The 140,318-nt window shown below is 47.9% G+C and overlaps 5 protein-coding genes and 1 long non-coding RNA gene across 11 annotated transcripts in view; 5 read left to right on the top strand and 1 right to left on the bottom strand.

The window, feature by feature from the left end:
• Positions 1–8,942: 8,942 nt before the first annotated feature.
• On the bottom strand, positions 8,943–26,042 carry LOC129735157 (radial spoke head protein 9 homolog). The gene is made up of 2 exons (XM_055700516.1): positions 25,895–26,042; positions 8,943–9,196 (listed from the first exon to the last, which is right to left on the bottom strand). The coding sequence occupies exons 1-2, from the start codon at positions 26,028–26,030 to the stop codon at positions 9,036–9,038; spliced, it is 297 nt and encodes a 98-aa protein (XP_055556491.1). The 5' UTR covers positions 26,031–26,042; the 3' UTR covers positions 8,943–9,035.
• A 19,031-nt stretch (positions 26,043–45,073) lies between these two features.
• LOC129735162 (epoxide hydrolase 1-like) lies at positions 45,074–50,219 on the top strand. The gene is made up of 6 exons (XM_055700522.1): positions 45,074–45,188; positions 46,495–46,518; positions 47,418–47,631; positions 48,403–48,583; positions 49,365–49,595; positions 49,972–50,219. The coding sequence occupies exons 1-6, from the start codon at positions 45,160–45,162 to the stop codon at positions 50,103–50,105; spliced, it is 813 nt and encodes a 270-aa protein (XP_055556497.1). The 5' UTR covers positions 45,074–45,159; the 3' UTR covers positions 50,106–50,219.
• Positions 50,220–58,352: 8,133 nt separating this feature from the next.
• Positions 58,353–62,409, top strand: LOC129735139 (heat shock factor protein 5-like). The gene is made up of 4 exons (XM_055700497.1): positions 58,353–58,477; positions 58,576–58,769; positions 61,639–62,013; positions 62,405–62,409. The coding sequence occupies exons 1-4, from the start codon at positions 58,464–58,466 to the stop codon at positions 62,407–62,409; spliced, it is 588 nt and encodes a 195-aa protein (XP_055556472.1). The 5' UTR covers positions 58,353–58,463.
• Positions 62,410–77,389: 14,980 nt separating this feature from the next.
• On the top strand, positions 77,390–84,692 carry LOC129735138 (maestro heat-like repeat family member 5). Its single transcript, XM_055700496.1, has 19 exons — positions 77,390–77,646; positions 78,137–78,216; positions 78,393–78,518; positions 78,663–78,742; positions 78,855–78,975; positions 79,308–79,400; positions 79,775–79,879; positions 80,317–80,485; positions 81,053–81,150; positions 81,562–81,711; positions 81,908–82,062; positions 82,400–82,544; positions 82,660–82,797; positions 83,003–83,176; positions 83,273–83,428; positions 83,605–83,706; positions 83,985–84,087; positions 84,404–84,463; positions 84,551–84,692. The coding sequence occupies exons 1-19, from the start codon at positions 77,529–77,531 to the stop codon at positions 84,685–84,687; spliced, it is 2,310 nt and encodes a 769-aa protein (XP_055556471.1). The 5' UTR covers positions 77,390–77,528; the 3' UTR covers positions 84,688–84,692.
• Positions 84,693–110,254: 25,562 nt separating this feature from the next.
• Positions 110,255–127,625, top strand: LOC106631730 (ankyrin repeat domain-containing protein 20B-like). Of its 6 annotated transcripts, none has more exons than XM_055700505.1 (12): positions 110,255–110,619; positions 114,642–114,756; positions 114,991–115,164; positions 115,279–115,385; positions 115,907–116,044; positions 116,821–116,960; positions 122,712–122,745; positions 122,825–122,894; positions 124,129–124,189; positions 124,796–124,989; positions 125,694–125,850; positions 127,428–127,625. In XM_055700505.1, the coding sequence occupies exons 1-12, from the start codon at positions 110,270–110,272 to the stop codon at positions 127,580–127,582; spliced, it is 1,695 nt and encodes a 564-aa protein (XP_055556480.1). In that variant the 5' UTR covers positions 110,255–110,269; the 3' UTR covers positions 127,583–127,625. The 6 variants fall into 6 exon arrangements, 5 of the variants coding, with proteins under 5 accessions (XP_055556480.1, XP_055556482.1, XP_055556484.1 ...); XM_055700507.1 differs by having other exon boundaries at positions 124,799–124,989; positions 127,428–127,624; XM_055700509.1 differs by having other exon boundaries at positions 125,694–125,778; positions 127,428–127,624.
• A 10,011-nt stretch (positions 127,626–137,636) lies between these two features.
• LOC129735151 (uncharacterized) overlaps positions 137,637–140,318 on the top strand; it is a 3,052-nt gene continuing 370 nt past the window's right edge. Inside the window, exons 1-2 of the long non-coding RNA XR_008730597.1 lie at positions 137,637–137,734; positions 139,902–140,085. This is a non-coding gene — a long non-coding RNA (uncharacterized LOC129735151). The remainder of the gene's footprint in view (positions 137,735–139,901; positions 140,086–140,318) is intronic.

The raw sequence follows: 140,318 nt of genomic DNA, 5'->3' as shown, positions 1-140,318 counted from the left end.
ACTGTGTGCTCTCAAGAGTGGCTGTTGGAAAATGCACTCGGTAGCACTTCCCTTTTTCTATCGTGGATCTCCTCTTGTAGAAGCTGTAGCACAGACTTCTTTAATTTACAAAATGAAATTACTTGGGGACAAACTTAACCCTGATCCAGCAATTTACATTTGCCCTCTGGCAAAGGAGCGGGTGGATTCCTTTCCCCTGCTCTCTGGCTGCCAAGCAATCATTTTTCCAGTCTGAGCTCATTTTGCAGTTGATCCAATGGATAGGAGAGCTCTGCAGAAGGAAAACTGTTCCTCCCTCCTTCTTTTGATATTGTGGCTCTAGAAAAGTCATTTAACCTAAATGCCTACATTGTAGAAGGCCAATGTGGCGTGAGAAGGCTTCCATCTATCACCTTAGTTTGATAAAATCCAAAGCTTGTAAAAGTTTTCCTTTACCCATCTTTCAACTTTGTCTTTTTCCTCTCCTCACCCCCTTCTCCTCCAGGGAAGCTTATGCTAGAGGGAAGAAGGAAAGCCTCCCTTTTTACCAGAAGAGCCTTCCTCCTCTTCCTCAGACGATCCCATTCCAGAGGAGTTGTTATGTCCCATTTGTAAAGATGCGGTGACGGATGCAGCAGTTATTCCCTGCTGTTTCTGTAATGGTATGCAGCCCGTGGCTCAGCACCTCCACATCACCTACAAAAAGGCAACACCCTGACACCAGGAGGGCCAGTTTTCCCTGCGGAGGGCGAGGAGCGGGGCATCGTGCACCGAGAGCAGGGGCAGCTCCGGAGCACAGCACGGCAGAGCCAGGAACTGGCAGCCTGTGCTCGCCCCCAGGGCTGAGGAGCTGCCTGTCCTGTTGAGAATGTTACGCAGAGGTATCTGTAATTGTATATTTACAGAAAAAAAACCCAACCCCAAAAAAGGAAATAAAAAGCTTTTCTTTTTCTGGCTGTGTCCTTGGGTGTGATTGCAGAGTGGTCTGTGCATCCCTCTGCTCTGGCAGTGGTTAGAGAGGGGCGTTTTGGTGCCTGTTCATTAGTAGGCATTGGGTTGCAACCCAAGCTCCTGGACCCTTCTCCGCCACCTGAATAACGCTGCAAGCAGCAGCAGGGTCAGGAATGGATTTGCGTGGCAGGGACATACCCTGAAAACTGCAGCTCCTGCCTAATGAAACTCGGCTCAAATGTTTGGAGGGAGCACTTACATCTTGCTGTGGGACCGGGAGACCTGTCACAGGACCCAGTTCTGATGGTGCCGTCCAGCTGACTTGAGAGGACTTGGGGCGGTCCTGAAAGTCAGGACCAGACCTTGCCTAGCTTCAGTGCAGAACAGCACGAGATTTTGGGTGAGAACTGCGAGCCAACAGACAGAAGAGAAACTGCCCACAGTGGGATTGATCTCGGCAGCTCTTTTTTTTCTAGCATGGGAGTGATGATGCAGCCTCTGACCTTTGTGAAATGTGTCCTGGAGTCCCTCATCAGTGAGGGAGGTGGAGGTCTAGCACTGCCTTTGGCCCACGGCAGAGGTGGGAGAGAGTTCTGGACGTGTCTCTCCATCAATTGTCTCCAAAGGCTTTCTATGGTGGGTGTGTGGCTCTAGGGAAGGCCTGGGCCGTGATATTTCTTTTTCACAAACTTTCTGATGCCAACCATCTGGACAACACATCTCTCCGGTGAGAAGGGGCTGGGAGAGATGGGACTCTTCAGCCTGCAGAAGAGAAGGCCCAGGGCACCTTCTCCATATAGGTCACTATCTGAAGGCAGAGTGCAAAGAAGATGGAGCCTGGCTCTTTCCAGTGGTGCCCAGCATCCATGCGGCTCAGGGTGGCCCTCCTTCAACAGGGGCTGGCACCGGCTGGCCCCCAGAGGGCTCTGCCAGCCCCAACTGCTCCAACAGTGTGTGATGCTGGCACAACTACCAGCAGCAGCGGGGACCGCCTGAAAGGGGCCTGAGCAGACACGGAGGTGTGAAGCAACGCTGCCGGAGGGGCTTTGCATCACAGGGTCCGTCTCTGAGGCTGGGCGAGTGCCTGGGTGCGCCTGCAGGTGCACCCCTGAGACCACTGTGATGTCACCAGAGGGTCACAGTCACCCTTGACTTCACTTGGGCTGCACAGCAACACTGCCAGCATCACGTACTGCCAGCGTCAGAGTGTCCTGTGGGCAGCACCCAAACCATCGAGTCCTGCCACAGCACACCGGACGTTGAGAGCTGCCAGCAGCTGAGGAGCCAGAGCGTCCTGCCCGTGGAACCCGAGCCTTCACGTCCCACCAGCAGCACCCGAGCCTTCGAGTCCTGCTGGCGGCACCCATCCAGCCCTGCCAGTGGCAGGTGAGATAGCAAGTGCCACGAGCAGCTGACAGGGCACCAACCTCCAGCACCAGCGATGGAGGTGTCCAGGCATGAGCCAGCAGCACTGGGAGCCGCCGGGATCTCCCAGCGGGAGGACACCTGCCCCATCTGCTTGGGTCCCCTTGAGGGCCCCGCTGCTGTGGATCCGTGCTGGCATGCATTCTGCCACGCTTGCATCCAGCACTGGGCTGCCACCACCGTCGCTGCCACCTGCCCCATCTGCCGGGGGCGCATCGTGGCCATCCGCCACCTGCAGGGACAGGTGGACCACAATGGGGCAGCCCACCATCATCACGGCCGGCTCCATCCTCAAGTAGAGCTGTGGCGGTGGCAGGGGCGGTGGCAGCGGCGGCAGCAGCGGGGCCCTGGAGGTCCCAGGCACCGGAGGCTCTCTGACGACCGTGGGGAGCGCAGGCCCCCCGTGCCCCGCCAGCGCGTCTGCAGCATGTCCAGCCCGCAGGACAGAGACCGCAGCCCCCTCCGCCGCTTGCTGGACATCAGCGAAGATCTGCAATGGCTGCGCAGGTTGTTGGAGGAAGAGCCGGGCTCAGGGGACCATGCGCGCCGCCTCCCCTTGCCCCGCTACCGAGTGAGGCAGCCGGGCCCTCCAGGGCCCCCCTGAAATAAAAACACTGGGGATGCTGAGAGGGGCCACACCTGGTTTGTTCTGTGTCTGGTTGCTCTTCACTGCACAAGTCGGGGAGTGAGAGGGGTATGGCCCTGGGAACTGGGGAAGAGGCTGGCATATGGCTCAAGAACTGGTAGAGAGGGAGGAATGTGTGTGTCGGAACTGGGGGAGAGGGGCCACTGCTGGCTTCTTCTCTGCTGCTTTGCTCATCGCTGCGGGAATGGGATGCATCCCCAGAAGGGGAAGGGGGAGTGCCCTGGGACTCTTGCCAGCAGATCCCCGAAGGGGCCAGTGCCTGCTGTCCTGAAGGCCAGGGCGAGGCAAGCAGCTGAGATGGGGGTTTCAGGGAGACCCTCCTCTCCTCTCCTGCCCCCACACCCCTGTGCTGCTGAGGGCTGGGGGAGGCCCTCCGGCTGGGGGAGATTTAACCCTAAGTCTTAACCTTGAGACGTAACCCTAAGTCTTAACCAAATAACCTAATCCTAAGACTCAACCCTAAGACTCAACCTTAAGACTCAGCCTTAAGACTTAACCCTAAGACTCAACCTTTAGACTTAACCTTAAGACTTACCCTTAAGACTTATCCCTGATACTTAACCTTAAGAATTAACCTGAAGACTTAACCCTAAGACTCAACCTTAAGAATTAACCTGAAGACTGAACCCTAAGACTTAACCTTAAGACTTATCCCTGAGACTTAACCATAAGTCTTAACCTAAAGATCTAACCCTAAGACTTAACCTTAAGAATTAACCTTAAGACTGAACCCTAAGACTTAACCTTAAGAATTAACCTTCAGACTGAACCCTAAGACTTAACCTTAAGAATTAACCTTCAGACTGAACCCTAAGACTTAACCTTAAGACTTAAGACCAGCAGGCCAGGGATGGTTTGCCTGGTTTCCGTATGTTATTCTCAGGACTCTGTCTTTGCTGCTCGAAAGCCTCAAGTGCCCTCTTTAGCTCACCGGTGCAACAGCCATGGCTGCTGCTATGTATGCAATTTCAATAGACCCGCAGTGAGACACCCTGGCTAATGGGGCAACCAACTGGAAATCCTTCAGCTGCTTCTGCTGTAGGCAAAGGGAAATTAACTGAGTCATCCATGCAAAGCCCTTTCTTTTTGTTGAGTTGGCTATGAAATGTAGCATTTTCACCACTGCTGGAACACTTTCAACAAGTCACAGTAGGATTTTGGACTGTAGACATATCTGTGCTTCCCCAAAGGTACCTGGACAGTGGGCAAGTGGGACGTACAGGTGCAAGCCAAGGGATGGGCAGAGGGGAACGGGAGAGGAGGAGGGACAGCTGGAGAAGCACAATAGCAGAGCACTGCTCCAAAAATGATCAGCAGAGGAAGAATAACAGTTGCTGTTATTATTTAACATCATTACATCCCAACAGTTGAGGTCCACAGCATCCATAAAGTGTCACAAGAAGCTTCCTCCTAGTAATATTTTTCCCCAAAAGGAAATTGACCTCATCTGGAGCAAAATGCACAAACCAAACCACGGCGTTGTCCACAAACAGCCAATAAGAGTGACTGCACCTCAGCACTTCAAAGAGAGGAAAAAAAAGGCTGTAAGAATTATAACAAAAAGAATAAACATATCTTGTCCTAGTGAGCAAGAGAACTAGCTCCTCAGATACACTAACAAATCAATGTATGTGCACAAAGCAAGATGTGTCTGAAATGAGGAGAGATTCCACTGCAGTTTGGAAAATCAGATGGTTTCTTACACACACACACACACACGCAAGACTTCCACACACCGTCTTGGTCAGGATACTATAAACAGGGTTTTACTTTCTCACAAAAAATACCACTGGACTCTTCATTGATGAAGAGGAAGATGACAGGTCTGTTACCTCTGCCGGAAGATAGCACTTCCTACAGCCTACAGTTTCTCCTGGCACTAGGACGTGACATCGGGTTCAGCAAGAGAAAGTGCCAAATCTTGAATCATTAGACCTGCTCAAAAGAGAAATAACAAAAGCTTTAAAAACAGGCCAGTACTAAATCCTCCTTCCTATGCAGAATTGGGGTGTGCACTTCCAGCCCCCACACAGAAACAGAGGGGTTTCTTAAAAAGCCACTGTCTGTCTAAACCTGCACACAGCATTGATGTGTATCTATCTCACATTCACACATTCACTTCTCTCCCACTGAGATCATTTATTATCACGGGAGCACTTTCCCATAAGCATGTGGACACGTGACCAGAACTGCACTTGGCACGCTGATGCATTAAAACAACTGGGGATTTTTTTTTCCACTTTCACTGTAAGTGCCGTCTTGCGATACCAAAACTTGTGCTATAGGCCTCCCCCTTCAGCAAGGGGAATATGAAAAGAAGGGCTGAGCCCCATGTGCCCACCTAATACCCCTGCAGCTTCTCCCAAAGGGGCTGCCTTTGCCAGATTCCAAACTGGGGACCTGTGTTTGGTCTTGCTGAACTCCCCTTGCATGTGAAATTAAAGGCAAGAGAAATTAAGAGTCCTGTCCTGATGTTGTTATGTAAGGGATTCCACTAATGCACTAGCATAACACTGAAGGTCAAAAGAGACTAATATAATGCATGCATAGGAGAAGAAGTGGCTGTATCTTGCTTGATACCTTTTCCCAGATCCCTCCTGCTGTTGCTTCTAGGTGTTTAGTTAACTAACATAAACTTCTCAAAGCAAAAGCAAAGCCTTTTGGAAGTGGCTTCGTTTCAGTAGCAGGTACTTCCAAATATGATTCTTTTTTCAATTTGTGCTGTTCAGGATTGCTGAGGAAGAAAAGTGCTAGGAAAACGGGCTTGCTGTTACATAGTCTGCGGCTGCCTGGCATAGCAAGCTTGCTTTGTAGTTCTCAGGAATGTGCCAAATGCCTTCAAACAAATGCACTACATGGTCTCTGTCCAAAGTTCCTAATATCTCAAATTTGCATGATGCAAAATAGAAGGTAACAAAGCTGTTTGGGGAGAGGATGACTGACTGAGGTTACATTAAGACCATGGGATTACTCAACCAGAGGCATGCAAACATCGCTGGACAAAGTTTATCAGTCGGTTCCAAATTCTAATTTGTTAGAGCATTGTTTGTGCAGATTATGCTAGGGTTTTACTTTGGATCTTTATTGTCTGAAAAGACTCCTCTTTCTCTAAGGACCTCTCTTCCCCTCTCTACTGATACAAAAGATTTAAAGCCTAACAAAACTCTGGGCCACCCAGCCACAGGGTAAGATTTCCAGTAACTGATTCTGGATCTGAAATCCCCTGCCTGTTTGCAAAGCCAAGCCTAAAACTTCAAATGGTAAAAAACAGAGGATATTTGCCAGACATTGCTCTTCACAGAGATTTGTAGTTTTGTGATGATAATTCCATTCTAGTACCTCTTACACTGTAGGTTCTGACTTCCCGCACCAGCAAGCTGCAGTAGTATTGTACAGAGAACACTAAAGCAAAGCTGAATGCATGAAAATACAAGACTAGGCCAGAAACCCATCACATGCAGAAGAAATAACCGATTATCCACCAGAAGTAAACTAACCCTTTTTTAGAGACTTTATTTCTCACAGAGTTTATCCTTTGTAATTCGTTTACCTTATTGAGGCCAGCTGTTGAAATAGCACCTCCCATAGAGGCTGGATGCATTCAGTCTTGGGCTTAGTTGCAATGAAGGGGTTTGGCACTCCAGTTTCACTACAGGTGGACAACTTGCCAGCAGCCTGGAGACTACACCTGATTTGTAAGACTGGAAGTCAAGCAGGTGCCAGGGGGTTCAGTGCAGAGGTGCAGCTCAGAAGTTCCAAAACAAAGAAAGATTCCTTTCCAGTGGCCCCTTCTGAATTGAGGGGGCTCTGCTCATGGTTATTCCTTTTATAAAGAGGCATGTGCGGAGGCAAAGGCTACAGTGCCTGCTCCTGCTTCAGTTGGAACCTCTTCTCTGTGATCACTCTCAAGCTGAAATGCATTTGTGTTTTTTTGACAGGTATCTGACCCGCTGGTCCGTCAGATCTGCAAAGCTTATCTGGAAGAGGGGCCCTAAGTGGTGCAAAAAACCTCTGCCAGCCCTTTGCTGAAGGATAATGTCAAACATACACACAAGCCTCTCTGTTTAAACCAGTAATGGACAGAACTGGCATAGTCAGTAAGCACAGCTGTTCCCCACTGCTCTGCTTTTTTTGCAAGGTTGTCAGTATCCCCAATTTTCTTATGCCAAAACTGTCATTAGTACTCTATACTGTCTCCAGTGAATGAGCTGCAACCTGCTCCTCTAGCAGAATACAAGATTTAGCAAAGCAAAGTCCAGTGTGCAGAACGATTTGGAGAAAGGAGGGGCAAAGACTTTTACCTCAAAGCTGGAAAGGATCTGAAGGCTTTTGTTTCATCGTGGTTCACGACTGGGTTTGGAAAAGCATGTTTCCCACTTTTTCCAACAATGAATGGTGATTCCCCATTAACCTGTGTTTCAACTCAGATCTGCCTCATTTGGGCTTTTATACCTGTGACACTAATGGAAGAAAAAGTCTCCTGCAGAACTGTATTTCCTTGGCAGTAACAGAAATTGTTATGGCTACCGAAATTAATTTTTTTAATTATCTGTCCTATCCATAATTTGCAGCAGAACACCTATGGCAGTGGTAAACAGACGTGTGTATCTTACACGTCCCCTTGAGGATTTCTGGCTCGTGCTTCACTCCTGGATCTAGGAAATACAGAATGTTGACATCCTTGATGACTTGGCCTGTGATTTTTTCCCCATGGAAATACATTTGCCTTAAGTCGTCCATATCGGTGGTACGGCTGCTTCCTGGGATAGTTTGGGCCTGATGGATGCACGTAATTTTCCACGCTCTAACTAAAAGGTGGCACCATTTCTCTCCTTGTATAGTAGTACATGCATGTACCTTGCACCTACTGACCACTGCTACTTGAGACGTGCTACTTATGGGCCTGGTATGAAAAGGTCATTACATTTATCAGGGTCATTATGGCTTTGGCTCCGTTTCTTTGATATTTGTCTGGGGGCTACAGATCAACACAGCTTATTTATATATGACTATGCCACTTAACCTTGTACTGCTTTCATCAGAATCATCTGCATGGACCTATCAGCATGGACAGGAACAGAGAGTACGGATAAACACGTTTTACCCAGGAAACCAAGTTATAATGCCTCTTCTTAGCCTTACTTTGTGAAATGGAAGCCCTACATTCAGCCCCTTGAGCTGGCCAAGATCTTTTTGCTTTGGGAGGCAGAGCTAAGACTTCATTAACTATACTGAGATAAAATCTCTGGCTGACCGTCTATTTTATGAAGCTTTGAAACCTACAGCCCTTCAGAAGGGAAAAGATTTTTCTTTCTTCTCCTGCATACGGAAGTTACTATGTCTTCTAGCCTAGGTAGCTCTGCTCAATGAGCTTTACTAATGGAAAAGTCACTGGATTAAACCACTGCCTTGAGATGAACCTGAATGAGCACATCTTGCAAAAGACCAGGTGATGCCCACAGTTAATGTTTTCTACAGTTTAGTGCCATGAGCTGGAAAGACCTCTCTAATTTTCATGAAACCTAACATTTGAAAAACAAAATACTTTCTTCAATATGCCTTTCTTGAGCTCAGGGTTTAGTACAGATCCCTTACAGTATGCATGAGCTTTCTACTCTGAGTGCAGCCCTGTTCTGTTTGTCGTTCATGGGTGATAGTAGGCATTCATTCATGCTGTCTCCAAATTAGTTTTTGTGTAAGCATGGTGTCAAGGAAGTGTCATGGTTGTGTAAGCACGTGTAACCAGATGGCCTAGGTTTGATTTCTAACCTGGGGCTTCACCCATCGTGGAAGAAAATGCCATCTGTCAGTATCTAAAGGATCTTCAGTGACACATAACAGGGAATTCAACCTGGAGCTGAAAGAGGATCGCACACAGCAAAGTCCTAAGAAAAGAACTGGGGCCAGAATCCAGGCACAAAAGAATCTTGCTCAAAGTGCAGAGGTTTCACATATTTATTAGAACAAGCAGTAAACAAAAGTCTCCTAAGTATAAAATCTAAATGTTCTCGAGCCCTCATCCCAGACAGGCGAGTCACAGCATGAAGGGCAGATCCAAGTTCTTCTCGCCAGTGCCGAAGCAGACATAGCCGTACTGCTCGGTCATTGGGACATGGTAGAACATCAGTCCCAGCCGCAGCAGGCTCCGCAGCACCACCACAGTGCCTCCCTTCTCTAGCTGGACAGTCCAGGAGCCTGTGCAAGAAAATGCCATTTGTCAGTATGTCACAAGTGCAGTCCCTGGAAGGGAGAAAGAGGCAGCATTCCTGGAGCAAGCTGTCCCTAAGCTGAGAGGGGGGCTGCAGTGCGTTCTGCCTGACCAGTTAACAGTGCACAAGGCTGCACTGGAGTTTGTGACACCTGAGAAAAGGGAAGTGAGGGAGACCAGAAACCTTGATACCTTTTTATCTTTTGTCAGTTCAGCGTTACAGGCTGCCCTCAATTCCAGATGTCTGTGTCTAGCTTCACAGAGTAGCATATTCCATGGCTATGATAGTAACGCCATATGCGTCACAGGAAGGGACCCCTGGAGCTCCAGACTTGTATACTTGATCCCTAGGAGAGGCTAGAGCTATTCTTGGATGCTTCTGAGCGGGCGGCAGTTACTCTACCAAGCTGCCACCTACTTGGTCTAGCTACTAGCTATAGAGAGCCAAGACTAGCTATAGCAATCCTGCATAGTATGGAATTTATTTTTAAAATAAACTTGTAGCATTAGTAGTGAGAAGAGGAAGAAGACACTTCAGCTCCAGAGAAGACTGGTTTCCCTGATGCAGCAACTGGGAAAGAGGAAGAGAGCACGAAAAGCAGGGTATTTCTTAGCTCAGAGAATTTTGCAGAAAAGGTTAATTCTCTTCAGTCTTTCCTGGCTCCATCATTGAAGAGGATGTGCGTGGTAGGGGCAAAGGGATTAGTTTCCGCATTGATTTTGCTTTGGCTCTGCGGAGGAGGTTCAGAGCCAGTGTGAAAATGCAATTTCTCCTGGATGCAAGGAGCTCTGAGCCACTGAGTGTTTGTTTTGCATCTGACACAACAGCCTGGGAACAACACAGGAGGGGAGGGGGCTGGAGCATCAGCCTGGATTCAATGCCAGAGGGCAAGGAGCTGCCAAAAGAAGAAAATACCAGCTTCAGCACCAAATCAGTAACGCCTAGAGGCTACAATGTAAGGAAGAAGGTTCCTGCTGAATCTTCATCTAAAAGCAAAAGCAGCAGGCCCAAATAAAAAAGTGCAGTTGGAGCTGTCATACTACTACAGGCCTGGAGTCAAGCGGTCAGGCTGTCTGCACCCAAAGTCAAAATCTGCCAATTCCAGAGTAAGCAGAAAGCCCATAATGTGTTGGGACAGTTAGACGGTATTCATCCTTGTAGATAATTTTAGGCTCATCAATTTATGCTGTGACTCATGCTTACTTATGTCATGGTTAGCCTGGGGAAGGGCTTCTGTGATTGCTGTCAGCTGCCAGTCCTCCCCTTCCCACTCACTTCTGACTCTTGGCCAATTTTAGTGGCATCCGACAAAGGGTTGAAGTGTTTTAACACCACAGGTTCCTACAACAGGTCTCCACAGGACACGGCCCAAGGGTCGCCTGCAGCTCCTGAAGCTATTTGTTTATCTGCCAGCAGCTGTGGGGAAGCACAGGCTGTTTGGCTCGCCGGCAGCAGCTATCTGGGCAATCAGTGCTTGTAGCTTTGGGCTCTTGCACACTCACTTGCGGTACATGTAGTCTCTGAAGCAGTTCATGGCAAACTGCAGTAGTTGAGGGCTCGATGGGGGGGGGGGGGGGAGGCTGAGAGGAAACAATATATATGGTGGCTGCAGAATCAGAAAGGAACACCGCAATTCAAAGCCCTGTAAAACCAGGTGTCGTGAGTTCTGCTGCTCACCTGTTACCTCCCTCTTCTCTTTGTATTTCTGTACTTTTCAAAAGTTTCTTGGGCACCACTGTTTCCCCTGTCTCCTTCAGTAGCAAGTTCCACAGGTTGGTTATATCATAATATGCACCGTGTCGTCTTTGATCTGTTACCTTTCAAAGTACCCTCTTCAGTTACGTGCAAACATGGAACTAAATGGACAGCAACACCTGCCTTCCATGGCAGTCACTGAACTTTCTAACAAAGTGACTCTGGCTGCAGGATAGAAGTACAAAAGAGACATTCACATTCTTTTAAGGACTCGGGAGATTTCCATACCGGAGAGCTTACTTCTGACTCACTCAGCTCCATGTTGCCACTAAAGAGAAACAGCTGGAATCTCGGTAAAGCAAAGCGCTACTTCATACAGAGCAGGATCAGTACAGGTGTGTGCCATCTTCCTTGCACTGTGACATTCCTTGCACACGTCCTAGTTAAAGCATGAGCTAGTGTCTTCACACACAGTGGTTTCACAGACAAGGCAACCCCAGTCTCCCATGCAGTCTCTCCAGTGCTACTCATGTGGACACAAACTGAACTGGACCTTGGTCATAGCTGGAGTAAAACCACATATTAATGGTTCAGCCACTGGGATTACAAATTCTAACTGACTGGGTCTCTGACAAAATCTGCATGTTCTTAAGAAACTTCACTACTTGGATAGCATGGAAACCCAGGTGAAGAACGTTTCATGACAAGCCAGATCATCCAGTGGCTGAAGCACTACAGCCATCTGCTGTCAAAGGACAAGCTTTCAAACAGTTTATTGAACTTTGCCTCTAAAAATTTTCACCATTTGCTCGTGGCGGTAGCTAGACTATGCATAGGGGAGTTGAGCAACAAGTGGCAAGCAAATAGGTCTGAATATGTGACAAATAACTTCTTCCATTTCTCCTTTGAACACTGACTCTGCTTTCAGTGCAGGGTTCTTGCAGCTTGCGCTTGCAGAAATGATCTGCAAGCCCTTTATCACGTACTGGTGGTTCTTGCTGCGGCTTTACACATTGGTTTGCAGGGGGGTGACTGTAAACTTTTGAAAGAGTTTCTCTGACAAAAAGCTAATGGAACGAGGAACTCTCATTGTCTTTGATTTAGGACCAGTCCTCTGAGAAGCAAGTCTGTCAAGAATAGGACTGTGCCTTGCCTTGCTGGGTGGTGAGAGCCTCTAGGGATTATCTGGTTTGCTAAATGTCTCCCAACATACTGGAAGCATCCAGCAGCCTGGGTACATGTGATAGCTTGTGTGTGTGTGTGTGTGTGTTCATGTACACAGATGAATCCTCTGCCCAAAACTATTTACAAAGAACAAAAAGAAATGCCTGGAGCATGACAAGTGGGAAAGGTGAGAAGGAAAACAGGTATATTAATGCTCTCATGAACTATATCTGGATTCAGACTCCTTTTTGCTGGACAAATTCAGAGAAAAGCTAGAGTAAATACAGTTCAACTTGATTTAATCCCCTTATCTATGCTCTGGGGCAATACAGTACGTGGATCCATAGTGTCACACAGGCTTATCTATCTCTGCAGAGTATTCATCAGCAGTTAACTCTGCTGATCAAAGGAACGTCCCATGTACCTTCACACCTGGCAGAAATGGACAGAAGTAATTGAAGACAGCTCCATTCACTTTTATGCTTGATCTCCAAAGGCTGTGATGTGCAGCTGTTTCATTTCCCTACTGTCTGTCCAAGCTGCAAACTCCCAAAGGGCTCAGATTTGTCATTTCATAAATGTGAGACCTTTGGGGAATATTAAATTGTTACAGCTTTCTAGCTCTTCTCTGATACTTGATTCTGCATCTAATTCTATGCAAATAGGGACAATAAAGTTTTGCTGATGCTTCATAAGTCTTCCTGTGAAATAAGGACCTAAACAAAACAAGCAGGTTACTTCAGGGCAATCCCACCTGGACTGACACAACACTCATTGAAGACAGGAAAAAAATTACATGAAACTGTCTGAAACTGTAATGTCATTTTCACTCAGATCCTGTTTTCAGCAAGAATTAGTCATAGAGCTGCTCTTTATTCTGCAGAGCCAAAAAAGCAGCAGCCATGCCACCTTCTACCTTTTACTAACCACATCACTGGGGACATATTTCTAACACAGCAATCAAAGGTGATCTATTCAGTATACTTTTCCAGGCTGGACCTTTGCAACAGACAAAATCAATTCAGAAACTGCACTGATACACAGTGCTGGTGTTTGCCTTCTAAGGAGGCAGCACATTAAAGTTGTGAAACCTAACCACTTATTTTGGTCCTTTTAGAGCCCATTATCTCAGTCTGTTTTTTCCCATACCTCACCACGTTAGCAGCATTTGAGGAGATGGTCCAGAAGACAAAATTATTTGAACTCATGAGACACGGAGCAAGTTATTCTCCTTGAAAGCTTCAAGACAATTGTGTTCTCTTCCATAACAGCTCAAATCTCACTATATTAATAAAAAATGCTTTTTCAGGCCCACCTTTCTTGTAGGAGTTTGAAATAATGATGTCATAAACCACTCTAAAAGTACTTTAATCAGAAGCTAATGAACAGCACGAAATAATAGCTTAAAATGAATATGCCTTCTTTCCTCCTTCAAGAAAATGCCTTAGAAATGCATTTCATAATAAAATATAAAAAGAGCTGAGAACTGCAAAAATGAAATGCTGTTTTTATCCTTTTTTTTTTCTTTTATCCTTTTTCTTTTCTTTTAAACCTCCCTGCTATTACAAATGGTTCTTGGAGTAAAATCATTGCATAGGTAGCTGTAGGTCTCTATTACTATAAAAATGCAGGAGTGGGATGCTGGGTTCAAATCCTTTCTAATACTGGCTCAGAATACCCCATGGCAGTCCCCGTACTGTTCATTGCCCCTGTGTCAGACAACATGTCTCTTGCTGGGAGGCTGAGAAACTCAGAGCATCAGTCTGTAAGGTACACCAAGACTCCTAGATAAAAGTTGTCAGGAAAAAAAATTTACGAACTATTATTTGCATTGGAGGGAATACAAATAGAACTAAGAGACAGCAAGTAAAAGCTGGCTTTCCTAGAGTTAAATACTGATTTTTACTTGCATCTACGTGTGAGCTGTAGCCTATGTTATCCCTAAATCGGACAGCAGAGTTAACTTCACTCATCATGCTTGCTAAGGTACAGGGAACCAGAGGTCATTGCTCTCACACCAGAGATTTCTAACAGTAACACCGCTCTGGTAAGATTTCCATTCTTCAAAATACATTTTTTTAAAAGAGCAAATTAATTCTGAAGCTGCACCCAGCAAACCTAAGGAAGCCAAGCACTGTCTGTGTTGAAACTATTGCCTGTTGCTGCTCCAGAAGGGAAGGGAGGGAGCTGCTGTGTGGGAGGAAAGAGCATGGGAAAAATATCCGCTGGATGAAGATCTGGAGCTTCCTATTCCCTCTTTAGAGCAGGCTGCAGCCTCCACCCCTCCAAACGCAGACAGGAATTCTGAGGAGTTCCTTACATCTTTCCCAAACAAGAAAGTGCTTTGAAGATTCTGATGCTCACCCAGTGTTAAACCACTGCCTTTTTTATGGCACTTCAACAGCTGCCAGGACACCAGAGCTGAATTTCAAAAGTCAGCCTACTTCTCAGCTTCTTCTTCCTTTCCAGTTGCCAATAGAAATCCCTGTCTCATCCCCCATGTCTGTCTCAGCTATGGGCTGAATCTTCTAACTCACAGAGGCAACAGTGTGCGTGAGACATTAGCTTTTAAACAAAAGCCTTTTAAGAAGGTTGTTTGCAGAACTTTCCTGTGGGAACTGGTCCACTTTCAGTATGACCTCTCATAACATTGCTGCTTCGGAGGTGATTCAGCAATGCCTCGTTTCAGTACAAGCTTGAGAAGAAACAGCTTTAAGAGCTAGACAGGCTGATAGAGAGGCTCCATGTCGCAAAAGCTCACAGAGGGTCATAAAAGTGACATTATCAATTCCTCTTCAAAGGAGAAAATGTCTCAAGGGAAAAGCAGCGTCAGCATGGTTGCTCTTACCATTAACGCAATATGCTGCCACATGAGCAGGTTATAACCTACCTTGCTGCAGTTCAGTTCTGAGTGAGGGTGAAGTATGGAGTTATAGCACAAATATTAACACCCACAGAGGGGTAACATAACCGCTTCCCTTTGCAAAAGCAGCCACTGCTTGGCTGCGTGACCCCAGGCACTTAGCTCTGACAAAGCTACACTACACCCATGGGATTTAGCTTCCATTTCCCTCCAACAGAAAATCTAGCACTGCAAAGAGCTTCCTACTTCTAATTTGCTGTCGATAGGAAACAAAGACAAATTGCAAAGCAGAGCAGCTGTAAGGAAATTTTGCTGCACAGACATTTGACACACAGCCTACCAGCCATAAGGACACACATCCAAACGCTCTTATATGTGGGGCTCAGACTCCTTCATGCCACTTACTGGCTACAAACTAAATCTCTTTCATTTGCTTGACACACCACTTGCACCCCATACGTTAACACTGCTGTCAATATTTCCAATTCCCCATATAACTATTTCATAATAATTAAACAAAAACACAGACTGGTTGCAGGTTCGGTACTATTTTTAAAAGCCTCCAGAGCCAGGAAAGCACAGTTTACAAACAGTCAGATGCTTCCAAGTGGCTCTTGCGTGGTCCTAATGCCTGCCACATCTTTGACACACAAATACAACCATGCCCAAACCTCAAAGTAAAATGGTCTCGCTTCAGAGGGTTTTTCTCTCCATTATCCTCTCCCACTGGGGATGCCTCTGCAGCACAAATGATTAAGACAGCCCTGGGCCTTCCATTTACGCACAAAGTACCTGTTTCCTGCTGACAAGGAAGACCCAGGCATTGCAATGTTGTCCCAGGAGCACAGTATTCAGAAGCCTCCAAGTACTGGCTGAAATGAGGCCGTACTTAGACATCTGACAACAGTGCTGCTTAATCCGGTTAAGCAGGCTCTGCCCCCAAACCCTTATTCCCCTCCTCATCACTCTTCCATCACAGAGACCACAAAAGTGTTTATTTACTGCTCAGTGAACCAGGTCAGGGAACGATCTGGCTGAAAAATAGTTTAGCCAAAAATAAAGTTATTTTTCCAGCTGAAATCTGGCTGCACAGCCAGCAATGCCAACACAAAAGAAGGGACAATACACAGACATAAATGAGCAGCAAAGGATGGGAAAGATTGAAAAAGCTAGCACAGAAGTAACACACATCAAATTACAGCCTCCCTTATAGCCCAGTTAGTTTGCCCTTAAGTCCTAAATCCACCTGATAATTAGAATAGAGCTAGAATCCTTTTAACTTTTGTTGTTGTCCTTGAGAAAAAGATGCAGACTTTGCACAGAAAGCATCCAGAACAAAGATTTGGAACAGGGCTGTGCACTAGAGGAAACAGCAAGACAATATACAATCAAAACTTAGGAGTAGAAAAACTGGTTAAAATCTGTGCTATTTGGATTCTGACAACTGTAATACTGATCATTGTATCTTGGGTCTTCTGTAGTAAATTTACAAATCTCTCAGAGAGGCAAAGCACCCTCCTTCCAAAGCACAAGTTTATGCTGGATCTTGTCACACTCCGTATTTCTTGTTCAGCTGGTCGCTGTGGAATCGTTTTTGGAGCGTGGCATGAGTCACGTAGCATCTACCTGGGGAGCCCCTGCATTAATCCGTCACCTTCGTGGGCTTCTGTGAGCCCATTGGTTGGTAGGAAGAAAACGAAGGACTCTCGCCCCTCCCTGCTCTGAATGAAAGACGCTTCCTCTAAATCTTGCTACAGGATTTCAGGCTCAATTCAGCTTCTTTGGGGCTTTTGTCACCAAACAAATGTGATGTCTTTGAAAGAAAGATTAACAGTTTGATGAAAGGATGCAATGGACAGCTTTGTTCTAGCCTGCTTCCCCCTAGAGCTTTCAGTCACTGTCACTTTCTTACCCACGGAGAGTATCTGTCTGACTCTCAGAGGAGATTATGGCCACCTTGTAAGATTTTGCCTCTCCTGATAACAAAGCACTGGCCACTTTGAGGAGGTGATAATGATGAACGGGGGCTGGATTAGGGGCAAAGAACCTCACATCGATCTCTGAATTCTGAGAGAACACAAAGCAGTCGATGCTGGGATTCAAAACCCATCGAATGCTTAGAGGACATCCAATTCTCTCTCCTGCAGGAGGGGCAAGGCTACAAGCCCTGTCAGTCCCCCAGTTGTACTTACCTCATCATCAAATTAGCAGGACTAGTTAAAAGGGCTTAGGGTGAGGAACAGATGGCATGGATTATTAACTGTTGATATTCTCATACTGAACTAGATACTAAATTCTGGCCCGAATTACCTGAAGAGCTTACCAGTTTCTGAGAAGACTGTCACACTGAGCGTATCCACACAGCACAGTGCAGTTGTGTTGATATTCAAGCTAATTCTGAACACTAAAGATGGCTAAGTGTCTTCTAATGCCTGGGATATCTTAGCTGTCTCTGCACAGCACAACCTGCACAGCACAACTGCCATACAAATATACCCATAGATGAACTGTCTCATCCTTTTCCCTCTACACACAGCCACGCACCCATTCAGCATGCAGAATTTCAATCTATATGACATTTGCATACAGTAAAGCAAGACAACGCCCATTACTTCCTCCCTGCAAATGTTCTATGGCCAAAGGGGCAGCAAACAGCAAAGCAAAGCTATAAACAGGGCTGGCACCAATGCCAGCTGCTGCACAGGCAGGAGCTGCCACTCAGAAATAGATCACTCCTAGCAAAAGCTGACCTTGTTGTGACTTCAGTGACATACAGACTGCCCTGGGCTTTCCCCTGCAAGTTATTTTTCATCATTCCCTAGAGAAAGGGCTAGGCCAAGGCTGACCGATGTGGTGATAAAACTACAACTTCTGGTTCTAAGAGGCTTCACCCGCATTTCCCATCAGTTCAGCAAGAAGTTCATCTCCTTTTCATGTCCAATGAACCAGGAGCTGAAATGGAGACAGGGTGGGCCATGATTTCTTTTACTGAGAAGGAAAAAACTCAAATACAATCCCTGGAAAGTTGCTACGGAAGACTCTGCTTCTGTCCTCCTCCTTTCACTGCAGCAGTCAGGAGAGTGAAGGATTCCACCACAGCTCTCGGTTGATGGGCAGCCCTGCTCCAGTATAAACTCATCCAAGGTCTCTGACTAAGCAAGACCCCTGCGGTGATACAGACCTAGGACCCAAAAGCAGTGAATGCACGGCTTTATTACCCATGGACACAGAGCCCAAGGAAAACAGACTCCTTTCCAGAAATCAAAGCAGACCACAGACAGCCAGTCAAAAGCTATAATACCAGCTGGCTCTGGAGTCCTCACGTGGCAACATAGCAGGAGAGGTTCCAGTCTGATCTTGAACTCCTGAGCTGGCAGCACCCCAGCTTGTAAGAGGGACAGCATCTTGTATTGCTCCCAGGCAATGCTCTTGGGTCGCTGCAGGCGTAGCCTTAACAGCCTTTAAAGGCTCCTCAGTCCAAAAACATGAAGAGTGTCTCTACTTTTGAAGGATGTAGGAGACATGCTTACGTATTTGTGTACATCCATTGCATGCCTGTAATCACTAAGGGTGCGAAGAAAGCTATTGAAAAGCCCCAGGACCATTCCAGAAATTGCCTAAGCTTGGAAGGGACAGAGTAGCTTCTCCATACCTACAGTTCAGAAGGTCAATATACCACACACAGCCTGGAAACTCAGGCCATACCTTCTCCTCAATTTGATGCTGCTCTCGGTGCTTTCTCGTTTTGCTTTTCTATAGTCTCCTTTTCTGTGCTCAGCACTGACAACGCCTGGACCACAGTGCGCCCTGCTGGAAAGCAGCAGCTACGGCCAGCCTGGAACTATTTCTAGGGATGGATGACTTCAGTTTTAACAGAGAACTTCAGGTACCAATGCTTTAAGTAATAGCCCACTGAGCTAACTGGTTCGATTTTTACATCCAAAAGCCGACTGTTCTGATGCACGCTAATCTGTTTTACTCCTTCTGTACTACTGTGTTATGAAGTTTGTCAAAAACGCTTCTATAAATGTCAGGTAACTCCATGGGATGCTGTAGCTCAGTTTCACACATTTACCAGACCTACAGATCACCTCTCCTAACCAGGAATGAGGATAGCTGTGAGCCACACTAGGAGTTTTGTTCTATGTTTTGGCTACCTCTTTTTATCCTTGCTAATATGAAGCACTACCCTCTCATTCATTATGGGTCTTTTAGTTTGAATTTCAGCAAGACAGCTTGAAAAGCCGTGTCCCCGTGTGGCTCTTGGCAGGCTAAGAAGTAAAGTGCTTTTGCTTTTGCTCTCAGTTTTCACAGAGCTGGGGAGGTGCTGCTTATTGTTAAGCAATGAAAGGGGAGGGCTCAGGTCACATCTGTGAAATGTTAGCGGAGAAGGGAGGCTGGGTGAAAGTAGGTGGCCAGCACAGCATAGCACTGCTGGATTTTGCAAGGCCACTGGGGAGATAGCCATTTGCCTTAGAGCCCTGATAACGGGCAGGCTTGCTCTCTGCTAGCTAGCTGGGGGTTGTAAATACCTCTGCAGACACAGACTCTTCAAGTGGCTGGAGACTAGGCTGATAGAGGATTAATCGCCTGGAGGGTGGGTCGAAAGGGAGTTAATTAGCTGTGTTAATGCATGGAGATAAAGCAGGTTCATACCTCCTGGCCACCTTACTTCCAGCACCTGGACTTTTGGGGCAACCAAGATGGAGCTACCAAAATGGGCCTTGAGAGTGGCCAAAGGAAATTACCTCCTCTTAGAAACGCAGCCTCTCTATCTTCAAGGGCCCATTAAGCACCAGCTGTTGCTAAACCAGTAAAAAGCGTGCCAATGAAGCTCAGAGAACAGGAGGTTATGAGTGTTCTAACCCAGGCTACTGTTCAGCAAGTTTGCAGAAAGGCTAGTGCCCAAAGTATTCAGCCAAGGAAACAGCCACAAATCCCATTGTCTGCAATGCTGTGTAAGGAATGCCTCAAAATCACTGCACTTTCAGGTGAAGAAACGGAGCTACAGACTGAGTGGCTGTCACTTCTTCCGCAGTCAAAATGGTAAACGATCTTCTCTCTAGGCACTTCTCTGGCTGAATCATGAAACAGCAACTAGACAAGACCCACTATGATCCACCCTGCCACTGTATACCCGTTTAGAATGACGCTACGAAATCCCAGCATAACAGAGCCAGAGCAATTACATCTGAGAGGTCTCAGCTCCCCAGTCTACCCTACACAATGCATGGCAATGTCAGGAATCTCCTCAGTCCTCTTTTGAGCCTTCGTGTGTCATAGCTCAGAGTGTAAAGCCAGCTGTACTGAGAGTCCTGTGCTTAGAGTCGCTGTCTCAGGAGCACATTGCCACCTTTGCGTTAATGTCACTGACAATGAAGAAGCCCAAACTAAAAATCACCCTCTATGGCTGTCATCAAGTTTACAGCCAGGCATATCAGGAAATCACCTGTTCTGTACTCCTACATTAAACTTAACTCAGTTACTCATGTCTGGGACTAGCAACTTAGATTTGCCTTTGGCTAAAACACAATTCCCAGGAAGACATCCGGAATGATGCTAAGATACCAAGAGACACGAATTCCTCCATTATCCTTGTTAGCCGGTAGTAATTTTACTGTTAAAATTTGTACCTAGTTTCTCATTTTCATTTTTCTGGCTATAATATTCAGCTGCTGATTCCTGTTACGCCTGTCTCTGCTATACTAAATAGATCTTCAATAATCAATACTTAAACTCCATGGAGTATTTACACAGTGTAATACAGTCATTCTCATGTTCTTTCCTGCAAGATAAACAGATTGAACTGTTTATGTCTCTCACCAGCCCTTGAATCCTTTTGTGGCTCTTTTCTGTAACTCTCCAGTTTTGCCATGTGCAGTAATCCAGTCCTGATTCCACTAACAGCCTGCGCAGAAAAAAAATCACCTCCCTGTTCCTATTTGCTACACCCTTGTTTATAAATCTACAGATCAAATTAGCCTTTTAAGTTTCAGGATCAGACTGGGAGCTGATGTTCAGTGGGTTGTGCCTGGATTTCCTTTCAGAGCCACAGCTTCCAGAATACAACTCACCGTCTGGCTTCCAGTCCCTGCTCTTAGGTCTGTGACTTTGCAAGTAGCTACATCAAAATGTACTTTCTTTAAGCAAGCCCAGTTTACCAGATCTCTGTAGCTGTCCTGCCCTTGTCATTATTTGCCTCTCCACCAATTCTTTACTCCTAGATCATTTATAAATAAGTTGAAGAATACCAGTACTGGCACTAGTCCCAGCTGAATCCCCTTCTGACCCTCTCCAGAAATATGCCCATTCAGTGATTTCTAAATCACAACTACTAATTAAGATAAGTTTAGGGGAATATTTCTGCAATGCTGGGATTTATTAAAGGTTAACATCGTAAGTATGCCACAAGTCTCCTGAGATAATGATTTCAGCAGTAACTTACCTGGCTCAGCCATTTTCATTTTTTGACACACAGTAAAGGTTGTCTAACTACCCTCCCATAGCAAACAGTCTGAAAACTGTCTGAAAGAGTATTTTATTGTCTTCATTTCATGTGAGTCCTTATTCTTCCCCAAAACAAACCAGAAAAAAAAATTGAGCATTTCTGCTCTTCCACATTTCTTATCAGCCTTTTTACCTTCACCATTTAGTGACAGTTTCCAGTACCATTACTATGCTTTCTTCTCCTATCAATATAGTTGAAAAAGTCCTCCTTATAGTTGTCAGGGACTACTGCAGGTTATCCTGGCTTCCTTGTCATTTTCTACTCAATATAAATTCCAAATTATATCAATCATTAATTGTTCCCAACTTTCTGTATTTCTTTTATATTGCTTTTTAAATTCTAATTCCTACCCTTATTCCACCAGTGAACTGTGGTAGGCTTTCAGCCAGAAGCAGCTCTTTATTGACTGGGAGTCATGACTTGTGAATAAAGTCTTCTTTTATAAATCCTGTTTCCACTCATATCTTTTCCTATCCACATTTTTCTTTTCTTTTGCCTCCAACATGCCTCCCCTCCCGCATCAGTTTTTAACTGCATCAGTTTTTTAACCTGTTGGTGTCCCTTATCTCCATATCAAAGTGATCTGAGTCAGCAATCTGTAACAAAACTCAGAGTCAATTTATTGCTTTTCTGAACTGTACTTTGAAAGCACCAAAGACCTGAATTCTGCATCCCCTGTTTTACTTCCTCCCAAGCTTTCCAGTCTATGCTAGTACCTTAGGCTTTCTCCCATCCCCTTTCATTTGTCCTTGCAGAATGTAGCATAGCCTGATCTGATACTATGGTGACAGTAAAATCATCCTTCCCCCTCCATTTTCACTTTTCCCATCATGTCAATGCTTGACAGGTGACCATTATTTCATACCTATGCAACATTAGGTCATCAAGTGAAAATGCTGTAGGCATGCTAGGAATTTCTGCTATTTTTTCACCATTCCATTACCTACAAGCACATGTAAAACTGCCACAACTCTAGATCCTGACATGCTACCACCCAGGGTGCCAAACTCCACGCAACAGAAAGGACCACACTGGCAATCTGCCAGCAGCTGAAAGGCTATATCTAATTGTGCATAAAGTTGAGCAGATTGTCTGCTTAGACTAGAGCAAACAAGCTTATCTTTAATGCAGACATATGGCCAGCAAAACCTACAGATCCCAGCATGCAACATTATGGCCAGCTGGCCACTTGGATCAGAAAGAAGCATTACATGATCTGATACTGTGGTGACAGAAGATCAGTATCACAACCCCTCCATGTTCAAAAATCATGAGTCAGGCCACTCAAATTCATGAGTTTGGCTCAGAGAGCTGGCGACTTTAGAGGGGATAAGCCAATTGAATTTGCTTTTGAGACAGGGTTTGCATTCTCCCACTTTTCTCTACAATCATTTACAAAAATGTATTTTTAAAGTAAAATCTAATTTACACAGTCACTTGTCTCTGGGAGCTGAGACACCAAGAAAAACCAGACAGACTCACAGTATGATTAGGGGAGGAGCAGCAACATAGTCTGAACACTTGAAGTGCACAAATAACCCAATAGACAGACACACGGACAGAATCTGGAACCTGCAATCACCACAGATATCACTGATAAAGATGAGGGTGGCAGACAGTTTTGTTACAAAACTCCAGGTTCCTCAATCTTGCACTAAACTCTCTGCTTTTACCGTTGTTTCCTTTATTCAGTCTGGTTTAACTTCCTTTCTTCCCACCCCTCAGCTGTCATATAAAATGTTCTCTCTGCCTCCAATTTTCCATTCTGTAAGACACCTCTGCTCTCCTATTATGACACCCCATACATTTGATGACAGTTACACCCTTGACAGCCACCACAGATGTTCAGTTTCCAATTAATAAAGAAAACTATTCCAAAAGAGTTGTTACTTTTAGACAGGTTAAAATCAGCCCTTAATCTCTCAGTCCTGTTCTTTAGGTCTTTTAAGGGAGAATCCTAATGCACGCTGGGAGCATCACTCACATGTTACTCAACCCGGTCAATTTTTTGTGTATTTATTGAGGGCAGAGATGATTTTGGCTTCGGTCACAATTCTAGAGTCAATAGATTTGGGAATTCCTACTTCTGCTCTGACAATAACTGTTCAAGAGTGGATCTAGCCAAGAAAGACAAGAAAAGCTTCGGGTCAAAATGAGGGGATTGGCCAGAGCTATGAACAACATGTCAGGAAATAGAAAGAGCACTGTCTGCGCTGGGTCAGGACCAACATGAACTGGCAGAATTGAAAGAGGGTAATTCAAGACCCAGAGTTTGAGTACCTTGCAACCTGGAGTGAGGGACATTGGCAGAGCCGTGCAGATAAAGTCAGCAGAAAGCCTGTGTCTACCTCCTGTTCTTTTTTTTCCCCCTACATTTTCACAAGCAACCAGTACTTCAGGCAACCTGAATGCTTGATAAAGGGGGGTGGATTGATCTTTCTTTAATGTCAGAGCTCCTATCTGCATGTGATAGAGTGCAATTAGAAAGGCTACATGCCTTGCTGATCCTGTAACCAGTTCCTGCCTTACTTCCTTCACCTGACAAGCTCATTCCATCAGTCCTCAGGTTCAGTCCAAAAAGGAGCAGAACAGAGCAGCCAGAGCTGCACAGGCACCATGATGAATCTTCTTTTCTTCCATTAAGAAGCACTCAGTTGCACTTGAGCTCAGGTAGTCTTTGAGAATTAACTTTTTTGAGGAGACAGAGATCTGCACTAACAGCAACAACCTCCCAGGAACGGGGCAAAGGTTCACACTTACTCAGACCGCAGGTTGCGACAGGAAGACAAACACAACAGTGGCACAGCTGAGCCTCACTTTCTATCTGCCACTGTGTAAAATTTGACTACAAGTCAAATTTGATTTAAAGACTTCAATAAAACCGCCATCTTCATGTCTAACACACAGCATGACCTGCCAGTTGCCTGGTCCCTTGAACTAGATGTGAAACACTGCAGAATTGTACCTGTAATCTTTCAAAGGTGCCATTCTTCATCACAGCTGAAGGGGGCTAAAACCAGCTCTGTGATGCAAATTAGTCTCCAGGATCTTAGCCCTTGGTGCCTGTTTTCTAGTGGAAACATAGAAAGCACCCCAGATTTATCGCCTGTTGCAGTGGCTCTATGGTTTCAGGCCTCACAAAATTAAAAAGTCTCCCTACCACAAACCCTAGGAAAAAAAGGGTGGGCAGGGAATGCAAACAGTAGCAATGCCTGAACTACCATCAAAACTGCAGCTAAAATTTTCTTAGGAGGTATCTAGGACCTAATCTCCCTTGCAATACTCCTTTTTGAGTCAAAAGGGCCAGCTCAATGGGCCAGCATACATAAAAATGTGCAGTCCCTCCAGACTACACCTTTGTAAAACGACTGCAGCAAGGACACTCCCAGTAAGTTGAACAATGGTTTACATTTTAGCACTGTTTATGCTCTGAACAGTCAGAAATGTTCAGAATTCAGGCAGGAGCTCACTAGGTTCCTTCTCAGTCATAGGAAAGATTGGACAAGATATATATGTATCTTGTCTAATCACACACACATAAAGTCTGAAAGTCAGAGCACTGGTAATTCACTGTCCTTCCAGCCAAATCCATCAGGCACAGGTCACCTACTATCCTATCCTGCTACTCCAGGATAGGAATAAAATAGCAAACTTAAGTTCTGACTATGACCCAAGAACCTTTCTTTCTGTTCTTTCTAGACAGCAGGCCATGAAAACACTTGGCCCAATCCAAAAAAACGCAACAAATCAGCAAAAGGTAGTTAGAAGCAAATAAAAATCATGCCCATCTCTTTAGAGAAATATCCTGTCAGAGGAAGAAGCTTTAAATATACTTAACAGTTGTCCAGCAGAACAATAGAGATGTGAACTGAAAATATTCCAGTAGGCACATCTTCCTTTCTGCTTCCAGTGTAATCCCACTAGAATACAGATTATTCCACACTGCAGCATCTAACACAGTTTATCAAAGGAACATTTGAATTCAGCCTCTCAGAGATACCAGCTTAGTGTTAATGAGAGCCCATTTAGATAAAGAGCAGCAATACTGGGTGAGACAAGAGGTCTCTTCAATACTTCAAACCACATAAATTCCCTCTATCACTGGTGGAGTTATCTCTCCCCATAGGGACACCAGCTGTCACAGGCTTTACAGAAGTCAAGAGACAATATGCCACTCAGGCAGAGGGGTTATTAACTGCTGATGTGGTCAGATCTGTTGTGAGGATGTAACAGCTCTGGTACACTTACATCTACCACTGTAAGCATTTAGATTTGCTTAAGAAGGGAATTAAGTACAATATTTAGTAAAGGATACAATTCCTTTACAGATTTGCAGAAGCTCCTCACAAGCATACCAAAGTCCATAGTAACCTGCATCCTGTCACCTCAGCATTTCCCAGACTACTCAAGACTGCCTTCCCTTTCATTGCATCTGTTGATTCTTCTACCTTTACCTTGTGGGATATCATGCTCCAGAGAGTCTAGAAAGTCAGTGGATGGGTCGAGGTCAGCCTTTTCCAGCAGGGTTTTATTCTTCAGGTTAACAGGCTCAGTGAAATGGAAATAGGAACTTAACTTTTTTGCCTCCATCAAAGAAAGACCTGCAAACAGCCATTGACGACCATTAATAGAGTGAGCTAGGCTAACGTTCCTCACACCATAGAGTATCATATCATTTCTCTAATGCCCACAACATAGGAAAAAATCACAATCTTTCTTCAGTGGACTCCACAGAAGACCAAAGACTTGCCGGAAATGGGTGGCATCAGTCATCAATGATGTGCATTGCACGCCATGCTAAGTGCAGTCCTAGCTGAGCAATGGGCACTGAGTTGAGACCAACCCTCTGTGCCCATTTGGTTACACCCTATATCTAGAGAACTCACTGCAGCTATAAGTGCTAACCGCTGACATAAACTATGCGCAGCAATGGCGGGTCCCACCTTCCCGGTGGCGCCGGCGGGCGCAGGCGGCCGGTGTGCCGGGGCTGAGGGCCCGGGCGGGCCGGGAACCACGCGGGGCCGGTGTACCTCAGTGCCTGGCATGAGGCGGCAGCCGTTCCCACGCGGTGCGGGGCTGAGGGGAGCGGGGTGGCCGCGGCCCGGAGGCCGTGCGCAGGCCTGGGGCACTGCGGGCTTCCTGGGCAGGCAGGGCAGGCTGTGCCGGGCCTGTGGGGAGCCAGCCCCGGCCCTGAGGGGCAGCAGCCCGCTCGGGATGCGGTTAGGGGTGGCTGCCCTGCCTAGGTCAATGGCCTCCATTTCAAGAGGCCCAAATCCAAATGTACGTCCAAAAGCAGGAGGGCATACAATTACACCAGAAAGGATACCACAAAGGGCTCCACCTTCCTCATTTGTTACATGAACGGCAGCAAAAAAAAAAAAAAATTAAAAATCCAAACCTCTGAATCTCACTACTTGCGGTGTCTTTTTTTACAGTTCTTACCTAGCTCGTGTACTTCTATAATCAAGTGGCTTGTTTATAAACAGCAGCACTCTGTGCTTTCACTCTTTGTGATTGTCACTCTTTGGGAGCTCATTTTGCTGAATCCCATACAGACAGCCATGAAACAGTCCCTGCCCCTGCAATCTGACTTAATACAAAATGCAATAAATAATGAGATTGTGTGGCTGTTTAAACAAACAGAATTTGTTTGACATCTTCAGGAAGTTGAAGCTTTTATATGTGTGCATTATATAAATAAATATATGTGTATGCACTTACATTTAAATCCATTGTCACATCATAAATTCTTGGGTTTCTTTTTCATATGTTTCCTGTTCATTTCTAAGGAAAACAGTGATCCTGGAACTGCTGCCTGTAACAATCGTCACCTGCTGATCTGTCACGTGAAATCTTTAATGAGCTGTGCAGCACACAATCTGACCCATTAGTTTTATGTACGCCACACAAAAAGTGACTCAGATTCCTGAAGATTAACCACCTCTCCTAGACACGAATCAGGCAGAACATGTAGGAGTGACTGCAAACTTTTTGTCCATGCTGTCACCTACCACTGTGCCATAGTCTGATTTTCTCTATGGGAATTGGCATTTTCAGGCTTTGTGAGCTCATTTAATCACTGATGTCTCTAGAATCACATGTTAATATGCTATGGCTATCTGGCTAGTAAACAGAACTGCAAACCAGTCAGAGTCAACCTGAGATCTTAAGTGATTTTCTGCCACTGTCAACCACAGCTGGATTCAAACCAGCTGCTAACAGCTGAGAGGCTCTTTAGCCTGTTATGGATCTTCTAAGCCACCCAGTGTCTAGTTTTTGCCAGTCCTGATTGAAGATTATCAAAAAGGAAATCTATAGCTTAAGGAAATTCTTCCTGGTTCAGTGAAGTCTGGTGGGTAACTGTACTCTGCTTTGCTTTGTCTTGACCCCAATTACTAAACACTGATAAGGATCAGGAAGTAAGTGGTTGCATTATTTAACAAATGAAAGGTCAAAAGTGCTGCTATTCACTAAGGTCAAAGGTTACCATCACTGTTATTAAACAGTTTGAAAGCAGTTTCTCCCATCCGTTGCCATCCCAGGCTGGAGCAGCACTCGGGCAGCCAGGAGGGGAGAGAGGCACCAGGCATCATTCAGCCGGCTGCTGGCTAGGCAGCTTTGCGTGGACACCTGCTTCAGGGAGGGAAGGTGCCATGCTCCAGCAATGCCCAGCAGCTCCAGTCAGAGGACTGAGCTCTCCTGCCTTTGCACAGAACATGTGTGTACCTGTGTGCCAAACAGCTTTAGCTCCTCCCAGCTCCACTCATTTAGAGCTGGCATCATTTTGGGTGAGAAATCAAACTCAGGTTCCCTTCCGCTCATCTTGAGCAAGGTACTGAAGCTCACAGAACTGTTTACAGCATCAGAGTTAAAAATCCTGAAGTACCTGTAAGTTAATGCTGAGTGCACAGTGACTCCTGTATGCTTGCACAGCTTTATAAAACATTTGAAAAAACTTTCAGTGATTTAGGAGGAAGCTAGCTCACCTTCCTTTGCATTCTGTAGTATACCTGATCTCAAGAGAAAGAAAAATAGTTATTAATCCATGTCAGCATTTCTGCTGGTACAGATTAAGAAGGCTACCCTCAAAATACTCTTGCAGGACAAACTGTTTCACTGTCCTGGGCACCCATTAGACTGACACTGCTCACGAGTTATACTGCTATCCATCATCCAGGTCACTTCAGTGTGGTGGGGACAGGCTGCAGTTGGTTCTGATGCACCAAGAAATAGATTGGGGTTATTCCTCCCAGGTGTGTTGAATATAAGGTCTGGTTTTCCTTCCAGTTAACTCAAAAGTTTGGACTGTCTGGCTTCAGAAACAGTGTGGTTTTGAATCATTTTCCTGCATGTAAGTCATTACTGTGTAAGGATAGTAAAAGATAGGAAACCAGAAGGAAAAGTACAGTTTTTCTCAATAAGAAAGGCATGATAGGTGGCTGCTTGACAGAAGGGGAGGAGATTGTGGGTGACGAACAGTTGGACAAACTTCAAGAGCTGCAAAATGAAGCCTTGAGCTGTGCTGAGCATGAAGTAAGGAACTGCAGCCAAGTAACAGTTTAACAGGAACGGAAGGGACCAGGGGTGTCCCTACCTGGTATAATATAGACGCTTTCCTCTTGTTTGGAGATCATACTGAATACAGCAAAACTCTGGGAATACTTTGACTACAAGCTGCCCAAAGAATGTGGGTCTTTTGGCCTGTCTGGGACCAGTGCCATTGTCTCCATTACTGAGACCGGAGCTAGCTGTGTGCAGTCACTGGGAGACTCGGAAAGGAAGGGGTGAAGGTACAACGTGTGCTGTGGGCTGGGTTCCTCCACATCTGGAATCGAATCCCTGCAGTAGCAATCTCAGTAAGAAGGCAGCAAGGAATCAGGCTAGTAGGTCAGGATGGGAACAGCTGTGCTGAGATAAAAGAGGAATCTGTGGGATGATTGTGACAAGTCTTCCCTGGAGATTCTCTTTGGCGTAATCCGGGGCAGACATTATGTGTTATACTGCCCTACTCAGGAAGAAGGCACAAGAGCCAAAGCGCTTTGTCATTTTGTGACATGAAGTTTTCTATGTCTTTAAGGTTCATTTCGTATCTTTCATCACTCCCCTAATAGCCTCTGTCTTCCTGACTGCTCTTGGCACAGGGGACAGGTAAAGAGTTTACTGGGGTAAGAAGTACTAATGTGCTGATTATATCATCTTGCCCAGGCATCACATGAGCAGCTGTGATTCTTCTAGCTGGCAGCTGAACACACACGTCTGTCTTTGTGTTTTTCAGGTACCCAGAGGGGTGAGATGCAGCCCTCTGACCTTGCAGCCACCATACTGCCAGTCAAACTGCCAGCAGTCTGAGTAGGAGGATGCTGTTGAGGAACCCTGGGAAAGACAAAACAGGACGGTGAGAAACTGCTACGTAAGTGTAGTCCTGGCTGTGATTAGGCTTCAGCAGGATTTAATGCATTGGTATAGGTATTAGCCGCATTTCAGGCTGCCCATCATCCTAGTGTCTCGGCACTAGCAGTTAATATATACACAAATATATACTCCAATATAATAAAGGGGTTTTTAGACATCCTAAGCAAGGACAGGCACTGCATGAAATACTGCCAAATTGTTTTAGTGATTCCCTGGAAGCAGCTTGCTGACAATGATCCCTTGTCATTGCAAGTTCAGTTTTTATGACTGACGCTCATCTTGTCTCTACAAGCTGCAGTTGCTACAGCAAAGTGGTGGAAGAGCATGTCTTATAGTGGCAGGGACCTGAACGATTTAGGTTTTTCAGAGCCATGACCAAGATTACATATGACAGAGAGGAATGAATCGGCAGCCATCAGTAAGCACAGTCTTGGTATAACAAGGTTTAGTCAACTTGTCCTTGAAGAAAGCCCAACAAGTTTGCAGTGTGCAGATGGCTCCAGGCAGAACCTCTGTAAACCATTTAAGCACAGGGGCAACAAAGACCTGGGTGATGCGTGAGAAAAGCATGCGGCAAGCTGATGATGGGATAAGTGTTTCTGGCCTACTGCCTGAGAGCCCAGAGCAGAAGTAAGGAAGCGAATCCAGGGGAGCTCTGGGATCAGAGTAATCAACAAGGCAGATCTCATTAATTAAAGATGACGTTTTCAGAAAACATGCTCCTTCTAGTTAGCTTTGCTTTTATCTAGGCAGAGGTTATTCCCATTGGAGATATCTGCATCCCTCCCTTTGCCGGATAGTCAGAGACCACTGGCCTTTTTTCATGTCACTTTCTATAGTGATTGCCATTTTTTTTTTCCTCCTCAGGAAAATAGTTCCCAGTCTGAAATTTCTGCTCAGTCTCAGGCACCTGCTTAGAACTATTAATCTTTAAAAATGTGCAGGAGCCAGACACCAGCTGAGGTGGGGTGGGTGGCTTCAGATGACTGTCTGCACCCTCCAAGCATCAAACACGCAGAGACCTCTCTGCTGTGTTTGCATCCCTGTCTCTGAGGCACTGACTTTTGTCAGCGGAGCTCAGTCATCTCCTCAGCAAGCCTTTTGCCTTTGTGTGGATTCACTCCTCCAATCTGCTGCTGAATTGCTTTGTTTGAACAACCCAGCTGCATCATGCTGATACTTTCATGTGGTTTCTTTTCCCAGTAATGGAGTGGAACCAGGTAAAATATATCTGAAAAGGGGAGGAAAAGAGGGCTCCCTGCACAGCATCTGCTGCAGAGTCTGTCCCTCCACATGCACTGTATGGCCCTCACCCTGCCAGCCTTGGAGTTGCTTAGCGCTAATAAAGGAGGGGTTTCCTCCTTTTTACCGCAAGACTGAAAAATACGTTCTGTCTAGTTCTGGAGAAAATGTTACTCCTCTGAAATTTCCAGCCTTTCTTTGCTGCCTGTACTCAGTTCTGGGCAGAGATTGAGGAAATCTGAGATGACCCAGGAGAGAGAACAGCAGAGACCTCTGCCTAAACTGTTTGAATAGCTAATACCCTTTCCAAATACTGGCACCTGGGAATCCTTTAATGACTTGGATGGTGCTTTGGGTAGACTGAATATCTCCTTTCAGAAACAAAGACTTACTATTATTATTTATTTGTCTGACTTAAATCTTACAAGCAGTTAGAAAGTAACCCTTTCTTGTATTATATTCCTGGCCCTGTGCTAGGTACCACGAGGCCAAAGTGTCCTCTCATTTACTCTGATTTAACGACAAGGGTAAGTCTATATTAGGGCAGATACTTCAGATTTACATCAAATTTTCAAAGAGCAGAATTTGTCCCTATTCCTTTAGTAAAATCTTAAACACACACTGATCATTCAGAAGGGAATTATATGTGAAAAATTCCAAATACTAAATGGATGCGTGCCTCCAACATAGCTAATGAAAAGCTAAGGAATTATTTGTAACTGAGAGGAGAAGGGTTGTCACTGAAAGAAGTAATAGACCACCCTGTCAAATTCATTTTATCCTCTGTGTTGGGCAATTGTTTTAATCAGCTGAACCTTTATTGACATTTCTTTATTGACAGAGCTCCGGTAGGAGAAATTTTTCTTTCTTGTCTGCTTAGAGACTCCTACTTGATCTAAAGAGAGAATGCAGTCTGTGGTTTCATGGGCATGCATGAAGACTTCTCTTAATAACCCAAGTTACGATCTTTTGACATTTATTTCCTACCTCTCTCCTTCTTGCCTTGATTTGTTTATAATTGTCTGCATCACTCCCAAAACCAGATTAACTCTATAAAATCATAATTTGTAGGCTTGATCCACACAGCTCCTTGCAGACTCCAGCCTTTCTTGGTTTGATCTCTTTTCAAGTTTTTGGTCTTTAAGTAAGTGAAAGTATTCAGAGCAAAAAAAGCGAGCAAGTAAATGCTGCAACTTTACAAATTTTCCTTTACGTAAGCCTGGTTTACACCTGTAAACTGCGAGGGTGGAGGGTCACTCTGGGTTTGTTCAGCACCTAGGAGAATTAATCCTCCCCCCAGTCTCACTTGTGGCCTTTAGTCTGTATGAGAATACAAGTGGTGTCACACATAATAATGACTACCAATTCGCTTTCCTGCTGTTAGATGTGCCTTTAGTTCTGCTGGCCTCTACCTCTGAATTTCCTGCAACACAGTAACCTTGAGCTTGGCCAGCAAGGGCTGGAGGTCATTGTAGATCTGAACTAGGGAAGTTTCCTCAACAACAATAGGAGAAATCACATGCCCAAGCCCCCACCGTGAGTTTGTCAATGCAGCAGCACAGCACTATGCCAATGGAAAATGGGGTGGGTCTCACACAGTCAGTTGTTCAGGCTTTATAGCCAGCCACAGGGCAATTTCATGCTCACAGCAACCTTTGAGGCATAGAGGCACACTGGAACTGTGAGTCGTGGGACCGTTTTCCAGCTCAGAGGCCCAGATGCGCACTGCAGTCACATCCTGGTTGCTTGACAGGATGCAGCCTGGATGTGTAATGGTCTGCCTTCTCTTCCCTGCCATGCTTCCAGCTTTCCATTCAAAAGAAAACTGGGACTGAGGGCAGGGGAGTGGGTGTTGTGGTGGACTACTGGTTTAGACAGCCATAGTGTGTCTTACAGTTCACCTCAGACTAGTAACAACACATTGCAAAGCTTGGCCTGGCACAGTAGAATCGCTGTGGGATGGGCTGTTGCCAACTTCTGAGCACCTGAGACATGCAGACTTGGACTGCGGTGGTGCTTGTGAACCAAATTTCCTTTCCCAGAGAACCACCACGAGGCAACTTCAAGCACCATTTTTTTTACAGCTACTTTTACACTACCAGCAGGGATGAGTTAAGGTGTAATTATTTTGGGAGAGCGAGAGAGCTGTTTGGGCCAGTACTGACTGATCTGGATGCCTAGTTCTAGGACTTAAGTGGGTCTCTCTGTACAAATGCCTAATCAGTTTCAAAATACGAAACAACTTAATGTTTCCTTCTCATTTGGTCATAGCTTTATTTTTGCCCCTGTTAACCCAGAATCACATCTTGGCAGCTTGAGTTCATTTATCTTTGAACTGATGGGCCACAGCTGTATGAACTTGGCTGAGGGTAGGTGAAAGCTGCAGCCTATTTCAAAACATTATCTACTTGATGTAAGCAGAAATAGGAGCTCAAGTGGGCTGTTAGATGTGTGTATTGCTGAATGGTTAGAAGAATTGTGCTGTGAAAATATCTGAAATCAGAAACAGTATCTGGGTTAAGATACAGGTTTTGTGACAGCCAGAGGCTACTAGTTGAAAGCTAGGTCTGGCAGAAGTCAGTAGCAAAGCTTTCGTTGATTTTGCTGGATCAGGATTTCATCTGTGGAGTGCAAATGAGGAGCCAATGGAACGGCAGTAGCAGAAATGGCAGTAAAAGAGTTGTGGTAAAGTTGGGTATGATGCTGGATGTTTTTTTCCTAACATCTTCTCACTTTGCAGGATAGGGACCTGTCTTACGGGTTTATGTGCTCCGCCGGGTCCCAGCTGCTGTGCCATGGAGGCAGGAAAGCCTTTGAGGCACAGAGCTGCCCACACCAACTACCCAGAAGACAGAAAAAGAAATTTGTCCTCTTTCCTGGGAACCAGTGGTTCTCAAAACAAATGAACACTCGCTTGGTTTGCTTTTGCTTAAACAGAGATTCAGGCTTGAATCAGAATTAGTCAAAGCAAAAGCTGTTTGCTCTTTGATCATTAATCTTTAACAGGAACCTGAAAACAGTGGATGGTAGGGATAATGCTCTAGCAGAGATGGTGCATTAGTCTGCCTCCAGGGTCTGAGATAGGCTGATGTATTTGAGTGTTAACTCCTCGATCTCAGGGAAAAATATTGCTGCAGACTGTAGGAAAAGGATCTGGTTAGCCATATTTACAAATAAGCCTTCTAAGAGGAGACAATAGATTTGCCAATCTTTTTTTTTTTTTTAAAGGCCTGTCATCATTGGTGCAGTTCAGTCCTATAATGGGACTGTTAGAAGAATTAGGATTTTCTTTCTTAAGTAGGGGATCTGTGAAGGGAAGGAGGAGTTGCTGTCTTTTATTGCTTTCCGTTTGGAGTAGTTACTTGAGCTTGATTTGCTTCCCAAATTTTCAGGCTCCATCACACTTAGGGCATGCCTACCACAGCATCAGTGTTTAACTGCAGCGTAGCAACTTTATTTAAACTCTTAACAAGGATGAAGTAACAGCAAGACAGACTTCAGGAAGGCCAGTCAAGTCTAGTCAGGGGCTTGAGCAAGCTTGTTAGACCACACTGCAGCTGGCATCCCAATGACTTGGAGCTAGATGAGTCTGCTGGTGTAGCATTCCCTTCTCCAATTGCATTTTAAATAAGAAACATCTTGTGGATCCTTCTGCAAAGTCCTGATGTATAACAGGGCACTCCACATGCTGGACAGGTCCAGAATTGCTCCTTTTTCAGGGCTCTCCAGTGGCCCCAGATCACCCTGAAGTTTTTGGCTCTGTGCTTTTTAAGCAAATGAAACCCAAACCCACGCAGGAAGCTCTGCACAAAAAGCTCATTTTCATGCTGGCATGTTCCAGGGGCTGGTGTGGTCCCATCACTGGCTAAAGGAGGTAGATGGAGGGACAGAAAGGGAAGAAAAGGAGAGCCTGATATGGGGAGGTTTGAATTTGAGTGCCAGGTGGGTGATTGACAGCTGGCAGAGGGAAAAGTAGGGAAAGAGATGTCTCTCAGCTATACCAGTGTCCCTCAGACCTCACCAGCAAGGGATACTGAGAGGGGAACAGAGCAGGAAAGCTGGTGTGGTAAGAGTTAGTAACTGCAAAACCTGCACAAAAACACCCACTTGGTGCCACAAGGGAGAAGGATATGGCAGAAGTACAGGCTGGGCTTGGACAAGCAGACAGGAGGTGCCACCCCTGTACTGCCCTGGTTTGTCACACTTGCTTTACTGAGCACTGCTAGCCTGGGCAGGCTGGCACCTCCTACCAAACGATGGGTCATGCCTCTGTCTTAGCACCATTTCCTCGTGTTGTGCTTACAGCAACACTCAGAGCCTCCCCTCCCCCTGAACACTGCGTTAAGCTTTTCCCTTCCCGAGCAAAGAATGGATACTAACCTATGCCCAAGTGCCACAGCTTTAGCTCTGCGGCTTAGCTCTGCCTTCAGCCCCGGCACAGCATGATCCTGCCGACTATGTATGTTCTCAGGTTGCTAAATCCGCTCTTTGAAGAGGCTCAGGCAGCACCAGGGCTTGCAGTGTCACAGCTCTGCTAGCTTGCCCAGTGCATCCAGCTCACCCTGCCTTATCCCTCTCAGCCCCTTACTGTGACTCCTTGTGCCTCCCTCCCACCTGGTCAGGCAGCTGGGGAGGGCTGCTTGCCCCTGAGGAGGGACCAGGCTGGACAACTTCCATCATGGCCATCCTGTGGACCATTGGAGGTGCTCAGCTGTGTGCACCTGCACAGTGCCCAGTTCCCAGTCCCCTTGGGTCCCTCCAGCAAAGCCCTTCCAGCCCACAGCTTGCTCCTGGTTCACCTGGACACCTCATCAGCCACTGCCATGAGGCTCTGCCAGTGTTGTGCTATGGTACACAAACCCATGCAGTGAAGAAGCCAAACCTGGACTGCAGGGCAGGCAGGACTTCTCTGTCTCCTCTCTAGACCTCTCTGCACACGTAGGTGGCATTTCACATCGATACTATAAATTCAGCGCTCCCTTCCACTCCGTGTTCTAAGCACCAGCTCAGTGTTTGCACAGGGCAGGATGCCTCCACTACCCTCTCCACCAGAAAAATAATTGTCCAGAATCAGAGCATATGGTGATGTGTCCCACTGGCTGCCTCCAACCACTGTCATGCCTGATCAAGGGCCCCAACACCTGCTTCCTTGGAAAGGCATGAGAAGGTGAAGTATCCCTGTCCTGAAATCAGTATTGCTCTAGAGCACCCCCACAAATATGTCGCAGGCTGGCAAAGAAGAAAGATCCTTCTTGGGGCCATATGTATTTTGAAAGTTGTGGATGGGGGAGAACAGCTTGGATTTCTTGGGACTTTCTTGAAGGAATGACTTCTCTTTTGTAAATAATTTCTTACTTCGTGGTACCCCTATCTTCCTGCCCACACAACAGTGGTCTGCTTTACTCACTAGTCATCTCCTGACTGTCACGTAGACTGTGAGCTGATCTCCATGACCAAGGGTCTGTGCTCCTGGCCCGCACTGTCCTCACCCTGATCTTTCATTAGAGAGTCAGAATATGAATACTTCCAATTCACAACCCAGTATCTCACAGGTAGGAAAAATGTAAGAGGAAGAGCAGGCACATTTTCCTTGCCTCATTTCCACCAGTTACTGGTAGTTCTATCTCCCTTTATTATGCTAAATAATTTCTCTTCACTCTTCAAATATTTGAAGGCCAGGATCCTGCTCCTAGTCAGTCATCCCTTAGGCAAACTAGATTTTGCTTTTGTAATGTTTTTTCTGCATAGTAGCTCCAGCCTCCTAATCATCTTTGTTGCTGTTCTTTGAGCTGTTTCCCAGTCATCACAATTTTTCTGGTAATGGGGTTACTCAAAGTGAGCGCAATATTCCAGGCACAGGAACCCTGTGTGTCCCGTTGCATCTGTGATGTTGCCCTCAGGTGGTTACCCCAGAGAGAAGATGCAGCTTTAAAAAAACCATCCAGTGTCTTCAGGACAGAGATTTGCAACCGCATGTGGAATGGATAACTCTGCACTCTTTTAAGTGATGCCTTTGTGCCAGAAACCAGGATTACACTGGCTTTTTCTGGCTCTCCATCCTGAGCTCTAACTCTCCGTGTTTAAAGTGTATTTCACCATGTGGATGCTGCTGTGCTTAAAGAGCAGCAGGAATAATCTCAGCTTCAGTGAGCCACACAAACCTGAATGGAAATCCTAAAACAAGAGGCACAAGAACTGACGGATTTTCACCATCACCAACTTTATTAATACTAATTTTATGATTACAGCTACTTGCCTTGGTGACATTTTTCAGCAATTCTTTTTATCTCAGAATTCTATGCATCATAAAATTACATTTCCTTTCTTTATTACATCAGGTGTTGTGTAACTCCCAGATTATAATCCATGTCAAGTCACGAAGGGTGTTCAGCAGGTGACAAGAGACTTTATTAAAGGTCAAATTAGATATTCATTATGTTAGTCTCTCCCCTGACTCAACTCTTCATAAAGCTAAACTGTCCTGCTCACTCATTCCCTTCTCCCATTACAGCCTCCACTGTCCCAGTGATTATGGTGCCAGGTTTTTTTCTGCCTTTTCTATTCCTCTCTGCCCTTTTGTTATGGAAGTGACCATACTTAACACTGATTTCAAAGTGGGGATGCATAGCTGATTTATTTTGGAATTGTTACGGTGATATATACATTCCTGACCTATTTAATACACGACATCTTATTTTGGCTTTGCTTTGCTCTGCACTGAGTTTTCTCTCTCAGCACTGTGCTGTCCACAGAGGTGCCTGGAGTTTTTCCCTGAAATCAGCTCTAACTCAGAATATTTCATTTAAATATTAGGTCAGTGAAATATTTTTTCCAGCTTCCCTTAACTTATATTGGCATACAGAGAGCTCCATCTGCAATCCCTTTGTGCCACTTACCCAACTTTTGGTTCATTCCTGCTCCCACTGAAGGCAAATGCCAAAACATGAATTAGATTTCAGAGCAGCAGCCTTTACTAGGGCCCTTTGAAGTTTTTCCCAGTCGTTTTCTATCTTACATAGATTTGGCTGCCTCACTAAACACTTCATCCTCTGGATGTGGTGCAAAAGCAAGCGGTGGTCTCGTCAATGGCACTAAGATTTCACCATTAAAACCAAATGAGCTGGACTCGATCATTCTTGGCTACCATATGTCTCAGCACTGATCATGGGGGATGTTCCTTCTGTGAGCCTTGCAACTCCTCTCACTGCAACACTGCTAAAATATAGGTGCTTTCTCCTATGTTTTCTTTCACAACTTCATTTTTGTTCCTTGCTTCCTGCAGAACCAGTGCTGGTGCAATCACTGGGTATGTCTATAGATGTGTCCTCTCAGTAACTTTTTGATCTGTTTGCTGATTTCACCAACTTCGGCAAGCAGACATTTCAAAATTAGTTCTGAAAGGTGTTTCTACACATTTCATGAAAAGTGATTTCTTTGGAAGTGCAGGGGTGATTTTATAAACATACCTAAAGGAAACAAAATCTTAGAACAATTCAATTGTTAGAAAGTTTTTGTGTTTGTACTTGCAAAATACAAATTCTTTGTATTTGCAGATAGTAGCTGTATTTTGCAAATACATGTAGGAAACAAGGCTTCATTAGTTACACTGCTTGTGGAACTGCTGATTAATCTTAGGCAAGGATTAATCCTGCAGCTGTTGCTGCCCAGTTTTCTTAACAGCCACTTGCAAAGGGCTTTATCCTTGTACCTTTGGGAAGGGCCAGTCAGTTACGTATCTGGGATTTTGCTTAGAGAAGTCTTTCCAAGAATGCTGAAAAGCTGGAGGAGAAAAAAAAATTACACTTACAGATTTGTTGATAGAATCTTGTTTACCATATTCAGACCAATATCTTAAAATACAATACCTAATTATTTTCCCAATTGTATTTGTGGGTCCTGATATAATGCTCAAGGTCCATAGTGCTGCTTTCTTTAGGTGAGATATCTGCAGTGCTGTTATTACATTATACTCAAACGTCCCTCGTTTTCCAGACTAGATGTTTTTAATGAAAAATGAAAATCATATCCTTATGTCAGAAGTTCAGCTGATTCAGTCTTCATTCTCTTAATGCCTCTGGACCTGATGAGTCTCCTCATATTACTGTTGTTGTTGTTGTTATACAATGTAGGCATAACAACTAATAATGGACAGTAGGAAAAACCATAGAGAAATAAATAATTTGGAAAGAAGGCCACAAATATTTCCAAACAGCTAACACAGTTCCCCAAAAGGGAGGTAATAACACACAGGATCATTGCAGAAAACTCTCCAAAATTTCCAGTGAACTGAATACATCATGAGACCAACATCTCAAAAACAGATCTCTTCTTGCATGTTTCTTCAGGCCTGCAAAGGGGAGCTCACACACTCCAGCAGCCCTTCAGCTGCCTGCCATACCGACTGTGGGAGCTCCGTGAGCGCCTAATGCTCAGCTGATGGCACTGCAAGACGCATGCTTAGATTTGGGCTTCTCCTTTTCCCTCCGAAGCCCTTCGTTGTAAGAGCTAGTTTCAGGAAGGTGGCTGTGCAGAGCTACAGCAGAGCGGTGGGACAGAGACAACCCGCCCCACTCTGCAACACAGCTACCCCTCGCAGCCACTGAGCACTCATGCCCACCGAAAGCAAGAACAGGAGTTTTCCAGGGTAAGGATGGAGAAAAGCAGCTTGGGATCTGGCCTGTCGTAATAGCTACTGTTACAGGATCCTCAGCAGCAATCATTGTTATTGAGAAGGATGGAGATCGTTCTCTAGCATTTCTTTCTGCCTCAGCCAAATACTTCCTGTTAACTGCTTTTTTAGAGATTTTTTGTTAAACTAAATAAATCATTGAGTATAGACCCTCTACACATACTAATTTATATGCAGCCCTTTGTTGAAGATAAGGCCTTTGTTTCTGCCACCAATGCTTCTTCACTACATTAATGACAAATCACCCAGCATATTCTTTTCCATAAGACATTTATATCTATATTGTCCTACAAATCTTAAGACTAGTCCCTCTCTCAAGTACCTTTGGTCAGCTGCATCCTTTTTTAAAAAAAATGATTCTTGCTTTCTTTGCAAGATGATAATTTTACATGGCTTGGAGCAATGGTTGCTGGAGATATGCAATGCAATCCTAAGATGGTAAGACAACAAAAATGGGATAACTGAGCAGAGTTGAAAGTTATATCTGTACTGATTGTATGAAGTTCCCTTCTGTATAAGAAATTCCTCATGTCTGCTGGGCACCTGGGTTAGCTAAGCCAAGCCTGCAAGCCTCCACCACACTCACCTACCAAAACTCCACAGTGTGTCCAAGCCCAAAAGGGCTATCCTTCACATTACGTTCCAGGATTAACACTCCTAGCATGCAGCACAGCAGTACCCATATCCTAGAGCACAGAAAGGTCTTGTACACCCGACTTTCAGTCCATGGCCTGGCACACATGCAGGAGCTATCACATTTTGTGCATCCAGGGTCTGAGCACAAGCTTCCAGAGCCTGCTGCCTGCCCTCCCATCACCAATATCCCCAAGATTATCCCTGGGGTATCAGTGACCTAAATACACTGGTTTGGATTTGAAAGTTGTTTTTGTTTTTGATGTTGCTGAGTCTCTAAAACCAGCACACGTAACAAACTGCCTATTTCCAAGCAGCGGTTGTGTAATTTTGCTCCCCACCCCCAGAGATGTTGCCTGCCATTCATTTAATGGGCTCAGTTTCACTGGGAAGTGCCTGGAGGAACCTTTTAGCTCCCTAATTAGCAACAGAAGGGGCCAGTCCTTGCCAGAGGTAGCAGTGAAACATTTGTGAGGTCTTCCGACAATAAGGGAGACAGAGAAGGGGCCATTTCCAGCTGGGAAAACAGTAACTTTTCTTCAGCATACAGTGCAGAACAGAGGACTAAAGAGATGTTAGGGGGAAGGTATATTCAGAAATGAGAATGGGCTTTCTGCGCAAGAAAGGAGCATTTGTGGAGGGGGAGGAAGAGGTTGGAGAGATTGTCCTGGGCTCTCCCAAGCTGTTCATTGCTCCTGCAATCCGACTTTTATGTAATATACCATGGAGCAGCACAGAGGCCTCATGGACTGGCTACCGGTGAGGGCAGGAGCAAGGTGTTGCTGCCGTCTGCTCTCAGATGTTTGAGCTGGCTCTTGTTAGTAAGATTCAGGAATTAACAGCTTGGAGGTGCTTAGGAGCTCAGTGTTTCCTCCAGGGATGTGATCACTGAGGCTGAGCACAGAGCCTGCCATTCAGTGCCAGAGTAGACTTTGGTACCAAACAAATCTCCCACCAACCAGCTGAATGTCCTGAGACCTCACTGGAAAGGTGAAAACTTTGCTTGTCCATTGCAAGTAGGGCGATGTGCTGGGGGCTTTTCCTTAACCCCAAGGACACAGCCACACGTGGTAAGATCTCCAATTTTTCCCATCTAATCCCATCTCTGGGCATGGCTTTTTTCATGCAATACCAGTTGGAAAGAGTTGCATGTGCATGGACAGTCCCAGCTTGGACCTGTTGGACCATGGGGACCATTTTCCTTCAGAAGTCATGCAGGGAAATACAGCATTCAGTGTCTTTGGCCTGTAGGAGCAAAGATACAGCATAACACATGAAATCCTTGTTAGCCTTAGGACCTTCCTTAAAAGCAAAGGAAGAACATAACGTTCAAAGACAGAGTGATGCCATGGGGCAAGCAGGGTTTCGGGAACCTGGAAGAGCACAGGAGAGATCTGAAGCTTCCAGTTGTCCTGCCCTGCAACATCACTGGCCAGCAGCTCACTGGTAGTGGCCACCGACCAGAAAAAAAGAAGAGAGCTGGTCCCTGGTATAAGTCAGGAGACCATATTCACAAAGATCCCCTGTTAATGAGCACCATTTGCTTTCTAGTAATGCTTAAGACAGTGAACCTGATTTTGTGCATGCAAAAGGAAAATTACGCAGCAATGCCTTCATGCTGTAAGATGATGACTTGATGATCTTAAAAGGTCTTTTCCAACCTCAACAATTCTATGAATCTTATGATTCTGTGAAGGGCAGTGCATTACAGTTGGGGCCATATATCCCAGCAAGGGCCTTGCAACGGCTCTAAAGGTCAGAATAATCATTTCCAAGTTGCCACAGCATCTCAAGCTATAAAAGAGCTACGTTCAAAGGTTTTGTGCTCCATTCTTACCCCTGTTCAATAGCCCATTTCATAATGAGAAGTCACCAGCTTTCCTCCCCGTGTTTCAGGTTTCAGTATTAATGGCATTGATGAGGCTTGGATTATGATTACGTGAAACTGGCAACGAGAAACACATAAAGTCCAAAATAGAAAAAAGCCCAAATAGAAAAAAAAGTTGTATTACTGGTGCTGCGAGCTCCTCTTTCCCACAAGAGGGCACCCAGTATTTGCAGAACTACTGCTTGGCCTTTGGGTGCTTTCTCCAGCAGCAGGTCACACCATACCAGCAGTAGCGAACGGTCCGGGAGAGCTGGCAGGTTGTGTTGTGTTTGGCTCCTCCTGCTTGTATCCAGCTGTTAAACCAGCTGAAAAAATACATTACGGTAACATTTCCATGTCTGTATTTTCTATCATTGCTGCAGGGGTGATCCTGCAGATCAGTGACAAGAGCAAGAGAAAAGCATAGGAAACAAGCTTTCTGTTAGTATGTGATTTGTGCAATGGGAACATATGAAAGCCCTTTATAAAATGATGCCTGTCACACAGGGACTGTGGGATGGCAGCATTTGGAAGTTTAGACAGAGGTGCAATAGTGAGATTCAGTGTATCAAATTTTATTCTCTCTCCTTTTGGTTTTGTTTTGTTTTTTTTCCCATGCCAGAGTAGCAGCTGAACCAGCAAAAGCACAGCACTGGGACAGAGGTAGAATTTTTTCTAATAGTGCTCCGAAGGGGCTTTTTAAAAATGGGTTTGCTAAGACGTCTGCCATTAAGAATAAGGGATCCTGCCCCAATGCAGGGAGATGCTCTGAGACATTTTTGCAGGTCCTTTCCTGTGGGATTCCCCTTTCCATTTATGAGACATGCATCAAAATCTCGTGGGAGGCAGCCTTGCTGTCTCCAGCAAGCAGTTTCTGCCTGAATTTGTGCATTTTGGCCTCGAGAGGTTGTAAGAGAGGAGGGGAAAAACCCCTTGCTTTCCACTGCTGCTGCATCCCAGGATGGAATTTCCTCCGGGAACCCTTTGATCTCTGCTCACCAGCACTCACACAAAACTCCTGCACATACCCTGCATTTCAGTAGATGGGATCCTGGCATCCCAGCTGTTTCAGATTTATCGGGGGTGAAGGTGGTGGTGAGGTTTTGCCTTTTAGCCCCAGGTATTACAGGCCTTGGTGTGTCACCTTGTATCTTAAGTAAAAGCCATTCTGACTTTCCCAAGCTTTTTATACAGAAAGCAGCAACTTCTGTCTTTTCTTTGTAGCTGTAACTAGCTCTGCTGGCTCTTCTCCCACATTCCTGGTATGGATAAATTCACTCACAGCTGTTTAAGCCAGTCCTTCCTCCACCAGCCTTTATGCTTTTTCCCAGTGCTAAGTAAGAAACAGAATTTCCTCGAGGTCTCTTTTGTCTACTGAAGACATCACAGCCTGCAGTACCTCAACCTGGCTCTTTACAGGGTCCTCAGCTACCTTCCACATGGGTTGTAGTTCTTTCCCCTTGTTGCTAATAATTCTCTTGTCTTCTGACTATAGTCCCTCTGCAATCAGCGATATCATCTTCCAAGAGGCCTCAAAAGAGCTGGTTTTGTTTGGGAAATAGAACCTTAAAGCTAAGTAATCCCAGATGGATGTAACCAGAAATAGCTGTGGTGTAGCAATAAACTGAACTTTGACCAAATGAAGGATTTACAAGCTTTTCTTCCTGATGACTCTTTTTTGATGGCACAGTGGCTGCATATGAAGTCACGGTATGAGACCTAACCATCACAGAGCTCACTGGTGGTGGTACTTCGCTTAGAGCGTTGCATGGAGATAGGAATCATTTTCTCTCACAGTAAGATGTAGTTATTCCTGGACTGAAGCACAGCAAGGACACAATTTAGGAAAGAGAAGCCTTTACCTAGTAAGATTTTACTAACCATGAAGGAAATGAAGTCTAAAAATGAGCTAAAACAAAGCATTGATTTCTGTGGAAAATGAAAAGCAACTTTTCCTTTTTTGTTTGGGCTGCTGCAGATCACAGGTGCACATGGAATAGAGCCACACGATGCACAGGTCAGAAGGGGCACATGGAGGTCAGCTCATCGCAGCTTCTGCTCAGAGCAGGTTCAGGTAGATCAGGTTGCTCAGTGCCTTGTTCCTGTCAAATTTTGATTGCCTTTAAGGATGGAGATCCCACATCCTCTCTGGGCCCCTGTCCCAGTGTCTGAATACCTCCATGGTGAACTAATTTTTCCTCACATCTAACCAGAATTTCCCTCCTTGCAATTTGCGTCCATTGCCTTTTGTTCTTGGTCCATTTTTCCTACACTCTCCACTAGGTAGATGTAGACAGCAGTAAGACCCCACCTTTTGCCTTCTCTCCTCCAGGCTGAACAAGCCCAGGTCTCTCTGTCTCTCCTTGTACACCACATGGCTCCAGCCCCCCAGCAGCCTGGTGGCCCTGACCACCAAGGGTGGGCAGCCTCACTCCAGCCTTTCCTCTGCCAGCAAGGCCAGAACTGGACATGGCACTCCAGATGTGGTCCCACAAGTGCTGAAGAGAGCGAAGGATCACCTCGCTCAGCCTGCTGGCTAACACGCTTGCTGTCTAGCCCTGTACGCACTGGCCTTTGCTGCACCTTGTTGACTCAGGCTCAGCTGAGGACCTCAGGCCAGGCTCTGCAGAGCTGCTTTCTGTGCATCTGGCGTCCAGCCTGTGCTGATGCACGGAGCTATTCCCTCCCCGTGCAGGACTTGGCATTTGTCTCTTGCTGAACTTAATCTGCAAGTGCACGCTTAGGCAATAGGTGGCACTGATGGTTGGTGTAGCTTGCATTGTCACCAAGAGAGTGTCGCTGCGGAAGAGAAAGCCAGCAGAGGAGACACCTGGGTTGTTTCGCTGGGAGCTGTGGCTAGGCGAGGAGGAGCGGACATGTGGCAGGAGATGCTTCCAAACGCCTCGTGAGATCTCTTTGGCACAGGGAGGAGGGACTCTAAACAGGGGTCCCCAGGGTTGGGGCAGGAGAAAGGCCCTGTGGGGTCCACCAGGCCATCGGTGGGTGGGAGCATGCAGCTGAGCTTCCCTGAGCATGGGTAGGGAGGAGGCTTTATAAGACTGAGCCTTGTTCTGTGCCACTCAGAGAGCTGTTTCTGGGACATGCTTGCTTTGTTAGCAGTGCCGAGTTTGTGCTGTTGCCGTGATAACTGGTTTCATGCCTCTGACTCACTAAACTCCAGGATGTAAGTGCAGGGGATTGTTATTACTTGTTGCATAAGCTACTCAGCCTCCAGGGAGGTGGAGGCTGACACTGTTTACTCTTAGGAGCTCTTGGTCTTCTTTGTCTGGGAGTGGTTTCAGGAGATACTTCCTTAAAAATCACATAGACTGTCTCAGAGATCAATTACCCAATTGCCTTCACTACTGCTGGGGTGTCCAGTACAGGCACTGTGTTCTGCATCACAGGTAGCAGTGGGAAAGGGTACTAGGCAAAAAGAAACACCCAGTGAACTTGGTTTTTCATGGAGTTTCCTGTCCTTTTTAATTTTTTTTTGTCTCAAGGCATCATAATTATGACACCAAACAGCTCCCTCATCTAGCTGCCTTCCACAAGGCAGAGTAACAAGACTTTCTCTGTTGCTTCTAAGTTTTTGGTAGATTTTAGATTCTGCTTTTCTTGCAAGAGAATCTACCAGGCTAAAAGAGAACCAAAGAGGATGTTTTCTTTTTCTTGCGGGCAGATGAGACCTAAAAGCTTGGTATCCAGTCAGGAGTAGTTGGAAGTAGCAAAGGTACAGCAGCTCACTGAACCTGAACAGGGAAGGGTCCCACAAGCTGCTCCTCATGCCAGCCCTGGGCAGGACGAGTACCACGTGGCTGGCAGCAGAGTAACCCTTGAGCTTGGAAGTCCCCTGCCAAGGCTGGGCCCCTATCGCTACACAGCTGCCAAAATAAACTATTTACTTGGCTGAAGTAACACAGCCCTCTGTAGGATGAAACACCGCAAGGACACCTACCCAGTTGTTCAGTGCCTTTTATCTAAATTGTGCTGAAGAAGGGAATATTATGGTGACAAACTATCTAGCTAAAACACAGCCCAGAAACACTGTCTCTGTTGCCAGCCAGCTGAACAGCTTGTGATCCCATGGCTGCGCAGTAAATGGTGCTGGCAGGGGATGTTCCTTGCACCATCCCCAAGGGATGGTACCATTCAGACAACACTATCAGACTAAGAATCTTTCCCACCCCACCCCCACCCCCATTTTCTAGGGATGGCATCTTGTCCCGGATCAGGTAAGTGAAATAGCTGCTCTGTGCTGAGGAGTTCACTTTTTATTAGCACCTGGGTTGGGGCACAGCATAGTCCCTTCCATACCCTGTATGACAAAAAATCTTCATTCACAGTCTTCTTTGAGCCCCCTGCAATAGCCCCAGACAGCTCTGCTAATCCCCAAGGGAAGCCGGAGAGCTTGAGGCACAGGTCAGAGGGATGGGAAGGGACACTACATTTAGGACTGATTGCTGAAGGGTTTGAACGGTTTTAAAACATTGCTGTCTGCCTGTTAAATCCAGCTCTGGTGCCTTAGCTCCCACACCTCAAGAAAGTCTGAAACTTTGCTGTCTAGGTAAGAAAAAGAGGCACCAGACAGACAAGTTGAGACCTTTACCTATGGACAGCTATGGTGGAGGGCTAGCGTTGCCCTAAAAGATGACTGAATCTGTAGGGGAGCTATGTATATAGCACAGTCAAGGGGCATGTCTAGCACATCCAGCTGTCTCCAGCAGCTGAAAACTCTTGTCTCTGCTCCTCAGCCCACTCTGTGCAGTTTTTATTCCTGAAGCTGTCCAGGTGCTACTATCCCATTCACTTCAGTACCTGCCTTAAAACAGATAGATCCATATCCTACTGATCCTTGTCTCCCAGGGCACACCTGGTTCGTAAGGAGTGGGACAGAGAAGCCTTGTGATTAACAAGTCCTGATCAGCAAAGGCTTAAGGTCCCTAAGAAACACTGGTAGATGTAACCCTGCCACAAATCCTGCCTGCGATCTTCAAAAATAACAGAAACAGCCAGCCCCTGCTGACTGCATGGGGTTTGTTACTCACATCCAACCAATGTGACTACAAGCCTCAGCATAGTCCCTTTACCCTTGACACTTCTGTTGGGCGCAAACAATTTTATGCCTCCCCAGGTCATTTGAATGTTCTCAGAGGAATGCAGTCCTGGTCCCTGTGGCCGCTCTGAGCGTTGGAGGGATGCTGGTTTACTGGCTGAGGTCTAGACACAAGATCAAGACTATTGAAATGGGCAATGGATGGTGGGGCTCAGATGAAAGACCTCTAAAAGGGAAAGAAGATGAAAGTATCTGTCCCTTCAAGATTGAAACATCTGACAAAGAACTTGAGGTACCCGTGGCTGGGAGGTAAGGAGGGGCAGAAAGTTGCAAGGTGGAGCCAGTTCATCACCCACCTTACTGCTTTGAGGTGAGTGATGTCTTGGGGGCAATAGCCAGCGCAGGTCCGTTAGATGATGCTCTGGCTCACTGCCCTTTATGAATGGGATTTGAGCTCAGATTCACTGCAATGTCTTTATGCTTTCTGAGACCACAGACTCTCAATGCAACCTGGGGCTGCTCCTGCAGAAAGGCCGTGCTTTGAGCAGCAGAATTTGACAGCAGGTCTGCAGTGGTGGAATGGGGTGGGAGGGCACCGGGATAGCAAAGGCACCAGTAGGGCAGGACTGAGGGGCTTCCACAGAGGACAGGGTTGGAAGGGTGAAGAAGGATGGGGTCCTTCTTCCTTCTGTCCCTACAAGCCTGTCACTAATTATCTGGCCAACTAGCAGTCGGTAGCACAGGCTAAGCTGCTTGTTCTTCTCTCAGCTGGCAGTGCTGGCAAGTTCCTAGTGCCAAAAACCCTAAAGCGAGTTAGCAGTAAGGCAAGCGTAGAACCCACTACTCCTGAGTGCCCTAGGGGAACTGCTAACCTGTAGAAAAATATATTCTCCATATAAATGATTCAGGAAGTTATACAGAGTATGGCAGTGCTTCAGGAGGGCTTGTGGTGTCCCAGAGAGAGACACAGAAGCCGGTGGAGCCAGAAGAGCCTGTTCATGCCTGCCTTAGCATAGGGCACATGCAGGCATCTGGCCAGCCTTGCAAGAGCTCCTGTCCGCAGGACCTGCATCGCCGCCTGGAGCAGGCCCGCTACACACCGCAGCTGGAAGGGGCTGCCTTCCGCTACGGCTTCAACTCCATCTACCTGCAGAAGGTGGTGGCCTTCTGGAGGAACCAGTTTGACTGGCGCAAGCAAGTGGAAATCCTGAACAAATATCCCCATTTCCGAACCACCATTGAAGGTGAGGGAGTCTCTGTGGCTTGAGCAGGTCTCACTCTGAAATGCACAGAGAGAATGGGGGGCTTTAAGAGGTTACTATATTAAGACAACAGTATGCATAACAGCTTAATGAAGGATCAGTAGTGGAGGCTATGTTATTAATAACCCTCTATAGATTAAGATCATTGCACAGTGGTGATAAGATTAGATCTGCTTGAAGATGGGCTTCATCTGGCTCTGAACCTGCATGAAATAACAATGAGGTTTTCTTCTGCTATTGCCTTGAAGCCACCTTTGAAAATGTAAAATTTACCCAGGCCCTGAGGTTGGAATATCCACCACCACCACCCAGTTTAGCCAGGTGAGGTTAGCCAGACTTTAGATAAGTGATCTGCAGGTTAAACTTATATCCTGCGCTTACTTTTTCCATGTTTCTCTTTTTATCACCCACACATTTTGTAATTTAGTCATGTTTTTGCACGTGTCTTAGCTGCATTATGCTATTCATTGAAGTGCAGCTGTACTTATATACTGTAAGACCAATTTCTCAGGAGGTGGATGCTCAGTCTCCTGTGACCCCAGTAACTGGGACTGGGATCAATACCTCTGTCTGTAAGTAAAAGATGAGACACAGGTAAAATACCAGGCATGTCCTTTCAGCTAGGCATCTTCTTGCCATGGGTGGATTGTGTACCTTCTGCTGTGAATGCTAATCACAGTTTTGCCACCCTCCTTCTTCAGAGTTCGGAACAGAAACTGTGATGGAACTAAGGCTTTAATTGATCTGTCTGGATGTGTGGCAGGGATTGATATCCATTTTATCCACGTGAAGCCCTCCTATGTCCCTCACGGTCGAGCTGTTCAACCTCTGCTGATGGTCCACGGCTGGCCTGGCTCCTTCTACGAGTTCTACAAGACTATCGCTCTACTCACAGAGCCAGCTGAGCATGGCCTGAATGAGGGTGACATGGTGTTTGAGGTCATCTGCCCATCCATCCCAGGATATGGCTTCTCTGAGGCACCACACCAGAAAGGTGAGCGATGAAAAGGCGCTGTTGGAATTGCCAGGTTCTTGGAGCCTCAGTCATCCCTGGCCCTCACCAGGGAATGCAGTTTGTGAATGCAGATGCTTGGCTCTGCACTAACACCCATGTGGCTGAGGCTCTGGGGCTGCCTGTGGAGATCTGGAAGGTAATGGTAGCTGGAAACCAGGTCTGCTTTCCACTCTATCCACTTTCCACTGAATTTCCATCTTGTGTTCACTGTATTGCCAAGGAGCAAGGCAGAGCAGCATAGCACACTGTGCCTTTACACAGCAGCATACTCATGTGCCTCTGTCAGACCATGATCTTTGGCCAGGGGATGATACACCAAGACAAACAGGTTTCCTCTCTTTCTCTTTACCTACAGGCTTTGACAGCAAAGCAACTGCTCGGAAATTTCATAAGCTGATGAATAGATTGGGCTCCAAAGAATACTACCTACAGGGAGAAGACTGGGGATCTCTTATTACCACAAACATGGCCCAGATGCTGCCACAGTGAGTAGCAAAGGGAATCAGTGCAGAGAAGGTTTCTCCAGTTCTTACCCTACCTTCTGGCTCCACGGTCCGGGTCCTGCCTTCTGTTTGCCCTGCCTCTCATCGCCTTCTGCTTTGTTTTCTCCAGGGGTATCCCCACCCCTGTGCATTCAGTCATATTCATGCGCTTTGCATTGATAGTGGTATTTGCATTCTCACGCTTTCTAAATTTCATAGAATCATAGAAGCATTTAGGTTGGAAAAGACCTTTAAGATCATTGAGTCCAACCATAAACCTAACACTGCCAAGTCCACTGCTAAACCAGGTCCCTAAGTGCCACATCTACACACCTTTTAAATACCTCAACCACTTCCCTGGGCAGCCTGTTCCAATGCTTGACAACCCTTTTAGTGAAGAAATTTTTCCTAATATCCCATCTGAACCTCCCCTGGCACAACTTGAGGCCGTTTCCTCTCATCCTATCACTTGTTACCTGGGAAAAAGTGACCAACACCCACCTTGTTACAACCTCCTTTCCTGTAGTTTTAGAGAGCAAGAAGGTCTCCCCCAAGCCCCCTTTCCTCCAGACTAAACAATCCCAGTTGCCTCAGCTGTTTCTCATAGGACTTGTTCTCTAGACCCTTCACCAGCTCCGTTGCTCTTCTTTGGACACATCTTTCTTGTAGTGAGAGGCCCAAAACCGAACACAGTATTCGAGGTGCAGCCACACCAGTGCTGGGTACAGCATCACTGCCCTTGTCCTGCTGGCCACGCAATTTCTGACACAAGCCAGGATGCTGTTGGCCTCCCTTATCTAGGGAAGAGCTGTACAGAGAAAAATGGAGTGCTGTTTGGCTTCTCTTTCACTAGGCATGGAAGTAAGCTCTGCTGCATTTTGATTTGAGACCTCAAGGATCATCATTCTAAATCAGGAAGGAGATAAATTTAAAATTGGCAGGGAGAAAAGGAAGGAGCTCAGCCTTTCAGCAGCTGATCAGTACCATGAAGTATAGGACTTTCCTGGATGGAGATGGCACCAGCTGTACCATTTTTAACTCTCCCAAATTTTTTTTGAAATCACGATAAATGTGAAGGGCTTATGTATTTGGCTTAGTGAAATGCTTCTATTACAGCTCCCGTCAGACTTATTTTCTAGAAAATTTGGAAACAGAAAACTGCTTGATTTAACCTTCTATTCATTAACTTGATTTCAGATCTGTGAATCTTATCTTCGCTGGCAGAGAAGGTTTGAGAAGGATGATAACCGTGATGCTTGGGGCTTATATACCATGGCTCATAGGCTTTACTAGGGAAGATGTTCGACGTATGTATCCTTTCATCCAGAAGAATATACATGAACTATTGCGAGAGTCTGGATACTTACACATCCAAGCCACCAAACCAGACACTGCAGGTAATGAACCTTCTCTATATCACTATGAACTCTGTATACTGACTGCTTAAGGCATATAAAAACATAGTTGAACAAAAGCCAACCATGTTTGAGAAGCAATGAATTCTGGTGACTGAATGCAAGACATGGGGACAAGAGCTGTGTAAAAGGAAGTGAAAAGGAACCACTTAAAAAAAGATGGAGACTACAAATATCACTTTTCAAGGTCTTTTAAATGGCATACCACTTCTCTATGGCAAAGAACCCCTTTGCAAAAAGCCTCTTAAAGTAAAGCACAGGACCCTGAAATTGAAGCTTCTAGAAATAAATGTGGGTGAAAACAAGAAAAATACGATAAGCAAGTGCAATGTGAAACTTGCAGAAAGGTAGACACAGCCATAATACCTGAAGCCAGAAGCAGGATGTAGTGGGACCAGTAGATAAGGAGTCTGAAGAAAGGTATGGCCATCTCAGAAAAGTTAAATGATTTATTTGTATAATATTATCAAAGATGATGGGGTATTCCTTTATTGAAATAAACCCTCATCAGGAAAGACAGCAGAGCTCTCTCAGACTGGCATCAGGTATGGAGACCATAGAAGGAATAGCACCCCATCCTGGCATTTAACTGGAAAAGAGGAAACTCAAAGTGAAACGTCAGCTAATGCCTAGTCTGTTGCTTGAACTGATTGCAGTATCAGAGAAATAAAAGGAGACAAACCAGATACCAGGTTGGGGTTTTTTGGGTTTTCTTTTCAAAAGCCAAACAATGAAGACAGCCCCCAGAAAAACAAAGACCAGTATGTCTAGTGTCTGACCAGAAAACTAGCAGAAATGTTTTTAAAAGGAGAATTGATTTACAGGTGATAATATCACAGGGAAATCATGCTTCAAATATCAGAGCTCTGGCAGGATCAAGAAGCTGTGGATCTAGTAATGGAACATATTTATTTCCAAAAAAAGTTTTGTTGAGGTTTTTGGGTATAACATTCTCATACTCAAGGAGATTCAAATACAAGCAAAGCTTTTCAGCAGAGTACAAACCACAAAATGTGTCGCTGTGGTGAAGCTCTGCCAGCTGACTGTGGCAATTACTAGAGTCAGGAGGTTTTTATAGAATTTCCCCAGGACTTTTTTCAAAAAGGCACTTAATTAATGTCCTCTAGGTTTGCAGTGTATGTTCCCATAGGGACTGCAGCTTTTTCCTCAGGAGCTAGTACATACACCACGGGTCTGGGCAAAGGAGGTCTTCAAGAGCAACATCACTTACTCTTACATGCCACGTGGAGGGCATTTTGCTGCCTTTGAGGAACCAAAGCTTCTGGCACAAGACATCATGCACTTTGTCAGAAAGGTGGAACAGCTGTGAACATGCACTTTAGATACATATATAGAACAGAAGCAAGTTGTTCTGCCACCAGCAGAACCTTTACTTTGAGGGATCAAATAAATCCAATGTAATCACATAGAGAAAACAACATTTCATTTTGATAATCATTACAGTACTAAAATAGTTAATGACGCTCTAAAGCTTTTCTAAAGAATAAAAGAAAAAACCCCAAATTAAGCAGCTTGCCTTCTTTCACTCCCGGCACCATATCATTGCTGCACTCATAGTTCAAGTGTCACAGAATACATAAACAGTTTACTGCAGTAACACTGCACTCATCTGGGGAAGAGAGTAGAAAGAAACCGGCCCCTTGATCCTTTAGAACTAAGGCTTCTGTTTAAAAGCTTCTTTAAACACTTGAGTGCTAGCGTCTGAAATATGCATTACAAGCAGCTTTGGTGGAAGTGTAAAGGGTTTTGTTCTCCTGAGCACAAACACTCCCACGTTCAAGTTATATTTCATTCAAGAGACCAGGAATTACATATTCAAGTGGGCAGCTGCACACAAGGCAGCTTTCTTCATTCTAACAGTTTTTCCCCCTATGGGTAGCTTTAGCAGCTGCTACGCTATGTAAACAGATGTTTAATGGATAATAAGGCAGAGACAGCATTCCTAGTGTGCTCCAAGCTCAAAAATACCAACTTAATTTTCTCTTAGTTCTTTATCATTCCATTCCAAATGGTAAAGTTAAAATATGCACCAAGCGTAGCAGGTTACTTCAACCTTTACCCTCATTTCAAATGATTCTTATCACACCATCGTGCAATTTTTGCTAGCAAGAAGCTGCAAGCAACCTTGCTACCAGTAGGCTCGAGTTTCTCTTCAAACGGGATAGAGCTGTTTGGAGCTGTTAAGCTCACTACATTACAGACACGTCTAAGTAGCTGACTGAAGGTTAAGTCCAGCAGACACCTAGCTTTGACACACTGTGCAAAGCTCTCAAGTGTTTCTCACCCTCCCTCCTTCTCCCATTCTGCACTAGACACCAGGCCAGAAGAAAGGGCTCGAGTTCTGCTCCCAAGTAATACGTTCTGACTTTGAACAGGAATTTGACAAGTAAAGATAGCGCTGAACTTGATCACACTCGCCTCACCGCCTCTTCACATTTCATAAACATTTAAGAGTCTAAGACTTAGAAGTAAAAGCAAGCAAGAAACTAACTTTTATTGTTGTTGTCTTAAGTGAGAACAAGCTAGCATATTGGGACAGGAGTCCTATGCAGGAGCGGGCTGGAAACTAATGAGAGAAACAACTAGGTATTGTGAAGGAGAATAGGAAAGATAAACATGGTTATCTAGTGTTTAATAGGTGTCTGCACGCTTGTAGAGATATATAGCTATGTAACTGCATGAATGATTCCTGCCCTGAGCCTGGTGGCGCATACAGCTGCGGTTTGTGTCCTGGCTCAGAGATGTAAATAGGGGCTTCTCTGTTTTGGTGAAAGTGTTTCTCTTTGCATAAAAAAAGAGGGAATGAAGGGAGTGACCCCAGAGGTATGTTCAGAGAAGGCATGCTATGTTTCGAACTTTTTGACTGAACCAGTTCTTGTTTGGTGTGCCCTTCCACCTATGTATAATGTTAATCCAAAAGAAGATGATATTGTTTACACTTTGAATGTCGATCATTGTCTTTCTGTTGATGCTAATGTAGTAGGAGGCTATGATTGGGAACGTATTGCAGCGGTTCTTCTCTTATCCGGAGTAACAGCAGGGAAAGCATTAAAGAGTTAAATCACCTTGTTTGGTAGGCGGTTAAGCATGTGAGTCAAAATTGCCGCTGCTTTTTGTTGTTGGTTCAAGGACATGGCTGTGAGGATTTTGATGGTATGCGCTGCGTGGATTTTAGGCACCCCATTGCAGCAACATGTTATCAAAATCTGAGAAAATGTCAGCCTTTTTGGCATCCATTCACTCAATTGGGAGTATTGTTTGTTTGCTATTACCTTGGTTGCTGTCATGTTTGCAAGGGCCCTGCAGAACATGGCAAACCTGGTACTAGCTGTTCAAAAACAAAAAGGGGAAATTGTAAAATTGTACGGAACAGAGACAGTGGGTTATTTTGCCATTGATAATGTGTCTTAGTTGCTTTTTTATTTGTTCTATTACTTATACCTTGTTTTTACTCGTTCGGTTTCAAAGGTTCTTTTTGTGCAACAGGAAGGGGGAGATGCAGGAGCGGAGCGGGCTGGAAACTAGGACCATGCGTGGCAATCCGTTAGCTGAGGGGAATGTGCTCGAGCTTGTCTAGACAACGATTAACATGATGAGGCATGTTTACAGAGCACAGGGGAGTGGGGGACAGATGGCGCCAAGGATGGCGCCAAGGAAAGGTAACACCTTGTTGTTAATTGACGGCAGTTAACCACCAATCGGGGATTGCCTAGTATGCAAGGCTTAGCTTCAAGAACCAATCTGTTTCAAACGCGCAGCTTCTGAAAGTGTATAAAAACGCGTGCTTCTGTACAATAAATTGACATTTGCTTGCATCAAGCTGCGTCCCGTCTCTTCATTCGCCGCAGGGGCGTGTGGGCTAACAGCAATTTCATGGGTGAAAAAGAAGGAAAGCACTGAGTCCATAACACAAATTAGTAATAAGCTATTTATTCTTGCAGCTCCCATCACCTTTGGCTAATAACAATCTTTGACAGCAAAGTAACGATTAAAGTCCTCAGGACCAAATTTAACCCACTGACCATGAAGTGGCAAATGAATCCGCTCTTGTGGCTGAAGTCAAGAATGGCCAGTGGTACCAAAGGGACCGATGTTTCTGTGTGTTAGTTCTAGGGAATCATGCTCTGCATTTCAGTTATGGACTACGTATTGCTGGCTCTGCCCTGAGTTACGGATGATACACTAAAAACCTCACCTGTCCCACCATCAGGTAGTCATGGTCTTCTGGCACTCTCGCTGCACAGGGGGAGAGAAACCCAGATTCATTTCACTGAAGTAATGCAAAAGACAACCTCAGGAATGCCGAGAAGAATTTTTTGTGAAGTGGACATTTTTCTGGATTTTTCAGATTTGCATTCAGTATGCTTTACTTAAGTTTTAGCTGTTTACACTGAGCAACATAATTCTTAATAAATTATTACCGAGGGGAAAAAAAATGCAAAGCCTCTTGGGAAGACGACAGCATGAGGTTACTAGAATCGCAGGCCATTAATTCCTTGGGTAAAGCAACATCCTTCTGTGGTGCTGGATTTAGCTTTGATGACAACATTGACAAAATTTCTGCTTCTGGTTTAATTTGAAGTGTGAAACTCTGTTAGCCACCCCGCCCAAACACCATTTTCCTCACTTCAGCTATGCGGAAGAGCAGAGGGATATGACTTTCAGTTTAAAAATAGGAACGGTTTCCCATCAGTTTATTCAATTTTGCCCCCTTTCTGGAACTTACTGCGCTTTTACTTGCCTTGGTGGTTAGGGGCTGTGCTGTAAACCAAAGCAATAAGGACGACTTTAGTTAAAGAAGAGGTTTGGGTTTGTACCTTCTTGCTAAGAAATTTTACGACAACTCCAAGATAATGTACTTGAGGTCACGAAACTCACAGGTGCTCAGTCTTCTCGCTACTGTCTTGCTTTGAGGGCAGCCAAGAGAGAGGAATGTCATTTTCTTCCGCCACTGCTGGTGACCTGTGGGCAAGATGCAAGCAGAGAGAGAGATCACCGCACTCTTCCTTCCCCGGCTCCCTGCTCTTCTTTGCCTGTTGGTTCGTAGCAGATTCCTGTTCTGCAGCGGTAAGGATGGTTCTGCTGGTTCCTGCAGTCTGCCTGCAGTCACAGCTGGCAGCACAAGGCTGAGGAGAGGGCAGATCTGCACCAGTGCAGCTCAGGCACCGCCTCAGAGCTGTGCCAGCGCACAGTGCAAGCACTCGCAGTGACAAAGGTGCCGCTTAAGAGTTCTGGCCTTTGTGAATATAGCTAATCTTGTTCTTTTTCTTTTTTCCTCTCTCTTTTCTTCACACACACGCACACCCCCACACCCTCCCTTAGCCAAGTAACATTGTGGTACCCAAAACATCCTGTGGCAATTAGTTCCCCGGTTTCCCTGTGATTAAGTACCTGATTTGATTTCTCCTATTTGAAAACCTCCAGTAGTCGTGCTTGCCTCCTTTACACTAACTACAACTTTACTACCTATGTTTTTATACAATAACCGCCCCTCTGAAGATTCCTTCTTCAGTATTTCCTTCCGCTGAAGCTAGCTCTTACCCTCGCTGCTGATTTTCTCTGCCCCATTTTAACCCCACCTGATCTGTTCTGGCGTGGGGATCAGAGCTGCACAGGTCTGGGGGGGTTTAGGGCAAATGTGACACAATTCCCGATTTGTTCCGCGTTCCTCTGCGCTCCTCATAAATTTGCTTTTCCTTTTGTGAACTGCCAGTGGTTTTTAAGCCGACACTTTGCAACACCTGCTCTGACGGCAGCATTCCTCCCGGCGGAGTAAGCACCAGCCCGGTGCACCCCCGGCACATGGAGCAGCTCCCCAGCCCCCCGCTGCCCGCGTCCCCCTCTGTCCCCCCCGTCCCCTCCGTCCCCGCCGCCCGCGCCCCCGTCCGTCCCCTCCGTCCCCGCCGCCCGCACCCCGCGACAGCGCAGCGGCCCGGGCAGGTCCGGCTGCTCAGCAGAACCCGCCCCCGCCCCGCCCCTCCCTGGGATGCGAGGTGTCACGTGGCCCTGCGGCCCCGCCCCCTTTCCCGCGCGCGGTCCCGGTGCGGCGGGCAGCCATGGCGGGGCGCGGGGCTGCGGAACGCGTGCTCCCCGCTCTGCCCCGCCTGCAGCCGCTTTCCACGGCCCGGCGCCCGCCCGCGCCGTGGTTCGAGGACCTCCAGGCTGCCGCCGGGACGGCTCCGGGCTGGCGGCGGGGCCGCCCCGAGCGGCAACTTTCGGCCCCGGGCCTCAGCCGCCCGGTCGCTCACGGAAGCTAGGGGAGATGCTGGTGGCAGCGGAGCTGAGGGGCCGGCGGGGTGAGGGGACCGGCGGGGCGGAGGGGGTGGCCGAGGGGACCGGCGGGGCGGAGGGGGATGGCTGAGGGACATGGCCCGGCTGAGGGGACTTGGGGAGCTGAATGGACGGCGGGAGCTGAGGGGGATGGCGGGGCTGAGGGGGGCGGCGGGGCTGAGGGCACCGGCGAGCTGAGGGGGGGCCGGGCTGCGGCCGTGCCGTGCCGAGGGACCGGGGCGCTGCGCGGACCAGCGCCGCGGCGGGGCTGAGGGCCGGGGGCCGCGCGCGGCGGGCGGCGCCTCGCAGGCGGGGCACGTGCCGTTCGGCGCGTGGCGGGGGGAGCGGAGGAGCGGGGCGGCGGTTGAGCGCGGCGTTGGCGCCACCTACCGACACGGACGCGTCGCAGCAGCCCGGCCCCGTCAGTGCCGACACCTTCCCCGCCAGGCTGCGGCGGCTGGTCAACAGCCCGCGCTGCCGCTCCGTTCGCTGGGGCGCCTCCGGCCGGGGGCTGGTCATCAACCGGCCGCGCTGTGAGTGCGAGCTGCTGGGCGCCGGGCCGGCCGTCGCCGCGCAGCCGGGTGGCCGTGGGGCAGCGGCAGCCGCCGGTTTCTTCAAGACCACGAACTTCAGCAGCTTCATGCGACAGCTCAGTCTCTATGGCTTCCGCAAGGTGGGGGTGTTGCCGGGGAGCGGTGTGCTGGGGCCGGGCCCAGAGGGTGGACAAGGCAACGGTGGCAACGGCACCGGGCCCCTGCATCGCTTCCGCAGCCCCCACTTTTGCCGCGACCGCCACGACCTCCTCGTCCACCTGAAGCGCCTGACGAAAGGCAACAAGGCGAAGATGGCAGCGGGCCTGGATGTGACCAGCCGCCCACCCAACCGCTTCCAGCGCTTGCTTGGCACGCCACTGGCCGGGCAACCGCTGCTTCTGCCCTCGACGCTCAGCAATGCCAACAGGCCTGGTGAGTCGGAGTGGGCCGTGTGGGGCCTTGGTGGGTTTTTGAGAAGCGCTGGGTGGCATGGGATTTGGAAATCAGCACTCCCCTGAGGGAGAAGGGTTACCTGTCCTTGCCGGTGGCATCTCAGTTCAGCTGGTGTAGGGAAGCTGTCGTTGTTTATGCAGGTAGATCTGCTGCCAGTAAGCATGAGTAGCATGGTTCACATGTATTTCAGGCTGCCTGTAGACTATAGTACAGTCTCCATTGCGTACTACACTAAGAACACCCTTGCCCGATCTCTGTGGAGCTGGCACAGCTCTACCAGATGAACGTTACCGCTTCTTGCCCGTCGGTAAGGATGCCCATCAGTAGGGGTGCTTAATAAGCTGTCATTAATTGTGTGCGAAACAGTGAGTCATGTGAAGTGATAATTAGAGCATCGTGTTAGTTTTGTGCAAAGGAGGCAAGACCTGGTAGTAAGATTTTTGTCGGTTGTCTCCTGAAAAAGAATTCACAAGCTATGCAGTTTTTAAAACGGATTGCATGAGTAGGTGAGAGCTAATTAGAAAATAATACTGCTGAAAAGCCCTAGAACGTGTTTTCTTTCTTTCTAACGCTCTTTGAGAGGATCTGAGTTTTCCCAAGACAAGTCTGAGCCCTCAGGATTATTCCACACGTTTTGTATCGGCCCGAAAGCTTTGTAGCTGGCGCTGTGTAAGGCAGATGTGAATATCTTGCTTTGCAGTGCTCTTGGGCTGCTCTAACTGTGGGCTGCTGCCAGAAGAGCACTCCTGCTTCCCATTCCTTTGGTGGCGTGTTAACTGTCATCTTCCTTGCAGCTGATACAGCAACATGTTGGTTCAGCGCAACGATCGGAGAAGACTTCAACAGCCTTTTTGTGGCTGGCTCCTGGACCCGGGTGATGCACCCCGTGGGTGCAGAGCTGTAAGGCGCGGTGTAGGAGGAGCGGCAGGACTGTAAGGCGCGGTGTAGGAGAAGCGGCAGGACTGTGCGACCAGGGGAAGAGGAGAAGCAGTTGACGGTACTGCTCTCTGCAGCACCGGCTGGCATTTAGAGCAGAGTAGGGTATCACCATGCTCGTGGTTACTGTGTCAGGGTAGGGACTGTCATCTAATTCAAGTGGTGTTTTCCGTGATGTGTGTGGAACTGCACGTGCAATACCAAGAAAACAAAATGAAGCATCGGAGAAGGGATGGAACTTATTTCGGTAGGGAGGCTAGGAAGCATTTAAAGTAATGACTTGATGTTAACGTTGTTAAGGCTAAGGTGAGTCATTGCAGACTTCAGTGACATGTGGTTTGATGTAATGCAGACCATTGGTAAAGGAAATTATTAGAAAGAGATGACCTGTTCATTTTTTGTCCTCTGTTTTGATGGCTGCAGTTTCAGAGTTTTTGCTCTAGGAGTCTCATTTTCTAGAAAGACAGAACAAGGAAAACACTGGGGTTTCTATGCAGTCAAGTTCTGACAGGCTGACAATGCACTGTTGCGCTCTGTACTGACTATTCAGCGGCATGACTTTGCTGTAAATGTGAGGTAATTTGATAGATAAGAGATACTTGTGTTTGCAAAGCGTCAGTCTGTTCCCAATGTCTTGCAGCATGTAACGCTGTGTTAAACATTCAGGAACAATTCCTGGACAGCAACGGGAGGTGGGTAACTTGGCATCCTGTGGTGTCTTGTGTATGTGTTAGAACTAGATAATCTTCATGTCCCTATCCAAAGGTAAAATATAAACAAAAGGATTTTCATACCCCTGTTCCTTCTCTGTTTATAAATGGTGAAAGTACTGAACAGGAAATAAACGGTCCTATACGTTAAGTCTTAGCAAATCTTCAGGGTCAGCTAGTATTTATTTAGTGATTCTTAATGGTTAAATGTGAACTTGCAGAATAATGACTGTATGTTACTGATTTCTTGAATTAGTTTTCATCAGAGGAGTGCAAGAGGTAAATGTGAGGCTATTTTTAAAAAAAGTCCTTTTGAGTGAGAATTGGAAACTACAGGTCTGAGAAAGCCTGGCTTCTAGATCAACCCTATTGATGTGAACCATCCTGAAACTCGTAATTCTCATGGCTAAATGCAATCCTGCAGGGGAGTCACAAATGCAGTAGTTCTTAGAGAAATCAATGAGCACAGGCGTTTGCGGTGTTACTGTCAGTGTTTCCACAAAGTCACCAAAACAGAAATTGGGCTGTCATGGTATAAAAGCAAATACCATTTCATGAAACAGTAACTGTCTGAGAGAGGAAACTGTAAAATAATAGAGAAGAATAAAAGGACTATCTAGGAAATAACAAAATGGCAAAGTCTGGCATATTTTAGTCTGCACTGAACTAGTTGAGCTGACTGAGGAAAAACTGGCTTTGAATTTTTTTTCTTGACCAAATAAATGACTTGTCATAAAGTACTTGCAAAGTCCTTTGGAGGATTTTGACATTGCCCTTCCCTTAGCTGTTTGTGAGCTGTCAGTAGTGGAGTTTGGTCAAATCTTGCTTTATGATGTCCCTTTTTTAAAATGTATTGTCTGATTTAACACACAGTACTTTCAAAATTGCTTTTGTTTGGTTTAGTAAGTTACTACACTTTCCGATGTATGGCACATTTCTAAATATGGGTAACTCGTTACTGCCAGTTTAAGGAGGTTGAATGCTACGCAGACACCTGTGTTGGCGCTTCACTCGTGTGCCGCACAGCAGTTCCTGCATGCTCGGGTCTAAGAGTACAGTCTCCTTTCTGGGTTAAGTATGCTGGAGCAAAGGCAGTCTTCCCAAATCATGTTGTAGAGCCTTGGCTCCTCATATTGCCTTTCTTTGCCTGTGAAAACTCCTTTCCTTAACACTTGTTTCGCTTTATTTTGTACCCACTGCAGGACTGCTGACTGGAGGACAGTTTCATCAACTTTACGGTCAAGGTGTTTTCCCTCCTTACTCCTACACGGCAACCTCGTGCCGAGCCCCCAGCACTTCACCAGCACAAAGATTAGATCCGACTCCAGTCCCTTCCACTTGGATCCAGCAGGGACCACTTGGGTTGCTGCCAGGGCAAGGGGCTTCCCCAGCTTTTCCAGATAAAGGGGCTGCCTTTCCGGTACTCCAGACGCTTCCAACGGGAGCCACGTACACACTCCAGCCTGTGGCTTCTCTTCCGCCACTTCAGCAAGGGACTCAAAGCGTTGCCGCATCCATTGCAAATTGTAGCAGCTCTGCATCTTCAGTGCCGTACTCACAAACCTGCTGTCCAACAGGTATGGAAAAAAATTTCTGCATTTGCTTTTCGAAAATAGATTTTAAAGTGAGACTTTCAAATATTTTTTTATAATACTCTGCCATGTGTATATCTCAAGTGAGAATTAGAAAGTGTCAAGTCTAAAAGGAAGATGGACCTTTAAAGCAAAAGGAGTTTCTGTTTGCTATTCGTGTCCTTCCTCCAGATTTTGCGTGTCCCCTGGTGATTTTCTGGATAGCCTTTCTGTTGAGGTGAAAGGGCGAGGAGAAAGACATTTGTCCAAAACTAGTCGGTGTGAGGCTAACTTTCATTTTTGTTTTTTCAATTAAGCAAAACTTGGACAATGATATTAAAGCACTGAGACCTTGTTAAGAAGTAGTATCCTAGGCCTTGGTCTCATGTTTTTCCAGGTTAAGGTTTTAAACCTTAAAGATCAGTCAAACGTATTGTGTAGAACAGGGGTCCTCAAACTTTCTAAACAGGGGGCCGGCGCGCGGATTAGGTGGCCGGAAGTCATCTGCGGCTGCTTGGTTTCCCCCTCCAACCCCCGGTGGGGGTGGGGGTGGTGTGGGGGTTCTGTAAATACGGGGGGGCGGATTGAGGACCCTGGGGGGCCATATCTGGCCCACGGGTCGTAGTTTGAGGACTCCTGGTGTAGAATATTTCATTCTGCTCGTACTGTTTTTGTATCTAAATTTTTTTTTCTTGCTTAGCTTCTTTATGTTGTATTTTTTTATGCACTGAAGACTAGAAAGTACAAAAGTCTTGGCTCCTTTCTTTTTTCGAAATTATTTCTGCCACAATTGTCAGTCTCACTTAATCACTTGATTACAAAGTAAATCAGTCTCGCTTCAGTGTTTTTATTCTTCAGAAGAGGAGTTGAAGCAAATTACTGTTCTTTTCCTTGCCCTTACCTTGAATTGGAAAAATCACATGATAGGTTATTTTCTGGGGAGTGGTGGTCTGTTTGTTGTTGTTTTGTGGTGTGTTTGTTTAATTTCCCTAAAACTTCTGAAATTCAGAACAGTGACCCTTTCCTTGAACAAACTAAAGCTCAGTTATTATTCTTTCCTTCTGCCTGCTCCTCCTTTGGCAGCCGCACCTTCACAAAGACAGCTATCTGTCCCTGTTTAGAAATCCTACACAGTGAAATCATTACATCTTTTGTGCATCTCTTCTGAGACCTCTGCTGAGAACATTTCAGGCAATAATCGCTAGTTTCCATAACGTCATTTTTGTCAAGGAAGGGTTCTGAGGAGCTGGGCATTTCTTGTAGACACACTTAAATGTTTAAGAGACAGGCAACTTCTGCCACGTGCTCCTTGCCTTGTGCCCCTTATGCAGAGATTACTGTGGTGGCCAAAGTGTGGAGCCTGCCTTACCAGCTGCTAACTACTAAGTCTTCTCCCAGGAGCAGGTGTCCTGAGAATCACAGAATGGTTTGGGTTGGAAGGGACCTTAAAGATCAGCAAGTTCCCACCCCCCTGCCGTGGGCAGGGACACCTTCTATTAGTTCAGGTTGCTCCAAGCCTCATCCAGAATACTTGCTTCATTAGGGTGGGAGGTGGGAGGTGGTCCCCGCTTTGCGTTTCTATGGTTACAGAGCATAGGCTGAAACTCATCATGATGAATTGTAGTTGTCTCTGTCTCAGCTAAGGCCCCAGCCCTCTTCCGTAGTCAAGGGAAGGAAAGGGGCGTCTCGGGCGCGGTTCACGTTGCTCGGTTTAGAGTTTGTCTTGGGGTAGGATTACTGGTGTCCTGGAAGTGCCTGTTTTGAAGTACTGCCTGTAGGGGAGCTGAGGGAGACCAGCGTAGATTTAGACATGAATATGGAGATCTCTCTCGCTGGGTGACGCTCGTTGCTTTAAGTTTAAAGGATAACTTGGCTATGTTGCTCAGGTAGAATCTTCTGGGGTGGGAGGTGGGTGTGAGAATGCGGTGAAAACATACCAAATTTTGCAAGGTGTAATCAAAACTAAAATGCAGAAACTTAGGGAATCTGAGGCGTTTGAAAACTCCAGTGAATTAATTAGCGTTTCTGAGAGTGTAAGTGACATTTCACTGGAGTATGATAAATCTTTTAATTTTCACTGTTGCTCTAGGACTGTCTCAGCGGTTTTACTTCTGTGCCTGTGTATCTCTTAATCTCTCCGCTATCCTTTCTTCTGTATATTATAACATACAGCATGCTGAAAGCGTGTTTCTTCATATGTCCACATGAAAAAGTCTGGTTTCCTTCATCATGAGAGCACAGCAGCAAGATTAGTTTGTTTGGAAAGTGATAGTTAACCTTAAGATACGTATTTAATAAGTGAGAGAACTGAAGAATGTATGTTCAATCTTATTCTTGACTCTCCATTTCACTTTTGAAGTCCCATTAAATGAAATCAAAGTAGAACTTTCTGAAAAGATTTCTTTTTATGTGTATTCAAACTTGTTTGTTAACTTCCGTGACAAAAAAATTCCCTGGTTTTTCATTATGATTCTTATTGAAAAGTCAGTAAAATAAAATATGCTCGTCTAAGTCTCTTTTTCCCCACTAGCCTTAGACCATAATTATTGTAAGGATTTAGTTCTGTTTACTTTTGGCTATCTGCAAAACCTTTGACAGTAGTAGAATCGCGTCAAAGAAATGCGTTGAAGCTTCATTATCTGAGAGTGTCTAATAATGAAAAATCAGTCATGGAGACCATGTGAGACATGTTAGTTATTGGTGCCACCTGACAGTGCAAGTCCAATCGCGCCTTTGGCATACATCTGTGCCTGTAGGGTTCATTTACATATGAAAACCTTTCTGGTGAGTGGTAGTTCAGGAGTAGTCATGATATTCTTCGGAATGACACACTCTGGGTTAAGATAATTCATTTTCTTTGTAAGTCTTAAAATTCACATGGTCACAAGTGTGTATGTGTGTATGAACACCTAGGCTCAGCTATGTGAATGCACTTTGTGGTGTATTGTGACAAGAAACTCAAGCAGCCAAATCAGGGAGGTGATACTAAGACAGAAAAGACTGATGATGAAGTTTCTGCATGTATGTGTGTGTTTTATCAATTTTACAATATATATTTTTAATATATCTATACATATCTTAAAATAAGTATTTTTAAGATTAAGAAATTGGTCTTAAAATGACTTGGGAGGTAACAATAAATTTCTGGAATTTCGCTTACTGTGTGATTATTGAAATGTTTAATCGAAGTAAGCAATAGAACTGCACACCAGACACAAGTTCCGGCAGTCTGATAGCTGTGTTTGAATTCTTGCAGCCACACCAGAGCTGTTCAGCAGCAGCCCACACAGATCCTCTGGCTGGCTGTGCTGGTCCTACTGCTTCAGCGTGCACCCACGACAGCTTTCTCCAGGTGAGCGTAGCCTACTGAAAGGAGGTGAAAGCGAAGGAGACTGTATGAATGAGCTGCAGGTTTATACACTTGTGAAATTAAGGATATAAATTTGAAAATTGATCTGCTTGATAAAGTGAAAGTGATGTGGTTTACAAATACCTATTTCAAAGAACCACTGAATGTTAAACGGGTAGTTTTGTAATTCAGGTTAGGTTTCAGGGTAGCAGCATAGTGGGTGTCCTCATCAGCGGAGTGTTTTTTTGCTTGACTTCACCAGAATCACTTTTAGTTAATGAGCCTGCATTTGTATTGGAAGAATGTTCTTGCCTGGACAAAAAGAGATTCTTTAATATTATGAAAATACTGAGAAGCAGCTCCACTTCTTTGTCCCGGACAGCTTCCTGCAGTCCTGAGTTTCATTTGTTGAACGAGAAAAACTAAGGTGACTTTGTGGAATGGGCCCCGCCTCAGAGATCTCTTATTAAAGATAACTCCAGTACTTCCTGTAAATGCGTTATGTAATTCTAGTGGAAACTGCACCTTATTTGGAGGGCCTGGCTTATCAGATATCAGAAGATCTTTAGTAAGAATGCAAGGGCTTCCTTTTCTATTACAGCGTAACACATATACTTTTTTCCCCCCTCACAGAGGACAAGCGAAGCAAGTTATGCTTATGTGTGTTGAAAAAGGGTTGACCTACCCAAGCTTGATCATCCGGTTTCCTATCTTGCAAATATCAACCTTTGTCTTTTATTCATGAGTTTTTTTAAAAAATAAGCTTATCCAAGATGGGCAGGTTATGGCCTGGATAACTCCAGCTGCTTGCCAGCAAAGATCAGCCGCTGCTGGTCGGGGGGAATGCCTTCCTTGTCCTGGATCTTGGCCTTCACATTCTCAATGGTGTCACTGGGCTCGACCTCAAGGGTGATGGTCTTGCCAGTCAGGGTCTTCACAAAGATCTGCATGCCGCCCCTCAGACGGAGCACAAGATGGAGGGATGTCCCTGTTCGGGCGCCACATTGACGAGCGAGGGGAAGCAAGCAGCCGACTCAATATGAGTGATAGAGCAAGCTTCGATTTATTACGGCGCGATTATGTCATATATACAGTTCCAGTTAATTATGCCTACTAGTCATCTGCTGATTGGCTAAGCTCTAAAGGGTTACATTTTCATACGTCCTCCTACTTGCGGTTTCTGCGGATAGCTAGCTACATTTTTTTTTTTCCTCTCTTGTCTACGCAAATTCCTCAAAGTTGTTTACAACATTAGGCACAAGGTCAGTGTTTTTCTCAGCTTCCTTATCAGCATGCCTCAGCATAGCTGCAAGGCCTGCTTCAGCTAACTTACGCTAACTTTGTTTCACAAAGATCTTTAAGGGAGTCATGGCCATGATCACACAGCCATTCTGCAACAGATAACACGTTAGTGTAAGGCTATAAATAGCCAACAGCCAGTCATGCCATCGATATTGTAGTATTTATTTTTCGCGCAGTGCATCTTTGTCCTCTCACTTTGATCGTGAGCTGCTTTTTTCATCCAGGACGCGAGGATCCATCTGAGCGATGGGAAGTCACAATTAAATAGCTTATCTCGGAAGGCCGAGATCAATGGGATAGTAAATCATTCCAAAGGAGTTGTCAAAGGTGGTGTTGTGGCTAGATTGAAGGGTAATATACAGTGTCCAAAGGGTCTAGTAAAACTCAGTTGTTTGGAGAAGCAAGTCCGTGGGCAGTGTGTGGAGTCAGAAGAGCTTTAGGCCACTTGCTAGTGGTTGCTTTGTTTCCTGGAAACCCCCAGCAAAAAGCTGCCGAGCATCTGGGCAGAGACTGTGGGAAGGTGATCCTCTGCGTGAGAAGGCCAAAGGGGAGCAGTGCCCTGTATCAGTTCCACCAGGTCAGTAACCGGCTGTCTCTGAGCAGGGTAACACAGCTATCGTACCGCGTGGATCAACGGGACTTCTAGAGATTTCTGAGTCTTAGCATAGCCTAGGTCATTTCTCCTGGAACGTGGTGACAGGCTGTGCAGGTGGTACAGAAGACAGCAGTTTGCCTGCGGTTCTTGCTGAGCTGTGGGGAATAATCAGTTTGCCTTTTGTGTGTTCTGGGGCATATACTTCCCCAAACTTCTGCTGGGGGATGTGGCAAGCTGCAGTATTGAGCATCCTGCCCGGCTGGCGTATTGATCATCCATCAGTAACCACTTGCACAAATCCTCAAAAGCGGTAAAATTCATCAGCCCTGGCTGACTAAGCATTTTTATTGTTCCTCACAAAAAATAGAACTATTGCATGGTATATTTCCTATCGTTCCACTCAATACCTTCCACCAGTTGCAGGAATTCAGTGCGATGCTGTTGAAGCGTGGTTTGCGGGGCGTTTTAGGCTGTTTGGTCCCGCTGTGCGCTGCTAGATAGGAGTGGCAAAGCCTATACGAAACTGCCGGGCCAGTCCCGAAGACAGCGAACCGTATCGGCGCACTAGCAGTCAGCAAGCTGGTTACCAGCCCCGTTTCTGTTGGATCCAGACGGTGCTTTGTGGTCTCAGAAGGAAAAGCTGGCACTCTCGGACAAGGAAGCTTAAACCTTGTGCTGTTCCTTACTGGGTCTTGCAGAGAGCATCACTTTTTAAGTTTAGGAGAGATTAAGACAGGTGGAGTTTCTGGGTCTTGGAGGCCAGCTGCTGGGCTTGTACAGTACGCACCTGAGCTGCTGAAAGTGTTAGGTGACCCTGCCTGGAACACGGGCAGACCAGGCCGGTAACTAACTGGTTGGTTGGCTGCAGTTTGCTCTCCAGAAAAAGCTACAGAGAATTACTGCGTGGAATGGCAAGGGGGCAGAGGTGGTTATACCCAGACATGGTGGCTGATGATGGTGTATCTCACCAGGTTTCTGAAATCGGGGTTTCAGAGGTTTGTATTACACTCTCATCACAGTTGGTTACAAAACAGGGAGCTCGGGTACAACTTCTTACCCATTTTTCATTAGGGTTCTCTTAAGTGGGGTTTGGATTAGTGTGATGAATCGGTATCCTTGGGTAGGAATGAGTCTTTTGAGAGACCTCCTGCTATCTTCTGCAGCAGCAGTGCTGGCAGCTCACAACCATTAGCTCAATACTTCCCCGCTGCTTTATCATAGATGTGAACTGAGGCTACATGTTGGATTTCAGCGATTTTTTTTTTTTTCCTGCCCTCACCTCATTTTTTTTTCTTTTTTAATAGCAGCCCTGCTGTTTGATTATTGCTATTACCATGGTTATTAAGCTGTCAGTATTTCCTTGTGGAACTGAAGCAAGAGGTAACAGGAAATGGAAGAAATAAACGTGCAAGAAAAAAGAAGAAAAACTTTCTGACCTTAAAAGCAAACTACTTAGGACTGCTTTTATTTGTAATAAGGAATGATAATCAGCCATGTTATTTCAAAAAGAAATCAAGTCTGAACTAATTCCAATTGCCCAAGCACTCAAGCCAGATTTGTGTAGTGCTAGCAGTCCCTGAAAGTCCCATGTAACTCTGTTAAACATTCAGGAACAATTCCTGCACAGCTTCACTTCACCCGCTTCAGCACTTCCTGGACCATGGCCTCAGCCATCTCTTGAAGCTCCTGGTCTTCTGCCACCATAGTTCAGCAGCCTAGGCGGTGTGCTCTTAGATGCTTTTTGTCCGGCAGGCTTGGAACGCTAAAATGGGGAACAGCTGATGAGTCAGTGTGTTCCTTCACCTCGATTTGCTTTCCTCTTCCTCCCAAGACCCACGTCCAGACAAGTCCCTAGCAGTCAAGCTTGAAAAAATCTGGTTTCTCTGTACGCCACCTGGCACACGCAGGTTTTGAGAGCACAGAAGGAAACGATCCTTTTCCTTGCATGACCTGGCTGTAAGCCAGGAAGTGTTCTTGGGACAGGAGGCGCTCTGAAAGTCCACCGCAGGCTGCCAGCCTCACGCAAAGTGGGGAAGAAGTCACGAGTCAAGAACAGAGCCTGGCAGCAGCCCAAAGTTGTCCTCTCCCATCAAATGCTCTTTTGCAGCTTGACAGCTTGACTGCCATGGCAGAAGGAGCCGAAGCCTTCACCCTGGCACAGATACCACCCCACACTATGCAGAAACACTTCCAGAGAGGCTCTTGCAGGGCATGGAGCCAGGCAGCTTTTAACGGGCACCCTGCTAAGGAGAACCGGGCAACAGCAGGCTCTCCACTAAGCTGATCAAAGACCTCCTTGAAGAGAAAACCAACTCACAAATGTCCCATCACCGGCACTGTCAGGTTCAGGGGTGCTGCACCTTTGGATGCAGAAGTCTTTGGATGAAAACCAGAGTTTTCACCCGCATGTGAAACCAGCACCATGGACGCTAAGCCCATTGAGTGCAGCTCACAGGTTCATGCTAAATGTGAGTCTGTGCACAGACGGGACCACTCAGAGTGCCCAGGCACGCTTTTGCATCACAAAGGGCTAGTGCCTCATGTCCAAGACGCACAGGGGAAAAGAAATGATAGAAGGAGGGAGACGAGCTAGTCCCCGGCGAGGCAAGGAACGGGTTACAACCCAGTGGGCTGGCAGAGCAGACCCAGGATCTGACAGCCACCCTCAGGTGAGGACACATGGCACACCAGCCAGTTGCCACCTCCTCAGCAGCCAAGCACTTGTCGCAAGCCCCGAGCACCTGTGTGCATGGCAGCACCTTCTCCCAAGGCCCAGCTACCAACGCACTGCTGCACAGCAGAGGCAGCCCCCGGCATCCACCCGGCTCCTACTCACTGGCCTCCCTTTGCTGGCAGGCTTTTTGGAGCTGCTCTGGCTGCCTGGTTGTCTCCTCTTTCCCTGCTGCTGCTGTTCTTGGCCCTCAAGCTGCTGGAGGCGGCGTCGCTCTTTCTCAAGAGCCTCCAGTCCTTCAATCCGCTTCTCGATCACGGTGAGATGCCTGTCAAGAGAAAGGCAGGCATCTGAGAAGGAGCCGCTCTGTCCGTCTTGCACAGGCCATTTTCTGCTCAGCCACTCCTGTCATCCTGCTACGTGTTGCGCTGCTCCAGCAGTCCCTGCAGCAGCTTACAGCTGCCTGTCCAAGGCTCCAAACACAGACCCCACCGATGGGTTCGCAGCCAGCACAGGCTCCTTCCACCGCTGGGCTTCGTGTGTTTACTGGAACGTGAGGCTCCAGGACTTTGATCGGGGATCACGGGCCCCCTTCAAGAGCAAGCGTTACTTGGCCTTTTCTTACCTCTGCCTCTTCTTTGCAGCTGGCAAACTCCTCCTTTGCTCCTGCAGCAACCACTCTCGCAGGCAAGAAACATCAGTCCGTCCTGGCAGTTTGGAGGTACCCTCTAATTTGGCCAGGTCTTCCCAAAGCTTTTTCTGAAAGGTGACACCAAGTTGTGGCTTGCTGTTGCCTGGATGAGCACTCCTGCCCGCGTGTGCTAAGGCATCCCACAGGCCCAGGGCAGCGCTCTGCTCCAGCCACGCAAGGAGGGCAGAAGAGAAACGCGGCCCTCCGGGCTCTGCATGCTTGCATGTGACTTTCCTGCCTGCGCCCTGCACTAGCTCAGCCGCTGCAGAGCCCAGCCCGGCAGCACAGCCCTCACCTCTCCTGCACTGACCGCCTCCCCAAGGTGCCACAAGTAAAGCCCCAGCCCTCGGCACCATGCATCCACAAACACTCCGCTTTGCTCTACCTCCTCTCGGATGAACATCTTCTCTGCCTCCAGCTTGAGTGTGGTCAGATACTGCCTGTAATCATTGAACTCCTTCAGAGTGCAAACCACCTATGGAGAGATGAGGGGAGACATCCCTCAAGAATTTGCCAGCCAGCTATGCAGACTGCCTTCCCCAAAACAGCCCAAACCCAGCAGGAGGGGAGATGCTCCTCTGCTCACCCTCCCCTCCCCTTCCCGGCGGCAGGGCCCCTGACTCTTCCACCACGCCATGGCTGAGCGGTGCTCCTAGCTGCAGCGCCAGGCCTCGCACCGGCTGCCTCCTCAACACTCAGGCAGTGCAAGGCGGCCTGAGAAGAGCCGGAGTGGGACTTGCCAGAGGGATGCTGGCGCTGCTTCTGCTCCCAGGGAAACGAGCCCCACAGCCCTGTGCTCCCCACCAGCAACAGGCAGCTGCAGCAAGCGCTCTGGGAAGCCTGCTTGAGGAGGGCTGCTTTTATCAGCCCCATGTCCAGACCTACTTTGTTGTCACTGGTGATGTAACCCTCTCTCTTCAGCCTCTGCAGGTTGTCCTGGCGCTGGTGGTAGGCCCGCAGGTGCGGGTCATGCAGGCTCTTGTATTCTGTGCTCAGTAGGCGGCAGTACGGATCTCCCAGATTGAAATAACCAGAGGGCTGGTGAAGCTGTAGGAGAGATTTTCCAGAGTGTAAAGGAGGCAGGAGACCACAGCTAAAAGGTGCCAGGTGGTGCTTGTGAAAAGGTAAAGGTCACTTGAAGACCAGCGCTCTGCTCCATCCTTCTGAACGCACGGAGAGCACCACAGCCAGACTGTGGGGGCCAGGCTGGGCTGGGCTGGGCTGGGCTGGGGGAAAGACCTGGACACACTGCAGACAGGGCCCGGGCCACACACTTTCACAGTGCCAGAAACCGGTCCAGAAAACCCACAAGTCCTCCTCTTGATCACCACACCAGGGAGTCAGGAGCTTCCCTCTACTCTCCAGTGCTGCCACATGGAAGGGCTACAGCACTCGCTGTCGAGCAGGTGGCCACAAGGACTTCTTGGAATGGTGGGGACACCATCAAAGCGGAGAGCTTTTCTACCCCTTTCTACTTTACCTTTTCCCCCAGCCTTGTCCTGTAGAAGACAGGCCTGGAGCTAGGTGACACGGGGATCTTGACCCCAAGTGGGAGGTTCAGCAGCCTAGTAGCTCCTTCTGCCAGTGGCTGTCTCCTGTTGCCGAGCTAGAAAGAGGGAGACGCGGGCACTGAGGCACTATCTCCGTAAGCCTGCTGCACAGCGCTCGCAAGGTTCTTGGAAGACTCCAACCACGGGGAGCGCCAAGAGCAGCCCAGTCAAAAGCTGCTCTCTGCTTCCTTGCCCCCCTCCCCACAACTCCCATCCCTTCCGCAACCCATGTCTGTGTCCTTTTGCAGCAACCCCTCCCGCCTGCTTAGCCGTAAGCCACGCTGGGCAGAGAGGCAAGGCTGCCTACAGACCCTCCCTGCTTCCACCCAGCTTTCCATCCTTGTCAGCTCCCCAGGCACTTCCTGAGCCCCTGGGGCAGGCCTGCATGTTCCAGGCTCCCAGGCTGAGCCCTCCCCATCGGCTGGTTGCTCACCTCTCCCCTCTTCCTCAGTGCGCTCAGCTGTGCATCTACATTTCGCGCACCACCAGAGAGACGGTGCTCCATGGCTCCTTCCAAGAGCTCTCCTGGAGCTCTGATCCTGCGCTGGCACCCCTTGCTCCAGAGGCACCCAACTGTGGCCACCACGGCTGGTCTCCCAGCAAGATGCTATATAGAACAAGTGCACATTGTTGCATCATCACGTTGTCATGACACCACATTCTGTACACCTGCATCCTGGGAGGACCCCACGCCAGAGCAGGATGCCTGAAGGAGGCTGTGACCCCACGGGAAGTCCACGCTGGAGCCGGCTGCCGACAAGACCTGCATACCCATGGAGAGGGGAGCCCACGCTGGAGCAGGTTTGCTGGCAGGACTTGTGACCCCACAAGGGACCCCCACTGGAGCTGGGGAAGGGTGTGAGGGGTCCTCCCCCTGAGAAAGAAGCGGCAGCATAAACAACATGTGATGAACTGACCACAACTGCCCTTCTCCCTCCCCCGGCGGGAGGAGACAGGGAAATCGGGAGTAAAGTTAAGCCCGAGAGAAGTGAGGGCTGGCAGGAAGGTGTTTCAGATTTGGGTTTATTTCTCATTATCCTGCTCTGATTTGAGTGGTAATAAATTGAACTAATTTCCCCAAGCTGAGTCTGTTTTGCCCACGATAGTACCTGCTGCGTGATCGCTCCATCCTTACCTCGACTCATGAGCCATCGAGCACCTCCAGCCCAGAATGCGGCCCCAACAGCGTCCCCTTCCACAGGCTTCCTCCTGTGTCTTCTGTGGCCCTTCCTGCATCTGCCTCCCCATGGGTACCCCCTGCCGTGCACCCCCACATGTCTCCCCCCACCTCCCGCCCCAGCAGCTCCACACAGGCCAGAGCAGCGGAGCCGGGCGCTCCTCTGACTGGTCACAGCACCCATGCCACGAGCTCTCTGTTTTGCTGATTGACTGCATACCAAGCACAAATGAATTCCAAGTCAACTATAAGAATGAAGGCCACTTACTAGATTACAGTGTAATACAGGAAAATAGCATGCAGTATGATAAAAGGAAACGGTACTGGTTCCGATGCACAATATCATAGAAGAGCAACAGGAGCGAAGCATCAAAACATTACTGCAAAGCATGACAGAGTCTAAGAGAAGGATACATCACCAATTACCACCTGAACGTCATCCAGGCCCGCCCTTCGGCTGGGAGCCCCCTTGCAGCCAGTGCCACAAGTCTCTCGGGAACTGGGACAATTTCTACATGGTGCATCCGCACATCCGTGAGGCTTCTCGCCCGGGCCCGCAGCTTGCCCGCCTTTATACTCAGCAAAAACCAAAAATACCTTACATGTCTGGCGTATGTATGTCAATTTCTAAGTTTAGGCTAAGTGCAGGCGCGCACTATCTCATGCTGCATAAGGTTCACACACGCCGGGGCATCGCCCAGACGCCCGAGCGCGGTGGAGTGACCACCATGACACAGCTGCGCACAGTATCAATTGTCCGGATGGCGCTGCTCACATCTCGCTTGTTCAGGGGCTCAGGACAAACACCACCTGCTCCTTACAGTTGTCCTGGAGCTCCCCGAGTTCACTGCCCAAGTGAAGCCGTGCCTAGTTAAAGACTTTTTCATAAATATATTTTACAGTATTTCTTAGTGTAATAATATCATCTTAAACCTCAGCTTTTAAAAAGTTTTTTTTTTTGAAAGAAAATGGGGAACAGCTGATGAGCCAGTGTGTTCCTTCACCTCGGTTTGCTTTCCTCTTCCTCCCAAGACCCACATCCAGACAAGTCCCTAGCAGTCAAGCTTGAAAAAATCTGGTTTCTCTCACAGCAACAGTGTGATTAGAACTGTAGCACTCTTCTTCCTTCCAGACTTCAGCCATCAGCATCATGCATCTCCACCCCACTGGCCCTACTATATCCACCGATATTAAAATATTTCCTCTGCCAGCTGAAGTAAAGCTGATGTTCCACACTCTTCTGTGAAAGCAGAAGGACCTGAATAGAATGCACTTGGAGAAGTTAAACAACAGAGTGGGGGTGGCCCTGGACCAGCTGTGGGTGCTGAGCAGTGGGAAGGAGGCAGCGCAGGAGGAACGAGAAGAGGAGGAGGGAGGCAGTGGCAATGACAGGACCTCCATCATCCTTGCCATGCCCAGTGGCTCCTCCGTTTCCACTTTTGGGTGAGCGTGGTGCCACATCCCACGGCCGGGCAGGAGAGGTTCCCAGCCGTGCCCACACCATCCCATGAATGGCCTCTGCCCCCCATGCAGAGCATGGGCAGGGGGCAGGATGCACGCCAGCAGGGAGGGAGGGAGGGGCAGATGTTTCCATGTCTTGCACCCACTGGTCCCCTTTCGGTTTCCAGAAGGGAAGGGCTAAAGCAGCTGCTCAGGCAGGACGGAGCAAGCCAGGCCTTGGGAAATGTCTCTGTCCCACCCCATGGGGCTTTGTCCTGCCCCTGTGCCCTTCCCCATGGGGCAGGGCCGTGCAGGCACCTGCGTCTGCCCAGGGCTGGGGGTCAGTGGGGCCTGATGCTGTGTCTCCTCTGCCTGCAGCTCCTGGGTGCTGAAGGAGCTGTGGGTGGGCACACTGCTGGGGTAACTGGGGGGATGCTCCAGGCACAGCAGGGGGAACCCAGCCCCGCAGCTGGGCACAGGTGCCCCTGTGGCTGCAGGCAGCTCTCGGGCAGAGCTGCCTGACAAGAGAGAAGAGGTGACTTGGGGCTCACCCAGCTCTCTCCCTCTCCCTTCCCACTGCACAGGCCACCAGAAGGAGCCAAGGGAGCCCGGGCGACCTGTCTCCCATCAGTCAAGCTCCTGGAGAAGGAGCTGAGCTGCCACTGTGCCATGAGTGTCTCTCTGCTCTGGGCCCTGTCCCCAAGCACTGCTCCTCCAGCCGAGCAGCAGACCCGTGGCTGCTCACCTTCTTCCCCTCCTTCTCTCCCGCCCAGTGGAGGACATGAAGTGCCAGGAGCCTGGAGAGGCTGACGGAGGCACAGGCAGAGTTGAGAATGGCTGCCTCGCACCTGCCTCTGGCTGCGCTGTAGATGTGCAGTGAGTGGTATAACCCTGCTTTGTTTGGAGGGAGGGAGGGTCCCAAGGTGCCACTCAGGGAGCAGACAGGGCTGGGGAGCCGCCAGGAGTTGTGGAGGACAATGAGGAGTGAAGTTGAGCCTGGGAAGAAGGGAGGGGTCGGGGGAAGGTGTTTTAAGATTTAGGGTTTTTTTCTCATGACCCTACTGGGATTGGGCTGGCTATCAATTCAGGTAATTTCCCTGTGCCAAGTCTGTTTTACCTGTGATGGTAATGGGTGCACGATCTCTCCCTGTCCTTCTCTTGGCCCGCAAGTCTTTTGTTGCCTTTCCTCTCCCCTGTCCAGCTGGGGGGGAGAGTGATAGAGATGTGCTGGCAGGCACCTGGTGTTACACTGGGGTGAAGCCAGCACCGACTCAAAGGCTGCAGACCCAGGCAGAGAGGCTGGGTAACAAGAGGAGGCTGCTGTCCTGAGGGAGAGGTCCCCACACCCCGGGACAGGCCACCCACACCCCAGGCACAGGCACTCGGCACCCACAAAGCAGAGCAGGCGGCCCGAGGAAAGGCTGCCAGGCCAGGGGAACAGCAGTGCCAATGGGTATCTTTATCGACAATGTAGACGAGGGGATCGAGTGCACCCTCGGCAAGCTGGGCCAGGGGATGTTGATCTGCCTAAGGGTAGGAAGGCTCTTCAGAGGGACCTGGACAGGAGATCCGTGGGCCAAGGCCAATTGTATGACGTTCAACACAGAGAATGCTGAGTCCTGCCCTTGGGTCACAACAACCTCCTCCCACAATGTTACATACAGGCTTGGGAAAGCTGCCTGGACAAAAAGGACCTGGGGGTGCTGGGGGACAGCTGGCTGACCGTGAGCCAGCAGTGAGCCCAGGTGGTCAAGAAGGCCAACAGCATCCCAGTGTGTGTCGAAAAAGTGTGGCCAGCAGGACCAGGGCAGTGATTGTCTTCCTGTACTCAGCACTGCCAAGGCCGCACCTCAAGCGCTGTGTTCCGTTTTGAGCCACTCACTACAGGGAAGGCGCCGAGGTGCTGGAGCGTGCCCGAAGACGGGCAGTGAAGCTGGTGAATCAAGCACAAGTCTGATGGGGAGCGGCTGAGGGAGCTGGCGGTGTTTAGCCTGCAGAAGAGGAGGCTGAGGGTGGACCTTCAGACTCTCTACAGCTACCTGAAAGGAGGCTGCAGGCCGGTGGGGGTTGGTTTGGTCTCTTCTCCCAGGTAACAAGCAATAGGACAAGAGGAAATGGCCTCAAGGTATGCCAGGGGAGGTTTAGATTGGATGTTAGGAAAAATGTCTTCACTGACTGGTTGGTCAAGCATTGGAACAGGCTGCACAGGGAGGTGGTGGAAACACCATCCCTGGAGGTGTTTAAAAACCCACCTAGATGTAGTGCTTAGGGCCATGCTTGAGTGATGGACTTGGCAGACCATCAAGTTAATGGTTAGACTTGGTGATCTCAAAGGCCTTTTCCTGGCGGGCATGCCGGGGCGTCTGAGCAAGGGGCTCTGGGATACACTGGAGGTCAAGGAGGGGCCTGGAGGCACCCCGAGAGCACCCAGGTGCCCACGGCTGAACCAGCCCCATGCCCCCCCCGGGGGCTCCGGGCCCCTCCCTCCTGGGCCAGTGGGTCACAGTGAGGTCTTTGTGACCTCATCTGGTGACACCACACTGCAGTGCATGTACTCACCACGGCCGTGGCCCCAGCCCACGGTTTCCATCAGGACAGCAACGGGACAGGGCAGGAGCATGGAGCGGGCGAGGAGCCCCCGAGCACAGCCCACGTCTCTCCCTGCTGCACCCAGCAGCCCCACGGCGCCCAGGCGTCTCGCCAAAGCTTCCCTTTTCCCCACACCTACCCCTTTCTGTCCTGCAGGATGATGAGGAGATCCCCCAGATTCCCCAGTGTAGCCTGGGAGAAGGATGGGGCTCCCCAGGAGAGCAGGTCTCCACCGGAGCCCCACGAGGTGTGCGTGGTCCAGCCACTGGTGACTGGTGAGTGAGGGGCCCTCTCGGCCTGGGCAGGGCTGAGGCCAGCGAGCGCCCCATGCTCAATGCCATGATAATCTTTCCGTGGCACACTGGCAGCAGGGGTCCCATGGCTTGGGGACACGATGCTGCCTGGGTGACAGGGCTGCTCAGCGCTGGAAGTGGCCCCAGCACAGCCTGTCCCAAGGAGGGAGAGAGCAGAGGGGGGGGCCCAGCTCCTGGCCTGGGGCACAGGCAGCCAGAGGCAGCGGTGCTGTGGGATGGGGACCTCTCCTGCCCGTCTGCAAGCCAGTTCCTCAGCCCTGGGCACCGGGGCTTTCCCCACCGCACCGTGCCCCAGCATCACAGCCCATTTGCCAGGCACCCTCCAGCCCTGACACACACGGGATGACTGGGCCAGGGGAGTGGGCACGGGCTGGACACAGGGCACATCTTCCTCTGCTCTCCTGCCACCCGCAGCCTCTCTACAGCCCTCCCTGCTCTCCCCCTTTATTAGATGCCAGCTGGTTGCCTGTGTACACACAGGAGAAGCAAAGCGTGGACTTCATCCAAGCCTTTGCCAGCAGCCCAGAAAAGGTAACCACGGCCCTTCCGAATGTGGCTGTGCCAGCCTCGGCAGACAGGGGCTCTGCTGCCGGGCTGGGCAGAGCTGCTTCTGCCAGCTCTCCTGCACCCCCAGTGCTGTGGTGCTGCTGCCCCTGTGTGTCCCCCTCTCACACTCCCCGTTTGTCTCTCTGTCCCCCCGCTGCCAGGAGGAGGGCCAGGAGATGAAGTTTCTTGAGAGCATCTGCAGCCTGTGCAGAACCGCCAAGCACCATGGCTTGTCACAGGGCCTGGATATCTTCTGCCACGGATACGAGCTGGCAGAGAAGGTCAAGGTGAGGGGACACCCGGTGGCTCTAGGGAAGGGGGCAAGGACCCCCGGCACTGGCACCCTGTGAGGACAATGCTTGGCCACAGCAAGGGGCTGGTGGTGCTGGGTGCTGGCAGCTGCCAGGTCCCATCTCGGTTGTGCTCTGTAGGAGCTGGTGGAACAAGAGCCCAGGGACCAGCTGCGCACAGCAGTGCGGCAACTTGCCATGCTTGCCATCGCCGAATTGAGGTACCTACCCATCCCTGCTGGGGACCCCTTCCTCAGAGGCCTGTGTGCACCCGCGCGAGGCCTCGAGGCACTGCTCCCAGCATCGGTGTCCAACTGGCCCCTCTCTTTGCAGCTCAGTGCAGACGGTGCTGGAGGGCAAAGAGAAAAGCAGTCTACATGCCTGCTGCTTGAGTGTCTTGGGGCTTCCTCCAGCAGAGGAAATGGAGGGACTGGACACTTCCCTCTACTTCAGGGTACGTGCTGGGTACTTCAGGGACCTGCAGGAGCGCCCAGTCCCTCTGGGCTGCTCCCTGATAACCCTGTGCTGCCATACAACCAGAGATCTGAGGCAGGGCAGGCTCTTGCCTTTGCTTTCCCACCCTCGTCCCTTTGTGCCCTTCCCGTGGGCCTGGCCCCATCCAATGCCACAGGTTGCTCTGTCGGCAGCACACTGTCTGCCCCTGGGTCTCTCCTGGAAACTGCGAGGCCGTGTGGGACTCCTGCCGTGGCTCTGGGAGTTCAGATCAGTCTCCTGGGGGTGGAGGAACAGTAGAATCGCTGCCACAACTCTTTGTCCTCTCTGCAGACCCTGAATGCCATGGACACCATGCTGGAGACAATGGTGCTCAGCTCTCCTGCCTCCAGAGTCAGCAAGGAGAACTTGCAGAGTATCTTTCAGGTCTGGCATGGGCCAAGAGTGGGCTTCACAGGGGCCATTCCTCACCCTGGAGGGAAGGGGGTGCCCACTCCTGAGTGGGTGGTCCCCACGCCAGCGCCATGCAGAGAGACAGCATGGCAGGGAGGGTGCGCACCTGCCTTGGGTAACCGGGGGCTACCCACCAGGCTCTTCTGTAGCACAGCGGCTGCAGTGGGTGGCATCTGCCTTCCTGCCTGGCCACAAGGCAGGCTCGGGGCATTTGTCCAAAGCCTGTGAAGGACCCTAGGGGCAGGAACGCCACTACAGGCTTTGCCCCAGATCAGAGGAAGCATTGATGGACTGTGCAAGTCCAGCCCTGGAGCTGCAAGGCACACCAGCAGCTTTTCTCTTCCAAGGTGCTGTTGGCTTTCACCAGCTCTGAGAGACCAGCTGTGCTTGAGAGGACCGTGGGCAGGATTAGGATGCTGAGCCATTTGCTGGCCAGCTATTCCTCGCTGGAGGTATGGAAGGACCAGGTACTCTCCAGCCAGGCCACCTCCCATTCCCTGCGCGCCAGCACAGCTGGCAGCTTTGAGGCGCCTGCAGGGCAAGCCTGGGCACAGGTCTGGGTGCTCTGCCAGCCTCTGTGCTGAAGTGGGGGTCTTGGTGCCTCTGTTTCCCATGGGCTTCTCTCCCCAGCCCCCTCTTTGCCAGGAGCCAGCTTTGCCCCCAGTCCTGTGTTGGACGGGACTGCCCAAGGAACATGGTGGGAGCCCAGGCCTGGCAGCTCTCCCTGTGCGGGGCTGCCACCCAGCTAGCTGCTTTGGGAGCCGCGGCCAGCATGGTCCTGCAAAGCTCTGGCACACCTGGGTCCAGCCCTGGCCACGCTCTTGGGGCCGGGGCTCTGGCCCCAGGCGCCTGCCCTCAGCCCTTCTGCTCTTCTGCCTCCCTCACCCAGGCTGCTCAAAATGAGGACAGACATGCCTCCTGCAGAGAGATCCTCATCCCAGTCCTCGGGCAGCTGCTTGGACGTCTCCTCCTGCTCGTGTCATCTGGGGAAGAAAAGACCAGCCGTGTGGCTTTGGATGCCCTTTTCTCCCTTTTCCTATTCACCCGCCAGCAAAAACGTAAGAGAAGCAGTGGTGGGCTGCCTCCCCCGCCCCTGCACAACGACATCAATCGAGCCGTCTGCTTGTCTTCCTGCGCGTTGTGGCGGGCCCTTCCTGTGCTTGCTGGAGGCACCACCATGTCACCAGCACCGCCTCTCCCCTGCTCCTGACCCACGCTGTGTCCCACACAGCTGATCGTCCCGTGGAGCTGAGCTGCTCCTTCACTCAGGAGGCAGCCCCACTCCTCATCCCCTCTTCCTTGAAGAGCTTGTACCACTGCCCCACAGCACTCCATCCATGCGAGCCGTACCCCACGTCACTGTTACTCCAACCACAGTTTAACTGTGGGACTGCATGCAGAGCTCTAGGTCCTTGGAGTTGACCAGGCCAGGAGCATTGGCATAAATACACGGGAGGCAGGTCACCCTTTCATTTACATCTCTCTCCACCACCTCCTCCTTTCACTGTGGGTCATCACCTCCCTTCTCAGCCATTCCTAGATCAAAGCTCTTCTCAGGAGCTGGTAAGCTTGCTGGCAAAGCAGCTGGGTCTCACGCACTCTCCTGTGTTTGCCCTGCTCTTTAGGCACGACACTGTCAGAGGAGAATGCACAGCTGCCAGCGGCTTGGGAAGCTGAGACCACCTCCTTGTGCTGTTCACCCACCGCCAGAGACTTTGCCATGGTAAGGAGCTGCCCCCGTGCCTTGCCTGTGGCATCAGCAGGGCTCTTGTGTGAGAAGGCATCCAAAATGAGCGGGGCTGGCATGGCCTCCCTGTCCCTGCTCTCAGCAGGGTTTCTGCTGTCCCCAAGCAGGGACAACGCGAGGGCTGCACTCCAGTGCCCAAGCAGCATTTTCCGCCTGGCCAACAGCAGGCCCTGGTTCTCTGTAGGGCCAGCACACTGTGCCCCAGAGCCCAAGCCTCCTCCCTCACCCTGGGGGCCCTCTCTTCTCATCCTCCCCCATGCAGTGACTGCAGCCTCTGCTACCAGCACTGCTGTGCATCTCTCACCAGGGCTGCTCGCACTGTCCAGCTTAGCAGCACCATCAGGGCACTCAACGTGACATTCTTCACTCCCTTCCTTCCTGCCATAGGCCTTTGCAAAATACCTTCAACCATCTGAGAGGACAGACATCGTCCTCACAATCATTGATACCCTGAGAGAATTAAATGCCAAGAAAAAGCCGCTGGGCAGCAGTGTGATGGACGTGGTCACGGCAGACCCTCACGTCTGGCTGACAGATGTAAGTGGCCTGTGGCTGGATTACCCTGTCCTTCAGCCCTGGCCCGCCTTGTTCCTCCCTCCATCCCTGCCTCCCGCCCAAAGCCAGGTGTCTCAGGCACCTGAAGCCACCTTAAGGCAGGAGAGGGACGGCAAGGGCAGCTGGGGCAATGGCTGCCCTCCAGTGGCAGCACCACCATCACTTGTGTCCCCTCCAGGTGCCAAAGATCATGAGCTGCATCTATGAATCCTGGGAATACGTGACCATGGAGTCAGGCCAGCGTAGCATGGAGTCACTGCTGCTCCTGATGGCTAACCAGTGCCCTGGGGACGTTGTCACCACGCTGCTGAAGATCGCTCCACGAGGAGACAGGTAGCGGTCCTGACAGCCAGGAGGGCTTGCTCCTAGTGGTGAGAGGGACCCGGAGACTCTCTGGCCGCCAGACCCAAGGAGTACCGCAGGACACCCCGGAGGAGCGGGGCCCTTCCCCCGTCCCAGCACCCATTCCAGCCCTGGTGGGCTGGCCGCGTCCCCAGCACCAAAGCCAGCCCAGAGCCTCGCCACCACCCTCTGTCCCACCCCATGGGGAGCACAGCACCTCAGCCCTCTCCTGCCTGCCCAGGGAGGAGGGTCTGTGTTACGCAGGGCTGGCCCAGGCCACAGTACTGGGGATGGGGTCACCCTGCTGACAGAACGCTCTGGCTTGCAGCACTGCCCTGGCACTGTGGGAGGTGATGCTCTCCACAGCCCAGACCTTGGAGAAGGTTCTGAAGGAGCTGTTCATCAAACTCCAGGACCGGCAAAACAGGCTCTTCTACACATACCAGGAGGACACCTGTTTCGTTCGCTTGGCTGTGAGTTACCAGAAGAAGCCCCAGTGCTCTTGTCCTCAGCTGCTGATGGGAACAGCTGCGCGGTGTGGGGAGTCATGCTGGCTCTTCTGGTCACTCACCGCTGGCTTTCTTTCAGCTGCTGACCTGCACTGATTTGGAGGATGAGGAATTCTCTCCAATGTACAAAGTCTTGAGGTTTCTGAGGGATCCAAGCCCAGCAGTGCTCTCATTGGTGCTCAGGAGCCTCATGACGCTGTCAGAGAGAGCTGAGATGGTGAGCAGGGCATCATCAAAGGGAGCCATATTGGCAGCCAGGGGCTGGGGCAGCGGATAAGCTGGTGGATTGGCCTTGGCTGGGAGTCAGGAGGTTGGGTGACTGCTCCAAAGGCCCTCCTGGCCATGGTGGGGCCTGGTGGCTGCCTGGGGAGCTTGCTGGGCATAGTCCTTTTCAGGAAACAGAAGCTCTGTCTTTCATGCAGGCAAGAAAAATGGAGGTCTTCATGCCAGACATGATGAAGGTCCTGGAGGACGGCAACACAAATATCAAGATGAAGTCCCTGGTGGTCTCGCGAAACGTCATAGGTCACCTGAAGACAAAGGCCAGCCCCATCGCTGTCCAGCTGATGGAGAAGCTCCTGCCCCTCTTTGCTGCGGTAAGGCTGATAGGGGAGCCCAAGCCTTGTGTCCAGGCGCTGGTTGGGGACAGCTACCTACAAGGACGCAAGTCCTACTCTGCTTCTCTCTACCAGGGCTTCGGCGAGGTGAGAGAGCTCTCCATCAGCCTCTTCAGAGACCTAATGAAGACTGTGGTGAGGAAGAACAAGAGGCAGATGAAGACAAAAGTGGAAATGGGCTTGCTCCCTCTCATCTTTCACATGAGTGACCAAATCCACAGCGTGGCCAAGGTACAGATTCCAAAGCTAAGCAGTGATGTAGGGATGAAAACCTGAGATGTTTGGGCCAGGGTACCTCCCAGCTTCCTAAGGGCAGGATGACCCCAGGAAGAAAGGAAAAGGCAGGGAGATGCCAGGTCTCCTTCCCCAGGCCGTGGTGCCATCTCCCAGTTTCTGCTGTTCTGCAGGCCTCCAGGGAAGCCCTCCTCGCTGCAGCAGAGCTCCTCAAGTGGAAAAAGCTCAAACACCTGCTGCAGAGCCATCAGACATGGAGGATTGCAGAGTGCTTGGTGAGGACAACCACTGGAGGAGCGCTGCGCCACGGGTCTGCCCTGCGCGCTCTGCAGCTGTGCCTCACCTGCCCTGCTGCAGCCCGCAGCTCACAGCCTGGAGCTGCATCCTTGTTCCCTGTCCTCGAGAAGAGAGCTCCAAGGGCTCTTCTCCACACCCCTCTCCCCGCACCCAGCGGGAGGGAGGGCTCTGGGCAGCGGCGGGTGCTGGCAGGCGGGACTGCTCCGGCCAGCTGGGGAGGCTGTGTGACATGCCCATACCCTTGTGCTCTCTCCAGCTACAGCGGGACAGGCGCAGGACCGAAGAGTACTTGAATCAGAGCCTGCCGTACCTGGAGGATGCTCAGGCCACCTTGCGAGCAACGGCCGTCAGGTTCATCGGTGAGCCACAGCCCCCAGGGTCCCACTTTTGGCAGCCCAGCCCCAGTCCCGCCACTGCACCGGCAGCAAGGAGCAGCCCGGTGTCTGCCAGAGCCTCGGCTGCCCCGTGCAGGGCCTTGGCCTCTCTCTCCCACCCTTGACCATGCAGGTGGGCTCGGTGGCTGCCTTGCTCAGTCCCACCCGCCTCAGCTACTGCTCTTCCCTGGGGTCAGCCTGGTGAGGGGGAGGAGGGCGTGCAGCCCAGCCAGCTGCGCTGGGGGCTGTGCTGCTGGGAGCATGCTGGGGAGTGGCGGGTCTGATGAAGCTCTGTCCTTAGGGCTTGCTGGGCAGCTCCTGAAGGACCAAAGGGAGGAGAAGCTGGCTGAGATCTGCCACAGTGAGTAGGGAGCATGGGCTGGAGGGGATGCCCGGTGGTTTTCGCAGACACGGCAGTTCATCTCTGCTCCGTTTCTTTCCATCACAGCCCTTCAGACCTTGGAGGAAGACAATGAACCCTCCATCTGTTCCCTGGCAGCTCAGACCACCTCCATCCTGAGCACTCCAAGGGTGCGGCAAACGTCACGATGCACCCTGCGATCACTGTGCTGCTGGTGCTGCTAAGCCAGGCAGAGGTGCGGCTTTTCTCCAGAGAACGGCTGCAATTCAATAAAGCTGGAACAAGAAGCCTGAACCCAGGGTGTCTTTCCCAAGTAGAACTGACGGGCAGCGAGGAGAGGGCATGGGATGGGTGGTCCCAGCTCTGACCTCCTTGTAGTTCTCCGGGCACCCCAGCGACACCACAGTATCTGCTTCTACTGCACTGCCACGTCCCTGCACCATGATGCACTCGGGAAGGTTTCCATGCAGAGTACAGAGGTGCTAAGGGGGCCAGAGGGACCCTGCAGGGCTCCCTGAGGGACGGGGGGACAAACAGAGTGCCTGGGTCACCATGACTGCCTCGGGAGGGCTCCCAAGGTCTGGCTAGTCGAGCAACAGAAGGCTCTGGGGCATTACAGACACCTATGGAGGAGTGCCGCGGGGACTCGAGTGGAATGGTCAAGTCTAGGGACCAGGCCCCCAGTCCAGCGGGCTTCCTTTGAGTGCTTGAGGCTCTGCAGAGGGGTCTGGGGTGCAAGGAAGGTCTCAGGACCTGGGTGGACTAGCACGAGCCTAAGACAGCTCCAGGGCAAAGACAGCTCCAGCGCACTGCAGGGTAGAGGGTGCCCAGTGCCAGGTGGCCTCCACAGCCATCAGGGACCTGGCAACAGGCACTGTCATGCGGGGAGGCAGGGAGCGTGGCATGGGCTTGTGCTCATCATCTCCTTGCCCCTTTGCAGTGCCTTGATGTTGCAGCTAGCCCAGGCACTGCCCCCCACCAGCACAGGGACCCTTGCACAGCACTCCAGCTTAAGATCACTGGCACCGGCTGCCCAGAGAGGCCTCTGGAGACATTCCAGCACCACCTGCACAGGATTTTGTGCAACCTGCTCTAGCACAGCCTGCTTTTGCAGGGCGTTGGACTGGATAATCTCCAGAGGTTCCCTCCAACAACGACCATTGTGTGATTCTGGGACTCGCGGCACTTTGGCTGAGGAAGAAGAGGTCAGGACCCTCAGGCCACCCGACACCTGACTGCCTTCCCAGTGCCTGTCCAAGAAACCTGCCAGTCCTCACTAACAGAAGTTGGACCTGCACACGTGGGCTTGCACATGTGCATGAGCACTGCAGGGCAACAGCCTTCTCTCTCTTCCCCGTCCTCCACTGCAGGGCGAGCGCAGATGTTCTGCCAAGGGAGCACCAGTCCCCACGGGCCCTGCTGCCCTCCCTGTCATGCACTGGCCGTTCTACCTGGGCTCCCTCTACTGTGTCCCACACCACTGGCCTGGTGTGATGGCAGAGCCAGTGGCACTGCCCGGCACTGCACCTTCCTGGTCCATCAGGGCAACCTGGGTGCCAGTGGGAAGCTGGGAATTGCCCTTGGCCAGGGCCTCTCCCTGGAGCTGCCAGAGGAGGAATTCCTTGTGGGTGGCAGGGATGCCAAAGCATGAGGAGTTCCCCATTGGATGGCAGGGACAGTGTGTAGAGCCCCATCGATGTGGAGCCACCCCCGGCAGCCCCTCAGCCATGGCCATGGTCACACAGAACCTCACTGGGGAGCTCATCCATATCGTCCAGGACACCCGTATAGTGACCAGGCAGTACCAAAAGTTTCTGCAAGTAATGATGGCCAAGTGGCAAGAGGCGGTCTGTAGTGGGACACACACCACGCACACCGCCACCCCACAGCTGTCTCCCTCCCCCCTGCCAGGAAAGAGGAGCAGCAGGAAAGAGGAGCAGCTCTATCCAGGGCTGCTGGAGGCCAGAGGGTGGCCCCAGGTCCTTCGAGTGGAGCTGCTGGGGGCAGATGCGCACATGGAGAAGATGGCAGATGGGGACAAAGGCCAAGGGGAGGACACGGGGCCAAGCAGAAGCAGCCCTGTGCAGGTGGGCAGAAGGAGCCCAATGGGGATGAGGAAGAGGAGCCCCATGACACCAGACAGAATCAGCTCCATGGGCCTGGGCAGCACCATCCACGTGGGGCCAGGCAGCAGCACCCCAGCAGAGCCCAGGCCCCAGCACCATGTCCCCGTGGGCAGGGCACGTGGGCAGGCAGCCTCAGGACTGTGCCGGGCAGGACTGTGCCTGCAGGAGGGCTGCTCCCACCTGTGGGGCTGCCCAAAGGCTTGGTGGAGATGCCACTGCCGGCTCCATTGTGTCCGTTTCTGCAAGCCCCGTGGTGGCAGCGCTGCTCCCACAAGAGCAGTGGGTTCCCCTGCCAGTGAGCAGCTGGTGGGGTGCAGGGCTGGGACCCCCCTGGCCTGCCCCCTCATCTGAAATGTTAAATCTTTCCTCTATCCATGGATCTATCTGTGGAGCTCATCCATCCATCCCGCAGCTGGGGCTGCTTCACCCTCAGTGCCTGAACCCAGTGGGGATGGTCTGGCATTGAGCACTGCTGGCACCCACAAAATGGGGGGTGGGGGTGTCTGGTACCACAGTGGGTGTGCTGGGAGGTGGGGACCCAGCTGGGCTAGAGAAAGGGGCCAGCAGGAACCTCATCAGGTCCAACAAGTGCCAACTCTGGCCCCTGGGGATGAACAAGCCCAGGCCCTGGCACAGGCGGGGGCCACCTTGCTGGAAAGCAGCTTGGCAGAGAAGGTCCTGGTGGGCCCCTCAACGAGCTGCCTGCTGGGCAGGGGATCTGTGCCCCTTGCAAAGGGGGGATCCAGTATGTATTGAGACCCCACGGTGAATCCATACACCACAAATAGAAAGGCATGTTATCCCCAGGTTGGCATATTCAAATGGATAATAAATGGGGTATGGGCTTGGTGCCTTAAACATTTTAGTCCAAACTAGATAACAGAGTTGAAACATGGGAATAAATCCCCCACCCCATCAGAACACTCCACTCAGGAAATGTTCATGAGCGATTTGTTGTGAATCGTGGAATAGAACCATGGCATACCCCAGACTTGCGAACCCTTATTCCAGGCATGTGTCCTTGTTGGGGTATCCAGGCACCAGGGTTTAAACTGCATAACACGTTTGCATAACAGGTTTGCAGGTCTGCAGATCCCACGTGTTATGCAAAAACTACCAATCAAGGAAACACATTGCAATATGCAGTTTTGCTTACCCACAAAACAAAATGAAATTTTGCGTGAGAAGGAAAAAAACCAAGCTACGACCCATCAACACGCTCCACCGTTCAATATCCAGCCCCTCAGGGTCCTTTCTGAGCATGTTCAGATGGGAAGATGTACTTTGTACTACCTACTTCCTCAAAATTATTTACATATGCATAAGGCACTTGCATATGTCACTTTGTTCCTGGGGGCCTTTCTTGGGGTCTTTAGAGATCGTTGGTGGTCAACAACCTGGTGAACTTCAGCTGAACTTTCCTGGGGCACCTGCACTCTACTTGTTGTTATAGAACTTCATTTATTCTCTGTGCTGTATGGTCTTGAAGGCAACACACCGTTACCGCACTACCCTCGTCTATTGGTATAGCCCAGGTACCTCAGAAAGCTTGCCACCCCTTACTGAGCTTATTCAATAGGTGGAGTTAATCACTGCTTTAGCTGCAGCCTCTCCTAGTGATTCTTTATAACTTAATCCTGTCAGCGAGAAGTGTCCAGCTCTGCCACTGAAGGCAGCAGCCTCAAGTCACCAGGCTGCTCCCTACAGGAAGCAATCCCGACTGCCTGGATCTCGCCGCTGACAGGCTGTATTTAAGAATGGAGTGTTTTCCAGCAAGGGAAACAAGGCTTGAGCACTCATACTCCGTCTGGTGACTCTCCCAGGCAGCTGCATATTGCCAGTCCCTCAGCAGGGCAGGTGTAGCCAGGGCCCTGCCGGAGTCAGCAGAAAAACACGCTAGCCCTATTCCTGCAGGAACTACAAACGCCGGGGTGGCTCTGGGGCCTCTTTCCCTCCTTAGCTCTCAGCTCACCCCCAGGGCTGCCCCGGCCCGGCCTGACTCCAGCTGCCCCGGGGCCTGGCACTCCAGGGGGTTGGAGCCTCCCCACAGAACCCCCGGGCAGCCAGCAGGCAGCAGACACCCCTGTGCCAGCCCAAGAGCATCCCTCATCCCACGGCCGGCCACAGGTCCCCTCAGCCCGGCCACAGCCCCAGCACAGGCTGTGCCTGCCCAGCCCAACATGGCTGCCAGGAGGGTGAGGGTGGGAAATGGCAGCTGCCAGCATGCCCTGGGAACAACATGGCTGCCAGCAGCCCCGGGCCTACAGCTCCCAGCATGCCCTGGGAACAACCTGGCTATGGGGCAGCCCTGGGCCTACAGCTCCCAGCATGCCCTGGGAACAACCTGGCCATGGGGCAGCTCCAGGCCTACAGCTCCCAGCATGCCCCGGGAACAACCTGGCCATGGGGCAGCCCTGGGCCTACAGCGCCCAGCACACCCTGGGAACAACCCGGCCATGGGACAGCCCCGGGCCTACAGCTCCCAGCATGCCCCGGGAACAACCTGGCCATGGGGCAGCCCTGGGCCTACAGCGCCCAGCACACCCTGGGAACAACCCGGCCATGGGGCAGCCCCGGGCCTACAGCTCCCAGCATGCCCTGGGAACAACCTGGCCATGGGGCAGCCCCGGCCTACAGCTCCCAGCATGCCCCGGGGCATGGTGCCCTGCAGTGGGGCCCTGGGGGACACCAGCCCCCAGCCCCGGCCCTGCAGGCCCCATGGCCACTGCCCGGGGCTGCCCGAGCACAGATCCTGGCCCCGGAGCCCCCATGGGGCAGGGATGAGGGGGAGAGAGGCACCGAGCGACAGGGAGACGTGGGTCAAGGCGGAGGGGTGGCCGGAGAGGGACAGGAGGGGGCCAGAGGGGCAGGGGGAGCGGGAGGGGCTGGGCAGGGATGGAGAAAGGACAGGGACTGGCGAGGAGCGGGCAGAGGGATGAAGTGGGACAGAGACAGAGGGGCAGGGGGGTGCCCCAGGGAATACAGGATCAGCAGCAGGAGAGAGGGACAGGGAGAGGAGTGGAGGGGCAGGAAGGGGAACAGAGGCACAGACCAGCACAGACAGGGTGAGGGACCAGGATGAGCAGGCTGTGACTTTGGCAGTGGGCGGCAAAGCTGCTTCTGTGGTGTGCCTGCTCTCGTGAAAGGAGCTCCTGCACCAGCCTGAGGGCAAAAGAAGAGGGGCAAGGAGCAAGGTGTCGCAGTCCTTAGTTTGCAGGTTTAATGTATCGGCCCTGTTCAGAAAACACAGCGTGTATGTCTGTCAGTGGTGCCGGCAGATTTTTATTCTTTATAGCAATTTCTTTAAATACCGGACTTCATGCAGAAGGTTCACACGGTGCCGTGCTTCTAGTAAACAGAATTCTTTTATGCATGCTGCAGTCTGGAGGTGGCAAGTGCCAGGTTAGAGATGAAGATGGAAATGAAAGCAAGTGACGCACATGCAGTGGTGATCCTGCCACAAGCATGCTGTGTATTGACCTGGGAGAATGCTGCAGGGACTCTCACAAGTCAAGGTTTTCAGTGCTGTTTCTGTGTTTGATACCCAAGGGATGGTTTCCCTCTGCGTGTGTTTCTGTGCAGGCATGTGCATGGAACATGGTTGTGTCCCTGTGCCATAAGTGGGACTGATGGCAGCTTTTCATTTCATTCCAACTCAAAAGTAAAGAAAGACTGTACCTGCAAAAGAATTCAAACAGCCGTCTTTGTTTCCCAAAGCGAGCATAGAAGTGTGAGGGAGCGGTTTACAGGTTCAGAACTTCAACCAGCTCTGGATGGTAAACCCTCAGGAGAGGAAAGAGAAGCCCCACTTTTTTAACTACAGCTCTGCTTCCCTTAATGTGTCTTCTTGTTAGATTGTGTCAGCAATCAGATTAAAAGCACATGATTAAATTGTGCTTGTTTATGAAGATATTTGAGGGTTATTTACTGTCTTAAATCCTCTTAGGAAGTGAGGCACACTGTTGCCCTGTGGGCAGTACAATGTTGTGGCTGGTAATTTTCCTTTTCTTCCCTAGTGTACGGATGCATTTATGAAGGCAAGCGTTGGGTCTTATTGGTGCCGCACAAGAAACCAACGTGTGAAACCCAGACATTCACTGTTAGAAACAGGAAGAAGCTATGGGCCCTTGCTGCAGATTCTGCAAAAGATGTACCAAGGCTGAGGAAAGTGGCAAAAAGGGAAGAATTGCATAACTTTGGGATGGCAGGTGAGGTTTCCATCAGTGTTCCTCAAATGTAGCAGCCTCATTTTGTTTGCGGATGCGGTGTTAGACTCAAAATGCGAGACTAGTTTCCTTTATTGTGGGTGATACTATAGCGCACGTACCTTTCACGTCCCAGGTTGCCAAGGCTCTAGTTAAACTTCTGCAGAACCACCTCAAATTTTCCTTAGTGCGTGATTTCCTTCAACAGTCAAGTCCAGGTCTGTGGCACACAATAACCCCTACCCCATTTGGGATCTGGATGTGGCTGATTTTTAATTTAGACTTATCTGCTGTTAGAGATTTTCTTTTTTTGGTCCAAATAGGAAAATGCTGATTGTGTGCATTCTTTTGCTTTTTCATAGTATTGTTCCATGTTTAGTCATTTGTTCCTTACAAAAATAATGTATGGGTGTCTATGAAGCTGGAGGTGTTTACGTTCTTGTGGCTGAATGTAGCAGTGGAGCTATCTTGCTGTATTTAAATCAAGAGGAACATAATGTAACTTCACTTAAAATCTGGTCTTGGTAGGCAGATCCTACCCTGATAAGCATTTAAAAAAAAAAAATTCAAATCTGTGACGAGGTATAGGTGGAGCACCTGAACTGGTGCAAGGCAGCAATTCTCTCGCTGATATCCACACATTGCAGAACTGTTGCCATCATGACCTTGAAATAGTGAGCCATTAATGTTAACTACTAGCAGCTTGTGAACCTAACAATCAAGGTAGAAAATAATTTCCCACTGCCACCTTTTTTAAATTTTCTTTTATGTTTTAAAGTTTCTGATTTGATACTTTCTGATGTATTTGAAACCTGTGTCATATCCTGTGTAGTTTGTGACACGTGTGTGGCAGATGGGACTTTTCTGCTTGGAGAGGTGGTGAGATGGAGAGTGGAGAATGGTTTTATGGCACAAGTGTAAAAGTATAAAAAGGGATTAAGAGGCTTGTGTACCTTGCTGCCAGTTCAGTGGCATGAGAATTCCTGTAATGACAAATTCCTTCTGGCTGAGTTTCCAACCAGAGCAACACTAGCAACGGATGTCGTTCCCAAATGGTGAGGTGGTTGTAAGCTTCATCAGTAGTAGAAGCTGTGGAGAAAGTCACGAATCACCTGCCGTTCTGCAAGTCAAGTGCTTGGCTCTTTTGTCACTAGTGTTGATTTAAGGGTACGTTGCTTATAAATAGCACTTGACCTTTGTAATTCTTCATACTGCTAAGATCTCGGTGCCATCAGAGAACCATTGTGCTGTGAAGGCCCTGTAAACATACGGCGATGTTTGTGTTTATCCATTTTGCCCTCCCTTAGGTGGATTATTTTATAATTTGAAACCTTAGTGGCAGGATTTGGGGCTTTATCCTGATCAGCCATCTAAGGGCCAGCTTTCGGCTGCAGCTGCAGCACAAGTATTCAGGTGGTTTGAGCACCAAATGAAACTTCCACTTGGCTGTCATTTTGGCTTTTCCCTTCCTCTTAATTTTTATATTTTAATTAAGAGTTTTAAGTATTTGGCTTCCTTACAGAAAAAAAAAAAAAAACAACCCAGTGCTATCCTTGTCCTGTTATGATAAACCCCTAATCTGGAGGGCAGAAAGCTGAGACCACCAGGAAGATGTTGAGAGGAAGGGGAAGAATGTTAGAGCCATGAGTTGGGTGTTCTTCAGCTGGCCAGATCTGAGGAGATGGAAAAGGTGCCTCAAAGGTAGCTAGAGGGAAGCACGGGAGAGCAGCTGGGAGCCAGAAGTGTGGTGTGGGCATACGGAAGTGTTACACTGTGGTGTGTCAGGCAAATTATTTTCAGGAAGTTTCACATTTGTTGTCATTTCCCAAGCTCCTGAGGTGCAGGAATGCTGGAGGCAAGCAGCTGCCAGCATCAACTATGTGGAGAAAGAACACTTCTATCTCCATTTTACTTTCCTCACTTCTGTGTTGCGGTGGCAGGGCAGTAAAGACCCTGACCCTGACCCTGACCCTGTGAGTACGCAGGCAGCTTGTGTGGCCAGTGCCGGTGTGGTTCTGGCACAGAGGATCAAGCGCTTCACGCTTCAGAGCTGTCAGGCTGACACTCTTCAGCACTCAATGAAGCTCTAAATTACAGCTAAAGGAAGAGAGAAATTTTGCTTCAGAGCTTCATAATGTCGTTCTGATCCATCCTTTTGCTTGTTCAGTGGCTACAGAAGGGAGCCACTGCCTTGGTAGGAGCATCCATTGAGTTCTTCCTGTGTGATATTAGAGAATCATTGTGTCTGTTTATGCATGAGACCATTACAGTAGGTGTTTTGAAGATGTTCATGTGTGGTACATAAAACCTTTGCCAGTAAAACAGTAAATCCACGCAGTGGGGTCTAAAGCACGCAGATCCAGTGCAATCCTCCAAAGGGCTTTGAAAGTCTCTCCCTGAGGGTACAGACCTGGCTGTTGGTGATTCTGTTGACCTGCCTTTTATAGCAGGTTGCTTGGAGAAGTTGCTCTGTCAGAAGTCGTCTTCTGCGGGCTGGATGCTGCAAATGGTAGGATGTTAAGGAAGCAAATGAATAACCTTCAGACTTGGTTTTATTCTTTTAACAGATTGTACACAAATGAGTAGGCTGCTTTTAGCAGGGGAACATGACCTGACTGCACAGGAGGCAAGGAACTCTCTTCTTCTCACTGACCATGAGCCCTCAGTTTCAAGGCAGATCTGAAGAGGAATATTTGACCCATGGGAAATGCAACTTCAGATACGTAACTCAGGTGGGACCGCCGTGTGTGCCCTGTGATAGGAGCCGTGTATCCCAACCGTGAACGTAGAGACTGGGCCTGGTTTTTAGCTTGGTTCAATATGATCTCTGCTGACTGATTCTGTGATCAAGAGCAGGCAAGTCTGCCCCCTGAGAGGATGTTGTCGTGGGTGGAAGGGTTGAAGTGCAGTGACTGCGTCAACAAACAGGTGGTTTGAAAAGTCTTTTGGGCAAGGGTCTGGTACCCTGGTGTAATGCCTTTTCCCTTTACAAAGGTGTCCAGTAAACACAAGTGTTCCTGCATGTGTCCAGTAGCGCAGAGACCTCTGTACTTTCTTTGGACTGATTGTTGTGTAAGATCTGGGGGTTTTTGGACAGCTCTGAAAATTGTTCAAAAGGTGTCTTGTATGTTGGGTGAAATGGGTCATCACTTCCATAAACCTCTAGCCTGTAAAGAAGAGCCGTGAAGTAGGGAGATTTTCTTTTTTTTTTCTATTTTTATTGTTACTGGGAGGAAAAGCAGTGATTAACTATTTGACCTGTGATACTCCCAGATGCAGACTGTGCAGTGCATTTGAGGTGGATCACTCCTGTACTGCCAAGGCTGAGCCCAGACTCCTCAATGCTTTGCACACTGGCAGTGGAAGTCCTTGTGCAACTGTGGGTACTGGCTTTCTGTGCTGTAGCGTGAAAAATACAAAGCACTGGGGTTAAGGTTTGCAGAGAAGTGGGAAAAAGTTGATTATTTTGTGCTAGGAAGAGAATGTCCTGTAGTTTTCAAACTTTGAATGTCTCCACTTGGAATTTGAAAACTGCTTTTAACTCTGCTGCTATGTTTCAGTGGGCGGGAAGGTGTCTTGTAGTTACAGATGATCCATTCCCTTAAGAAGGATCTTTGCCTTCTGAGCTGAGCTTTCTTGGCTTTACATGAAAAGTGCCTCAAGCTGTATGATCTCACATGGCAGTGAGGGAATTACATCTCCGTGGGGATTTAGAGAGAAATCCAGAAGTATGTTGCCTTATCGTTTCAGTATATGAATTTTTCTAAACAGGATTTTCTGGGTTTTGAGCAAGAGACCCACTTCCCACGTGCCTACATAAACCCCGTTTTCTCAGACAGACACATGCATTATGGTTTGTGATGCAATACTGACTTGATTCGTAAGCCGTACTGTGCTGTGCATTTCTGGGCTTGTCGTAGTCCTTTGAAACACAGCCCTGCGCATCAAAGGGGCAAGCTGTGTCATCTGCTTTCCCCCACAACAGAGAGCAATGTAGCTGTCGTAAGTACAGGCAGAACAAAACTAGTTGAGGGATTTGTGGGCTGCTGTTCGAATCATGGTGGGCCAGGAATCAGCCCATGCTTACTAATACGTTTAATTGTCCTACTGCCACCTGAGGGGCAGGACAGTGTCAGGGCATTTTCCCAGGGAATAAAACTGGACATGTCTGCTTCTCTCCGAGGGTCCCCTATGTAAAAAAACATCCTTCAGCACCATCTGGGTGCTTGGTGTTCTCAAAAGGACCCAAAGGGATGAAGTTCACTCCTGCTGCCTGCGTGACAGCAGAAATTATGTCTGCAGCTGTGCTTCTGCGCACTTTGAAACTGCCTCCGTTTCTTTGCTTGGCCAACCAGAAAAAACCAAAAAAGCCTAAGCTGAGTTGGCAACAGTGTCTTGCTGTCCTCTCTGAAGGAAGTAATTTACCATCATCTCGCAGCTTGTCAAACGTGCACCAAGTGTGAAGAAGAACATGACGTGCACTGTCCTAAGCTCTCAGCAGGTCAGGTTTTGCTGTCCTCTGGAAACTGTCTAGCTCTTCAGCTTTTCTCCACGAAGGTCACATTGTTTGGAGTAGTGATGAGGTGCCCTCCCAAATGCCCCAGCTTTGTTTCTAAACGCTACTGAAGTATTTTGCCTCCTGAAGAGACTGTGTTCCTCATGAGGAACAGTTACTTCTCAATAAAGTGACCCCCTTTCCGTCTAAAGGGATGGAGCTTGAGACTGTGGAGGTGGAGGTGCTTGGTGAGGGAGGCAGTCAGGCAGGGCCAGTCTGGGGTGCCCAGCTGCGCAGGGCAGTGACGGCACCCGTGTGCCTGGCGAGCGCTTCTCTCGCGGTGTTGCAGGGAGAAGGTGTGAGGGTGCTGGGAGAGAGCCGGCGCCCCTGGGAATGACAGCAGCTAAAGGTGAGGGCTGGCTGCGTGGGCAGCAAAGGGTGAGCCAGCCACTCCCTTTGCAAGTGCAGTGGAGAGGGAGGGAGCCCCTCCATCAGCACAGCAACGTCTGCTGGGGCAGGGCCGGAGGCACCGGCGCCCAGGGCAGGGCTGGCAGGTGGTCTGAGAGAGCCACTCCGCCACCCCCTTGCTTACTGACCCTGTGGGGAAATCGCTTTGGGGGCAGCGATTAAAAAGTACATGCAAAGTTTTTAGGTCCAGTTGGAACACTGAGAAGGGGTTCAGGGCCTTTCTCAGAGCGCCGCACGTTGCATAGTCATGTGTCATACACAGGTTTGGTGACTGGTTTCTGGCTTCTAATGCAAACGCGTACGCATCCTCAGTAGCACTGCTGAAGTGTTTTACGGACTACGCATGCTCCCCAAGCGGGATTTTGGCCTCTTTGGGGCAGAACTATTTCAGTTAGAGGTCACCATCTCCCACTACCACAATTATCTTTGTCCTACTTTAAACTCATTTTCTGTTGATGTCAGTGGATCCCAAGACCTGATCAGCTTGTGTTCTCTTGCAGCCAGAACTTTCCTCATTGGAAGTCTTCCTCCTGCGCAACTTAGATAACGGTGCTCTTTTCGCTACCTGGTCTTTTTTTCTCACCCCTGCCAAGGCTGCCTCCCTTGATGAGAAGTCCCTTCATTTGTAAATACTCTAGAGAGTGGGTCAGCTCGGTGGAGGTGTCACCTCGACAGAGGGGAAGGTGGAGCGTCAGATCTCTGCATGTGGCAGGGGCTGCATTAACCCTCATCTCCCGCTGCGTGAATGACCGCAGGCAGAGGCACTGTGCAAGGAACATCAAGCCTTTAATGAATTAAGACAGACAGATCTGGTAGAGGGCTGGGGTTGCAGTGGGTGGGTGCAGGTCACACGTCAGAGGGATCTGTGCTCCACACCTTCTCTATCAATATATCAACGGCGACTGGGGCAGCGTGGAGCACCTTGTCTCCTGGTGTTCCTCAGGGTTCTGGCTCGCTTGGTGGGCACATAGTCGCTATTGGATGCCCTCTGCTTGCTGCTGCCCCCCTGCTCCCCACTACAGCCCACCGCCGTGGCATCCCTGTCCGGCTTCCCCTCCCAGAGGGTTTTGGAGCTTTTTGCCACTGGGCACACCACCATCTTCTTCCTCTTCTTGGGTGGCATGCTGCCCTGTGGGGACGTCTCTGGCATCCTGAGGGTGTCAGCCAGTGTGGGGCACTTGGCCTGTTTGCCAGCAGCCTTGCCTGATCTGGGCACCACCCGGCAGGAGGAGATGCCCGGTGGTGGTGGCAAGTGGGTCAGAATGACCCGGGGCTGCCTCCGCAGCACCTCCTCCACCAGCTGGGCCATGCGGGGCGGATGATGCTGGGGTGCAGTCGGGGGGCTGGCCAGGGGACTATTCAGCAGGATCTGCTGAGGACTCTCTGGGAGACCCTGGTGGGGACCCTCTGAGCATCCCTTCAAGGGGCTCTCCTCTGAAGTGTCCGTAGGACCCTCCTGAGAGGGCTCCATGGGACTCTCTGGCAGCCGGGTGGGGAAGACCGCTGCCAGCCCACCCTGCTTGCCTTTGGCGTCCAGCAAGGGGGATGTTGCCACCCTCTGCCAGGAGGGGTTGGTGTCCTCCTGCATTGCAGCCACCACTTGGTCCTTGGGACAGTCGCCCTCCATCATGCACTCTTAAGAGGTCAGGGATCCTGTTGAGGGTGGTGGTCAAGACAGGGACATCAGGGACACCATGGTTGGTGTCCTCGCTGTCCCCCAGCCCTGCCGCCAGTGATTGCTCCTTAGAGCAGCCACCCTTTGCCACGTACTGTGAGAGCTCCGGGAGCTTTTTGAGGATGGTGGTCAAGGAGGAGCCACTGAGAACTTCAGAGAGCTCCAGGATGCTGTAGAGCCAGGTGAGCAGGTCACTGCTGTCCATGGTGGCCGAATGCTCATCCTGAAACTGCAGATTGTCCTCTGCCAGCTCAGGAGAGGCCTCATTGAAGGCATCTGGCCCCAGCTCGGGCAGGTCCAGGAGATTCTCTGGGCTTGCCAGGGTGGTCACCACTTCTGAAAAAGCAGACGAAGCCAAGCCACCCCCAGGGTGATGCAAGCCTTCCTTGGTGCAGGTCACCCCCCTATGGGCTCTGCCACCCTGCAGACCTCACCTTGGTGCTTGGTCCTGCTTCTGCCAGAGAGCATATCCAGGGCGGGCTGGCAGGAGGTGGCAGCAGGGATGCCATCCTCACTGGCCACCACGTCGTTGTTAAAGGCCTCCAACAGCTTCTGGGCGCTGCCAGGATGGGTGTGGAGCACAGGGGAGACCTGCACGCAGTGCTGAGCCGCAGGGTGTTGGGGTGGCAGGGGCCCAGCATGGGCAGGGACGTTCAGCACAGTGCAGCCCGTAGGGTAGAGGGGCTGCCCCTGGCCCACGTCCCATGGGCCCAGCCCCACTGGCTGGTGGGGCACAAGTGTCCCCATCACCACTTGCTGTCCCCGGCCATAGGCAGGGGGACAAGGAGCAGGCAGAGGGGGCAGCTGCACACCGCTGGGGAGCTGCAGCACGTGTGGCAGCTGCACAACCTGCCCCAAGTCCCCCAGGGGCCCCTGCACACCCTGCCAGGTTGCCTGGGCGGGCTGGTGGGTGATGGTGTGGAGCTGGGAAGGCCGAATGGTGATCAGCAGCCCTGGGACAGAGGGCAGAACACCAGCAGTGACCGGTGGCGGCATGGTCAGAGTGGTGAAGCTTGTGCCAGGCACCTCTGGTCCTGTCGGCAGCTGGAGGGGGAACCTCTCTGTGGGCAGAAGCGAAGGGGGGTGATGGGGTGCGATGCTGGCCGGCACAGCTGGTTGGGGGTTACCCGGAAGGCAGGAGCACCCCGAGGAGCGTGCTGCTCTATGCCGCGGCAGTTGGCCAGCGTGGCGTTTGTTGGGGCAAACAGTGTTCTGGGGTTCCATCTCCACGGCGATCATTCCGCCAGCACCTGGGTCAGCCAGCGTTGTGACAGTTTGACTTTTAATGACAGAACAACTTCCCATTTCAATGGTTTCCCATCCTGCTGATGCTTTCCTGCCCCCAGCACTGATTTCCCACCCCCACCATAGTTTCCCATCACAACTGTTTTTTGTTTGGGGAGTTGAGTTTCATGTGAAAGGGGAGTTTTCACCTAAATTTCTGTTGATGTCAGTGGATCCCAAGACCTGGTCAGCTTGTATTCTCTTGCAGCCAGAACTTCCCTCATTTGAAGGCTTCTTTCTGCCTTCTTTCAGCCAGGGCAGGGCTGGGAGGGAGTTTGAGAGAGCCACTCCTCCACTGCCTTGCTTAGGGACCCTGTGGGGAAATTGCTTTGGGGTGGGGGCAATTCGAGAAAACTGGGACCTCAGAGAAGCATAGTATTACAGGAAGCTTTTTAGGGTAAAAGACAGCTGTCGCTTTCAGGATGGCCGGCATTCACCATCCTAAATGTGTGCTGCCACGGCTCCCTAAGCAGCGCAGCCTGCAACCTCAGCACGTGCTGACAGGAGTAACGGGGGCTGGAGCGGAGTGGAGACCCTGCGGCCAGGCTCTGTTATGCTCCTGCAGGAAGGGGGACTTGATGGTACCACAGAGCTGATGAGATGTCCACTGCCATGATTTTCCCTTTTATAACAAATTCTACCAGGGACAAGCAATGGCAGAAAAGGCAGGAATATGGTTACGCCAGTACTTCACAGTCCCTTGAACTTGTTGTAGTTCCAGCGTACTGGATGGACTGTGCCCAGATTCGTTCTTTTCCAGTGTGTCTGGTGGAAGAGAGGCAGCTCCTGCAACCCACCAGACTCCTTGGAATTTAACTTCTCGTGCTGGCCCTTGGCACTTTGACTCTGGGACTTCCAGTCCCAACTTGATTAGTGTTGCCCAAATGTTTTTCATTGCACCTGTAATGCTTTCTGGCCCTTCTGCCCCGCTGAGGATGCCATCGATGTATCGATACACTGTGAGGCCAGGTGGAATGGTGATCTGTGCTAAGGCTGTGGCCAGAGCATTGTGAGCGATAGTGGGGCAGTGTTTGTATCCTTGCAGAAAACTGTTTGAAAACATACTGAGTCCTACTCCAGGCAAAGGCAAACTGGGCTTTTTCTTGTGCGTGGAGCAGAATCACGAGGAATGCATCTCTAACATGTAAAGCATCTAAAGGTAACCTAACATCTATGCTAACCCTAATGTCCCACAAAAATCACTGGGTAGCTAGGTTACTGACAACGAAAGGAGAGGAAACAGCACTGGGAGAATGAAAATAACCCACTAAGCCAATTTTTTTGTCTACCTATACAACAGAAGTGTTCTTTCGTGTCACAGTCAGAGTATGTTCTGATTTGCACTGCCCCACTAAATGGTTTTATGCTGTAAAAGTTTACTAAGAAATAATTGTTAGTGTTCTTCCTGGTTATGCACCCACATCTTATAATGAAAAAATTAGATGCTAATGTCTTTGCTGTGCTACACTGTTGTATAAGTGAGAGTTAGGTTGTGTTTCATTTCAAGCATTCTCAAAAAATACAGATAATTACAGCTTTTACTAACAGCACTGCGGCAAATGTGAATTCACTGGTGGGCTTTTAAGCCTCACCTCAGCATGTTTGATGTAGGAACAAACATAACAAGTACTCTAGTATTTTTGCCAATGCTTTTCTGTACAAATTGTATTAAAAGCATAGATTCTTCTGGTCTTCCATGCAGAAAGTATGGTGAGAATAAATCTGATATCAAAATGACTTCTTCAGGTGTCAGAGGTTTATTTAGAAATGTCCACTACCTGTATTTTTTCTTATTTACTTGCAGTGGGTCATAACAACCTGCAGAGAAGATATGCAAAGTACGTCATCCCTATTATTTCCATTCCTGGGTTATGATAGAATTTGGCACAGAATTTTAGATCAGTTGCAAAAAGTAATGCTGGGCCATGCATATTCGGATTGATCCATGATCCCAGGTAGCTGTATGGGATTTGGTAATTTTCTTTAATAAGTAAAGGAAAACTGCATGTATTATGGAAATGAGAATTTAGTGAGACAAAGCGCAGGTCCAGTTCCTTTTTGACTACTACACAGAGATATTCTAACATATCAAACGAGAAGAATTTCTAAAGAAGTAGACCTTTCTGAGCTGGAGAAGAGATAGATGAAATAGAAAAGATAGAACTAAAATCTGCAGCAAAATACTGCCTCTAAAGGAAGATGTGGTGGGTTTTTTTTCTTTCACAGAAACAAACCAACAATTACTGTGCGATTCTCCAAACTGGAAATTTGCAAAAAGCTGTGTAGCGTGGTTTTCAGTAGTATAAAAAGCAAAAGCTCTTCAGGGTTTCAAGTACATCTTTGCAACAGCTGTTAAAAAATGTAGACATGCAGATTGTTCCATTGTGTGAAAACACCTTCATTTACTACTTATTTGTCATACAGGGAATAAACTAGCAGTGACGACTGTTGGAAAATTTTAGATGAATAAAAAAATCCTCCAAACCAGGAAAAATACTGTGTTATCAGGTAGCTGCAGCTTTGCTGTGTGAGCTTATTATTCACATAGTGACACATTTAGAAAAATGCGTCACTTAAGGCAGGGATGGCTTCTTATTCTAAAAAGCCATTTGCCTAGAGCAGTCGCTCATGTGCCACATACAGGATTTTTATGCTAACACTATTAAAAAATTTCCCTAGAAAATTTTCCACCTCCTTTGAGTAAATACAACTGATGTCCCTGACTGTCTCAGTTTCCTATTCCACCATAGGTTGCTGTATTTCAAAGACAAAGTTAACCAACGGCTGGTTACTAACCGAGGGCTCAAACCAATTTTTGCAGCAGTCAGGCAGAGAGTTGCCATTTAGTCTGGACCCACTGAAGTGCCAATATAAATATAAACAAAATAAGGTCTATCAAACTTTAGATTCTCTAGCAAAACAACGGAAAGGATATGAAGAACTACGTCTTGTCTACTGTCTGTTTCCCATATGTGTGGTGATCGGCTCCCTGGAAAACAAGAGGCTGGGCTGGTCCTGGCTGTGCCCATGAACTTGCCAGCTGAGTGCTAGGTGGTAGCAAGGAGAGCACTAGAGAAAAGCACAGACCCATTGACCCAGCACCACCGTTCTCATGTTCTTCATGCCTATGAGGCCTGTTAGCCATTGTACTTGTATTTATTCTAACACGGGACATCAGTCAACAGTCACAACACCGGTGGATTACCAGCACTTCCGTCATATGCTTCACATATAGTGTTACAGGAGAAATTTACACAGACATGGGTACCACTAGGTTTGCTTTAATCGCCCCTCAGAGCTGGGCCACCGCCCCAGCGAGTGGCAGAGAGCAAAGGGATACAGCACAGCTTATACACACTTATCAAATCATTAGTCAATGCTCGAGGTTTTTAGAAGTTTCCTTTGGTCTTGTCCGTTCTGCAAATCCATCACCTGACCCTGTCCCTGTTGATTCATCTATTTGCTTCCAGTCTCTGCCTCGGTTCCAAGCTCCTCCTCGGATCGTGATCTTTCTGCCTGCTTTAACTCACACACTCCTTCAAGCACACTTAGTCTTTGAACAAGCAATTCCTATTTACATATACTGATTTTTTTTCTCAAAACATCTGCATGTCTGCGAGCACCTGTGTGCACAATTTGATCATCTGTTGTTTCTCTGCTCTCCCACTGATTAACTGGACTGGGTGTTAAACCAGCCTTGGATTCGGGCTACGCTAGGGACAGGGCCTGGTTCTGCCACTTTAGCTGCTTTAGCACTTTAAATTTCTGAATTCAACACACATTTTCTTTAACAAGCAATACCAGGACAATGGAGAACAATTAACAATGGTTTGGTCACTGCCGTGACAAAATAATGACAATTATTATTTCTGGTGTAGGTTGCTGTATGTCATATTTATGAAACTAGGATTTGCCGGAAGAAAAATGTTCTATTTCACACCCACAGATGAGCTCCCAGAGATAGGCATCCACGTTTTAACAAGCCTTTACATCAAAGGCTGTAAACGAGTGTCAGTCTGCACAACCAGCTGGGAATCTTGTGTTGTTCCAGGCCCATCTTTTTGTCCCATTCAATACCTTGTCTGTGTGATTTGCCTTTTGTCTGTCCTGTGCTTTCCTGCTAAAGACTTTATAGGCTTCAGTCTTCTTATACTGCTCCAGCTCCCGCATCTAATGCTCCTTATCTCTATCTGCTCCATCAAGGTATTGCTGAAACAAAGAAGTCCAAGAGTACCAGGGAGTTGCCTCCCCTTCAGGAGGAAGGGAAGAGAAACAACTTGCCAGATGAAGTGCTGATCCATTTCACCTATGCAAACAGGAAAGGAGCGAAGAAACAATGAGAATGTACATGAGATGCAAAGACACAGGATTTCTGGATAATATTACTGTATTCTGGCGTGTGTCGTGTCCATGTCTCACCACCACCACCACCCCGGGTTTTTTTTAAATTCAAATCACTGTTCTGTTAACCCTTTTGTTTTTAGATCAAGCTTTAACGTTCAGACCTGTAACAGTGGGGTTCCAATACGCCCTTGGTTTTTTGCCCCACAGACAAAAATGCACTACCATTCTACAAGCACACACTTTTCCCATCTGAGAGGCGAACAAAACATCATGGCTATTGGAAAAGAGTAGCATAAAGATAAAAGAGCCTAGGTTATATCAATTTAAGCTATCTACGTTTAGGTTAAAAGAAAACTTCAGGCTAGAAAGAAAAAATATATTTCACACGTGCATAATAGCATGAGCTGAAGTGGAGAATTCTTTAGGGGGACCGATGAACTGAAAACCATTTAAGGAGTGTTCACGACACTGTCTAAAGGGATCATTTCCAGAAAAAAAAAAAAAAAAAGAGTTTAAAATTCAATGGAAATAAGTATTCAATCAGAGTGAACAGTAGTCACTGGGTATGCCTTTTATTTTCATTACATCATCACAACAATACATGCAATAGTTATACATTTCATGCATTTGCAAACCTGTTTTGATGCTGCTGAGGACACAGTTAACATTCTAGATTGGGGTGCAAATTTAGTGGTGCTGGGTTTGCATTTCTTTTGGACACTGTATTCTTCCAGAAGACATTAATTCTTCTCTTCTGCCTCCAGCAATGTGCTGCTGACAGAGTACAGTAACCGACTCAAAAACAGCAGAAGTTTTTCCTCAGCTTGTGTCTTGGATGGATTGTTTTGAATCAGTAAGAAGGAGTTCTACTGTACTACCTGTAAGTAGATGTCCTAGGTTTTCTAGCACAGATCCATACAGTTCTAGAAATATTTCTTTATATTTTTATATATATATATTTCTTACAAAACTTAAACAAGAAGAATGATTTTTAGGGGTTTTGCTCTATGACTATAGTAATGGTCTTTTTCTAGGGGAGACTCACCATTTGGTCAGCTCAACCAGTCCTTACTTCAGTCAATTCCAGTCAGTTCAGTGGTCCTTATGCTCACCACCCACAACAAGAAGTAGCAGGACTACCAGGCTGGAAGAGGGGAAGCGCCAGACTTTCCCTTCAACTGTTGTATCGGACAACTAGTTTGCTAGTTGCTGCAGCGCAGACACTTTTCCCTTGGACTGTGGGACACTAACCCACACACGGTAGTATACTATGACTCCACCACTTGCTTCAGGAGAACGACTTCATATTCGTTAGCTAACCAAAACCAAGCTTACTCAGCTTCAACAAGAACGTTGGGCTGTTGTATTAGGGATGGGGGCTGCCAAGCAGCAGTGGCCTTCAGTGCTAGTCGAAAAGGGCAGGAGAAACTGAAGGGAAGGAAGTACTCAGCAGCCTTTCCCTGACCTGCTATAGGCTAGACTCACCGTTTTACTCAAAAAGGGACAGATGCCCTGGGGATTTAAAAAGCAGCGCACAGAATAGAGATTTGAACTCAATCTCCTTCTTCCTAGATTAAAAATAAATAAATCAATCGATCTGTCTCAGGCATGATAAGAATATGTTAAGGGCAAGGGGTAGAGGGGCAGAATGTCTTACTCTCTTCCACCCCTCTCCCAGCAGACAGAAACATCATTCTCACTACAGATGTGTTACCAAATCAGCGGCTTTACCTTTGACACACACCCTCAGTTACGGTTAACATGCTATGGCTATGCACCATTTTATAATATCTCTGTATAAGTTACATTCTACAAGCTTAGTGAAAAGAGACAAAAGGAACCCTTGTTTTTTGCATCCCCCCACTTTTCATCCAGCCATCATAAAAACTCTTAAGCATTTTGTCCTTGAAGTATTTTCAAAAGCTTAAATGTCCTGATAAATTCATGTGATACCCTCAAGTTGCACTGTGACTTAACTACTGCTTTGCTGTAATCTCCCTGGCAGTGAGGCACAGATGGTCCATTAGAAATTACAAGGTGCTCTCTGGAAGGCGTTCCAGAAGGAGACCCACCACTGCCTGGGTCTTCATTCGCCTATCAGACCCTGCAGAAGGCCACAGCAGTCCCAATTAGAAGGCGTTACATGATGACTGAAAGGTGGGGAAAACCGTTTTCCCGATGTAACGTGTGTAGAAAATAGAACATGTAACTCTCCCTGTCCCACCCATCGTACGGATCTCAGCTTGCTTTCTAGGGCTGGCAATGCTTTAAAACACTAAAAGTTTATTCATGTTAACCATCTCCTCCTTCAGTAACCTGTCCTTTCAGGTCTGCTTGTCTTAAGACACCAGACATTTATATACGCGGATGAGTTTGTAAAATAAGCAGATGTGCAAAATCCTTGCAGGAGCTCTGACATCCTGCTGAGTTCTCCTCAGCCACAGTGGATAAATGTCTGCCCCATCCTTCCAGTGACTTCGGCCTTGGGAACTGGTGGGTCTCAGCTGTGTCAGAGTTAGGTACAACAGAGTTACACCCCAATGAAAAACGTCAACCCTGGGATGTCTCACCAGAGCAATCCCACCTGTTCTGCCTGGATTCTGGCACTGTCTAGAGGATACAGTTCTCCTCAGGTCACACCTGGATGAGATGCTACAGCCCTACCAGGGTGCATTATTTGAACGCTGGAGGACCTGCGCCCCTTACTTTGAGATATATTCCTAATCACAACTTTAATCAAAAGCCTCTGTTAACTTCCTCACTAAACAATATTCCCATTTAACAGTAGTCATAATCAGTCCAACAAGGAAAAGGGAGTTTAATGGTACCCGCTGCTCCACAGGAGGCAGTTTACTCCGTTCATTGCCCAGCATCCTGGTGATTTGAAACATTTGAACATTTGAAAGATGGACAACAGGCTGCGCTACACACCTGGGCTCCTCGTTCTTCTTGCCTACTTGGATTTCCTCAGTTGCCCACCCCTGAGAGCTCTCCCTCCAACTTTATCCTCTTTCTGCCTGGCTGCCCGCCCCTCCCCTCTTCACAGCCAATAATACATTTCTAATACAAAGTCCTGCCTTCAGTCACCAGAGTAATATTTGCAGTCAAACTGTGGCTCTTAGATCACAACAGATTTCTTTGGGTTTTGTTAGAAAAAAATACCCGATTGCAGTGTGTTCCTGTGTATTGTTCAAGGAAGAACAATACCTGAGCCTTTTTTATGTGTTAGGAAACAGAAATCCTCGTGAACAGCTGCTGATAGTCAAAGGTGCTCAGCTGAGAAAGATGACGAGAGGTCATCATCTGTGCAGATGCCTGCTGGTGGCAGGCAAAATTTCATACTTTTGGGTTCAATCTAGACAGGTCTAACTGTATAACAAAATAAGTTAAAGGCGTATTTCATGTTCTTAGAACTTTCTTCATGCTCATTTAACTGTTTCGTTAGGGCATGGTTGGACAACTGCAGCAGGAGCTTGCTGATGCACTTAAAAAGCAATCTATGCCAGAAGCTTCACTTGAAGTTACTACACGCTACCACAGTGACCTGGAGAGAGACAAGCTGCGCTTGCAAAAGGAGTTGGAAAAAAAGTTGAAAACTAAGGTACTTAATGTCTGTAACTATATGAATAAATCTGAGTGTAGCTGTTGAAAGTAGGAGCGAATGTTGTCCTTTTGCACCACCTTTTGCAGTGTTCTTATGAAAACTGAAGTATAGAGGGAACCAGAGGAGCTTTGCAGGAAAGCTGTAGGGTGATTCTGTGTGTGTGTGCATGTCATCTTATCCCCCAAAGTTGTAACCTCATCCTGTCGCTTCTAGAGTATTCCTTCTTCCCACCAGCTCCAGCTGCTGTTCTTGGTTATGGTTCCTAAGGTGTGTTTTACACTCCACATCAACCTTGGCCATAGGTCTTGGATGGGTGGAGGAGAGCTTAGGCCTGTTTCTGTGTAAGTTACTGCATTCTCCTGCGCTCTTGTCTTTTCCGGCCACCTTACTTTTTCTTCTGCCACTGTTGCTTTCACAGACGCAGAAGCAGAACATGCTGGCTCTGACATCCAAGGACTTGCACAGCACGTGGGAGGAGCACTTGAAGTCAAGATCCCACCCTGAAGAGCGCGTTGCTCAGCTGGACCAGGAGAAGGCTGAACTGTTGCAACAGGTGAGCCCAGAAAATTCTCCAGGCACCGAGCCAATACCCAGGAGAACCACATGCACCTTCTGGTCAGGTTCTTACATATCATTGTTTTCTGTTATCCCTGCCATTCAGGCTGCGAGTACCTTATCGTTTGGGGGTCATGGAGGAAGCAAATAAAAGCTAGATGGGTATCTTTGTGTAAGTTCTGGAGTGGCTCTGTTGGGAAGAGTTCCCAGTTACTCCCTCTCGGAAGAGAGGGGAGTAACGCCACCATCACTCGGAACAGCTCTGTGCAGTTGGCCTTGCCCAAGGTCACACCCTGAAGCCTGTCTCGGGCACGAGTTGAGCAGGAGGCAGGTGGGGGTTTTCTTTTCAGAATGGTGTCTTTGCTTCCCAGGGCACAATGCAGTGTGAGGTGATGCGGAAAAAATGAATGCAGCAACTTATTGCTGTTGCAGAATGGATGAAAGAGAACGGCCACGGTTCCATAGAAGGACTGTGTGATACAGCTTTTGACATAAGTCTGGAGTGAACCAAGCTAGGCCGCAGCGAGAAATTACCAGACTTGCTAGAAATGGAAAATTACCAGGCTTGCTAATAAGGGAAGAGAGATAAGGTCATGCTGACCTTGTGCCTAATGTTGTAAATAACTTTGAGGAATTCGCGTAGACAAGAGAGGAAAAAAAAAAATATGTAGTTAGCTATCCGCAGAAACCGCAAATAGGAGGACGTATGAAAGTGTAACCCTTTAGAGCTTAGCCAATCAGCAGATGATTTGTAGGCATAATTAACTGGAACTGTATATAAGACATAATCGCGCTGTAATAAATGGAAGCTTGCTTTATCACTCATATTGAGTCGGCTGCTTGCTTTCCCTCGCTCGTCGCATATTGCTTACTAGTAGCTGACTCTGTCCATCTTTCCCTTGTCATGGAGACCCAGAAGCAGAGTTCCCAGAAGTGCTTTTGAGGTTGCTCTGGGTGATAGATTCTAGCTTTTAGTTTTGCATCCTTTCTGGCTAATAATAAACAAATAGTGCCTGTTGTGCCCATAATACTATATCCACAGGACCCATCAGCACCCTCTTATCTTCAAAGCCTGAAACTGAATTTCAGCCCAGCCAGCTACCAAGTCCCTGCCAACTAAAACTGGGTAATCACGGGGGGGAGGGTAATACCATTCTGAAACATTTAATATTGCACAGGAACTGTAGGGTCTCCTGGTCTTGGCTGGGGAGTGACCTGTAAAAAACCCAAGTTTTTGTGGCTGAGCATGCGTGCACTTGAAAAAGGACTAGAGAAGAAATACTTCCTCCTGGAAAGAGCAGAGATGGATTGTGTTTACTCTGTACTGCCACCTTGTAAATAAAATCCTGCCTTTCTTCTAATGTCTGGAAGAAAACAAATACACTCAATTAAAAAATGCATTTTGCTCTCCATTCCCCCATTAAATGGTCCGACTGATTACAGAGTTGCTCTTGAAATGGCTGCTGCTCATAGCCATTTCCCAAAACTCATAGAATTCGGGTTTTGCAACCTGAATTTACTTGGCTGTGTTTTCAGCAAAAGTCTTTTTTCTGTCTTTTTAAAATTATTATTATTATTATAGCTCTTCCTTCTAGAGATCACATCTACAATAACAGAATGCTGCTAATACACTGAGCATCAACTAAGGAAAGTGACTGCACATCAGCCACTTTGGTCGGCGAGAACACTGCCAGAGCGAACAGGCTTGATAAAGCTGTGAAGGCTCATTCCAGAAAGGAAAATGAAGGTTTTAGGAGCTGTGCCATCATTAGCGATGAAGGAAGAGAAGGTATTTCAAAGGGCTGAATCTCCTCCCTAAAAAGTGATACTAGATTCCTGTCCTGTTGTCATCAATATTTTCAGCGCTAATCACAGTGAAGTGTGTCCCTCTCTCTGATTTAGGTTTTCTTTGCCATCTCTCCCATTTTTCACAACCTCATTGGCAAGAGACACTTCCTAATAGGAAGTAGTGTGCTGGCAAGGTGTTCCATGAGTCAAACCATCTAGGGTATACTGGACTGTGACATCACCCCAAAACCATATGGTACTTATAGTAAGGTTTCACCACGCTGAACTACTTAGTGCCATCACCGCAGCAGTACAACACGGAGGATGGTTCCCAACTTATCTATACCAAAGGCACGACCTGTCTTTTGATTTCTGGACCACGTTTCCATACCCTCAGTGCGCGTTTGTGTTCTTTTGTGGCAGTGCCAGCTCGGCCACATTTACTGGAAAGTAACTTTCTGACCCTGTCATGGCAAGGCAGGTAACTAGATGATGCCTACAGCCCCCCCCAGCCCCCCTCCCGCTATATTAACCCTTGCTGTTTGCTCCTTTGGCATCCATTTGCCCAGGGCTAACGATGGCACACAAGCAGGACTGCTCAACAAACTAGGAGGCAAACTGCTCGCAGAGCTGTTTTGGCCATAACTCCCTGACGAGATGCCCTTGCCCTGAACGACAAGCGCTTTCCCAGTTTGAGCCATTTTCTTTTAAAACCGACTCGCCCGAGCCGCCCCGCGAGCTCACAGCGCGGGCCCCGCCGGGGCCAGCGGGGAGCTGCTGCTGCCCGGTACGCCGGCACCCCCCGGGCTTCCCGGCAGCGGCCCGAGTGCTCTGCGGGGGGCGCAGCGCCGCCGCCACCCGCCGCGCCTCTCGCTGCCCCCGGCCCCGCTCGGCAGCGCCGCGGCCGGGCACCGCGCAGGAGCCGCCGGGCACCGCGGGGCAGGAAGTGACGTCACTCGCGCTGGACACGCGCCGGAGCAGACCCCGCCCCCGCCAGCAGAGCCCGCGCTGAGGGAGGCGCTGCCCGCCGCTGCCGCGCTGAGGAGCAGCCTGTGCGCTCGGCTTCCCGCCCCTCTGGTGGTTCGCTCCGTAGACAGCCGTACCGGGCCGCTGCCCGGGGCCCCGATCCCCCGTCCCTGCCCCGGGGGCCCCCCCGATCCCCCGATCCCCCTGCCCCGGGGGCCCCCCGATCCCCCGATCCCCCGATCCCCCTGCCCCGGGGGCCCCCCGATCCCCCGATGCCCTGCCCCGGGGGCCCCCCGATGCCCAGCCCCGGGCCCCCCGACCCCCCGGCCCTGCCCGGGACCCCCGATCCCCCGGCCCTGCCCGGGGCCTGCCGCAGCCCGCCGCGTGCCTCCCGCCATCTCTTCCCTGAGGCGGGACCGTGCCCGCGGCCCTGCCGCGGGATGAAGAGGTTTTTCGGGTTCGGGAGGAAGAAGAAGGGGCGGCCGGCAGCGGCCGGCAGCTCCGCCAAGCCCTTCCCCACCGGTGCCTACGAGCTCCGGCTGCAGGAGCTGGGCAAGCTGCACCGTGCGGCCGCCCGTGGCGACCTGGGTCAGGTGCGGCAGAGGCTGAAGAAATGCGGCATCGACGAGCGGGACGCGGCGGAGCGGTAAGCGGCGGGGGGGGCAGCAGCGCCGGGCGGTGCTGGGGCGGGGTGCGGGGGGGTTGCGGGCAGCGCCGGGACCCGCAGGTGCAGCTGCAGCCGCCGGCAGCTCAAGGGCGCTGGGAGCGAACGGCAGCATCGCTGCGGGGAGCCTCAGCCTGGGCGGGGAGCCAGGCCTGTGCTGCCAGGAGCCCTTGGAGTCGGCCGAGCATCCCCCGTCTTGCCCCGGCCCCCTCCGTGCCCTCGTTCCCGGGGGTGCTGCCTTGCCTGGGGGCGCAGGAGCGGCAGGGGGCCGGCAGCAGCCTGGCCGGGGGGGTTGCAGAAGGAGCCTCAGGGCCATTCTCCAGGCAGGCTTGGAAGGCAGAGTGCATGCACCTCCGAGGCCTCAGCGTGCGGGGTTAGTAGCTGAGCTGAGCAAGCTGCACTGCCTCAGCTGGAGTAAAAGAGGGTAAGCACTGCGTTTAGGAAAGGGTAAGTGTGCTGTGTATTGGTGCTGTGTGGACGGTTGCCTGATGTGCCTTTTGTGACTGTGATGTTGCAGCCAAAGCAACATCAGTCTGATTTTAGGTGGCAGTTACTTTGCCGTTTGCTCTGTGGCCTTGGTACAGCTAATTAGTGCCTTGGTTTGGAAGATCTGGGCAGTGCCATGCAGAGGAAGCTGCTGCTTCTGGCAGGTGGTAGGATGTGTGCTTTTGAGTCAAGCACAGCAAGTACTTGGCAGTTATATCTTAGGGAGAAGCCCTGGGCTGCAGCATAGCTCCTCATGATCCACCGTAAGCATAAGGGAATCAGCTGAAGGTTTTGGGTCTTGGATGTGTCGAGCTCTTAATGCCTTTTCTGGAAGACTCTGAGTCAAAACATCCATGACATTCAGAGGAGACGCTGGTTTAATCAGAGTACTTCAGCATCCTGGGCTGTCTTTTCTGAAGTCTGGACTTTTGCCAGCCAGCTAGCTTATTGCCCTGAAAACACCTGAAACTGTCTAGATTTGTAGGAAGGCAATGAAGAGTGCAGTCAGTCAGCCTGTGGGCTGTGTGCCTGTGTTGCCAGCCAGTATTTGTTTATGCAGCTGCAGGTGGGGGATGCCATTTAAGGTGGCTTGAGTGCACTTTTGTGCATAATTCAGCTGCCAGAGTCAAGGTGCCCGATGGCATTTATGGAAATAGTTCTGAAAGTTTCTCTCTTTTTCTTCTTACTGCTTACTGATTCAGTCAGCAGTCAGTCACCAGCTCTTAGCAGACCCTGGTATGAATTTTCGCTAGTTTTTGCGTTTCAAGTTCATCTTGTCTAGAAAGCTTCTTTTCCTCTGAAGGGTTTCCTTCTGTGTGCCAGGCAATTATCAGTGTTATAACAGGACAAATAAAGTCACAAACTGTAAAAAACCAAGCCGGGGGCGGGGGGGGAGAGGGAGGGAAGAAAGAAAAGGCAGCATACTATGATGAGCACTGTGGTGGTTTTGCCATGATAATGCCCAGTGCTGAAAAGCGAGGCTGGGAGCAATTCGGTGGACAGAGCCTGCCTACTTGCTGCAGCCACTGCACTCTGTACCAGCCATGGGGGTTGCAAGGCCACCTGTGCCCTCTTAGTGCTTGTGGGTGTGATGTGTGTTGTGAGTGACCACCAGATGCAGTTGCATTTCAGGGCTTCGTGTTGGAAGACTTGGTATCATTGGAAATAGAGGTGAAGAATAGGAAATAATGCAAAGTAACCGCAAAAATGTGCGCATTGGTTGTATGAATATCTCAGTTTTGCTGCTCAGGATTTCCAAAAGCAAAATCCTGCACCAGGAACATGGCAAGGATCACACCAACAGGTTCCTTCCATAAAGTGGGTCCTGTAGCCCATAAGACCTCCCGAAAGTGTGCTTGATACAGCATCAGTTAGGAGCAGGCAGCTTTCAGAGGTGGTCTAGCAAAACCTTCAGCCTCACTGACAGAGACGGGCACAACTCTGTAGTTGGAAGCACTGTGGGCACAATGCCAGCTAGTCATGGATCCTGGGTCAGAGCTCATCGCTAAGGGAGATTGACCCTGTCAGCTGCCTGTCAGACTGAACTCCAGCGCTTTCATTGCTTGGCTTGTAGCTGCTGGGTTGTCGGCTCAAGGGCCATTCAAAGTGCGTACTGCCAGCCTGCTGTTTCCCAGTGGGGTTGTTTCGTGGCTGCTCAGGCATCAGCAGTTCTCTTCTACTCTGTAGGTGATCAGCGTAGCAGCAGCAGGAGCAGGAACAGAATCTGGGCAGTGTCCCCAGGGCTGGGTGGCAAAAGAACTTAGGTGTTATGGAGGCCTCTTGCAGGGACGGGCAACCCTGAGCCCTGGTGTTCTCTGCCAGCCTGTTCCCTGAAGTGGATCTTCTGTGGAGCACAGCAGGCCTTGCTCCAAGCAGAGCCGTCTCCTGTTGACAGACTGAGAGGTTTGGTTGAGGAGGACAGCAACAAGTCCAAGTTTTCTGAAGGCTTTTCTGTTTGCAGAGCTGATAGTGACTACTTCACGTCTGTCATGCTTCCTAGTGGTTGGTAGTAGCAGCTTTCAGATGATTGTGGACTCCTTCATAACCAGTCCTGGTTAGCTTTCAGATAATCTCAGTCAGTCATTTCTTCAGAGATGAAGAATCCTGCATGTTTACATGGGAATTTCTCAAAAAGTGGTGGTAGTTGCTCTTGAGCTACTCCTCTGTCAGTGCTCCAGTCTGTTCCCTGTCTGTAGCAAGACATTACAAATTCTTTGAAGTTTTCTGTATTTCTCTCCTCCTCATCTTTGTTGCAGTGGAGGAGGATGTCAGCTGCCCTGTAGCAAGTATCTGAGTTACAGATTACTGTGTTTCTGCATCACCTGCCACTGCATTTGTGTACCTCTCCCTTTCCATTCCCACTTAGCCAGGGAGCTGTTGTGCTCCTGTCTCAGCAAGGTACCAAAACAATTGCAAGGCTAGTTGAGCTTTCCTAAATACAGAGAAGGACCTACCTGCAGCGATGTGGTTCAGAACCAGTGCTGGTGTTCCCCTCAGTTCTTGAGGAACTGTGGGATTGTTACTGCATCACCTTCAAGGGAGGAAGGTCCCAGCTGTTTTCTAGCTTGTCTTCTGCTCTGTTGGGACAGGTGTCCTGCAGAGCAGCAGGTGCTTTGCTTTTGCACAGAGTGAAGCTTGTGCTGATTTGTGCCTCTGATTTAGGGGGAAACACATGCAAGGACTTTCTGGGCAATTTCTTTCAGTATAAGTAGGCTGGTTAATTGACATCAGACCTAAGATGTTCTGTGGTTTGAAGGAGTGTTTTGGTTTTTGTTGTTGTTGGTGGTGGTGGTTGTTTTTTTTTCCCTCTGGCAAGGCTTTAACTTGAAGAAAAGAGTTTCATTTTCTTATGCTGGTCATGTATTATGGAAACACAGTATTCCCTCCCTGGAGAGGACTTCCTCTGTAGTAGGCTTATTATGACTATTGTAGTTATACGTATCTGAAGGATCAGGTATTACTTTCCTGTACTCAGGATTACAGTGTTCTGTCTGGTTTGCTGCATGTTATGGGGGGCACTTTGGTGCAAGTGAGTACTTGTTTTTGTTGCAGTAGTAAGCAAGCTAGAGAAAAAGCAGAAATTCTTGAAGTGCAGGGAAACGCTAATACTCTTTATATCAAGCCCATCTACATCTCTGATACACTTCTGGCACATGAATAATTATAGAACTTAGAGGGTTGCTTGCCATAGTTCTCAGATTCCCAAGCTTTGGTCTTTTTTGCTGTGCCACAGGTGTAGTCCTGCTGGAGGCAGTGACCAACACCTGGGCACAGGAATCTGTGCAGATTAAGTTCTAGAGTGAAGGAAACGGCACCTTACTAAGCAGATGCTGCGGAGGGGTTTTGCTGGCCAGTCTCGGGTGTTTGGTGCGCAACTGCTGTTACTGGTAACAGAATGAGAAATCATTTCTTAAGCTTGCTTTGTGCAAAGTGAAACTTGTGGTCATATCAATTTATCACAGCCTGAAATTATTTCTCTAGTTGTCTGTTTGTGCTAATTTAATATGTTTAATTTTTAGGACACCTCTGCATCTCGCTTCTGTGAATGGCCATGTGAATGTTGTTACGTATCTCGTAGAAAACAAGTGTAAACTAAATCTTACTGACAGTGATAACAGATCGCCACTGATGAAGGTATGTGGAATATGTTATGCTCTTTCAAGTGGGGCTTGTCAACTGTGCATTAAATGAGAGGTGGCTGGTAGGATTCTTTACACAGCTCTGCGTAGAAGCATGCATGTTGTAATCAGCGTGGAATAGGCATATGTTAGCTCAGCTTTGAAGGTGCTCTTATTTTCCAGCATTGGGAAGCTGGGGCAATTGTAACAGAGTGCTGGAAGTTCTTCCTTTTTTGCGTGTTGTTCCCAGGCAGTACAGTGCCAGCAAGAAGAATGTGTAGCTGTTCTGCTAGAGCACGGTGCCAACCCACATCTGGCGGATGCTGACGGCAACACTGCCCTTCACCTTGCTGTCCGATCTCCTAATACAACCGTAGCGGGGCTGTTACTTGAGCATAATGCCAATATTGATGCTCGGAATAAGGTAAATTTTTGTATTTGTTGAAGAAGTTCTTTCAAAAAGTTGTATTAGTATTTCTCTTGTAGGGTTTTTTATTTTTTTACTTTTATTTTTAAATTTATTTATCTGCCCTTTCAGGAGGGAAACACTCCGCTTATTCTTGCTATCTCTGAACATCATGAAGATATAGCAGAGTTTCTTCTGCAGAAAGGAGCTGATGTGCATGCTCGAGATCACTGTGAAAGGTGAGTGGTTTGTCAAAACTCTGCATGGGTCTCTTTAGTATTCTTTAGGTTGGATTAATCAGAGGCATGAGAGTGAGCTCTGAAAAAAAAAACCGGGGAGCCACATAGCAGCTATTTCTGTGTGGCTTGTGAAAGCACATCTGCGCTTGGCTGTTGTCATACCTCAGTGGGTGCTTTCCTCGTTGAGGATTACAAGAAGGCATTGTCTGTGGTGGCCCTTCTGGCAGGAAACATGCTGTTAGCTCAGCAGCACTGCCTCGATTTGAAAAAAACATCTCTTGCATAGTGGCATAGTTTGTATGTGAGCGTTGTCTATGTGGAAGCTTTGTCTGAAGATTGAAGGTTTGGTTGTTTTGACTCCCTCTTGCATTTTATGGTTGCTCTTAATATTTAATGAAAACTGCTTTTTCTTTTGCTCATTCAGTAATGAGGACAGTAGTTTTTGAGAGCAAACAGGAATAAAAATAATTACAGTGTCTGTGTGAAATGATCTACTTCGTAACATATTTTTGGTGTTTCAGAACCCCACTTATGACTGCAGCATCTGGTGGACAGCTTAATTTAATAAAAGTTCTTCTTGGATATGGTGCTGATCTTTTCCATAAAGACACTAACGGATGGACAGCTGAGGATTATGCTGTTACTCATGGATATTCTAGGTAAATTTTTGACTTTATTGTTAGAATAGGTTGTCAGTTGTCAGTGTGGCTTTTGAATGGTTTTGGTAATAGCAGCAAGGTTTAATGGTGTGTTGAAAGCTGTCCTGAAGCTGTGCTCAGTGACGTCTTCTGATACGTATCGTTCCCTGTGTCTAGTATTAATCTGGATGTTGAAGAAAATTTCCGCCCCGAATGGTCTGTTAGATGTCAAGTTTTGATGCTAAACTTGCACCTGCCCAATACAAACTCTAAAACACGTCTGTATCCTACAGTTACCCAGAGGTAGAACGTGGCAAACTGAAATGCATGTCAGTCCTCTCCTCAGACCAGCACCATTGTCCTTACTGACTTCCACTACAATGAGCAGGAACTACCAGCCTTTTCTTTCAGAGATCTAACATATCCCTTTTGTTAAAGTCTTAAGCAGTTTCACCCCTCTTATGGATAGCTTTGTACCTGTGCGTATCCCTTCTCTAAGGTGGTTATGGTTGCTTAACAGCTAGGCTGAAAATACTGTGCCGAGCTGGAGCTAATGGCTTCGTAGGTGTGGATATGCACCTCTAGAGTGAACATGACTGTAGTGAATATTGAAGTAGGTAGTAGCCGTGCAGTAAGTTCTGTGTGTATTACTCTCGGTGAATGCATACAAGCATATGAATTCCTACGGCTATGAATACGTGTAGGGTGGATAAGTGGCTGTTAACTGTTCTATTAAACTGTATAAGCAAGTATGTGGTTGTTTTTACCAAATACATTTCTTCTCTTTCCCTATATAGTCTTTGTAAACAACTGGTGGCATACGCATTCCGGGGAGACAGAGACGAAGGTGGTGCACAAGGCGACACAGTACCTGGCATTCCTCACCGGGCCGGAGCTGCTGGCTTGACGTTGGGTGCACCTGCTGTGGACAGAGGAGGTAGGATCTTTAATCACGCAGGAGCTCACGAGGAAAATCGCTGTGGCCTTTTCTTTAGGGGGTTTGTGTTGTCAGCGCTCGCTGTGTTCACCGTTGACTTTAGTGGAGGCATCAGGTGGGGTAGCGCAAGAAGCTTTGTGAATATGCTGACTTGTTGCTGGTTGGAGGTGCTTCTTGTCAGGGGTGAAGGCAGCTGCGGTTTGTGTGCTACGGGCCCACGTACCGGGTTGTTGCCTTCTGCCTGCCAGATTGCCCATCTGTATAGGTTTTCATACCGAGAGAGAAGGGGGACAGGGAAGGAACTAGGTGAGAGTGGTTTTGGTTTTGGGGTGTGTACTTGTACCTTAGATGGCCAGTCAGATTGTGAAAATGAATTGCAAAAGCAGTAGGTTCATCCTGAGTAGTTGTGCATCTTCCTGTAGCTGGGAAGCAACAGATGAGTTAGCAGGACTGTACATGTCTTGTTGATAGCCACTGAGTTTGTGCAGTGGTGTTTTAATATTAATAGTTTCACCTGCACTAAGCTGCTTTTAGTGAGTTGTCTTATTTCTCAGCATCAGTTACGATTGTTTCTGTGTAGGTGCTGTAGAGACATACTTAGGAAAAATCATCTTGGAAAAGTCACTTGGTTAGGAACAATAATGCAGCTTCTGTGTGTACTGTATCTTCATGGACATAGTTTGATTCCAGTAAAAATAAATAACACTTCTACTTCCAGTAATTGTATGAAATAAACGTTAAAAAGTCCATATTAACTTGGGATCCAGAAAAACAATTGAATTGCCTTGTTATCAAAAAATTAGCTCCTTCAGTGAGTTCATTTTAAATTAAAAAAAACCAAAACACCTCCTTAATTTTTAAGATCCAGTCTACGCTTATGAGCTCATATAGCCCTAGAGGAATCTTAGAAAACTAATCTTTTAATATAGATCGAACTTCTTGTACTTTACATCTCAGGCCCTACAGTGGGAAGTTCTATCCTTTCTGTTTTTTTTAAGGGTGTTACATCAGAACTTTGTGGCAAATGGGCAGCAGACAGTGTTCAAACACAGTTTATTACTCCTTTTTTAAATATGTCGTGAAATATGAGCAAAACATGGGATATTTTTCCGAGTTCACTTTTCCCAGATTGACTCTAAATTAAATTCACCTAACTTTGTTCCTTTGACTTAGGAATAGTTATTTTGATCTAGTCAGCGATGTGTAAAGTTTCTTGATAGACTGAAGGAAGATGCGGAGGTTTTTATATTTTATTTTATTTTTGGAAAGGGCTTGGTACAGGTAGTTTAATCAACAAAATGTTGCTTTTACCCAAACAGCACTCTGTGGCTGCCTCCTGTGCACGTAGATAATTGCTGTGGTACCACATTGTGATGACTGACAGGCCTGGGTTATTTTAAAATATGTGGCTTGAAGAATAATACTGTTGTGTGATTCCAAAATTGATATGCCCTCAGGGAAATATGGGTTCTTGAACCAAGTGATTTGCTCGGTTCCTTGAAGACAGTAATACTACTAGCATAAGTCCACAATGTTATGGGAAATCCTCACTTGAAGAGGCATAGTAAGTGTGAAGAGCATATTTATGTGGACTTGGGAGGAGAGTGAGTGTGCTGTGTTCTCAAACTGTTCATAGTAGGGCTTGTTTTTCTTGAGTAGTACGAATCTTTTTCTCCTTGTGCTCAGTCTCCTGGAAAATGACCCCGGCCTGTTGAGTGAGAGGGATTAGTAGCATGCAGGGAACACTTGGTGGCATTGATTCTACGGTCTCTTGCTTGCACCCACAAAGCGCAGGTCCTGCATCCTGAGTCCCTTTGACAGGCTGCAGTAAAAGCTTTGAAGCCCCTGTTAGAGGAGAAGCTAGACTGATCTTGAGACAACGGAGGAATACCCACTTTGAATTCTTTGTTTTAATCTTGCTCTTCATTCCTATTTTTCTGGGATCTTCAATGTAGTCCTTCCTCCTTTTGCTACTTTTGCACTTGTTGAACATTGTTCAAAATACTCGCCTCTAGTGAGCAAGTCGGTATATTTAAGAAGTTGGCTCATGCTTATTTGAGTGTATACTTTTTGTCAGAACATGAACCTTTTTGTTGATTAAAGACAGACTTGCAAAAACCTCCAAATGAATGGCTTCCACCTCTAGCATATCGAATGACAGACTTTTCAGATTTGAAGTTGAAATTTCTTTGGCAAAAAGTAATTATGCATTTTTTCTAAAAGCGAGGGTTCAGATTTCTAGTATGTCTTCAGTGGCAGCTTTTTTTAGCTGCTGCACTGCATATTGGTGTATTGTTCCTACAGAAACCATTGGTTTTTCATCATAGAGCTCTTGGAAAAGAAACGAGTGCTTCAGTGTGCTTTATATCTGCTGTATCACCTTTTAAGAAAATTGAGAAATGGAGAAGGAATGAGAAACAGTCTTGAGGTCCTTTTTTTAACTCTTACATGTGTGTTTTTGATAGGAGTCCTCTTGCCACATCCATTCCACGTATTTGTGGTAACATCAATATAAGCAGGACTCCCTGTTGCTCTGAGGCAAATGTTATGGCCTTGTCACACAGACATTTGGTGTTGGGTAGCTGCAATAACAGAACCACACCATTCTTACTAAGTAGGATGGGTAGAGCAGGCGGATGGTGATTTATATTCTAAAGCTTCTGTTCCACAACACATAGACACGCGTACACACACAAGCACACATGCATGACACTCACACCAGTCAGTGCACCCGTTCTGGTCCAGTTGTGGCCTGCCCTATAGCCCTGGGGGAACAGGGTATTCACTCTGACTGCTTGTCAAGCCTGCGTTCTGGCTGGTGGCATAGCTTCTCTATGTGAACAGTTCAGCATGGTCAAATCAATATATGCAGGGCTTTTACCTCAAACTGAGGTAGGAGGGGGCTGTGTTTGCTTCAGGCACCATCTGACACAACTGGCTAGTGTATCTCCAAAGTTTGTTGGCACCTACAGATTTTTGGGATGCTTAGACGGAGGGATTTTAAGTGTGCTGTATGTATAAAACACTCTACAAATACGAAGGAATTGCATTGGCAGTCAGTGCTGGGCAAGGACTAGTCAAGCTGAGAGAAATGCAAAGTTGGCAGTACAGTAAACTGCCACGAATCTGTTCCAGTGTTTCAAAATATTGGAATATAGGTATTCTACAATGGAGCAAGTAAATTAAGTTACACTGTTTGACACTGTCCCTTAAGAGTAGAGTTCTGTAGGTTGTGATAGGTTTGGCTTCTACTTCTTGTAACTGTAGAGTAGGCTGATGGTCACAGTACATTCTCCCATTGCTACAGCTTTGTTAATGTACTGGTTAGGTTTTCCAAATTTCTGGGAATTCACATTTATTCTGGTGTCCTTGTTTGGTCTGTCCTTGACACGCCTTTCCCTAAATGGATATAGGAATGCCACAATCTCCTAGCCAGACATCAAGAACAGGAAAACCAAAGAAAGGTATTCCATACAGTAGCATTTCAACTATGGAACATGTTGTGTGATGTACAAATACTAACACACCTGTGATGTTTGTTATCTTGGAGGTCTCTATTCTGATGGTTTTGGTTTTATAAATTAGGTTTGAGAGCAGGCTTTGGGCGCTTTTTGTTTGCGTGTTTTGCACGGGTCCTTTATTACTGAATTGAGTGATTGCTTTGTGTCATTAGTGATAGTAAATAATATTCCTTAAAAAAAAAAAAGCTCTTCTGTTACTCCAAAATGAAAATGGACTTCAATTAAAGTAGAAACAAGTGATCCCTAGATACTACTTTTCTAGATCCCATTTCTACGGTAGGGCATCAAGATCTGTCTGAAAACTAGCTCATAAACTTTCTCTCTTGCTTTTTAAAGGAGAATGGGAACTGGTTTTGATCATTGCTTAAAGTTACTATCCATGGAAAGCTAAAGTTCAGATAACTTACTCAACATGATATGCCCTTTGTTTTCTTTTCCTTTTAATGATTTTGTCTAAGACCTCAGTTTGGCTGTCATCATACAACTTTATGGAAGGCCACCAATCTCCTATTTATAAGCAACTTCATTTTGTGATGATAGTTAACGAGAACTAATTATTGAGGACTTGAGGAATGCTGAAATAGATACGATGTGGAGGCTCTATTTGTTTTTTTCCTTTCTGTCCTGGGAATTGAAGAGGCCTTTTATTTCATCTTAGTTGTTGGTAATTGAGAGGTTTTCGCACTCTTCAGGCTGGATTCCTAGAGTTCAGGTTTCTTTAGTACATCAGTGGTGTGCTAGAGTGCGCTATGGTTGAGTTTGCAACATGTGCATCTGGGCCACACTGCCATTCAGAGGGATCTTGACAAGCTGGGTAAATGGCCTGTCAGGCCTGTCTTAACAGAATTCAGCAAGGGCAGGTGCCAAGTCCTGCACATGGAAAGGAACAACCATTTGCTACAGCACGTGCTGGAGCTGCCTGGCTGGAGAGCTGCTTTGCTGGGAATAGCCAGAGGGTCTTGACAGAAAGTGAGCTGAGAATGAGCCAGCAGGGTGCCCTGCCGGCTGAGAGGGTTAACAGTGTCCTGGGCTGTATGAAGAGCAGCATAGCCAGGGGACTGAGGGAGGGGATTGTACGCTGCTACCTGGCAGTCCCTGGCTTGTGTCCAGCTCCCTGGGTATAATTTTGAGCCCCCAGTGCAAGAGAGAGTGGTCTTTCATCCGTGAGCGAGTTCAGTGGAGGGCCATCAAACTTTGCCAGGAGCAGGACTACTTGCCTTTTGGGGAGAGACTGGGGGAACTGGGCTTGTTCAGTGTAGAGAGGAGATGACTTTGAAGGGGACCCAGCAGCAGCTTGCAGCACGTGTAAGGAGAAGACAGAGACAGGTGCCTCCCAGTGGTGCGTGACAGGAAGCAAAGGTACAAGAGGCATAAATGGAAACAAGAGAATTTCTAATGGAATGTGGGCAGCTTCACCATGGTGAGAACAGTAAAACAGAGAGGTTGTGCAGTCTCCCTCCTTGAATGGTTCAAGATCAGACTGGATAAAGCCCTGTGAGCCTTATCTGACCTCAGAGCCGAGTCTGCTTTGCGGAGGCGGTTGGCTGAGAGACTTGCCGAGGTCCCTTGTGACCTGATTTATCCTGTGATCCTGTGTGCCAGTTGCTGTCTTAACATGGATGAAAGCTTGGAGCGTAGTATAGAGTGCCCTGGTTACGCCTGTTTTGCCTGTTGAATACCCTTTGTGGTGCAGCGTAGAGAAGTGCTGGGGATTCTTCTACCTGAGGATAAGCTTTAGATCTTGGTTATGCTTTTTGATGTTTTTTACCTTCTCAGGATAACCTGTAACTGGGTAGAGCACCAGCTAGTAGAGTATATAAACCAGTAAAATCTGTCAACAGTGTGTGCTTGTGTGTGCAGTATGAGTACTTCAGCAGTTCATTTATTTACTGTCTTGCTAAAGCACCAGTATTTTGTTAACTGTTTATTAACACAGCATATTCATGCTATGCTGGGTTTTTTTAGTTTAGAGGTAGTTCTTAAACTTTTAGGTATAAAAGCTCAAAGGAGATAAAACTCCAGTCTTTTTTGTTTTGTCAATTCAGTGTGACTTGAAAAAGCAGTTGTTTGGAAATGCATTCATTCATTCATGCTGTCTTATGTTAAGTTGACTCCCCAAAGTTTCATTCTGCTATGACATGTAGAGTTGTCCAGGTTAAATGTTTGTATGTGCTGGTTAATTTTTAGCATGCCAAATCTAATTTCAACATGTCAATTCGTGTTTGAACAGCAATAGACGGCTTGTCGCAAGGAGACTCAATCAGGTAAGACTTTAAACACACCCAGCACATACCTGAGGAATGATTGGAGAGACACAGTACGCATTTTGCTTTACTTTTTAAGAAGCTTGGAGAAAGAGGGGAGCGATGTCAGTTGGCATACTTCTGAGGAAGAACTCGATTTTACTCCCAAGGTATGGTGTATTTACAGTAAATGTCCTGCAGAAATAAGTGATCTGAAGGCAAGTTTTCTGGGGGATTGAAAGAAACTACAGTTCTAGCCAATATTGTTTTCTCCTTAGAAGCAGTCTCTGACCTGCCAGCCTTTCTTCTGCTGTGAGTTTTTCCTAAAAGACCTGTAGCTGTGGCAGAGCATGCAGCAGATTTGTGGTTTGAGGCAAAAGAGCCACAGGCGACGAGATAAACCACCACAGTTTTATTTGTTCTTGGTCATTTGAGTCAGATTTTAAGTTTATAAGTTACTAATATAACCTGTTCTGTTCTTCCCCAAACACTGTTAATGTTTCCTGTAGATTTCGTGATAGAATCCTAACTGATAACGGGCACTTTTTAATGAAGATGTACTGAAATCCTTCATCACCTAGTTCTCCTTTCCTCCTCATCAGGTTACTCAAGAGTGCTCAGCGGATGAGTTACTCAAACGGGTCATCTTTTTTTCTTCTATTGAGATGGCATTCTGTGCTTGCATGCAATCTCACACTGCATGTTTTCCCTCTTTTTTGAATGCTTAGGCAGTATTCTTTTTGTCAGCTACAAGCTCTCGGGCCTATTTTTTTGGCTAGTGTTCTGAAGAATTACTAACTTCTGCAGTGATGTGTGGAGCATCTGTTCTGTTGCTCTGGGATTCTGCAGCGATGAGGAACCGGTGTTCTAGTTCAACCTACTCTGCAATACTGGAGATGCAAGCACGTTTAGTTTTAACATGATTTCATTTTCTTGCACTGATTTAAATATAAATTATGCATTTTTTGGCATGTTTTTGAAATTTCAGGATATTCTGGTAAGTGTACTTGCAGGGACTAATTAATGCGTTAAACCTAGGGTTCTTAACAGTTACTTCCCTTGTGCACACTTGCAAGTAAGCATCCAGAAGCTGCGATCTTAAATATAACTGAATTTTACTGAAGTACTACAAATATTAAACCCAGATTTTTAAAACTGCTATGCATGTAACCATAGTTTTGGAAATGATTTTCAGAAGGGTGCGTGCATGGTATTTTGGGGGTGAAATACTCACTGAACTGCATATGTGAGGAGTGTTTTTGTAGTTAGAAGTATAGGATGGAGCCAGCACCTGACCACTATCAAAAGGACAGGCTGATTACATTTAGTGTTCAAGATTTGATGTGACCAAAGGATTTGTTGTTGTCGTTAGTGTTCTAAAAAAAATTAATAATTTATTTACAGAAGCTGCAGAAGCCAAATTTGACATTGTTAATGAATGTTTCCCAGCAGTTCAGGAAAAACAGTAAGCTATTTGGAAAAGATTGCATAGTATACTAATATATAAAAGTAGATTTGCTAAGTAGCTTTTTAAACAGTTCTTTTCCTTTAGTAAATGAGAAAAGTAGCATTTTGAAAACACAGCACTTAGGCATTTCAGAAAAAAAAAGTCATGTTGTTAAAATGAAGGTATTATCCCCTCCTAAGCCTTTGTCCCTGGCCAAGTCCTTCCTCCGTCGTGCCCATCCTTGACTTGGTTCCTTTTCCAGACATTCCCAGATTACTCCATTAATCTGGTAACATGCCTGTTGCCATTTCCATAACTCCTTTTGTTGTTTTGACATAACTGCCATGTCTCCAAAGACGGTGAATAATGAAGTATCTTGCAAGTCAGTACCAAAGCAAACTGTCTTTCAAAATCTAAATAATTTGCAAGATAAACAAGAAAGTTGGAACAAGAAAAGCATGATTCAGGCGAAGTTTCACAGAAATGATGACTCCCTTTTTGCAGAATCTAAGACGACAAACTGGAAAAAAGAGACACCTCAGCTTCTCTCAGATAGTTGTGGTCTTAAGGAGAAAAAGTCAAGCTTCAGTAATGGCTTTGAAAGTGATAATAGTTCTTTGTCAGCAGGAAAAAACCCAAGGCTTGAAAGTCAAAGACCAAACTCTGTCTTTCTTGAACATGTGGATGATGAAGATACAGAAGAAGAGCAATGTGAAGTAGATAATAAAGTCTGTGAAGCACTGAAACAAGGAAGTGAACACTTGTGCTTGAATAGGCATGAAGAAAATGTAAGAGCAGCATTTCACTCGGGCACCAAAGTAAGTTATATAAGGATGATTCAATCACAAAGGTATTTTCTAAGGGTAATAAAGGTAAGAACCAAAAGGTAAACTGAATTTCTGTTAATATTTCACGTATATCCATCTTTTGATCATCCTTTTTTATATTAGGAAATGCCTTTACTCCTAACCAAAGCAGTTTCTTAGGTATAAGAATAATATTGGGCAGTATTTTCAGTATTTTTTTATTGGTTGCAGTGGTTTTGCAGGAAAACAAATAGGCAGTATAATTTTTCTGAAATAAATTCAGTTTTTCTCAGCTGTATGTACAGTTTTTTATCTGTCAAGATTTATTGCCATTTAGTAAAATACCTGGTGTGATGGCTGAAAGTGAGGAACCAAAAAGTTTGAATAAGATTGAGAGCAGGAAGTTAGTGATTTTCCTGGAGCAAAGTAGAGGAAAAGGAGCGTGTTCCAAAACAATGTAACTGAAATGAAAGCTAGAGTTAGGCTGACATGAAGAATTGCTTCTCAGGAGCTTTGCAGAGCCAGGGCTAATGACTTAGGGCTAATGTCATTGCTGTCTCAGAGATTCCCATGTTAAAACTGAAGGTGTTGTAAAACAAAGCTCGACAAAGTTTCCCTGTTGTCTTACACAGGAAAAGCATTTTTAAAGTTGTCGATGGGTGGCTAAGAAGGTGCTTGTTTCTGCTATTTCCAGCTGTTTGGTCAATCTCTTCTAGGAAAAATCACCTGAACGGGAAGAAGAGGAGAAGGAGCAGGAAAAGGAAAACACTGGTGAGGAGCTACGAACTGCAGTTGTTGAGGGTGTGAAAAATTCTATTTGTAATGATAGCCATCAAGTCCACAGTGCTTCCAAAGACGACACTGGTGAGAGAAGTGAGTTAGTGAATACTGATCCCAGTTCTTCCTCTATAAATATTAATGCACAGTAAATGAACTGAAATGGTGCTTGACTTCTGAAACAGTAAGTTTTTCCCTTGCCTGTGAACCCTAGTGGGCATTGGCAAGGAGGAAAGTAGCTTTTGTTCCTTTTCATTCATTCCTGAAGAACAAATTGTGGCCTTGGATTCCAAACGATGCTAAATGGAGCACGTGTCATTCTTGGTTTTGTTGCTGTGTTCTCCCTGAAGTGATAAGAACAAAACGCACGGTTGAAAAAGAGGAGGATTAGAGAGTCCTGGTGTGACAGTAGTATTCCCCTTTCTGGCCCGTACTGTCAGACTGAAAAGTTGTGATTGCTCTTGGCTGAAGCCTGGGAAAGATTTGAGTCAATCTGAGAGAAAGCTGTTCTGTTCCAGTGCCTCACCTTGTCCAGTTTTAAAACGTAGAAAGTCTCTCCAGTGCCACGCTTGAGTGTGCTCGAAAGCATTGCCCCGTCAGTCAGGGCTGAGCACTCCGGTACTCACCTCAGGTCTTGGAGCAGGAGGAGAAGGCACACTTTCCACTGTCTGTCTCCAGAGAGTAGAGTGGTGTGGTAGATGTTACCAGAGCGTGTGTAGCTGCTGATCAAATGCTACAGAGCGGGCCTGGCAGAACCTGCTGTATTCCAGGTGTTGTGCCTATACGTGCTCTTCTGTCGGTGCATTTTACCATAAGCCTGCATTTGGCACAGTGTAAGTAGTCCTAGCTGAGGCTGGAACCAGCAGTTCCCCTCTGCTAGGACGGGTGCCCTCACTGGTCTCTAGCTCCTTTCCCGTTTTTGTGTGCGTGTCTCCACAAGAGCGAATCCTGAATCAGTTTTACCTAACGGACTAGCTTAAAACAGAGAAATGAAGATAGTTTAATCTGGCCAGGAACCTACTGAGACTGAGCCTTGCGTGTGTCTAGTAGAGAAGAGATTCGGATGTTGGCCCCTGAGATAGAGACAAGTTGTGTGTTTGGGGTGAGATTTTGGGCTGTGAGCCTCTCCTCTTTTTAAATGGCAATGCTTAGGTGTCTGCCTTCTGGGAAGGTGCAGGGTAAAAACTGCTAGTCAAGGAAGATCTTTTCTGGTAGTGCTACAAAAGGAGCATTGTTTCTTGGTGATCTTAGCGTGAAGATGTGTCGGGTGGTGTTTCTGTGGTACTTCTTGTACAGTGGATAGTGGTAGTCAGTGGAAAATTCTGGAGCTGTAGACTGGAGAGCAGGTGACCTAGAACACTATGCCACAGGGCTGCAGCGTGCTGGAGCCTCTTCCTGAGTGTGACCCAAACACGTCTTCAGTGCTGCTTGTAGCTGTGTCAGCTGTTGTGCATAGCCATCTCCTGCTGGAGAGGAGGCAAGAGAGGTGGCGATCCAAAGGAAATACCGTGGTATGTTGTGTGCTGGGTGTGAAGAAACCCTTGAATTCAACACTCGCTCCTTAGTTTGTCCTCAGCAACAGAACCGCTGTGCACCTTTTGGGCGCAGGGGTGATGGGGAAAAGCAGAGTGAAATAGAAGGGCTCAGTGTCTCACCTCTTCCTGCATTTGTAGGTGCCCTGACTGCAGTGGGAGCAGAGGAAGAGGAAGATGCTGAATCTCCCTGGGATTCTGAGGTATTTCCTGTGAAGGACACCGGGGTTCCCAGTGGGGCGGGGGTGGGGAGCGAGATCCAGAAGCACTCGGAGCTTGGGCCCTGCCGCGGCTGAGGCTTATTTCCCCTTCTCCTGGTTCTGCTGTATGTTTGTAACTGGGGGCCCTTGAAATACTTGTGCTGTGTGCTAGCTGCTCAGCGAGGCTTGGGGTGAAGGTAGGTCGAGCTAATGATTTGGGTCTCGTGGCAACTGGCCCTTGGAGTTGGGTTTCTAGTACAGTATTGCGGCAGTGAAGTTTCTTGCTGCTTAAAATAGTCTGAGCTTCTCAGCGGGGCTGGCGGGATTGTTGCTTTTTCACCACACAACTCTATTCCGCTGACGTGTTCAGTGGTTGCCCTTAGGGTCTGCAGCCTAGATGATGAGCTGCTTTGGGAAAGAGCCTTTCTACCTTTTTGGCCCTTTTTGAGAGTAATGTTCAACAGAGATACCACACGTGCTGGCTGTGTTTGCCCTTTTAGTTCTTCCTGTCTGTGGTAATGGGTTAGAAGAAAGCGAGCAGAGTCTGTAGCTTACGCCCTCTTGACTTTTCTTGTGAGGAAGAAGGAACTCTTCCCCACCCGCTTCTTAAAAATACAGGGCTAAAATGCTGCTGGGTTGTTTTTGGGTTTTTTTTGTAGCCTTGGTTTCTGTTAGCTTTGTCTTGCTTGTCTTTGTTCAGCCCTTGCAACCGGGAGTAGCAATGTGTTCGCTCCCCACTGCAGGACGTGTGCCTGGGGAACATCAGCACAAATTTGAGTATCGGGTACGAGTTCAGTCGAAAGTTGGGCCCCCCCCAGACCTGCGGTTATGGGTTCGCAACCCACAGCTCGAGTTACCGTGTTAATTCTCTCTTGTGACTGTGCAGTTTGCCAACGTGACAGACTAGTTTAGATGAGTTGTGAGGTTTTTGCCCAAGATCTGAAAACACACAAGTCTGCTGTGATTTTCCAATATACTGTGTCTTGACGTGCCCTTTCCAAGGGGCTGATCAAAGGCTTTTGTGATTCCATGCTGTGCAAGTTGGCTTAGCAGGAACATTTTGCGTAGAAATGAGTTGAGAATTTGTACCGATGCTCATGCCCGTGTTTTATGCTCTACAGACGGATTCTGAAAGTCCGGAAGAAGGATCACCTGGTGTGTTGCTTCCAGCTGCAGACAGACACGAGCACGCTCGCGGATTGTTTCAGGGGAACGCCAGACTGGTAACTTTGTGGTGGACTAAATGTTTGTCTGTAAACACGTATAGGCTGAAGTGAGCTTTTATCGATGTCTGCCTTAGGAATGCACTTACGGTGTGGGTGCGCGCTATAGCAATGAAGTGCTTAGTATTTGTTAATTAACACCAGCTATCACGGCGCTTGCTGGCAAGTTGTAAAGGAAGTTACCTTGTTTGCGTTGCGTGTGTCCTTTGGATGTGTTTGTGTCTCCTTGGGTTCGGGTTCTTGTGGCATAGTGCTGAAAGTGTATGTGGTTTAGGGCTGACCTGTCTGAACACCTGAACGTTCTTGGATGATAACGTAGCAGGAGAAAGCGATGATCTGGCCAAGCACTTTCCCCCCATCTTAATTTTTGATACCTTACTGTTATGCTTTGCCTAGGAGCTAAAATGTGACTGAAAGTTCAGGGTTTGTTGTGAAGGGCTTCTGCCTGTAGTTTGTGACGCTGTCTCTTGAGCATCTGGAGTGTAGAATGGCAGGGAAGTTTTGCTGTTGGCATAGAACTCTCATCTGAAGGATTTCTCCTTTACTAAATGGTCAGTCCTGCATGTAGTATTTTTTTTATTTTGTGTTAAGATTTTTGTCACAAGTAGGGTGATTCAAGATGCACTTTAGGTGTAAGTAAGTAATATGAAGTCATGCTGTTTATAAAAATGTGTGGTTTTTCACTGCAGGTGAGAACTCGGGATCTACCTTTTATATGTCATCATCAGGTGAAAAAGAAGACGTGAAGGATGGCATTGAATATTGTGGGGTGCAGGTATGTAAGCCCAAATATTTTGGATTGCAGTCTGATTCAGTAGGCCGTATTATACACTAAGGTAAAGAAAACTTACCAGTCTGTGAATAATGCTGAAGGGAGAGTCCTGTAGGTGAAGGCTGTGTTACAGTCTGAAGGAAAGTTGGATACAGTCTTCTTATGGTGGGGTAAAATCCTTGTCACTATGTCGGATGCTTGCTGTTACACTGATTTTTTTTTTTTTTCAGTTGGTTTGCTTTAAATTTTGAGCGGTGTTTTTCCTCTTGTGCACTGCTGAGAAACAGTGCAGCCAAATGCGGGTTTTATTGCCTGTGCCAAATGCACGTTCAAGTGAAGAGGGAGATTTGTCTGTAATAGGCTGATCTGTTTGATGAAACATGCCGGTCTTCCTCTTTGTAAGACAAAGGTCAAAGAGAACAACTTGAAATATCACGACCTTTCTGATGCTTCCCCAGCCTCTGCAAAATACGCTCTTGTTTGGCCACGTGAAGTGTTTGAAAAGGGTTTTCTCAGAGGGTATCCTAGAGGGGAATAAGGCAGGCGTCCTGCTTGTGTTGGGCGTGCGGGGCAGGGCTGCACAGAGGGGTCTGGCGTCCTCTGGAACACCCGAAGGGACAGCGTAGCAAATGATTTCCACCCCACAGCCGGGCATCGCGAGAGAGGGACGTGCCTAATTCTAGCAGGCAAAGCGCAGGACTTAAGCCTGTTGCAAGGTGCTAGTAGTTGGCCAGTGAGCTTGGGAAGGGGGAGGGTGAGACAGGTTGTGGCTGGCTGAGGTGCTCCTTCCCTCTTGTGAGCGGAGGGGTCTTTGCCGTGGGGGAACAGGGCCTGGCTGACGAGAGGAGCGCGAGGAGCGTGACGGTCTCAGCCCGCTGGGACACCAAGGCTGCAGGCCCTGTTCAGAAGGCACCACGAGCCGAGGAGGCGTGTGGGCAGGACTGTGACACGGGGCAGAAGCAGTCGGAGCTGTTGAGAAACAGAGCGTGGGGACAGGGACTTGAGGGGGCTGGGTAGGGTTAAGGCGTGGTGCGGTTTTCCTGCAAGCTTGGGTTCCTGATTCCTGGGATGAGGGCAGGAGCAGGCAGGTTTCCCTAATAAATCCTTTCCTTTGCACCTTGGAGTGGAATTTATTATTTCGGAAGCTTGGGTGAAGAAATAATCCTCCCTTAGCCAGTTCTCTGTGTGGTGAACGGTAAAAAGCTTGTCATGTTCATTCCCGTTGGGTTAGCTTAGGTGGCCGGGGACTGTGCAATGCCAGACGGTAGAGCGCGATGGAGGGAGGAGGGTGGGTGAGGAAAATGTTGGCAGTTTAATGAAAAATGGTATTAAAGCAATAAACCGTGAAAAATAAACGTGCTCTGTGACAAATGCTGGCAGTTACAGAAAGCCAGCAGGCTAAAAGGTAAAAGCAACCCTAATGCCTAGGCAAACCTAACCCAAGAAACTGCTGTCTCTGAGTCCTTCTCTTGTTAAGAAGATGGTGTGCAGTGAACCTTTCATTTAGTATCCCTTGATTTTTGTTATGAAAATGGCTTTCAAAATGCCTTATTTCTATTATAGGATGAGTTTGCAACAGTAATTGCATAGATTAACTGTAATATTTTTTTTCTTGATAATCTTTCTGTCTGTACCTGTTTACTTAAGGATAAATATATTTTAGAAACTACCAACTTGACAGAAAAAAACAGCACATGAAAATCACACTGGTAAGGCAGAAATTTTATATCAGAAATTAAACAGCAGAAAATGAGGAATTGCACAGTGCTGATAAGCAGTTAAGTCCAAAACCTTGGGAAGAAAGATATGCAAGAATGTGGGTTGAAAATGAGAAAAGGGAATTGAAAACAAATTGTAAAAATGTTACAGCAGAGCTAAAGCAGCTGCTTGGTGAAATTAATGAAACTGGGAAAACTCCTTCCCTTGTGGAAGAAATGTCAGAAGATGGCTTCAGTGCTGAGCTGAAGAGTTCTCATGTTGTTTTGTCTCATGCAACGGAATCAAGTAACAACTTAGAAAGTAAAGGTGAATTTGGAGATATTAAACTCATGCTAGGTGGAAAAGTACCCAAAATGGAAACTGTAATCCGAGTCTTGGTGTCCTTTCTGATCAAGATAACTGAAATGCAAACATGGAAGATACCTGGAGTACAGATGAAGCAGATTGCACAAATATCGATGATTCAAAGATGCCTCTAGCAAAAGGAGAGAGAGAAAAAAAGCGCCTCCTATGGAAATGGAAGAGAATGAAACTGGAAGTAGTAGAAATGCAGTGGGAGGTCCTGAATACTCCCCGAGATACAGCTTTAAAACAAGTCTTTTGGATGACATTTCTAATATTATTCCTTAAATAAGACCAGTTTCTACACGTGATGAAAATGCACTTTTTGTAACAGAGAGGGAACTTGGAAAAGACTCTGGATTTAGTGATGATTTTCCCAGGGACTGCTTTATCGACAAGAAAATAGGAGAAACAGAAATGGAAAGTCTTTTTGCAAATGCTCAGCATTCATGTGTCATGCTGAAAAGGAATCTTGATGAAGAACTAAAACAAGATAGGGGAAGATTTAAGGGTAAGGTAGGAATGCTGCAAATAGTATTCCTGGCTTTGGAGAAAGAGAAGGTACGGCCGCCAAAAGAGGTGGTTCACCTGCTACGCTTTAATCTCGCTCCGGATCAACGGTCCTGTTCACTTTAGCTATTTGTCATGAAGGGGAAGATGCTTCCTACAAATTGGGTTTTGTTCTAATGGAAATAGGTGACTTGTGAATAAAGAGGGCAGTGGAGAGTTGTCTTTTTCCCCATTTTTGGAAAACGGAATGCATTATTGTTCCAGTTTAACAGCAGGTGGCACTCGGTTCCAGTGCAAGTAGTTATCACTTCATTGCCATAAAAAGAAATCCATATAAATATGTCGGTTCTGATTCTGAATCAAAGAATAAAATAGCTTCTGAACAGGGTCCTGACTACTAATTCATGTGCTGTGCTATCTGCGTGGTGTGTCTTCATTGCCTTTCACTAAAATTCCTCTTTCCTGTGAAACCAGTTGTGTTTGTGGGTTTGAGATCTTTTTTTCTTTCCTCTCCTTGTTCACAGTTCCACTTGATTTTTTTTCTGGTGGTGTTACAACAGACATTGTGCAGTCCTCCTAACGCTTTGTCCATCAGTAATGCTTTCACTTTTTTCTTGTTCCTGTTTTAAGAGACACTACTGTTTTCTTTCTAAGGGCTGTATTTTTTTTATGTCTTGCATCATGAGTGAATTCAAAGTACTTTCAATGGCATAATACACTTTGTAGTGTAATTTTGTGAAAATGCTTCTCTATGAATTACAAAAAAGATCATTTTATATTATTTCAGGGGTAAACCCTGAATTAATCAATCCTGGATGTGGTGTTTCTGTCTTCTAGAAATACGTGAAGCTTAACTTTGTTTTTATAGGTTGAGAAGGAAAAAAGCAAAGAAAGATGTTCAAAAGTGCAGGCGGTGGCAAAACAGGAATGTGTGGATAAATTAATTAACATCACTAATCGTCAAATGAAACAAAAGATTACTGTAAGGAAGAATGACTGTTTGAAAATGGAGAATGAAAACACGATAGAAGAAAAAGACAAAAAGTTTTTCATCTGGGGAGAGCTCAAAATTGATTAAAGTGCCAATGAAAGGGTAAGCTAAGGAAATAATCTCTAATTCTTATTTGTAGTACTATGTAAGTGTCTTAGGTTTTCTGATACTGTGGTAGTTGAAGTAGTTTCCTCAGTGGTGAAAGCCATAGTGAGCAGTCCACTGCTTCTCAAAAAATGAAGAAAAATTCTTTTTTGACAAAATGAAGCGCACGATGGACGTTCAAATTTATTGCCTGCTCTAAAAAAAGAAAAGGGGAAACCAAAAGAAAACCCCCACCTAAATTCCTGTGATTTCCATGTCAACACTGAGGTAAAATGCATCTTCAAAACCAGAACTGAAGACTGGAAAAAGCAGTTATTTTTGTAGGAAATGGCCACCTAGAAAAGAAAAGTAGGAATTTGGGGTTTGCTACTACTCCCTTTTCTAGGTGATTTTAGTGATCTCCGTGCAGTTGGTGTTTTCCTTTTCATTAAGTTAATATGCCCTTTGTCAGGAGAGGGGAAAAGATGATATTACCAAACCAATCTCAAAAGTCTAAAGAAGGCACACGTATTTTTATGCAGACCTAAGCAGGAGCTTTTTCTGTCTGTCCTTCAAAGGAATCTCTGCTCTAGGTGCTTTCTGTAACGTGGCTATTGGATATAGTCCAGCTTAACCTGGATCTAGCTCAGATTCCACGTGTCCCCCGCACTCCTAGGGGAAGGGTTTTAAATACTTGGGCATATTCCATGATCTTTACAGTCAAGTCTGTGATTTTATCATAGATATTTTTTGTCTCAGTTGTTTCTGGACATCATCTTAATGTCTGTTTCACAGAAATATTTTTTATAAAACCTAGTAACTTGGTGATTTCTTTCTTTCTTTCTGTGTAATGCAGTAAAATTGCCCTGAATGCCAAAGTTGCAAAGAAAGGTAAAAGACAGGCTTCAAAGCAGAGGGCTCATCAGCAGATGAGCTCTTCCAGTGGCAATCATGGTCAAGTACCGGATGAGAGCACTTCCAGTGAAACATCTGAGGATGAAGGAAGGTATGCATATAAGGAATGTTGAAAATAAAACTTACTTAATGATAAAAATTGGCCTGAGAGCTAGAGGCAAGTTTGGGTTTTTGTTGTGTGTTTAGGTTTTTTGTAAACCTGATGCATATGAAGATTCCTGTTCGTTCATGTGACCACCTGATGTTCGTTCTTGTTCGTTCATGTGACCGCCTGATGTTCGTTCTTGTTCGTTCGTTCATGTGACTGCCTGATGCGCTTTGTGTTGACAAACACTTCACTTTTGTTTAGAGTGCTTTTGAACATGCTGGCCAAGTTAACAATAAGGTCACGTGCACAAATTCTGATTCATTACATGAGTGTGTGTGCACAGGCATAGAAGTATTTCATGTGTTTAAAAAGGGTGAGGTATCTCAGTTTTTTTCACGGCAGGTATCTCAGGATTTTTTGCCCTGCTCCCCACTCCACCTTTTCTCTTGCAGCTGCGTACCCTCCCGACTTCTTGCCCACCCTGAACTTACTTGTGTGGGTTGTGGCAAAGTGAGAAAGAGCAAGTTGTTGACACTGTTCAGCCCTAGCTAAAAATCTGGTGTGTTATCAACACTGTTTTGGTCAGAAGTCTAACACACAGCCCTGTGTGGGCTGCTGTGAAGAAAATAAACTGCATCCCAGCCAGACCCAGGACACCAGAGAATCCAAAATTACAGTTCTTTGACCTGTAGGAGAAGGATTCTCGGTACTGAAGAGAGCTAAACCCCTGGTATTAAACAGGGAATGCACGTAACCGTACAGCTACATGTCTGTAGCTGTAAGATTTCTGTCACTTTGCGTGAAGTTTAGGGAACAGTTATTTCAACTATTTGCTTAATATCTTGCGGAAAAATTAGCCTTCCAGTAGACATTAATAGTACACAATAATTGTTTCAGTCTTGAACTATATCTAGCAAAGTTACTATACCAGATTTTAGTTTAATTCAGTTCTGCAATTAAGTTTTCAAAGCTACTGTAGGTATTATTCATAATGCAAAGTAAGCATTTCAGTACTGAAATATATTTCTGTTTTCTAGACCTGCAGCAACACCCAGGAGTGAAAGGAACGAGGTACTGTAAAACTAGTTTCTTGGTAAACAGTCTCTATCAGCTTTTAATCACGTAGATGGGAGCAGTGTTTATGTAGTGATCAACCAGATGTACAAATTGCTGCTGGTATGCAGCTTTATTGTATTTGAGACAAATCTGTGGGCTGTGAAGGAGAGAATGAATCATTCATGCATTTGTAATGGTCTGTAATACTAGACAGTGGAATTACAGAAAGTACTGTATTTTTTGTAGGTCAGCATACCAATGGAAGTAACTGATGGCCCTGGTTTAACTCACTCATCTGACCCAACTTCAGAGGATGTCCGGTTGGAAGCTTCAACCTACAAGGAGACTATGCTGCTGTTGGAAGAGCTTGGTGTGGTTCATATGGGTATGTTTTCAAGTCTCTGTCTTCAGCTGTTACAAGTTCCCCTTAAAACATGATTTCTTTGTATGCGCTCCTAAGTATTTTAATTTCATATTTTGATATAGTATCTCTTTGTGACTAGAGATCCCCCTCAAAAGCTGTGAAACTGTCACCTGACCTGAGATGTTGCCTGCATTACCAGCCGATGTGCCTTACGTTATCATTGGTTCTCTGTCTAGTCAGAGCTGGAGAAGCAGTTTCTTGCAAAGTACAGTTCAGCTCCTTCTAATGCGGTCATCAAAAGTCAGCAAGAGCTTTTTCTTCTTTATATCCCCTTGATGTGGTTTACGCCCAGCCACACCTAAACACCTAAGCACCACACAGCCACTCACTTGTTCCACCCCAGTGGGGTGGGGGAGAGCATCGGAAAGGGAAAAGTGAGAAAACTCATGGGTCGGCATGAAAACAGGTTAATAGCAAAAGCCACGCACGCAAGCAAAGCAAAGCAAGGAATTCATCCAGCACGTCCCAGTCCCATGGGCAGGCGGGTGTTCAGCCATCTCCAGGACAGCAGGGCTCCGTCACGCATAACAAATACTTGGGAAGACAAAGTGCCATCGCTCTGGATGTCCCTCCCTTCCTTCGTCCTCCCCCAGCTTTATATGCTGAGCATGATGCCGCGTGGCATGGCACATCCCTTGGGTCAGCTGGGGTCAGCTGTCCCAGCCGTGTCCCGGCCCGGCTCCTTGCGTACCCCCAGCCTGCTCGCTGGTGGGGTGGGGTGAGGAGCAGGAAAGGCCTTGGCTCTGTGTGAGCACTGCTGGGCCATAACGAACACATCCCCGTGCTACCAACCCTGTTTGCGGCACAACTGCAAAACATGGCCCCGTACCAGCGACTGCGAAGAAAATTAACACTATCCCAGCCACAACCAGCACACCCCTCAACAGCTAATGACAAAGAGTACAGCAAAATAATGGCTTTGCTTAAAAATAGTAAGTACATATATATAACAAATTTCAACTGTCATAAGATGCTTGCATATATGCACAAGGCATTATATAAACATAAGCATCACTTACTAGGGCTCTTAAACTATGCTAAAATTTCATTAGGCAAGTGTTAACCTTGGCCGAAGGCCAAACTCCCCCCCCAGTGCTGCCACTGCCCGTCCTTGACAAAATGGGGTGAAAAAGCTTGTGGGTCAGTGTGAAGGCAGGGCTGTCACTTCCCAGGGACTGTCACTGGCAAAACAGACTCCACCGATTAAAATACATTTGGATAGTGAGAAACAAAGACCCCAAACCTGAGAAGGACACGTCGGCACCCCCCCTGCTCAAGCTCTGCCGCGCTCCTTCCCTGCCACCTCCCCAGGCAGCGCGGGGAGGCTGCGGTCGGCAGTCGGGACGTAGCAGTTTCTCTGCTGCTCCTTCCTCGTCCCTTTTCCCTGCTCCAGTGTGAGTCCTCCCCCAGGCTGCAGTCCTTTGGGGAAAATCTCCTCCAGCCTGGGCCCTCCATGGGTCGCAGGTCCTTCGGGAAGGATCCGCCTGCTCTGGCACGGGGTCCTCCGCAGCACTGCGCTGTGGGTATCTGCTCCAGCATGGTTCTCTCCGGGGCTGCAGGGGAATCTCTGCTCTGGCACCTGGAGCAGCACCTCTCCCTCCTCCTTCGCTGACCTGGGTGTTCGTTTGCAGGGCTGGTTTTCACATGCTTTTCCCCTTCTCTGCCCGTGTGGTGGTTTCGCCCTTTCCTACATTTGTTTTTCCTGAGGAGCTGCCAGCACGGCTGAGAGGCTCAGCTGTGCCCTGCGGTGGGTCCATTGAAACCGTCCATGTCCAGCACGGGGCGACCCCTGGCTTCTCACAGGGACCTTCCCACTAACCTGCCACCTGCACCTAATACAGCAAAGCACTGAACAGCTTATCCATTGGGCAGTATTTGTGCAGCTTTGTGTCTTTTCTGTCTCAAAACAGGTTCTGCTACTTTGTTGAAAATGCAAAACATACTTCTTGAATATGAACGGAGAATAGAATGTCAGAAAAATCAGTATAAAGCGCTCTCAAGAGAAGTAAGGAAATTGGAAGACGAAGGGGAGGAGTCACAGTTCAGAGCGGAGAAGACTCAAGATTTGAAATCCGTGTTGGCTCACCAAGAAGCAGAATGGAAAAGGGATATCCAAAGCCTTAAGTATGTAAATTGTGGTCTGATAATGTATTATCTTGGTAGTGGTTTTGTTCCGAAAGACACTGATGGTGCAGGCAACAGGATGAGAAGTTTCCAGGCTTTTGGGTTTGGGTTTTTTGAATCCCGGGGCCAGTTATGCTATGAAGTACATAATGTGAGAGGGGAAAAACGTCCGGATACCAGCTCCATGTACAGTCTTCTGGATGTTGTTCTAACTTTGTTTTCTAGCAAGAAAAGAGCAAGAGAGTGTGTACGGGGAAATCAGATTTATAAGAGAGATTTGAGAGATGGTTGGGTGTTTGGTTTTTTTTCATTTTGTCCTTGCAGCTTCAGTTGGCCTATAATACTAGGATTTCTGTAACTCCACCCAGTGCAAGTCAAACCAGAGCTTAGAGCATTTGTTTGCTTACCTGTTTGTTTGTTGGAAAGGTCAAGTTTGGGATTGCCCCTTTCCCCACACTCCTGAGCTAGACCCGGAGGCGTGAGGTTTCTCATCGCTGTTGACATCACGTCCGACAGGGGTGGCCAGCAGGCACCGTAGGCAGTTGAGACAACTGCAGAGCCCTGGCCTGGGAGGGGAGATCTCCTCGTGGTGATCCCCGGTGGGATGGCGTGGCTGGGGAGCTGGCCCAGCAGGGCCAGGCGGCCCAGGCAGAGAGCGAGCTCAGCAGGAGCCACCGTGAGCTGGCAGCTGGGGCGGCCCGCAGCGGCCTGGGCTGTCTGGGGGGCAGCAGTGCCAGGGCACTGGGGGCAGTGAGTGCCCACCCCTCCTCAGGGCTTGCTGAGCTGTGTCTCGAGCCCGGGGTCCGGTTTTTGGCCGCCCAGCCCAGGAGATCTTGCCCAGCCCGTGTGAGGTCGGCAGGGAGATGCCGGGCTGGCGCGGGGGCAGGAGCACCAGCCCTGTGAGGGGAGGCTGCGGGAGCTGGGCCTGGGGGAGTTGGGCCTCCCAGCGCGGGGGAGGGGAGTACGAGGAAGACGAGGCCGGTCCCAGCTTGGCCTGGGTTTGACTTCAGCAGGTGTTCAAAATCCTCAAGCATCTGTCAAGTATAAAGAAGTAGTATTTTCATTCTAAGTGAATTCTCCAAGCAGCGTTAAATTTATTTTTAATTCGCAACTTTTTGCGAAATTACACTAGAAATTACATGTAAAGCTTTTTCCTTGCAATATACACCATTCAAATACAAATGCTTCTGTCAGTCTTTCAAGTAATTTTAGTGGTGGTTGATTCTTGTTTTGCAGAATTTCTAAAGCAGGCTTTCAATTGGCAGTTCTTCCCTTACGTTGACGATTTTTTTTAATTTATTTTTTTGTTCACTGTTGCGAGTATATGGGAAAAAATAGTCAAAATAATGATCAAACACAAAGCTGCTTGCTTGTTTGGGTACCGTGGGCACACCATGGACCGTTTTTTACCATGTCAGTGCTTATTGCTGATTGTTTCAGTTGGTAAAGAAGCTGACCTTCCATAAGGCTTTCCTTGTAAGTCAGCTTCAAAATGAAATTGCTGTAGTTTCTCCCAGAGGTAGATCCAACTGAGGTTTAAAACTGTTTTTAATCGTATTCAGCTTAAACCCCATGCATTTCTGAATCTGGTTTTGAACACTGACATCCTTCTGGAGTAAACAGAAGCTGCTTGTTCTGCCTGTGGTCAGCAGCTGTTTTAGACTTACAGAAGGCTTGCTGAAAAATTGTTGGGTCTGCCATAGATAAGTGGCGTGCTGATTCACCAGTATTGCTTCTGGTCACTGAATCCGTAATGTGTAGGCAATGCTCAGTATACTAAGAAAATGTATACTAACCATAGTAAAAGTTTGCGATGCTTTGATCTGATGAGACAACAAACTCCTTTTTCAACAAAATGGCTGTAATATGAAGATGGGTTTTTTTAATTTTATTATAGAAGTGTGCACACTGGTGTGTGTTTCCCTATACAAACTTACAAATAACTGATAAATCACTCAAAGTTTTTTTTCTGTATCTTGTACAACTGATACCATGCACAATGGAATGAAGTTAGAATTCTTTAAAAAGTTGAAAAGTACAGTAAAAATATGAACTCTGAAAACGTTTAACATTTTTTATGGTTTGAGTTGTCTCTGCAACTCCATCATGTGGAATATCTACTTTTATATCAGTGCTTTTGTTTCTCAAATACTCCGTTAAATCCCAGATGTTCTTTGAAACAAGAAGAAGAAAAGAGGCTCAGAGTAGAAGTGCTGTGTGAGAAAAGGAGAGAAGACCTCCGAAGGAAAGAAGATCAATATTGTAAAGAGATGGAGGAGAAACAGAAACTTGAGTTACAGTCTAGGAATTTAGAAATGGAGTTAAGAACACTGAGAAAGCTCTTGAAACAGGTATATTAAATAATGAATTAAACTCTTTGTCTTATTTTCTGCTTCTTTTCAATTGTATTCCAGTATGCTTAGAGAAGGAGGCGCTTTGTTCACGGAAGAGGCGCTGGATAACAATTGTCAAATTTTGAGAACAGTAGAGTACAGTTGGTTCACAATTGGGTTGTTCTTTTTTTTTTTTTTGCTTTGCAGTTTATTATTCCTTTTTTCCTTTTTCAAAATTTAGGTTTCATTTG

This window comes from Falco cherrug, unplaced genomic scaffold (assembly GCF_023634085.1).
Source record: "Falco cherrug isolate bFalChe1 unplaced genomic scaffold, bFalChe1.pri scaffold_41, whole genome shotgun sequence".
Lineage (NCBI taxonomy): Eukaryota > Metazoa > Chordata > Aves > Falconiformes > Falconidae > Falco > Falco cherrug.
This window is presented reverse-complemented; position numbering and strand designations above follow the sequence as displayed.

What these genes read in the sequence shown, in the direction of transcription:
- LOC129735157 (XM_055700516.1), bottom strand. Translation starts at nt 26,030, where the DNA reads ATGGAGGCAAAAAAGTTAAGTTCCTATTTCCATTTCACTGAGCCTGTT. An exon ending in GGAGCATGATATCCCACAAG is followed by an intron (nt 9,197 to 25,894) that starts GTAAAGGTAGAA and finishes TTTCTTGCACAG; the next exon opens with GCTCCTGGACTGTCCAGCTA.
- LOC129735162 (XM_055700522.1), top strand. Translation starts at nt 45,160, where the DNA reads ATGTGGCAGGAGATGCTTCCAAACGCCTC. An exon ending in GGCATCTTGTCCCGGATCAG is followed by an intron (nt 46,519 to 47,417) that starts GTAAGTGAAATA and finishes ATGCCTCCCCAG; the next exon opens with GTCATTTGAATGTTCTCAGA. An exon ending in TTTCCGAACCACCATTGAAG is followed by an intron (nt 48,584 to 49,364) that starts GTGAGGGAGTCT and finishes GATGTGTGGCAG; the next exon opens with GGATTGATATCCATTTTATC.
- LOC129735139 (XM_055700497.1), top strand. An exon ending in CAGCAATGCCAACAGGCCTG is followed by an intron (nt 58,770 to 61,638) that starts GTGAGTCGGAGT and finishes TACCCACTGCAG; the next exon opens with GACTGCTGACTGGAGGACAG.
- LOC129735138 (XM_055700496.1), top strand. Translation starts at nt 77,529, where the DNA reads ATGATGAGGAGATCCCCCAGATTCCCCAGTGTAGCCTGGGAGAAGGAT. An exon ending in GGTCCAGCCACTGGTGACTG is followed by an intron (nt 77,647 to 78,136) that starts GTGAGTGAGGGG and finishes CCCCTTTATTAG; the next exon opens with ATGCCAGCTGGTTGCCTGTG. An exon ending in TTGCCAGCAGCCCAGAAAAG is followed by an intron (nt 78,217 to 78,392) that starts GTAACCACGGCC and finishes CCCCGCTGCCAG; the next exon opens with GAGGAGGGCCAGGAGATGAA.
- LOC106631730 (XM_055700505.1), top strand. Translation starts at nt 110,270, where the DNA reads ATGCCCAGCCCCGGGCCCCCCGACCCCCCGGCCCTGCCCGGGACCCCC. An exon ending in ATATTGATGCTCGGAATAAG is followed by an intron (nt 115,165 to 115,278) that starts GTAAATTTTTGT and finishes CTGCCCTTTCAG; the next exon opens with GAGGGAAACACTCCGCTTAT. An exon ending in ACCTGCTGTGGACAGAGGAG is followed by an intron (nt 116,961 to 122,711) that starts GTAGGATCTTTA and finishes GTGTTTGAACAG; the next exon opens with CAATAGACGGCTTGTCGCAA.